At 47.1% G+C, this 144179-nt stretch overlaps 1 protein-coding gene across 2 annotated transcripts; it reads left to right on the top strand.

The window, feature by feature from the left end:
* The first annotated feature begins 47421 nt into the window (after positions 1 to 47421).
* IL17RE (interleukin 17 receptor E) lies at positions 47422 to 128641 on the top strand. Of its 2 annotated transcripts, none has more exons than XM_088473240.1 (16): positions 47422 to 48301; positions 86766 to 86781; positions 91212 to 91364; positions 100018 to 100121; positions 100927 to 101050; positions 103203 to 103342; positions 106108 to 106170; positions 106531 to 106597; positions 107179 to 107348; positions 111565 to 111612; positions 114073 to 114118; positions 115410 to 115558; positions 115917 to 115973; positions 117853 to 117907; positions 119654 to 119761; positions 123923 to 128641. In XM_088473240.1, the coding sequence occupies exons 1-16, from the start codon at positions 48152 to 48154 to the stop codon at positions 124555 to 124557; spliced, it is 2085 nt and encodes a 694-aa protein (XP_088329366.1). In that variant the 5' UTR covers positions 47422 to 48151; the 3' UTR covers positions 124558 to 128641. The 2 variants fall into 2 exon arrangements, with proteins under 2 accessions (XP_088329366.1, XP_088329367.1); XM_088473241.1 differs by having other exon boundaries at positions 47423 to 48301; positions 103206 to 103342; positions 123923 to 128640.
* Positions 128642 to 144179: the final 15538 nt, after the last annotated feature.

Genomic DNA, 144179 nt, shown 5'->3' with positions numbered 1-144179 from the left:
CTTTCCCTGCCTACACTACCTTATCGCATCTGGAAACAGTGCTGCGCATGCGCTGTTACATCTGTAAAACCAGTGCATGCGCAGCACTGCCTACAGATGCGTTAAGTTTGTGTACCCCCCACCCGCCTCCCCCCTCCGCTCACACCCCCCCCCCCCGGACTTAACTGTCCGCGCAGCAGCCTCCGGCTCCGTCCTGCTGGTCTGTCATGTGGTTTCCCAGCAGACCACATGACAGATTAGAAAAAAAAAAACTTTTTTTTTTTTTTCTAAACTTTCTTGTGCTCTGCTGGGGAGCACACATGACAGACCAGCCTCCGGAGCCTGAGGACGAGCAGAGCGCCGGAGGGACTCGTCAGGGGACCTGCACACGCTGATACAGGTAAGTGGATTCTGCTATTCGCCACCTCACAGTGGCGAATAGTAACTGCATCAAATTCCGAAAATTCATAATTTTCGGAATTTGATGATTACCACAATTTCCACATCCCTATACTAATGTATGGGGAGTGTGGAAATTAACGCAGGGGAACTTAGCAAGGGGATATCTGTGATATCTCCTGTGCTAAGTCTGTTCATGAATACCAAAATAACGTTATTTAAGGAAAATGTCCTTAAAAACTTTATTTTAGTGTTGATGAATAGGCCCCATAGTGTGATATAGTACAAACAAATTAATTTCAAATTCACACTGAAGAAAAATAAAAATAAAATGAAATAAAATAAAATAGTGTGTCTTACAGGACAAACTTGATCAATCCTTCAATAATTTGTATACCAAATATATAAAAAAATGGTATGCATATATGATATCCTTTTGTGATGTTCAATATAGAATTACCAGAAGTCCCACTTTCTGAGGGCTCGTAGATTTAAAAGTGGAGGTTTTCCAGATAACATCACTTCAACTCCTCGTCAGGGGGTTTCCTGTAGTGTGAGTCTCACAGATCAGATGTTCCTGCCACCAAAGGCCCAAACACCGTGCGCACATACAGTCGTCACAACCATTGATATTAATCACAGGGAGGTGTCTCTGGGATGTCTTGAACTCTGAAATAATTGAATGTCTCAGTCTGTAAGGGATTCATGACAGAAAGCAGATATTGTCACATACAGGAGGGAGGATCCTACTCATAGATAGCTTCTATAGTGGCTCGCCCTAGTTAGGTAAAGTATTAAATAACGCGTGGTTCCCCTTATAGTATTACTAATTGGAAAAGGGATGGGGGAGAGACATAGGAAGATTACTACTCTATGGGGTATATTTACTAAAGTAATGGAGCATACACACGGGATGATCAGACAATGATCAGATATCATTGTCTGATGGTTCTCCATGTGCTGGATGTTCGATATCGAACATCCAGCAACGTGCACCAACCCCCAAATGACGTAACGTCCCACGATCAATGATCACAGGTCCCTATAGTAAACAGGCTAACCTGGTCGGTATCGACCATAAGTGCCCACGCATCGACCATCGTTTGGTCATTAGAGGGGGTTGAAAAAAGGACGAAATAAACAATCAAACGATAAACAATATAGTTATCATTTATATCGTCCTTTTTAGCTGACCGTGTGTATGCATCATAAAGTTTTAGAAGGAGAGATGTTGCCCATAGCAACCAATCAGATTCTAGCTATTATCTTCTAGAAGGTGATAGTTAAATGTTAAGAAGAATGTGTTTGGTTGCTATGGGCAACATCTCCACTTGCTCTCACTTTAGTAAATATACCCCTATGTATCTCATCACTGAAGATACTTTACATAATGTAATGCTACAGGCTGCAGTTATAGCTGGGAGGACTACACTTTTCAAGGGCGAATAACACTATATGACTAAAACTAACACATCTATACTATCACCTTCTTTTTCATGTGATGCCCTGGGGATGGCGTTTTGAGCGTGGGGTGCCCCGAGCCCGGGGCGCCTGGAGTTGCTCTGGCTGGACCTTTTCAAGGCATCACCACTTAATTCACATAGATACTTTTTCGCCTTTGAATTTGTTTGTTTTTTATTTATGTAATTTTTATTCTTATTATATTAACACTTATTGATTATCTTGACACATCTATACTTTCTATCACCTTTTTTCCCTCTTTCGTGTGATGCCCTGGGGATGGTCCCTGGCTGGATTCTTTTGGGGTGCCCTACGCCTCAGACATGAACCCCTGAATGTTAGGGACGCCATATAGAGGAGCCTTGACGCTGCCCTGGCGCTTATTCATATATTTGCAAATGTATGTAACTAATACCTCTGAATTTCTATTATCATGTACGGTTCAAGTATTTTTTGCTGATATTGTTACAGTGTGCTGGAGGGAATACCTTTTTTTTCTGTGGTTCAGAGTAAACCCCGCCTCTTACAAGCACCTGTGCAATATCATTAAGCTGATGTGAGCGACCACTATAATTTTTATTAACGATCAGATATCGTTGTCTGATCGTCCTCCATGTGCTGGATGTTCGATATCGAACATCCAGCAACATGCACCAACCCCCCAAACGACGTAATAATCGCAGGTCCCTATAGTAAACAGGCTAAACTGGTCAATATCGACCAGGTTGGCCTGCATGCATGGGCGATGATCGATATCGACCATCCGTGCCCGCGCTTCAGCCATCGTTTGGTCATTAGAGGGGGTTGAAAAAAGGACGATGTAAACGATCAAACGATAAATGATATAGTTATCATTTATATCGTTCTTTTTATCTGACCAACTGTATGCATCATAAAGAGTTTTAGAAGTGGAGATGTTGCCCATAGCAACCAATCAGATTCTAGCTATTATCTTCTAGAAGGTGCTAGTTAAATATTAAGTAGAATGTGATTGGTTGCTATGGGCAACATCTCCTCTTCTAAAACTCTAACTTTAATAAATATACCCCTATGTATCTCCTCACTGAAGATACATTACATAATGTAAGAGTACTACAGGCTGCAGTTATAGCTGGGAGGACTACACTTTACAAGGGTGAATAACACTATATGACTTAGGGGTCTATTTACTAAGCAGTGTTAGGAGACAGAGTGAAAAGTGATAAGAAAGTGATAAGGTGCCAGCCAATCAGCTCACAACTGTCATCTCACAGGCTATGTTTGAAAAATGACAGTTGGGAGCTGATTGGCTGGCACCTTATCACTTCCTTATCAATTTTCACTCTGTCTCCTAAGACTGCTTAGTAAATAGACTCTAACAATGAAACTAACAATGGACTCAGTAAATAAAACTAACAATGGAGACTTATGATGCCAGATTTCCTAACAGTCATCTGTACATTCTTTGGACATTATAAACTAGTTATTAGTCCTGATATGTACTTACTGTTCTGCAGTTATATTGTATTTTGAACTTCATACTTACCCATGTTGACTCTTGCATACAGTATATCATTTATTACTTACCTTGAGTGATCTATTTCTTGTCAAATACTGCGCTGTTACTTTGTTCATAACACTGTATACTGTTGGTGTTTATGTTATGTAATTACTTATGGCTTATTATGCTAATTATACATCAAAACATTAAGCTATATATCTGTACTGCATACTTACTTATCTGGATAAGAGTGATCGGAATATCTGCTATGACAAGTTATGGCAAGCAGATGAAGAATAATTCTCTTATTAAATTATAATATAATATACCGGCCAGTTATCTGCAAATTATACTCATACTTACATGGAACTCCGTCTGTAGCAGCAGTGTAAACAATACCTTGAAACTGTTTGGAAGCTCCATTAAAGATTTCCTAAGCTGCACTAAGGCTGGATACATTGTATAAGTCGAGGTGATACATTGCTATATGCACATGCTATTTTATAACTTATCAAGATCCAATCGATACAATTGAATTGAAATCTACAATCTGTATCCTATGGCAGTACACCGCTTGATACTCTTTACAGGATCGGTATGAAATACCGCCGGACGCATGTCCCGACTCTGGAAGACCGTCAGTGAAGATCCCAACAGGTATGTATTTTAACTATTTACTAACCTAACCCTCCCTTAGGGGTGCCTAACCCTAACCCCCCTGTAAGTGCCTAAACCTAACCCTCCCTTCCCCGCAGCCTAACCCTAAGTCTCCAAGGGGGGTGCCCAACCCTAATCTCCCCCCAAGGGTGCCTAACCCTAACCCCCCTTTCCCCTAGCCTAACCTTCCCGGGAGGTGCCTAACCCTTAGTCCCCCCCAGGAGCCCCTAACCTAACCCTCCCCCCCACCACTGTCCGTGCCCGCCGCCCATCTTACTTTCGATCGGGATGCCGGGCATCGGGCTTCCGGCGTAGGTAAAATGACAGGCGTTGGGATTTCGACGCCTGTCATTAGACCTCTGCCGGGATTAGACAGTCAGGAAGCCGGTGGTCAGCATTTAGACCGTCAGCTTGCTGACTGCATCCCCTCTTTACACCTATACATATTTGATCAGCTGAGCTTTTTATTGCTTTTCTGTTGTGTCTAAAGCCGCCCATACACTGTGCGATATGCACCTTCCGACGCTATGGGGATCCGACTGCTGACATATCGGGTGATCCCCACACACGGTGCAATTGGGTGACCGCCCGCCCGATATGCAGGCATCCCCCCTCCCCCACCCGCATAGCGCTGCATGGGATCGTACATCGCATCCCCAGATCAAATGAACCTGCAGTAAGATCTGGAGGTGCGATGTACGACCCCACGGGTGCGCGCTCTGTCCGATATAATGCCCACACACGGTACGATATAGCAGCAAAATCGTACCAATCCGTTGGATCGGCTGCTATATCGCGCCGTGTATGGGCTCCTTTCCATTCTTCTGTATGCAGAATGTGATTGATAATTATATATGTATGTTATACATTGTGATTATTGCCAAATAAATGTCTATTGAGATAAGTATGTTTATTCAGTGTTCATTCTATTATAATTTATAATAAATATATTGCTACATTTTTCACAAAAAGTGTTGTGTCTCATGGGTCCGGTATAGGCTATGTTGGCGCTATCAATTACTGTGCTGCTTACCTTTTGGGATTTGGGCATTGGAGGATGCCCAGGAGAGCTGCCAGCCACGATTCAGTTGCAAATAGGTGGGCGCACTATTACCTCTCTATCTTATTATATTGTCATAATATGTGGAATGAAGAAGTAAAATCTGAATAAGATACTGTATGCTCTTCCAAAATTCTTCCCATAGTTATCTTCACTTCATTACAAAAAACTGAGATGTTCACCTTAAAATGTTATAAAGTTTTATTGGGTATATGCAGTGGCGCATGCAGGGGGGGTTTCTCATTATCTAGAAACCCCTCGAGGAGCTTAAATTGAGGCAAGCATATGACAATACCTTGTCATTTAACAGTGAGGGCCTGATTCAGCTTTGTTAATGGCACACACGCGAGCGGATGATATTTTCAGTCTGAGAATGCGTCTGAGCCACACTGCTCATGCGTCCCGATGGTTACTACAGAAAGTCGCAGAATGAATTTGGAGACAGAGAGAGGCAATTTCAGTGGGCATTTCTGGGTGGTAACGGGGGTGGCTAGCCGGACGTAGCCCTGACGCGGTCAGCGACTCAGTCTTTTGCCGCAACTGCACTGACACCAGCGGCCATGTTCAGACGGAGATTTTGTGCCCCCATAAGGTTGGTGCAGTCTCTGATGGTGCGGCCGATGGTGTGTCTTAATATGCACAGCGGTGGATCAGCGTTGTAGCTGGTGGGCAATTCTGTACCAAAACCATCAGAGGCAAAATTAGCATAAAGCCATAGTCACGTTGCGGCAAAAGACACAATCGCAGCTGCATTGAATCAAGACCTGAGTTTCATTATTTAAGGTTAATGACTGGAATTGTCATAGTATATCCAGTGTTAAATGATTTTAGGATGCAGCTGAAAATGATTTATATATTACCTGTATTGCTTTGTCAGTAATGACGGGAATCATACATATCAACCAGACTAATAACAAAATTGTTGGCCTAATTCAGAGTGATTCGCAACTTGATGGTTTGCGCACTACTCTGATGTTAGAAATTGGAGCATGCGCAGGATCTGTACTGCGCATGCGCCGGTCTTCTACTGCGAGATCTCTCGCAGTTCCCTGATTGGCAGGCTGCGGCCATTTGGGGCCAGGGAGTGACAGGGGCCGGCCTCCGGAAAATGGGGAGTTGTCCCTGTTTTCTAGGAGTGCTGAGGCAAGACTTCCTGGCCTCGGCTATGGAGCTGCGAGGGGCAATCTGAGTAACCTCAGGGTTAATCAGATTGCAAGTGGTCTCGCAGGAGATCTGGGGCGGGATGCACTATCATCAAATATACAGTCGAATCCGTGAAAATGACCGCTATTCTTATAGGCACCAAGCTTCGGGAAAGCAAAGCTTTCCACAGCTTGGACCCGGTGGGCAATGCCATCTTCAGATGGCGTTGCCCGATAGATAGTAGCCTATGGGCTTCTTTTGTAAAGTGCTCTGAGAGAGATCCAATCAGAGCCCTCCCAGCACCTCCTTCGGCGCGTGTATCATATGACGCATGTGCAGAGGGACTTCTGGGTAATAAACCCGGAAATCCTTGTATCGCAAAGGACAGCTCTTATCAGGAGAGTTGTCCTTTGCAATTTTATTTGCAAATCTTCATGCATACCGGCGTTATTAATGCTGGCATGCATGCGATGAGTGGCGGGATGCATCACATGCAAAATGCGATTCTTGATGAATCCCTTAGGACGCAGCACTCGGAACTGTGATACTGCCAGGACGTGCCTATTTACACCAGACCGCATTAGCATATGAGCTGTATGGTATTGTTGTACGTGAGATAGACAGGATTCTGCTGTTTGACAGAGCTCCTAATAGTATGTCCTGATAGAACTAGTACAAATTAGAGAGCGTGTATGCAAATACCTGGGGAAGATGGTCAGGGGGATCTCTGTGTGTCAGTGTCTCTGATCCTGAGAGCGCCGAGCCCGGGTCTAGTGAGCGCTCCATGAGAATCTGGAAGTCGTGTGTGATGAGGCGCATTTTGCCTGGGCTTGGTCACATCACAGCTGCCATACATCCCTCTGCCCCTTCTCCATGTGTGCCTTTGCCCCCTTCAACATCTGTGCCTCTGCCCCTCCCCTTTCCCCATCTGTGCCTCTGCCCCTTCCCTATCTGCGCCTTCACCCCCATGGCAAGTGGCTGCCGATCAGACGTGGCATGGACGGGATGAAGTGAATAGACCGACGGACGCAAAGGCGCCAGTATAAAACCTGACTGGACCTGCCCGACAAGGGACTTAATATAGGCGTCGAAATGCCAATGCCTATCTTAATCTCGACGCTCGAGGACCGACCCACGCCATCCAGATCGTACGCTGAGGGGTAAGTACAACACTTAGCCTGGGGATGGGGGGGGTTAGGTTTAGGGACCCCTGGGGTGGGACTTATAGTTAGGCACCACCCCGGGGAAAGTTAGGGTTAGGCTACGGGAAGGGGGGGTTAGGGTTAGGCACTAGGAGGGGAGGTTAGGGTTAGGCTGCCCCCCGGGAGGGTTAGGTTTAGGATGCGGGGAGGAGGGGTTAGGTTTAGGCACCCCTGGGGGGGGTGGTTAGGGTTAGGCACTAGGAGGGGAGGTTAGGGTTAGGCACCTCTAAAGGAGGGTTAGGGGGGGTGATAGGAGGGTTAGGGTACTTACCAAAGCCCATCACGATCTCTCACTGTCGGACTCTCACTGTCAGGATTTTGTTGTTGAAACGCCGGTATTTGAATCCCATTCCGGCATGGACATAGGAGACACCAGGGTTGGACTGGCCCACAGGGGTACAGGGGAAATCCCCGGTGGGCCCCACTGCCTGAGGGCCCCACCAGCAGTGGCTCCTATCCTCTTTGATGAGGGGGGCTGCTGCTGCCGAGAAGGAGAGGGGACTGGAGACACACTCGCCTCCCAGCCGGGTGCCGGCGCCTGATGTGACAGGCACAAAGACTGGCAGATGCACACTAGCTGCAGGGAGCCGCACATGCTCATATCACCGTCTACCAGGGACTGTGGGCCTGATTCAGGCAGATGCGTATGCTCACTCCCAGCGTAGGCAAATTCGGAACACACCCAGCAAGGCAGGCGATCGCACGGCAAGGCATAAGCACACCCACTATGTCTTGGCATGCGATCGCTTTGTGTATGCAGATACCCACCAGCCTGTCTTAAGACGCCCACTTGCACACGTCATCTCCAGGAACTGTATGCAGCCATCAGTACACCAGGTACCATCGGGAGCATTTGCAGCGCTTATGGTTGCCTTTACCCTACCGCAGGCATTGCGAGCAGTTCAGTGTAAAAACCAGCCAGGTGACGTGTATTATGACGCTACCCATTAATTATGCATGCCTCTGAAATGGCGTTGAAACACTCAGGCAAGCCTGCGTCCGCACCTCCACTCCCCTGTTACTACTGGCCTGCCCCTGTTACCACCCACAAATGGCCTTTCCCAGGGCCGGACTGGGACTAAAAATAGGCCCTGGCATTTACAACACGCAGGCCCACATCGATTTTACACCTGGCTCCTGGCATAAACTCCTCCCCTTACTATAACTGACTCCTCCCACTTCTTAGTCTATACTCTTACAAATATAATTAATATCAGAACACCATACAAGTGAACATCATTCTCTGTAATAAAATACACACAACAGAGCTCATCCCGCAGGGAATTCAAACATGTGCCATAGTCAGAAATTTGGTATTTGGTTGGTTCTATTAGGTAAAGCTGGAATTTCATTGGTGGAGGTCACACACAAAGAAAGTGGAAGACATTTTCCCAATTGACCAAGCCCTAGCTTAGCAGTTTTAGAGGATTAGATAGTGTTTACTGTAGGAATTTTTTAGGGCAGGGGTGCTGCACGCAGAGGATGACACATCTGTGCACACAAAAGCAGAGCCATAATTACACATGTTGGTTCCCTGCGTACATAAAGAGCAGTGGTGCCGCAGCCGGAGGAATGAGAGCGCGCGCCTTCGGACTCGTTGGGAAGGGGCAAACCACACAATCGTACCCCAAATGCAAATTACACCACACATTGGTGCCCCTTCTTCACATTACCCCGTAAAAAAAAAAAAACAGATGTGAACTCACCGGGAAGGGGCAGACCACACAATCATACCCCAAATGCAAATTACACCACACATTGGTGCCCCTTCGTCACATTATACCGCACAGTGGTGCACCTTATTCATGTTACGTCACACAGTAGTGCCCCATATTCATGTTATGTCTCACAGAGGAGATCCATATTCCTGTTACGTCACATAGTAGTGTCCCTTATGCATGTTATGCCTTGCAGTAGTAATGCCCCCAGAACACATTATGCCCAAACAGTAATGCCCCATAACATTATGCCCCATAACATTATGCCCCCATAGTATTATGCCCAAATAGTAATCCCCCATAACATTGTGCCCAAACAGTAAGGCCCCCATAGCATTGTGCCCAAATAGTAATGCCCTCATAACATTATACCCAAATAGTAATGCCCCATAACATTGTGCCCTAATAGTAATGCCCCATAGCATTATGCCCAAATAGTAATGCTCCATGACATTGTGCCCAAATAGTAAGGCCCCCATAGCATTATGCCCAAATAGTAATGCCCCATAACATTGTGCCAAAACAGTAAGGCCCCCATAGCATTATGCCCAAATAGTAATGCCCCATAACATTGTGCCCAAATAGTAATGCCCCCCATAACATTATACCCAAATAGTAATGCCCCATAACATTGTGCCCAAATAGTAATGCCCCATAACATTGTGCCCAAATAGTAATGCCCCCATAACACATTATACCAAACAGTAGTGACCCCTCCCCTCCCCCACAGCAACTCACCTCTCCCCAGGGAGACTGCTTCCGAACCAAGTGCTGCTGGCTGCCCCGCCTCCTGCGCGCCGCTGGTCTCCTTATGACCATGACAATGGCGCCTCGTCCTCAGCTCCTCGCGCCAGTGTGAAACTCCAGGCTACATAGGGTGCCTGGACTCCAGCTTTCCTGCCGCACTATCATGCCCGGCTGTGCGCAGTGACGTCACTACGCGGCCATGTCATAACGTTATTCCACAATGACACGGCCGCAATTAGAAACATACTGCAGTCGCCCGGGAGGCAGAGTTGCCGGGCATGCGTACAGACATCCAAACCGGCCCATCTGGCCATCGGCCCTTCTCGCATTTGCCAGAATTGCCCGATGGCCAGTCTGGCCCTTGCCTCTCCTGTCACTCATTGTCACTGGGCTGTCTTTGCTGGGCGAGCGAGCGCTTCCCGATCGCTCGTACTAGTTCGCACACGCGCACTCCGATGCATGCGCACATTTGCAAACATCGCCGGCAACGAGCGAGCGCTTGCTAGCGACCGGGTCTGAATCAGGCCCTGTGTCGGCTGCAGCTCTTAGAAGCCGGGTAGAGCTGGCTGAAAGGCAGGGGAGAGGCTTCCTACTGGAAGCTACTCTCTGCTGATAGAAACCTGGACTACCAGTCCCAGGGGAAGGAGACACCTCCTCCTGGGGCTGCCTTCCTATGGGAAGCCACTGCCAGTCACAGTGTAGCCAGTGCAGTCACAGACTGCAATAGACTCCCTAAAGCCCCTAGGTAAAAACTGCCACTGGTCCCACACCTTCAGGGGTGGAGCAAGGTCATGGATGAACGTGGGTGCCTGTTTGTTTCTAGGTGAAACTACACCAAGATTAGCCCTCCTGCCAATCTAAGTGGGTGATCCTGGAACACCCTTGACCCCTCTTTTATAAAGGGGCCCTATTCTTTGCATGCACTTTTTAATGGAGATCCAAGTCCCATTGTTGTGGCTGGCCACAACCCTTAAGCTTGGGCCCCTACATCTGCATTCCCTAGTGGTCCCTTCCTACCCCAGTCCAACACTGGGAGACACAACCATGTGCAATGTCACACCTATGGACAGAGCCGTAACTAGATTTTCTGGTGCCCTGGGCCAGAAAGAGGATTGGTGCCCCCCTCCTTCCCCCCTCCATGTTTTCAAGAGGCGTTCATCCAAAAAAGGTGCATGGCCTGTGGAAGGGGCATGACAAATCTGATTAGCCCTGTACAATGATGAAGGGGTACCGATCCCTTCGTACCACTGTTATTCAGGTATAACTGCCAAATACAGTGTGAATCCAATGGCTGCAGTGATACACAATACTTACGCAGATCATAGTACATGGAACTGCTAAGTTGCAATGCAGGAGAGGCGGCTGACCGGGCTGCTGTATGCCAGAGCCGGTGACTGGGAGTCAGAAGAGAGAGGCCAGTGTGATGCTGTCAGCGGGTCTCCTTCAGCTGCCTGCAAGTTCCAATGAGCAGAGGTAGCAGTGAGCAGCAAGTCGCAGACTACAGTCAGAGGGATGATCAGCTGCTACAAGAAAGTGTATATCAGCTGTCAGGAGGGGAGAGGGGGGAAGCCAGAGTTCCCAGCCAGGTAGCTTAATGGGAGCCACAGAAGCAGTGAAAGTATCCACAACAGTGACCCCTACCTACAGTGGGTAATATTATACACTGCTCTAACACAGCTACTAAGAGCAGTGGAGAGGAGAGCTGGGAAGGAGCAAGGTACATAGGCCCTCATTCAGAGCCGCTCGCAATTAGCGCTCGCTCGTTCATAAAAAGGGGGTGGCTATTCAAATGAACCGTTCGCTCTTTGCGGTCTGTTGCCGCCTCCATGTCTGAACGAGCGAGCAAAACATACGCTCGTTTATTTGCTAAAAACGCCCCCTGGCCGCTCGCATCATACGTCATGTCCGCTATTTATTAGATTAATTGAGTACATCGAACAGCGTATGAACTGCTCGCTATTCTTGTGGTTGGTTTTTTCAACCACAATATTGCGAACAGTTCTGACTATAAAATAACCCAGTGACGTGGTCAATGACGCTGCTGTATTAATTATGCACACCCATAAAACGCCCGCTTTGACCTTTAAGCACGCCTGCGTTCTGATCTCCACTCCCCCTTTTCAAGCACCTTCCCCTGTTACCACCCACATACGCCTCATTCTGTCACTCAAATTAGCAGGCACTCGCTATATAGCGAACAAACGATTTTCGGCCGCACTGACTGGTTCGCGGATGCGTACTAAAAACCATACGCATGCGCAGATGTGCAAATATCGCTCAGAACGAGTGTACTGCCGCTTACGAGCGGCTCTGAATCAGGGCCATAGGCCCTGATTCAGAGCTGAACGCTCTGAGCAGAATGCTCGCTGTGAATCAGGGCCCACCTCCATGAAAATGGTGACCACCCACAGCTATAGCGAGCGTCCATGATGATGGTCGCGATGGTCAAAGACCATCGCGACCATCGGGCTTGCGATGAGACCCTGCGGTAGGGTCTCGCTGCCGCAAGCCCAGGAGCCAAAGTCACTCCCACTGACATCATTACTGATGTCAGTGGGGCCGGACTCAGACGGTAGGCGTTCCCATGGGAATGCTTCCGTCTGGCCGCCACGCTCCCGGCACGCCCACCAAAGGGGGCGTGCTGTCAGTCACCATCGACAGCACACCCCCTTTGGTGCGAGACCCCGAGCGACGTATTTCTCGTCGCTCGCCGGGTCTCGCGCATGCGCACGACGGAGCTCCCTCCGTCGTGCGCATGCGCAGTCTCAAAACATCGACCTGCTAGCGAGCGAACTTTGCTCGCGAGCGGGTCTGAATGACCCCCATAGAGGGCTGAGGTAGTCAGACGCCAACAGCCAGATAAGGTTCAGTCATATATAGTACTGTACATACCTCCTGCCCTCCTATAAACTCTGGAGCTGGGGGAGTTTTATACAGAGACATTTAAACTGGTGTTTACGCATAGCCTATGACATTGGTTAAGCTGTTATTCCTACTGTGGAGTTCATATCACAGTGAACAGACACTACAAGATACTGTCCTAAATGAAACAAAAGGATATGTTATGCAACTGGATAGGTTACAGTATAGTAAGACTAATTCACTTATTGTAGCTGCAGCCAATGAACAGGAAGCTCTATACTCTATAGACTCTGGATTTTTATTCTTGCTAATTCCTCATACTGGGAAGTGATAACATAATCTTATGCAGTCTCTCCCTAGGATATGACAGAGACTAAATACAAATGGTGACATGGTACACTACTGCACATGTTCTCTACTGCTTATAACGGAAGAGGCAGGAGCATCCAGGAAACCAGTTATTTTATGCTGCCAGAGTGTTAAGCAAATTAACATTACAGAAGACTTTGGGACTCCTGTACTGTAAGGCTGCATACACACGTAAAGATTTTCTGCCCAACCATCCAACTAGTTGATTGGTTGGAATGAAAATCTGGTAACGTATGGGAGTAACTGATGATCAGCAATTTGCTCCTAAATGCCAGAAAACAGATGAAAATGGACGTCAGACAAGTTTGTTAAATGTTTGATCTAAACAATTTGTTCAAACAACAGTTTTTGTCCATTTTCCGGCGTTTGGGAGCAAATTGCTGATTGTCATTTGCTTTCATACGTTACCAGATTTTCATTCCAACCAATCAACTAGTTGGCTGGTTGGACAGAAAATCTTTACGTGTGTATGCAGCTAAAGAGTAGTGAAGAAAATATAGCAAAGTTGGTCATTAAGTGTTTCTAGAATTATATCGGTCATTAATGACCTGTGGTACATCTCTGTTCAGTTAAATGTTCATATCTTCATGTATAAATAGGTGTACTTTACATTTCCATGTAATATTTTAATGTATGAATTAACTCATTTGTTCATTTCCCTATAAAAGTGATAAAATACCTTAAAAGTGAGTATGTACTTAACCCAGAAAACGGTATGAAGCAGCGAAGATCAAAGTTCCTAAGTAAGACGGTAATGGGTTGTAATAACCAAAGTATATTGTGCATGTAACTCCCAGCAATACACACTATACTGATATAATAGGGGTTTCCCAAGTAGGCCAATACTACTTATTTATACTTGGGTGGAGGCACTGATCTAAAGGAGGTACACCGCTTAGTGGGAGGTAAAAAGTGGGAACATTATACAACATGGGAGTTAGTAACCTAGTGTCCCTTTAGTGTTAAAAGGGGGGGGGTTACACCTGTAGTAGAATCAAGGCTGCTGAATAATAGAGAAGTATGCACTTATAGCAGTATGTGAGCTATTTGTTAGGAGGTGGAGTGTAGCTCGAGGCTCTTACAATAGATAGTGACGATAATGTCAACCTTCAAGGTATGTTGAGAAACTAAATTACTGGTATTTCTGTCATTGTAAGCAACAACCCACCCTCACAGCAAATTAAGGTATGGCATTCTCTGAAAAATGTTTTTATTAGAGAACTGACAGTTCATGGTAAAGTAATAATCCAGGTCTCTGTAAGAGCCTCACAAGTACAGTAGCATCCGTGTAGCACAAATCTCCTATCCAGTTATTAGTTAGTAAAAATCCTACAATGGGGAACGTTGATGGAAACTTATCTTAAGGTAACTGGTCTTATGGTAACTATGTACTACAGGTGGGGTTGCCCATGGCAACCAATCAGACAAACCGTTTTCTAGACTGTGCTAGATAATTCTGATTTGATTTGTTGCTATGGGCAACACCACCTCATCTACACATTCATCAGCACAACGGTGCTAAGAAATGTTCCCCGATTGATTTTACTGCCTTGCTTGTATTGCCTTTGAAGCTTAAATTATCAGTCCTGTCTCCCCTTTCAATCGGCAGTAATATTAATGGAGCTTAAATTACCTGAGATTTGACCTCAGCTTTAGCACACATTTGTCTATTGCAACAGAGCCTATTAAGTAGGAGCTAGTGGCATCACAGCGACATAAGGTGGTTAGTGCTTCCAGGTCTGCTATCAGCAAATATTGCTGCCCCCTACATCTCTAAAACTGCTTCTTCTAGACAGGGTTGTCTTAACAGCAGTGTGGGCCCTGGCAAAGCAATGCACTGGGGCCCCTACACACCCATTCACAGGAAAAAAATGTAAATGGTCAATAAAATTAAACCCTCCTGCAAGCCCATCAGACTTCCCACACATGCAGAGAGACTCTGTCTGACTGGTCTGAAGCCGGCGGATGAAGTGAAACTGGGACAGAGGTGAGTCCTCATTACCATCTCTTCCATTGGGTTTGTACCAACAAGCCCAATGGAAGAGATGGCCCTGCTTCTAGATACAGTCCTTGCTTCAGGCAGAGACCATTCTCTGATGGCTAGTGTATGGCAGGACCTCCAATCTGTTAGCTAGTGCATGGCAGTGCTTCCAGTTTGATGGCTAATTTATGGAAGTATCTCCATTCCGGTGGCTGATGACTGATGCCTGGCAAGTATCTGCAATCTGGTAGCTGGTGCTTGGCAGAACCTCTAATCTGGTAGGTAGCTCCCGAACCCAGTGTTCTGGCTGTCTGCCGGGCTGCCACTTGCTTATTACTTATAGGGAGCTGTCAGAAACATAATGCTTCAGTTCCCAGTGACTGGGATTTGTAACTAGTGTCAAATGGAGACACATAAATAGTTAATTATATTTACACAGCCCAACAAGGTATAATAGGGAACGTAACCATAACATGTGCATATGGGAATCTATCAGAACATTCTAGAGGGTGAGACACACGAATATTCTAGGTGTTTACTCCGTGTCATTCACAAATATTCCCCTACCATTTATAAGTGATCGGCCACCCAACCAGCAGTCAGCTGACAGTTGTCTATTGTGTTTTTCCTTTTTCTCATCCGTGTATATCAAAATTAGAGCCAATCTAGCAAAACCGAGGTTACCCCAAAATCGCTCTTAATCTTTAGGCTGGCAGGGGGTCCCTATACTTTAAATACAGCTGCAGAGCAGAACTGTACTGCGAGCTGGAGAAGAGAAGCTGGAGGTGGAGTCTGTAATCCTCACTTTACATCATTTTTTTATGTTTCAACATTGATTTTTTTGAAAGTACCAATAAATATAAAGGTTTAATTTAATTGACCATTGACAATAAAATGAGTGTTGATCAGTGTTATATATTGTCCAGTTCCATAAACCTCAGACCACACTATTCAAACACATCCTCCTCTTCACTCTTCACTCACCTTATGCTCCATCATAGCAGCAGCAATATGCTGCATCTACAGTACTTCTAAACCCCACATAGCTCATATTTTCCAGGTCTCCCAGCAGGTGCGCAGGTGTATTCATTACTCACTGACACATTTCAAAAGTTTCACAGGTGGAGCTAATAATTTCAAAGGTGATTCTGTGAGAAGACCTGGAAAACATGCACTGTTTGGGGTCCTGAGGACCGAGTATGAGAACCCATGCTCTACATCCTCCACAAGAGGAATTATTCACACAACAGTCATCACCAACCCACACCTCTACAGCCTCTGGTAATCGGGTTGACATGCAATAGGTCGACAGGGACAAAAGGTCGACTTTGTTAAAAGGTCGACAGTTTCAAATGGTCGACACATAAATGGTTGACACAAAAATGGATGACAATGTTGACCTTTTGCACTTTTTTTGTAATTTAAGCCTATCCCTAGCCTCACCCTAACACTCCCCTTAGTGCCTAACCCTAACCGTCCCCTCCAGCAGCTTAACCCTAGCACTCTTCCAAGTGCCTAACCTAACCCTCACTTTAACCCCTAACCCTATCCTTAAAAATTAAAAAAATAAAACATAAAATATGTGCTGCGACCAATTTTGTGTTGCCCATATGAACCTGTCGACCTTTTGCACTGTCAACCTTTTTGTCAGTCAATCTTTTGTACCTGTCGACCTTTAGTCTCTGACAACCTATTGCTTGTTGACCATCTGGTGTCGATCTATTGACTGTAGACCTATTCATTGTCGATCTACCATCCGGTTACCTCAGATGCAGAGCATCAGTCTTTCTCAGCTTTTCATTCCCCATGTTTTTCCCAGAGCTGAGAGAATGACATACACAGCCTCCATTTTGTTTATGACTGAGAACTAAAGCCAGGACTGTCTCTTCCATTGGGCTTGTTGGGCAGTTGCCCAAGGGTCCGAAGCATCAAGGGGCCCGTCAGCCCCCCTGCAGCCTCGGCAAGTTTTTTCAGTTTTTTTTCTTTTTTTTAAAGCACCACTGTGTTCCGCTCATGGGCGCCGAGAGGGGGGGGGGCGGGTATAGTTTGCCCGGGCTTGCTAGAGGGGCGTCACACCCACCCACCCTCACAGCAGCTCAGCACACAGCTTGTGCTGGGCTGCAGTGTGAGACTGCTCGCGGCTGCTGCAGCAGCCAGAGCAGTCACCTATGGCTGTGGGGGGGAGCGATCACTTAGAGCCGGGCTGGGGGGCTTACAGCGCCCCCCTCCGCGGCGCTGCAAAGTTATATTTTTTAAGGGGGTGTGGCCACGCCTCCCACGATTAAGCCACGCCCCCTCCTTTACCGGGGCCCGGCCGGGCTCTCTACGGCCCTGGTTATGATCTGCCAGTCCCCCCCCCCGGTGACAAGCGGACCCCGAGTAGTTGACAAGTACTCACCCACCGCCGTCCACCGTTACTACACTCTCCTGTCCACTATATTCACCAGCGCCAGACAGACAGAGTCTCTCTGAGAGACAACTGCTGACTGGCTGCCTTGATGGGCGAGTCACAGCAGCTCCGCCCAGGCCTGCTGCTGCTGGCTCCTTCTAGTGTTCCGCTGCCGCCCGCCGCCTGCCGAGCAGTGTCTGGTGCCGGACTGGTCACTCGTGGATCCGTCAGGTCCGTCGTCGTTCCGGTCTCTCTCAGCCTCCTCAGGAGTCAGGACAGGAGACTCCTCTCCTCTGCCAGGCAAGCCACTGCGTCCCGATCTGTGGACCTGGCAGGTAAGAGCCTGGCCCTGTTTTCTGCGACAGGGTCTGACTGGGCAATGGTCATTGTGTCCTTCATTAAGGTTTGGATTTGGGAATGGATGTTACATTCTCCACTCCCACTGAAAAAAAAAAAAAAGTGCAATAAATAACAGGCTAGAATGAATAGATGGCACCAATACGGGCAGCCAACAGGCTCCCTTGTGTACTATATGGTGGCTGTGTCTTATTTAACATTTATTTTTTAAAATTTAAAATGATTTTGTTGAAAGTACTACTAAATCTAAAGGTTTAAATTTATTGACCATTTACTGTACATTTTTTTCCAGTGAATGGGTGGGTAGGGGACCCAGGACCTCATTCAGAGTCGGTCGTTGCGGCCACTCGGTCGTACGTAGCCGATGTTTGCTAAATTGCGCATGCGTAAAATTCGCAATGCGCGTGCGCAAACTAGCTGTTACGATCAGAAATTTCTCTCTCCTTGAACACAGCCAGGTCGTTAGTTTGAGTGACAGAATGAAGCGTTTGTGGGTGGTAACAGGGGAAGGTGCTTGAAACGGGGGAGTGGAGATCCGAACGCAGGCGTGCCTGACTATGCGAATGGCGTTTAATGGGAGTGCATAATTAACAAAGTAGTGTCATGGCACACGTGACATGGGTGGTTATTGCACTGACTAGATCGTAGTGCTTAAGAGAGGGTATGGTCAGCCTTAAGCTCTGCGATCAGCTCCGATGGGTCCCGAAGGTCGCGATTAATCCTTATATCCCAGGAGATGACGTGTGTTGCGATCGAGAAGGGGGAGTGATTTAGTCTTACGACTGCTTCTTACCCTCGGTCGTTCAGCTAACGATCTCATCTTAGCGACGCAACTTGCGATCGCTTCATTTGCATATCCGGCCCCTTTCCCCTACGACCGAGCGGCTGCAACGACCGACTCTGAATGAGGTCCCCAGTGCATTGTTTTGCCCAGGGCCCACACTGTGGTTAAGACAGCCCTGACCAGGGCAGTTTCTAGGGTCTGAGGCTCCCAGTGCGAGCAGTCAAAATGCGCCCCCCCCCCCCCTCGAAGCAGTAATATTGTGGAGTGGGCGTGGCGTCATCATGAGGGGGTGTGGTATCACAGTAAGGGAGCGTGATCTAGAAAGACCACAGAATGACAGCCACCGTGACTACTGAGTACAAGGGTGTCTAACCTGTCAGAGGCAAAGCGCTGAAAAATATATGTAGCTAAATAAAAGACAGACAGCATGCGCGCGCCGGAGGGGTGGGGTGTGGCCTAGCTGTCACAAGTCCACGCCGCATTTCTGTGTGCATGCCTGTGGTGTGACATTTGCAGAAGTATGACCTTGCATCACACCCGGTTTTAGTCGCGTTGGGAGCGAGCCCAGCCAGATCCACATAAAATACACTGCAACAAACCACTTCCACATAAAATATATTGGAAAAGCCAGAGGCACATAAACTACGTTTTAAAACCACATCCACCTCAAATACATTATTAAATCCAGAACCACATAAAACACATTGAAAAAACATGATTCACATAATACACACTTCATTCCAGCCCCCTCCCTTACCATTCCAGCCCCCTCCCTTACCATTCTCTACCCTCCCTTACCATTCTCTCCCCTCCCTTACCATTCCAGCCCCCTCCCTTACCATTCCAGCCCCCTCCCTTACCATTCTCTCCCCTCCCTTACCATTCCAGCCCCCTCCCTTACCATTCCAGCCCCCTCCCTTGCCATTCCATCCCGACAGGTCTTAGGCTTCCCCCCCACTGGCTCTCAGGCAAAAGTGCCCATTATGCAGTGCCCCCTGTAGTTGTCCCCATATGCAGTGTCCCCTGTATTTATGCCCCTTATGCAGTGCCCACAGTGGTAGTGTAACTTATGCAGTGCCCCCTGTAGTCATGTCCCCTGTAGTCATGCCCCCATCAGTAATGCCCCCAATAGTAATGGTTCCTGTTGTAGTGCCCCAGTAGTAGTGTCCCCAGTTGTATTGCCCCCAATAGTAATGCCCCCTGTACTAGTGTCCCCTTTATAAATTCCCCAGTATTAATGCCCCTGTATTAGTGCCCCCAGTAGAAGTGCCCCTGGCCCCTGAGTAATGCACCCAGTAGTGGTGCCTCCTAAGCAATAACCCCAGTAGAAGTGCCCCCAGAGTAATGTCCCTAGTAGCTGTGCCCAGGTGCCCCCAGTAGTGGTGGCTCCCCCCAAGTATTGTCCAGGCTGCCTGCACACACACACAAAAACAAAACAAAACAGTAACACTTACCTTCAGCCCCGCTCTGGCCCCAGCTCTGGCGTCCGCTCCGCTCGGCTGCTCCTCTCTCTGCACTATGGGAAAGACGTCATGACGTCCTCCCATAGTGCACATTGTGGGAGCCGGAAGCCGGAGCCTCCGTCTCCGGCTGCTCTGCTCTGCCGGGCGCCCGCTGGTAACTGAATCTCAGCGGGCGCCCGGCAGTTAACATGCTGTTTCTACAGCAGGGGTAGGAGGCAGCGCGCCCCGTGCGATTGCACGGGTCGCCTGCCCCTAGAAACGGCCCTGGCCCTGACTAAAGCCCAGACTTGGCTGGTTAAAGGAGAAATTGTGGTTGAAGTCTTTACTCAAAGTGAAGTTTTCATTATTTGTTTACTGTAAAAAGTTCAGCTAGGAGGCGGCTACAGAAAATGACACCATAAAACCTGCAGTGCCAAACATAAATATAGCTGGGAAAATGTCTGACATTATAGTTGTGAAAGTATAGTGCAAACACATTGGGAGTGCACACATAACACCACACTGCTTGAGGAAATACTTATATTTAGTTGTGTGTGTTGTCTTTACAAGTCAGATAAAACTGGTAAATGTAGCTAATTGATTCTGATTATTGTGTTTTTTTTTCTTTTCTTTTTTTATACAAAGAAAATCGTAAAGGTGCATACACACGTAATGATTTTTTTAATGATTTAACTATAACCAGTGGCGTCACAAAGGGGGGTGCAGGTCGCACCCGGGTGTCACCCGCCGAGGGGTGACACCAAGGTGCAGACTCCCCCTCAGTGACAGGAGCCGGGTGCTGCACTGTAGTATAAAGTGCAGCACTCGGCTCCTGACATTTGTGAGGGAGCTGGCACTGCAACCACAAGGCAGTCCGCACCTCCCCTGCTGCACAGTGCACACCCGACTTCTCACACGGCCCCACCGGTAAGAAGAAAGGGACAACAGGAGTTTGGACCGTGAGGCCACGCCCTGTCCCGCAAGGCCACGCCCCAATCCAGAATGCCCCCATCCCGTGAGGCCACACCCCTTTTTCGGCAACCAGCGTCCCTCCCCGCCTCGGGTGACACCGCGGGGAGGGACGCCACTAACTATAACGACATCGTTATCGTTCAATCATTGAAAAAATCATTCAGTTTCTGAGTTATAACGATGAACGATTATTGTTCATGAGCGTTCCCGTTTGTAGTTTATTCTGACTGACCAACTGAATGATTTTCATTAAGGGAAGTTACAAAAATCGTTTGTAGTTCAAAAAATCGTTCATTACACTTTAAAAAATCTGACAGAAAATCGTTCATAAAATCGTTGGTAACAAAATCGTTGTGTGTGTATGCAGCTTTAGTATTGGAGGTTTGGTGTTTCTTGTATATGTTTTTATATACAGTATTGTGAAATTAATGTGTCTTTCCATTTCACTATTTATGTGATGTTTATTATATTGACAGCAATGTCTGATTCTGAGAAGACACAGGCAGTGTGAGTGTGGGCACCATGGGGGGCATGAGTGGGGTCATCACTTTAGTTATATATATGCATGAAAAATATGCCCCCTCGCTCCACCCTGTCCCACTTATACTCTGCCCTGCCCCTCTCTATCCAGGGCCGTCCTAACAGCATTGAAGGCCCTTGGCGAGGCAATGCTCTGTGGCCCCTACCCACCCATTCACAGGAATAAAAATGTAAATGGTCAATTAAATTAAAACTGTAGATTTATTGGTACTTTCAAACAAAATCAATGTTGAAACAACATAAAAAAACATGATGTAAAGTGAGGATTACGGACTCCACCTCCCCCTTCTCTTCTCCAGCTCGCAGTGCAGTTCTGCTCTCCACTGCAGCTGTATTTAAAGTATAGGGGCCCCCTGCCAGCCTACAGCCTAAGAGCCAGATTAGGGGGTGGGCCTAATCTGGCTCCTTGGCTGCAGTTGGCAGGCTTTGTGAGTAATTCACAATAACAGCGGCTGGAGAGCATCTTTCTCTGCCTCCCCTCAGCCGACTGCCCTATGCCCAGAGCGAGCGGTCACACACTCCATGTAGATGCTCCTCAGCCCAGCCCGCCCCTACTCGAAGGACCCTAGAATCGTGGGGCCCTGGGCAGCTGTACCTATATGTTAAGATGGCCCGGTCTCTATATGCTGCTCCTCTCTGATTGCTGCTTTGTCCTGGTCTGCCCCCTCTCTGCTCCTTTGACTCGCCCCCCACTCTGTCCTAACCCCACACTCCTTCCTCCATCCTATATAAGCATAGGATCCTGTTGCTTCCCGGGTGCCTTCTGCAGTACAGCAAAAGTTCAACAAATAAATGTTGACTCACTGGCAGCACTCTGGGTAAAGTAGAAAAGAATACTTAGCTCAACCTATTTTCGTTGAACGTTTTAGTGGCTTTATTTGCACTTTCCTGTGTTCCTGAAGAAAGTGCAAATAACGGCACTGAAACGTTGAACGAAAGTCAGTTGTGATTTGTGGACAAACATACAGGCCCTGATTCAGACCCACTCGCGAGCGGCTGTCCACTCGCAAGTGGGTCGATGTTGTGCACTGCGCATGCGCACGACGGCGGGAGCTCCGTCGTGTGCATGCGCCAGACGCGACGAGCGAAGGAAAGTCCTTCGCTCGTTGTGTCTGATCAAAGGGGGCGTGCTGTCGATGTTGATTGACAGCACGCCCCCTTTGGTGGGCGTGCCGGGGGCGTGCCTCCCTGATGAGGGCGTTCCCTACCGTCAGAAGCCGGCCCACTGACATCACTAGTGATGTCAGTGGGAGTGATTTTGGCTCTGATAGAGCCAAAATCACTCCGGGCCTTGCGGTTGAAAACCTCAACCGCAGGCTCCGGCTCGCAGTTTCGATGGTCGCGATGGTCAAGACCATCGCGGCCATGAAACTGCACGCTTGTATAGGCTGTGGGTGGTGACCCACAGCTATACGAGCGTCCAGGGGGACGCTCCATAGTTATGGAGGACGGCCCTCATTCAGAGCGTGCGCTCTGCTCAGAGCGTACGGCTCTGAATGAGGGCCACAGTTCAATTCAATATAAATAACTGACTTTACAACAAAATAAGCAGCAGGCAGGTGCCTGTATCGCTGTGTCCGTGATCCAGGGCTGGTTACTGTGCTTCCTCATCTTCGGGCCCTCTAGCAGCTACGTCACCAGTAGTTCCCCCACAGCTTTACAGCCGCAGTTCCACCAGTGAGCACCACAATGGAGTACTGTTAATCAAATGTATATTCAGATTACTTGCATTTACTTTCTTGTTCTTGCTTTTCTGCAACCTTTGCTACATCAATTGCTTTAGCTTTGCAGATTCTCAATGCACCGTCCAGTCAATTATTAACGCCACAGGACACACAAGTGTTTGTTTCTTAGCCCTGAGATACTGTAGAACACTCTGGGGTATATTTACTAAAGTGCAGGTTTTTAGAAGCGGAGATGTTGCCCATAGCAACCAATAAGATTCTACTTAACATCTATCTAGCACCTTCTAGACGATAATAGCTAGAATCTGATTGGTTGTTATGGGCAACATCTTCATTTTTAAAAACTCTCACTTTAGTAAATATACCTCTCTGTGTCCACAGATCAGCTGTGTTTCCTGTACAAGGGGAATGAAAATAAACAGCTTTTCCTGATACTGTGGAAATGTAGATGAATACTGATACCAGGATAAGGCAATAGGTTTAGTATAAGCATACTTGCCTACCCTCCTGATTCAGCCGAGAGCCTCCCAAAAACTGTGTACCCCTCTTCCCCCTGGGGGTTAGAAGAGAAACCCTCGCAGCGGAGTGGCCGATGACGCGATTCACGCTGAATCGCGTCATTGTGGCCCGCCCCCTGCATCCCAATGCCTGTAATCTCGGAGTTGTGTAGCATGGGCGGGTCCAAAATGATGCTATTGGGTGGCCACGCCCCGCTCCACCCACAAATGTTGTGTAATATGTCTGGCCACGCCCCTATGCCGGCCACACCCCCTGCTATGCCGATCTGGCTGCTCCCTCCCGGAAAGGGCAGCCAGAATGTCGGCAAGCATGAGTATAAGTTACAGGAGGATGTGTAATGGTTCACTTAGTTCTGTATATAAACCTAGAAAACCTGTTTGTCAGGACAATACTGTTAAAGTCTGTGTTTGTTGTGGACCCGGGGTGGAAACAGGAGTAAACACCTGAACAGGTTTAAAGTGAAAAGTAAGTTGTTTAATGTGGATGTTGGTAGAAATGAACAATAAAATAACTAAAGTCCAGTAATAACAAACTTATAACTGTAGCAGGAGGAAACTGTAGTGAGTGGGAATAAATAAATGTCCAGCACAGTGACAGAGATGAATAAGGTGAATCCAGATAGACTGTAAAGGTGAAATGGCTTGAGAGGGATTTCCGGAAATGCTGGCTGTACAGACATGGGTTAACTGAGGAGACAGGTTTCAGTCAGGAGTGGGTCTGCTGAAAGGTGCAGGGCGATCTCCAGCAGAGTGCAAGGCAAGGCAGAGCGGTGCAGGCTGCAGGGAGCCGAAGGCAGACAAGGAGCTAGGGCAAGCATCGGAGCACTGGTCTCAGGGTCAAGAGTGCAGGAACTCTCTCACAGCTGACGCTGTGAACACATTGCACTGGCAACTACAGGGCGCTCCAAACACCCTTAAGTACCCAGCAACAGAACGTGATAGGCCGGAGAGAGCAGGTGACCCACAGACGATTGGCCTGTTATGTCACATGGCCAAAGATAACAAGGTGGCGCCCAGACAGCCGTGACGCGGAGACGCCACTAGTCTTACCCCTGTCAGGACAGCCCAACGCTGGCAGACCTGCGTACATGCAATCTCCACATACCAGCTCCACTGCCAGAAGGACCGTGCCACAGCGTCCTCATCGGTAAGGGCAGCAAACTTCCACGCCGCAAAACCTGGGTCGTGACAAATACCATAAACAGATGTAATTTGTTACTAAATGACTTTTATTATTGTCTAAACAACTATTCTATTGTCCTGTGCGGTAGTACAACTAATGTACTACTAATCCAAACTGTATGGTTGTATTTGGTTTCTTATCCAATTGTGTCACTCTGTCCGTCTTTTCACACCTTCCATCCTCCTCTACCTCCATTCGTTATCCCTTATGAGCCCGTTAGTCATGCAGAAATACTAGTCTCTGCGCGTGTTAAGTAAAGGACCCATCCATATTTAGAGGCCCGGTGTAGCCGTCCCTTATCCAGAAAGACCAAAAACTGAATGTTTCTGAGTACGCTTGTGGGACCTGTTCCCGATGGCCCTCTCTTTCTTATTAGGAGTCCTGGAGAGCGAAAAGAGTGATCAGAATGGATTTTTCTGCCTCCAGCAGCCCTCTCTAAGCACATACATGAACTGAATTCACACATGCGTGGACTTGCACTGCCCAGCAGTGTATTAGTGTCAGTGATAGGGATCGCGGGACAGCAGTCCTGGAACCAGAACAAAGGGCCTGATTCAGAGCCGAACGCTCTGACCAGAGCGCTCGCTCTGAATCAGGGCCCTCCTCCATGAAAATGGAGCGGCCTCCTGGCCGCTCGCATAACTATGGGTGACCACCCGCAGCATATACGACCGTACATGATGATGGTTGCGATGGTCTTGACCATCGCGACCATCGGGCTTGCGACGGAGACCCTGCGGTAGGGTCTCACTGCCGCAAGCCCTGGAGTGATTTTGGCTCTATCAGAGCCAAAATCACTCCCACTGACATCACTAGTGATGTCAGTGGGGCCGGCTTCAGATGGTAGGCGTTCCCATGGGAACGCCTCAGTCTGGCAGGCACGCCCCCGGCACGCCCACCAAAGGGGGCGTGCTGTCAATCAACATCGACAGCACGCCCCCTTTGGTGCGAGACCCAGAGCGACGGAGAGCCCGTCGCTCGCCGGGTCTCGCGCATGCACACAACGGAGCTCCCGCCGTCGTGCGCATGCGCAGTTGGGGAACATCGACCCGCTTGCGAGCGTCCTGCGCTCGCGAGCGGGTCTGAATGACCCCCAAAGTCCCTTCAACTTGCATTAGATTCTTAATTATCAGGGGCCCCCCAATAATGAAATGGGGCCTCATTCAGCTTGGATCGACGATGCGATCGCGGCAGCAATAGCATACGCAGGTCTGCTGCAAAAGTATGCTATGTGCAATCGCAAAGCACCCACACGGACAACACGCAGATGCCCACTTCCCCTCTCGCACATCCGTAATACCTTGCAATTCAGCCAAAACATCGGTAACATCGAAGTACATCGGAGCCACTCGCACATTTAAGGCAGGTCTGACCCTACCACTAAATTGCTAACAACCACTCAAAGTATGAGACCTCAGGCTGTGTAGGGCATCGCAGTGGATAATTTATGCACGCCCCTGCAACGGCATTCAAACACACTGGCACGCCTGCGTTCGCCCAACCACCCCCCCTTCACCACCCCCAATCGGTACTTCCTGTCAATCACTCTGCGATGGGTCTGCGTACTCACTGCGATCGCAGTCCCAGGGCTGGCTCTAGGGGTGTTCGACCAGTGCGGTCGAACAGGGCCACCACCCATAGAGGGCGCACGCCTCCCCAACATCCCGAGAGTACTTTATGCTCTTTTAGTATCAGGTGGTGGTAGCTGAGGAGATGAAGAAAATGGATGTCAGTAAATCAAAGTCCAATAAATTTGTTATCAAACCTTTTTACTTCTCCAAATTAACAATAAAATTGTGAAACAAATCCACATAAATATGTGGTGAGACAAATGCAGGGCCACGGAGACATCTTGAGGGCCCTGGTGCTATAGAGTGGGCGTGGCCAACTTTTGGAGCATGGCCACACCCACTCAGAAAAAGTCTTCTGATAGGGGGCATTGCTCGGCCTCCATGGTTGGCTCTGGGGCCCCCAGGCAAGCCCAGGCCTTACTAACTATAGTAGCTGCATTTCCAATTACACCCCCACTGACTTTTCACGAAGAGCTGAACAGGCAAAACTAAAAGTTTGATTTTGGTACATGGGACACAAAGGAGATGAACTGAAACGACTTTGTCCACGTTCACAATTCTAGTAGTGGAATCTCAGGGCCTGATTCAGAGCCGCTCGCTAGATGCGATTGCTCGCACGGTGTATGCAAATTGCGTAAGCAGTACTATTACACAGCAATGCAATAGCACGCCCAGTATTTCTTAGAGAGCAATCACATAGTGTATGCAGACACCCACCAGCCTGTTTTAAGATGCCCACTTGTGCACGTCATGTCCAGGAAGTGTATGCAGCCATCGGTACATCGGATGATATCGCAGTGCTTGTGGTTGACCATACCCTGCCGCAAGCACTGCAAGCACTTCAGTGTAAAAACAACCAGGCGACGTGTACTATGATGCTGTCTTATAATTATGCACACCTCTAAAACGCCGCTGAGATGCTCAGGCACGCCTGCGTTTGCACCTCCACTCCCCCGTTTTTAATGGCCAGCCCCTGTTACCACCTACAAACTGCTTCCCCTGTCACTCACTCTGCTGGGCTGTCTATGCGCAGCGAGCGAATGCACTATGAACTTTCGCTAAGGTATGCGCATGCACACTGCGATGCCTACACACTGCATACCATCGGCAGCAGCGAGAGTATGCATCTTAGCGAGCGGGTCTGAATCAGGCCCTCAGATCCCACTAGTGGCCCTGGCAAAGTGTCTTAGTATTATTGCCACTCGGTCCTGCTCCCTGTTTGTAAACATTTAACAAAAAGGTCACATTGTCCCTTTTGGGGACAACGTGCGTCATGCATGATGGTGTTAGCCTTAGGGTTAATGTTTTTTGATTGATGCAGACATTTTTTAAATTACCTTTAAAGGTGTGTTCTATAGTATTCATTTGCTGTTAGGTAATTCTGTTCCCTATCACCCCTCTCTCGTTGTGACTAATGCACAATAGGCCTGATTTAGCAAGGCTCGCAGTTGCTAAGATGCACGCAATCGGCCGATTGTTGCGTACTGGGAATGCGTATGCATCACAGTGCGCATGCGCGAACCGGCCACTGCATACGGGACTGAGATCGCAGCGGCTATGCAGACCCATCGCAGAGTGATTGACTGGAAGTGCCATTTGAAAACAACAGTTCTATTGCTATTAATAATGCTGGCTTTCTGATACTCTCATACATCTCAATGCTTATTGTCCTTGTCCCCATGTCAGTTTACATCTTTCCTCTTTGAAACACAGGCCCTGATTCAGAGTCGGACGCTCTGACAGAGCGCTCGCTCTGAATCTGTGCCGTTCTTTTTTTTTTTTGGAACGGCCTCCTGGCCGCTCGCATAGCTGTGGGTGACAACCCACAGCTATAGCGAGCGGCCAGGAAGATGGTCGCGATGGTCAAGACCATCGCGACCATCGGGCTTGCGACGAGACCCTTGTGGTTATAACAGAGCCGAAATCTCTCCCACTGACATCACTCGTGATGTCAGTGGGGCCGGCCCCAAACGGAGGCGTTCACATGGGAACGCCTCCGTTTGGGCAGCCACTCCCCCCGGCCCGCCCACCAAAGGGGGCGTGCTGTCACTCAACATCGACAGCACGCCCCCTTTGGTACGAGACCCGGAGCGATGGATTGCCCGTCGCTATCCGGGTCTCGCGCATGCGCACGACGGAGCCGACTCCGTCGTGCGCATGCGCACTGGCCCACCATCAACCCGGTTGCGAGCGCACAGCGCTTGCGACCGGGTCAGAATCAGGCCCACTGTCCTTTATCTTAGCTCTCTTGCCTAGCCTCACATCCTCTATCTGCTTAAAATCTGCGTTATTATTCAAATTCTGCACACATTACATCCACACTTTTAGTCCTCTCAATAACAAACTTGTTTATCAACATACATATTTACCATCACTATTCTTTCACTTGCATTTCTACAAATCTCTTGCACTCATATTTCATTTACATTTCAAAAAATCATTCCTCTTCTTTAATTCTAAAACACCATGGCAAAGATTTCTTTAACTCTCTCCTTCAATCAGTCTCTACCTTATCCTCTGTTCTGCCCCCTGCTTCCACCTTTATCCTTTCCCCCTTATCTCTTCCCCCTCCTCCTCCTCTTCTCCCCCTCCTCTGTCTGCCTACTCTCCCCTCCCTTCCCATTACTCCACTTTCTTCCTGTTCTACCCCCCTCCATCCTACTATCTTACCACCAAGCCCTCCTCCTACACTCCTCTCCCTGTCACTTCACCCCACTGCCATCCATATCTCCCCCCCTGCCCACCTCCTACAGGTTCCCTCTCTAGCTCAGGTGACCGCACCATCACTAACCTCTATTCATATCGGTCCTCCAAATTTATCTTACCTCCACGTTATAGCAACCCGGATAATCTTATTCACATCTCCCCCACAAACACTGTCTCTCTATCCCGTGCCCTCTGGAATGCCAGGTCAGTCTGTAATAAACTGGTCCCCATTCATGACCTTTTAATCTCCAACTCCCTGAATCTCCTAGCCATTACTGAAACCTGGATCTCACCCTCTGACCCACTTCTCCTGCTGCTCTATCCTCTGGGGGCCTCGCCTTCTCCCACACACCCCGAACTGGGGGTTGCCATGGTGGTGGTGTTGGGGTCCTTCTATCCACCAATTATTCCTACCAGCTAATACCCTCTGAACCATCCCTTACATTCCCAACATTTGAGGTTCATGCTATACGCCTCTTCCAACCAGTAAACATCAGAGTAGCTGTCATTTACCGTCCCCCTGGCTCGCCCTCCAAATTCCTTGACAACTTTGCTTCCTGGCTTCCTCACTTTCTCTCCTCAGATCTTCCCTCCATTATCCTAGGTGATCTTAATATTCCTATTGACCTACCCACAGAACCCTCTGCAGCTAAACTCCTTACCCTCACTTCTTCATTTGGTCTCACCCAATGGACCTCATCACCCTCCCATGTGAGTGGGCACTCACTTGATTTGGTCTTTACTCACCGTTGTGATATTTGTGATTACTCCAATTCTCCATTCCCCCTCTCTGATCATAACTTTCTCTCTTTTAACCTATCCCTCTCTCCTTCCCCTCCTTTACCTCCTAAGGCCACCATTACTAAGCGGAACTTTGAGGCTATTGACACTGTTGCTTTTTCCTCCCTGCTAGACTCTCTTCTCTCCCCTATCCTTTCTCTCTCCTGTCCTGAACAAGCTACTTCCCTGTACAATTCCTCCCTTACTTCTGCTCTTGACTCTGTTGCTCCGACAACAACTACTCACCCTCGCAGGTCCACACCACAACCCTGGCATTCCAAATTCACCAGGTACCTGCAAAAGTGTTCAAGAAATGGCGAGCCTCAGTGGAGAAAATCACGCTCTAAGGCTGACTTCCTCCATTTCAAATTTATTCTCTCATCCTACAGTGCTGCCCTGTCCCTCTCCAAACAAACATATTTCAAGAACCTCATCTCCTCCCAGTCCTCAAACCCCCGGCGTCTCTTTGCCACTTTCAACTCCCTCCTCTGCCCTTCCCCTCCTCACTCTCCGCCCTTGACTTTGCCACCTACTTTACATCTAAAATTGACTCCATATGTAAGGACATCATATCCCATCAGACCCTCAGCACTCCTCCCCCTCCTTTCCCTAACCACCCCTCCAATTATGCCTCACCAACCCTGACATCCTTCTCCCCTGTTTCTGGAGAGGAAGTCATGGGCCTAATCAGGTCCTCCCCTCATTGCACCTCCCCTCTTGACCCTGTCCCTTCCCATCTCCTCTGTTACCTGTCTCCTTCTGCCTGTTCCCTTCTTGCTCACCTACTTAATCTCTCCCTATCATCTGGCACTGTCCCTTCTGAATTCAAACATGCCCTTGTCTCCCCCATTCTTAAAAAACCTACCCTTGATCCTAATATACTTTCCAACTACCAACCTATCTCTCTTCTCCCTTTTGCTTCCAAATTACTTGAGCATATTGTTTACAACCGCCTTACCACCTTCCTTTCCTCCCACTCCCTCCTTGACTCATTTCAATCTGGCTTCCGTTCTCTCCACTCCACTGAAACTGCCCTCACGAAAGTCAGCAATGACCTCCTTACTGCTAAATCCAAGGGCCACTACTCTCTGCTCATTCTCCTTGACCTCTCTGCTGCATTTGACACTGTAGACCAACCTCTCCTCCTGCAAATCCTTCACTCTCTTGGTTTACGTGGCACTGCCCTCTCCTGGCTTTCCTCCTACCTTCTTGATCATTCCTTCTCTGTGTCCTCTCATGACTCCTCTTCCCACTTCCACTAACAGTAAGAGTTCCCCAAGGTTCTGTTCTTGGACCTCTCCTTTTCTCCCTATACACATCCTCTTTAGGTGAACTCATTAACTCCTTTGATCTCCAATATCATCTCTATGCTGATGATACTCAAATTTACCTCTCCACCCCTGACCTCTCCCCCTCGCTCCTTACCCGTATCTCCAATTGTCTCTCTGCTGTCTCTTCATGGATGTCCCAGCGCTTTCTTAAAGTTAACATGTCTAAGACTGAGCTGATCATCTTCCCACCCTCTTCCATTACCTTACTTCCCACAATTTCATTATCTATTGATGGCACAACTATCTCCTCTAGCCCCAAAGTGCGCTGCCTTGGAGTTATCCTAGACTCCTCCCTCTCATTTAAACCACACATTCAGCACCTCTTGCAGTCCTGCCGTCTCCACCTAAAAAATATCTCCAGAATTAGACCCTTCCTCACCCAGGATGCCACTAAAACTCTCATCCACTCACTGGTCATCTCCAGATTGGACTACTGCAACCTTCTCCTAGCTAGCCTCCCAGTCTCCCTCATCTCTCCACTACAATCAGTTCTCACTGCTGCTGCTCGGCTCATCTTCCTCTCCAGACATTCTACATCTGCTTCCCCTCTCCTTCAAGCCCTACACTGGCTCCCCTTCCCCTTCAGATGCCAATTCAAGGTTCTTACACTCGCCTACAAAGCCCTCACTAAATCCTCCCCCACATACATTTCTGACCTTCTCTCCCCTCACACTCCCGCCCGTCCACTTCGCTCATCTAATGCATGCCGCCACTCTTGCCCTCTATGGGTGGTGGCCCTGTTCGACCGCACTGGTCGAACACCCCTAGAGCCGGCCCTGGGACTGCGATCGCAGTGAGTACGCAGACCGATCACAGAGTGATTGACAGGAAGTACCGATTGGGGGTGGTGAAGGGGGGGTGGTTGGCCGAACGCAGGCGTGCCAGTGCATTTCAACGCTCTTGCAGGTGAGTGCATAAATTATCCACTGCAATACCATACCCAGTCTGAGGCCTCATAGCGTGCGCTGAAGTTAGCAATTCCTGAGTGAGGTCTGACAATGCCTTAACTTTGTGTATGGGTCCGATGGTACTTGATTGTACCGATGTTTTTGAAGTCTTTCTAACCTTTATGGATGTGCGTGTAGGTGAAGTGGGCATCCTTATGTAGTGCTGCTGCTGCATTGCGATCGCTATTGATTAGCATACTCTCTCAGTGATTGAATAGCTCCGTGAGCTCCCTCCCAGAGTTATTAAGCATCGCGCTGAATTGAATCCCCGCCCCCAATATTGGCTGTTAGACAAATACAATACTCTGATGTCCCTTAGCTGACAGTTTGTTTCAGTCAATGGCAAAGATAAACTCTGTCTGAGTGCAGCTTGGACAAATCCATAGACACAGTTGTACTCTGAATGTAGCTTGTAACACGTGATATATCCTGACTAGCTCTGAATGCAGCCCGAATAAGTTCACATATACTAATGGACTCAGAAGGCAATAGGAAGTTACAGGCTTCCAGCAGGTTCTCTTCTGTAGTAGAATTTGTAAGTAAACTGTACAAATAATCCTTAGTAGTAGTATTGGTATGCAGACGGGAAGTCGGCGGACGTAATCCCGACAGCCGGCTTCCCGACTTTTTTTATCCCGGCGAGGGTTAAATGACAGGCGTCTAAATCTAGACGCCTGTCATTTTACCGACGCCGGGAGACCGGCGCCCGGCATCCCGATCGAAGTATCACACTATAAAATCCTGGAGAAACAGCCAGGAAAAACAGGATATTTTAAAGGATATATGCAGGAGAGCTGGCAAAACGCTCCCTAATCGTAGCTACACTAGGGCACCCCCCCCCCCCATAAAGTGAAGCTTAATGATTGTATATTTTCCTCCTATTCCAATGTACCTTAGTTAAATTCTTTGAATTGATTTATGTTGAGAACCCTTGTCCGCATAGCACTTTAAGATCAGGGAATACACAGTGGCTGAGTGTGGATGGGCTCACCAAAGATGGCGGCACCCAGCATGGACCGGCTGGCTGCCGGTATTTAGGCAGTCGGCTTCCTGATTGCTTCCCCCTGATTCAGAGTCAGACGCTCTGACCAGAGCGCTCGCTCTGAATCAGGGCCCTCCTACCTAAAATTGGAGCGGCCTCCTGGCCGCTCGCATAGCTGTGGGTTACCACCCACAGCTTATGCGAGCGGCCGAAAAGATGGTCGCCATGGTCAAGACCATCGCGACCATCGGGTTTGCGACGAGACCCTGCGGTAGGGTCTTGCTGCCGCAAGCCCAGGAGTGCTTTTGGCTCTATCAGAGCCAAAAGCACTCCCACTGACATCACTAGTGATGTCAGTGGGGCCGGACACAGACGGTCGGCGTTCCCATGGGAACGCCTCAATCTGGGCAGCAACGCCCCTGGCACGCCCACCAAAGGGGGTGTGCTGTCACTCACCATCGACAGCACGCCCCCTTTGGTGCGAGACCCATAGCAACGGCTGGCCGTCGCTACGCGGGTCTCGTGCATGCGCATGACGGAGCTCCCTCCATCGTGCGCATGCGCACTAGGGCACCATCGACTCGCTTGCGAGCGCTCAGCGCTCGCGAGCGGGTCTGAATCAGGCCTAGGGGCTATAAAAGGCCCTGCCTTGGTGCCAAACAGGGGGCCTGATTCAGACCCAGTTGCAAGCGCGGAGCGCTCGCAACCAGGTCGATGGTGGCCCACAGCGCATGAGCACAACGGAGACCCGGCTAGCAACGGGCACTCTGACGCTCCGGGTCTCGCACCAAAGGGGGCGAGCTGTCGATGTTGAGTGACAGCTCACCCCGTTTGGTGGGCGGGCCGGGGGGGTGGCTGCCCAAACGGAGGCTTTCCCATGAGAAGTGATGTCAGTGGAGAGCTTCCGGCTCTGTTAGAGCCGAAAGCTCTCTGGGGCTTGTGATGAACGAGACCCTACCACAAGGGTCTCGTCGCAAGTCCGATGGTCGCGATGGTCTTGACCATCGCGACCATCATCATGGCCGCTCGCTATAGCAGTGGGTGGTCACGCACAGCTATGCGAGCGGCCAAGTGGCCGCTCCAAAAAAAAAAAAGCCTGGCCCCGATTCAGAGCGAGTCCTCTGTCAGAGTGAGCGGCTCTGAATCAGGCCCAGTGTCCCCAGAGCAGTAGACAGAAGCAGAAACCAGGACACTGACTGCAGTCGCATGGTCAGTCCTGCCTGGGAGAGGGACCATATTGGAACTACCACTGGAGAGCAGAACTGCAGAGAGAGGCACCCATGTAGCAGCTGCAAAGGAGAGCGTGGCACCAGGTGGAGGAAGCCGCAGAGGGGGCCAACGTAAGACTCATCCAGCTGGATGAACAGCATCAGGCGACTCTTCAATCAAGTTAATGTTGTCTATAACAGTTGATTCAAACACTGTGATTGAGACAGACTTTAGTGCAGTAGAGAGAACTCTGTTAACTTGCAAACTGAGGGCCCCATTTAACAACGATGGATAACCCCTTTATAGCACTCGCTAAAGGAGTTATGTCATCCTTTCTGTATTCAACAAACAGCGGTAATCTAAGATTCCACTGTTTGTCACATTATCACTCTCGCCATCTTAAAATGGAAAGAGCGACGCGGTCCCCATTTCCCGCAATGGGGACCCAGCTCTGCCTTTCTGGCTTCAGTGAAACCCTCCAGGCACTGCCGGGTTAAAGTGCCATGCACATGATCAGATGGACCGTGGAGCATGCGCATTACACAGAAGCCCGTTGCTGCAACAAGTGAGCAGAGGAGCTCGCCAACAAGTAGGACCTCGCCGGTGAGATGTGAAACCGAAAGATTGCATAAGAAAAGAGGTGTGTTAAACCTCTAGGATGGGGGCCGGCATGTATGCAAATTACTGTTTAGAGTTAGCCTATCGTTAGCAGGGGCGGGTTTTCAATAGAGACATTATATAAGGGGCTAGAAGTGAGGGCCAAAGCGTCTTGGTTCCAGATTGCTCCAGGACAGGGAAGTGCATTTTGTCAGTTGTCATTTTCCTTAATAAAACTCTCTTAGTGCTTCTCCTTCTTCTCTTCTTCTCTCCTCCTTTTCCTTATTGTATTTAGTCTCTTTTCATTTACTTCATATCATTGCTTTTACTTTTCCTTTCTGTCCTCAATCAGTGTCTTTTCTGATTTCTTGTTCTGCTGGGGGTGGGTGTAGCTATGTCCTGCCTAGTAATGAGCCTCCCCAGACCCTGGTCCCTGGCTCCACAGTGTCCCCATGTTATTAGGAGCTGCAGGTGTGGTTCCCCTATTGATAGTTCTATCCCCCCTCAGGCTGCAGCAGCTTTGTGGAAGGTGTGCCAGTGTGGGGGAGGGGTGCTTCCCTTTAGTCCTTAATGCCCCTGGTCAATATTATCTTTGTGGCTGCAATGGCCAGCACCATAGGCAAATGCAGGAGGGGTTTATGAGTGCCTTGCCTGAACCCCCCCTCAGCCCACACCATGATGACTACAATAGAAATAGCATATAATACTAAAGTTGCATGTTTTTTAGGATCCCCTCAGTGTCACAAATGAAATAACTAGCACTACAGTCCCTGTTGATCTTTTAAATGTGTCAGCCAGTAGAAAAAGTTAAAAAGCCAGTAATGAATATTGTTGTGCACCAACTAGATCTGGAAAACATGCACTGTAGTGGTGCACTGATATGGATCACCTATTGGATCAATTATTAATACTGGATAATACACCATCCAGTACATAGGGGGACCAATCTGTGCATCTGTGTCCAGGACAGTGCATGGTTTCTTTTTCTGCCCTCTCCCAGATTCCCCAACTTGCTCATATGATCTGTAAAGGAGCCGGCACATGAAATAAAAAGATTCAGCTCACAGGATGGCTCTACTTCTACATATAATTACTTACTGTGTTTGCTGGTCCTGTATATGCCAGAATTATATCATTCAGTACATTCGTATGATGTATTTTATAGATGGTCTAAGTGCTGATTATGCCCTCTTAATGGTAGAAAACAGTTGCAGCAAACAGTGTCAGTATTATGCTGGGCATTGAGGTATCATTGGGGGAATAGAATGCTTTAGTGATGCGTTATATGACAGTAAGGGGTAATGGCTTTGACACTGCTTTATTTATCTATAGCACCTAAGATCTAGCTTTTATCTCCTTTGAATCATTATTACCAGCCAATAGAGGAGATTGTATTATATACTGTATTCTGAGCATTTAACTTACAAAATAGACAGAATACATGTGCTACAGTGAATTTCTACAGGGTGCACAGCTTATTATTGCAATCACTGCCCCAAGCAGCTATCACCGGGAAGCTCCATTCTCAGCTATGCTCCTCCTTCGACAAATATACATTGCTGGAGGTCACGCAGCCTTCGCGTCCTGCCTATGAGGGGTACAACGCGTGCAAAGCAGCTAGTTCAGTTCGTCAGGGCTAACAGCAGGCGTCTGGGGAAAATGCTTCGCCTTTAATAATTCCACATTAAAATGTCGTTTTCGTCACCTCTGCTTGCGATGTGGTGGCAATCACCCAGTTGCCAAGTGTTTCAAGGGGGGTGCCCAGCAGCAGCCTGCACAGCCAGCAAAAGGCACAAGTGCTAAGTAAAGTTCCATCCCCTGTCCGTGTCACAGCGATAGCAAAATGGTTGAGTTGGTACCCGGTTCTGCAGGACGCAGAATTTTCGTTAAAAGGCTTCAGTTTTGGTTTTCGTTTACCTATTTGCAGGGATGTCGACACATATTCGCCTAGAAATTTGAAGTCTGCCTTTGAATTGCCTCACATTCTTAGGGAAAAAGTGGCTGGCGAGGTTAGCGCAGGTGCATTGCTGGGCCTTTTGCAGAACCCCCATTAGGGATCTTGTGAATTCCCCGGTGGGAGTGGTTCCCAAGAAAATTCCAGGAAAATAAGGGCTCATGCAACATCTGTCTTATCCGCCAGGCTCGTCAGTAAATTATGCCATACCAGTTGAGGTTTCCTCGGTGGTGTACCAGTCTTTTGACGATGCTTTGGACGTCATTAGGTGTTATGGTCCGGGCGCACTGATGGCTAAGATAGATGTTGAGTCAGCTTTTCGTCTACTTCCTTTGCACCCAGAGTCATTCCAGTTTATGGGTTTTTAGCTTGGACAACGGATATTGCATAGACAAATGCTTGCCTATGGGGTGTTCTGTGTCCTGTGCGTTTTTCGAGCATTTTAGCACCTTCCTACACTGGTGCGCGGAATTTATTTATTTAATTTTTGCGGTAGTCATGGAATAGCCCACTATCTCGATGACTTTCTGTGTGTCGGCCCTTCCGGTTCAGGCAGATGCAGTTATCTTTTGTTTTCTTTACGAGCGCTGTTTTTTCATTTGGAGTTCCCGTTGCTGTGGACAAAACGGAGGGCCCTTCCCCTTGTCATTCCTGGGTATCGAGATCTGTACCTCGGTGGGTTCTTGTCGCATTCCTCTCGATAAGCCTGTCAAGTAATGCCATAGCGGAATGCACGGCTTCCAGTAGAATTACCCTGCGGCAGGCGCAATCCCTCCTGGGCCTGTAAAGTAATTCCAATGGGCAGAGCTTTTTCACGTAAATTGGAAAGGGCCACGGCTGGTGTCACTAACCGAGACATTTGCTACGTTTATCCTCAGAGATTAAGCAGGACCTCTCTGTCTGGGTCTCGTTTCTTCGGGATTTTAATGGCGTTCGGTTGTGGATGTCTCCAGCCGCTGACAATTTGCAGCTGCAGCTGTTCACCGACGCAGCAGGCACCACGGGGTTCGGATGTTACCTTGATGGCTCCTGGTGCGTTGGCCGTTGGCTGGAAGAATGGGTGGGAAAGGGTTTGACTAAGGACTTACTCCTTCTCAAACTCTTTCCCATAATGGTTTCCTTGGAAATCTGGGGGGAATGGTTACGCAATCGCAGCATCATTATCAGGTGTGACAACCTGGGCATGGTCCATGCGATACAATCAGCAACATGCGGCTTCCCTGCTGGTTTTGCGCTTGCTAGCGCAGCTGTGCTCACATGTTTGCGCTGTAACATCATGTTTAAGGCAAGACACGTTCCTGGGGTGGAGAATGAGATAGACGATGCGTTATCACGTTTCCAGTGGGCTAGGTCCCGATCTGTGGCCCTGGTGCTGACGTTGTGCTTTGCCCCTCTTATGTTTGGCAGGTGATCGAGCCGGCATGGAGGGCTAAGCAGAACAGTCTTTAGCCCCCTCCACGTTGCGAGCATATCGGCAGGCATGGAATGAATGGGAAGATTATTCCCGTAGCAGCAAACAGGCAGGTAAGAGTCAGCATCGTTCGATGCTTTCTTTTATTTGGAGTCTCCGTTTGGCTGGCAGATCCAGGGCTTCTGTTGCGCGCTCTTTGGGGGGCATTGCATTTTATTGTAAATTGAAGGGCCAACCTGACTTTACTAAAAGTTTTCTGATAGTGAAGGCTTTAAAGGGTTGGGCACGGGTCTCCCGGCCAGTAGCTGACCGTAGGAGACCTGTGGACGCTCATCTGCTTCCGGCAGTATTAGGGGCGGTTCTCGGAGTGGCTCTTACTGCGTATGAGGCGGTCCTGATTCAAGTGGTGTTTTCGGAGGCTTTTCACGGCACCTTGAGGGTATCGGAGCTGGTGGCATCATCCAAATGGGTTGATGCCGCCATGCTCCTCTCGGATATCCTGGTCAGTGAGAGGTCTGTTCTCTGTAGGATTCGGCAGTCGAAGACCGACCAGACTGGTAGGGGTAGGTGGATCTCGTTGGGTCCATCTAGGGATGAACAGATCTGCCCCGTGGCACTAGCTATGCGGTATGAGTTATTGCGGCCGGATGTTCCTGGTTCATGACTCATGCATATGGACAGGACTCCGCTTACCAAATACCAGTTTGGTTGGTTTTTGAAGAGGTGTGTATCAGTTTTAGGCCTCCCGCCTCAAGATTTTGGTACACACTCGTTTCTGATCGGAGCCGCAACTTCGGCGGCAGCTGCGGGTTTCTCGGCATCAGAAATTAAGGCCCTAGGACATTGGAAATCGGATAGTTATAAAGGTTACATTCGACCTAGGCATGAAGGCCCTTTGTTTAAAGTCATTTCACAGTCTGTTCCGGTTACGTTTATATTTTATGCTTGCCTGGTTTTTGTCTTGTCTCATGTACTGTCCTGTCTTGTCTGTTACCCCTGTCCGTCCTACTCGGGATTAGCTACTCGCCATTGCTGGCAATGGGAGTCTTGAGGGATTTTACAATTTTTACCTGAACTGACGGATTCAATTCGGCTATTCTCAATCATTTAATTAGGCCATAGTCCATCCCTCAGCAGGTTTTTATTTTACCTCTTGCCGAGTTCACCTGTTTTTTCCCAATTCCCCCCCACCCATTCTTCCCCTTTGTGTCTTCTGTTTGTCTCAGCCACTTCAAATAGTAAAGTCGGCGACCAATAGAAAATTTTTCTTTTTGGCAGATACTCACTTATGTTCTATCAGATCTCACTAATACACCATAAAATTTTATTGTTTTATGACAATTACTAATTTTTTATTTACTGCTTTCCTCCACCTTTAGGATTGCTCTTTGACACGCAGGACATTTGGGTTATAGGCCACTCATATATTTTCTGGGCTGCTAGGTTTGAGTTCAGATCAAGCTCCAATTTTTGAATATTCAGCTAGGGTCCGTTGGATAGGTTCCAGAGGTATGAGATGGCATTCCTTTTGTCCTAAACTGTTAGAGTATGCAAGGCTTTTTGGTAGGCCACGTATTTTGGTGGCTTATTTAGGAGGCAACGACTTAGGGCAGAGGTCCACTGTAGAATTACGAGTTGATATTGTCAACGATTTGGCGAGGGTGCTATCGGCCTGGCCCTTGTGTAAATTAATTTGGTCTTGCATTGTACCTCGACAGGTCTGGCGTGGGGTTAGGAGTTTTCCTGCTAATGACGAAGCTAGGAAGAAACTTAATTTCGCAGTTGCCAAATTTGTGATGGCCAATTATGGCCGTTTCATTTACCATAATAACATTCAATTTCGATTTAGTTATATGTATAGACCTGATGGAGTTCATTTAACAGAGGAGGGTGTGTCATTGTTTATTGGGGATCTTTTTGAGGAGTTGGCGTTATTGGGGTAGTACTTGGTATGGTGGCGGTGCGGCGGTTCTATAAGCTGAACCTTGCTGTGGCGGGAAAGAACGGCAGTTCACCAGTCCAGGTGCAATTATGAGTTAAGGGCGTTCCCTTCGTTGACTGGTAGTTGGCTGTACCAACCTAACGGGGGGCAGTATCATCACCTAAACGGGTGGGTAGTCAAGTTAGAGGGTGAGCGTTACCTTTTGTGTTTGACATGGTTTACATGGTTATGTGTATGCACTCTGGGCGATCTACGCCTGCTATGTCTTTTGTTGTTTGTGTGTGGGCATAGCAGATCTGGCTGATTTCTGGCCGTCCTTTCTTTGCCACCATACATCCTTAATTAATTTAAGAATTAATAAATAATATTAATTTCTCCAATAAATCGCCATCAAGTTATCTGCCAAATCCACGTCTCAGTGTCTTTATTTTATGTTAGTATGATAAGTGGTTTGCACACATGACAACACCTCATCCGATAGAAGGTTTAACAGTAATGATGAATACCAGTGGTATTTTCGTTTGTATCACTGCGATACTAAACAAAATATGCAGCTGGTATTAAGCTTCGTTAATAAAAAGGGGCCCTGAGAGTGGGAGACTTAACTGTTGAATAGATGTTTGCCTAACTAATACTACGCAATCAGTATGAATTACCGCCGGATGCATGGCTGAAAATCCCGATTGTCCCAAGGTAAGTATTAACTAACCTAACCTCCCCCCTAACCCTAACATTCCCCCCAGTGCCTAAACCTAACCCCCCCATCTCCGCAGCCTACACCTAAGTCCCCCGGGGGGGTTCCTAACCCTAGCCCTCCCTTCTCCTAGCCTAACCCTAACCTCCCAGGGGGGTGCCTAACCCTAAGTCCCCCCCGGGAGCCCTAAACCTAACCCTCCCCCCCCTCCCCGCGGCTGTCCGCACCCAGCATCACTTTCAATCGGGATGCCGGGCGTCGGTCTTCTGGCATCTGGTTAATGACAGGCGTCTAGATTTAGACGCCTGTCATTAGTACCACGCCGGGATTAGAACGTCTGGAAGCCGGCGGTCGGGATTTCGACCGTCGGCTTCCAAACTGATTCAAGCTGCTGTAAGTTAGTGTAGATAGAGATAACTATCTGTCATCGCAAAAATGACAGCTTTTCGGAATAGATAGTTATAGGGAGGAGGAATGATGAATCCCTCCGGTAATTAGGTAGAACTCCATGCGAGTTCTAAACCTAATTACCTCCAGATAATTTTTAGGTATGATGAATAAGCCCCAGAGTTCTGTAGATGCTATCCGCAGTTTTTGGATTTATCCTGTCCAAGGATTATGCCTACTTCTGAGTCTGATGCCCTCTCAGTTATTGGATGTCTCAATTTGGCTGTGGCTCTTTCTAAGATCATTTTTACCAGACGAATTGAAGTACCAGGTTTTAACCTTAAAGTACTCCATGATCCTTTTTGTGTATTCTCGGATGGCAGGGAGCTTACAGAATGTATTGCTACCACACTTTGGGGCCTTTCAGGGCCATATTAAGGTCTGTTGGGGCCCCTGGGCAACAAACATGTGGGGGCCCCTATTAAATGTGACGAACTGGGGGTATGCACAATGGGGACCTCAGTAGTGGTGCCCTTTATGCAGTGCACCCACTAGTAGTGCCCCCAGGAGTGGTGCCCCCTATGCAATTCTCCCATTAGTAGTGCCCCTTGAGTTATGTCCCCTTTGGTAGTGTACCCAATAGTAATGCCACCTGTATAAATACCCCCGGTAGCAATACCACTGTAGTTGTGCCCAAAATAGTAATGCCCCCCAGTAGTCATGCGCCCTGTGTGTGCCCAATAGTAATGCCCCCAGTAGTCGTGCCCCCAGTAGTCATGCCCCCAGTAGTCATGCCCCCTGTGGTAGTGGCCCCAGTAGTAATGCCCCCTGTAGTAGTATCCTCTGTATAATGCCCCCAGTAGTAATGCCCCTGTATTAGTGCCCCTAATAGTAATGCTCCCTCTGTAGTAGTGCCCCAGTAGTAATGCCCCACCTTCAAGTAGAGGCTGAGCCCCCAATAGTAATACCCCCAGAAGTGGTGCCCCCCTGAGTAATGCCCCCAGGAGTAATGCCCCCCCCGAGTAATGCCCCCAGGAGTAATACCCCCAGTACAAAAGCCACTTGCACTAAAGAAAAAAAAAAGCAAATACTTACCTTAAGTCCCGCTCCTTGCTGCCGTCCACATCCAGTCCGTGTGGCTGCTCCTCTACACCATGGGAGAGACGTCATGAAGTCTCTCCCATAGTGCACTGCGTGAGCCAGAGGCCGGAGCTCCGGCTGCCAATGCGGGGAGGGAGATGGGTGGCCGCTGGTTACAATCTCAGCGGTCGTCTGGCAAATGGTGCCTCCCTGTGGCGCCGGGGTTAGGTTGGCCGGAGGAGACGGAACTGGTTGGTTCCGTCTCCTCTGGGTAACTTTAACCCCGATGGGTGTGGGGGCCCTTCAGGTGTGGGGGCCCAGGGATGATCGCCCCTGTCGCCCCCCCCCCCGTTAATCCGGCCCTGGGGCCTATTCATCATCACTTACTTTTCACCTTCTGAAGAACCTGTGAGTACATTTTGACAGAGAAACATGTTAAGGATGGACACTTCTTTTTGATACACTACCGTGATACTGATTACTGGGTGTGATATGTATTACCGCCAGGCGCATGGCCAGCGGTTCAATTCCCGACAGCGGCTGCCCGACAAAGGAGGAAATCCAGATCGTCCTAAAGGTAAGTATTTACTAACCTAACCCCCTAACCCTCCTTAGGGGTGCTTAACCCTAACCCCCCCTCTAAGTGCCTAACCCTAACCCCCCCTCTAAGTGCCTAAACCTAACCCCCCTTCCCCGCTGCCTAAACCTAAGTCCCCAGGGGGCGGGGGGTGCCTAACCCTAACCTCCCGGGGGGTGTCTAACCCTAAGTCCCCCCCGGGAGCCCTAAAACTAACTCTTCCCCCCACCCCCTGCGGCTGTCAGTTGCGGTGCCGGCATCCGCTCGATTGGGGTGCCGGTCTCCCGACGTCGGGCAAATTACAGGCGTCTACATTTAGACGCCTGTCATTTGTCCCTAGTCGGGATAAAGCAGTCTGGAAGCCGGCGGTCGGCATTTAGACCGTCGGGTTCCAGACTACATCCCTGATTACAGAGTCTTCTGGAATGCACTAATAGACCCGGGTGCTAAATAGAACAAGCATCATTTAAACCTACTTGTAAGGACGGCTTACTGACTTTTAGTGCTGCCTGAGGATTTTAAACTTCAGCCACAGCGTGTAAAGGCCGTGCACCAGTTCCAGTGTAACAGAGGATAAAGGGCCTGATTCAGAGCCGGACGCTATTTGCGGACGGTCGTTCCAAAAAAGGGGCCGGCTATTTAAATTGAGCGCTCGCTCTTTGCGGTTTGTTGACGCCTCTATGTCTGAGCGAGCGAACGAAAAATGCGCTCGCTATTTTGTAAAGACGCCCCTTTGCCGTTCACATCACACGTCATCTCCGGTATTTATTAGATTAATCGGGTACATAGAAAGGCATCAGAACTACTCGCGGTGCTTGTGGTAGGTTTTTCCTACCGCTATCGCTGCGAGCAGTTCAGGCTAAAAGACAACCAAGTGACGTGGTCCATGACGCTCCTTTACTAATTATGCACTCCCATAAAACGCCCTTTTTACCGTTTGGCATGCCTGTGTTCAGATCTCCACTCCCCCGTTTTAAGCACCTTCCCCTGTTACCACCCACAAACAGTACATTCTGTCAATCAAATTGGCAGCCCCTCGCTGTTTTTCAAGCACACGATTTCCGGCCGCAATGACTGGTTTGCGCATGCGCATTACGACCCATATGCATGCGCAGTTGTGCGAACAACGCTCATAGCGAACGAGCGCCCGCTTACGAGCGGCTCTGAATCAGGCCCAAAGACCGGACCAATATTCCCCTATGTGATCTGTCGGGAGGAGGCTGGGTAAATATACCGGGACACATAATACTCACAATCGTGCTGCTGGCTATTTAGTCTTAAACAGGATAGGAAAACTTTTTTGCCAACAAGCTCTGCAATCCAACTCATCTGGATGTGGGTCTAAGGGCCTGATTCAGAGCCACTCGTAAGCGGCAGCTCGTTCCCTCCGAGCGATGTTTGCCCAACTGCGCATGCTTACGGATCGTTATACGCATGTGCGAACCAGTCAGTGTGGTCGAAATTCATGTGCTCGCAAAATAGCGAATGCCTGCTAATTTGAGTGACAGGAGGAGGCGTATGTGGGTGGTAACAGGGGAAGGTGCTTGAAAACGGAGTGGAAATCAGAACGCAGGCGTGCTTAAAGGTCAAAACGGGCGTTTTAAGGGTGTGCATAATTAAAACAGCAGCGTCATTGACCACGTCACTGGGTTATTTTATAGCCAGAACTGCTCGCAAAATTGTGGTAGCAAAAACCGACCACAAGAATAGCGAGCAGTTCATACCCTGGTCGATGTACTCGATTAATCTAATAAATAGCGGACATGACGTAGGATGCGAGCGGCCAGGGGGCGTAGTTTCCCAAAAAACTACCGCAAGTTTTGTTCGCTCGTTCAGACCTAGAGGCGTGAACAGACCGCAAACAGCGAACGGTTCATTTGAATATCCACCTCTATTTTCAGGACGAGCGAGCGCTAATTGCGTCCGGCTCTGAATCAGGCCCTAATACTATTAGTGCTAATCACACAGACTACCTATATGTGGAAGGAGAAATAGAAACTCTCTTTATTTCAGCTAAAGCAAATCATATGCTTCTATATAGAGGAACTTTTATCTACGTATCCCTAAACGGAGCCTACAGTATTCTGTTGATAAATTGTTTCATCATTTCCTCTATTGGAGGTTGATACATTTAGGTGGTGTGTCTTTTTGAAGCGTAAATCAGGTGCTGTCTTCGAGCTGTGCAGGCAGGGAAAAGTTTCTCACTTATGAAAGACTGCTTCGTAGAAACAGCAGATTTTCGGAAGTGATAGTTTAGGGCAGGAGGCATAATGAATGTCTCCTAAACTGTGTTTGAACTCTCAGCGAGTTCAAACCATAATTATCACATGTGATAATTATGTTTTAATGAATAGGTCCCCAAGTATTCTATATGGATGAAACATCACTTCCTTAGAATGTGGGAGAGCTGGGCTGAACCTAGCTTAGGGTCATTGGTCTATTGCTCTCGTCAGTTACATGGGTTTTCTTATCTTTTATTTACGTGGATGCAAGGGCGGTTTTGGAGCAGTTTAGTGTAGGATGGGGGGGGGGGTTAGGAATCCAGGTGTACCTAGGTTGGGGTTAGGTCATACATGGTGGAGGGTTAAGGGGAGGTTTGTTTTTTTAGTTTATTTTTTATTTCCCTTTTTTCTTTGCAGTAGTTTTGATATCCGGGCAGATGTGGAAGTTTGTTTATATTTGCTATTTTATAATGTTTTGATATACAATTGATATGTCTAGACACGATGGGATATTTGTGTACTATCGTCCGGCTACATGAGCCCGAAAGGTGCCTTTGGGTCCTTCCTATCTTCTGCACATATGATGTGGACTATATTGTATGGGATACAGTCAGGAAGCCGACAGTCGAAATGCCGACCGCCGGCTTCCCAATTGTCTAATCCCGGCAGGGGTTTAATGATAGGCATCGAAATCCCGATGCCTATCATTATCCCTGCGCCGGGAGTCCGACGCCCAGCACACCGAGCAAAGGTGAACCAGGCAGCTGGCGCGGACAGCCGCAGGGGGGGTGGGCTAAGGTTAGGGGCTCCTGGGGGGCTTAGTGTTAGGCACCCCCCGGGAGGGTTAGGCCAGGGTAAGGGGGGTGATAGGGTTAGGCACCCCCGGGGGGAGGTTAGGGTTAGGCACTCTCCTGGGAGACTTGGGGGGGGAGGTTAGGGATAGGCACCCCTAAGGGGGGGTTAGGGAGGGTGGTAGGGTTAGTAATAGTAAAATACTTACCTGTCGGGATCTTCTCTTGCCGGTCTTCCGGAGTCGGGATTTCAACTGCAGTATTTCATACAGATCCCTATTGTATATCCTGTTTTTTTATATATTGTCATGTTTGTACACTATCCTATGCCTCTATATACTGTAAGCAGGGGTGTATCTACCCATTGGCCAGGATGGCACTCGCCAGGGGCGCCAACCAAAGAGGGGGCGCCACCCGGCAGTGCCACCAGTAGCCAAGGGGTGGACAAGTCCCCCGGCCCCACAAGTGTAGGGCAGACCGCAGTGATAGTGGTCTACCCTACACCGTTTACAAACACATATCCACCTGCGGCGGCTGTGTGTTTGTAATAGCAGCCAGCTAATGAGAGTCATACAGACTCTCATTTGCTGCTGCGTCGTCCGTCGAGGGAGCCGGCTAATGAGCTCCATGTTCCGGCTCCCCCCGCAGCATGTGATGGGAGAGACGTCATACGTCATGACGTCTCTCCCATGCAGGAGAAAAGCGGCCGGGACTCAGAGCAGACAGCGGCGGTCGCGTCAGGAGCGGGGATCAGGTAAGTTTAATTTTTTTTTGTTCTTTGTGTGTATATAAGTCTGGCACTACAGGGGGTTGCCGCTACTGGGGGCACTTTATGGGGGGGGTGCCTGCTCCTGGGTGGCACTGTATAGGAGTGGCCACTACTGGGGGCAATTCAGGGGGTGGGTGGCCACTACTGGGGGCACTGTATAGGGGTGGCCAATACTGGGGGCAATTTAGGGGGTGGATGGCCACTACTGGGGGCACTGTATAGGGGGGACTACTACTGTGGGCACTGTACAGGGGGGGCTACTACTGGCAGCACTGTACAGGGGGGGCTACTACTGGCAGCACTGTATAGGGGGGCTACTACTGGGGGCAATGCAGCATAGGGGGGATTACTACTAGGGGATTACTATTGGGGGCACTGCATAGGGGGGGGGGTGCCAGTCCATTACATTGCCAGGGGCTCTTGGATCACTAGATACACCTCTGACTGTATGTTGCATATGTTCTCTCATATCTGCCATATTATATATGTATAATTTCAGTATACTTTATGTAACTTTAAAACCAATAAAACAATAAAAAATTATTGAATTTAAAACAAGAATTCACTTTATAGGTGCAGTTCCACTTTAAGGTTTGTAGCTGCTTCCTGTATAATGTATCTATAACCCTAGAGACTCTTCACCCTGTAATGTCCCAGCAGTGTGCACCATAAACCTTGAAATGTTTCTAACTATTTACTTTTTTAACAGTTATTTATACAGAGCGCACATATTACGCAACTGCATTACAGAGAATCATTATCATCCACATCAGTCCCTGCTCCAGTGGAGCTGACAATCCGTACTCCCTGCCACGCAGGCTCTACAATGGTTACACAGGAGAGGAATCTGGAGACACCAGTAGAGCTGTGCAGTGTCCTGAGTCACAGCGGTTCTATACTGCTGCCTCGGAGCCCCTGAACTGTGGGCGTAGTTCTGTCACAGGCAGGTAAGAGTCATCTCTGGGAGAGGCCGGTTGCCAGGAAATCCACTGAACACTGAACAAATGCATGAAAAAGGCTGAGAAGCACAGAGTGGGTGGAAGAAAACTACAGAGAGGGAGGTGACCGAGCCATCAGGAGGTGCTAACTCACAGGCGACAAAAATAAGCTCCTATAACTTAGCAGGGTGACAGCTGGATGGAGACGACATGCAGGAGACAAGCGAAAAAATGTCACCTGGCCGGTCAAAGGATATGACCGTGTGCCCCAGCATGGAGCCTGATCTCTGCATACAAGTGGGATAAGACAGCCATGAACTTTACTTCCTGAATCCATGGGGAGTCTTGGATCTGGTACCTGTCTGCTGCTGGTCTCCCTCACCTTGCAACTACTACTCCCGCCCGGTTTTATCCGGTGCCAGGATTTATGCACTCAGGACGAAGAAAAAGTCCAGATATTTGAAAAACAAGTCACCCCAAATTTCGTAAGAATTCCTTCCCCTGAAATGTATTTGCATGAGAGAGAATACGGACGTATGTGTATGGTCAGTGATGTGGAGTGAGTGTGCGTGTATATGTTTATATACATAGACATTACCTGCATGTATGTGATTATTAATGTACAGTTTATATTATTATTATCATTTATTTATATGGCGCCACAAGTGCTCCACAGCGCTTTATAAAGTACATAACCAAAAAAGTGACTAACAGTACAATACAATGCAGGACAAGGGCATGGATAATATACATTGATTCATTGGTGACCAGAACACCCAAATAAGCATAACACCCACATAAACAGCATGGCATAAGCAACCAAGGACCTCGTTCAGAGCCGCTCGCAAAATGCGAGCGCTCGCTCTGAATGAGGGCGGCTGCATCTAAAAAATGATCCAGCCTCCTGGCCGCTCGCTAGGCTGTGGGTTACCACCCACAGCTTTAACGAGTGGCCAGGATGATGGTCGTGATGGTCAAGACCATCGCGGCTTGCGACGAGACCCTTGTGGTAGGGTCTCATCTGCTGCAAGCCCCAGAGAGCTTTCGCCTCTAATAGAGCCGGAAGCTCTCCCACTGACATCACTGGTGATGTCAGTGGGGCCGCCCACAAACGGCAGGCGTTCGCTTGGGAACGCCTCCGTTCGTGAATCCACCCCCCCGCCACGCCTACAAAACGGGTCGAGCTGTCGACCAACATCGACAGCCGCCCCTTTTGTAGTGAGCCCTGGAGCAAGAGAATTTCTCTCTTGCTCCGGGGCTTGCGCACGCGCAGTGCGCCCGCTGCGCGTGCACATAGCCAAACATCGACCCGCTTGTGATCTCGCAAGCGGGTCTGAATGAGGTCCCAAGTGTTAGGTGCCCTAGTGGGGAGTAAGAAGTAGATGAAAATGAAGTAAGGAGTAGCACATGAGGGTAGAGAGCCCTGCTCGCTAGAGCTTACATTCTAAAGGAGCTTACATTCTACATTATATGTTTGTATATGTTTATATATGTGTAAATTATCTGTGTGTGCATATTAATCTGGAGTTTACATATGTGTATGTGTTATTTTATATGGATTCTACATGTATTGATGAGATTACTGGTGTAGAATTTCTATGTATGCATATGTTTATATATATACTTATATACGCTTATTTGAGCATGCATGACAAATAGATTAGACGGCATTAAAACTTCAGACAATGCAATACAATGGGAAAGAGATTCCTGTTCTGGAGAGTTTACAATCTAATCAGACTGTCAGACATTGAAATTGAGTTGTGTTGATGCCGCACACAGTTGGCCGATGTTTTACGTCTGCGTTGCGCTGGGTAATGTGTCCCGATGTTTATTCCAGGGGGACACGGAATGAGTTTGGACGCAGGGTGTGTAAATTGTAGTGGGGATTCCTGCGCCGTAAACATGGGCGGTGGATGACTAGTGAGCAATTGTAATTGTAAACAGATGAGTTAAACAGATGCCGGACAGACCAATAATGAGGAATGATAATCACCTGTCACAGCCAACTGCTCATTATTGGTTGGGAATTTGTGACGTCAATAGAAAAATAAAGTTTATTTGTTCTGGAGGAAGTGCAAAGTAATTAGTGAGTGACAGTTCTAAAGTCAGACATACTGTATGAGTTTTGCAGCATGTTAGGAATAAATATATACAGGGACCGTTCCTTTTTTTGTTTAAAAGCTGACCTGCAACATTTATTAAAATGTCTTTTAATGCTATCAGCAGAAAAACAGAATACAGTAAGCTGTGTGAAGTTCTTACTTAATAAAACAAGGGTAATAATAGCGTCCAGGCTGATTAGGTTTTATTATTATTATTATTATTATTATTATTATTGTAATACACCATTTTGGGGCTAAATTAATATTTATGAGAATGTAGATTATGAATTAATTAGGAACCAATACATCATGAATATTAGTCAGGGCTCATAAATACTAGTCATTGAGTACTTCAATACGGATCAGTATGATTTACCGCCGGCCACAAATCCTGGCAGCAGCAGCCCGACACAGGTGGAAATCCCGAACGTCGGAAGGTAAGTATAAACTAACCTATTCTACAGCCTAACCCTAACCCTCCCTTAGGAGTGCCTAACCCTAAACTCCACCCCAAGTGCCTCACCCTAATCCCCCCTCTAAGTGCCTAAACCTAACTCCCCCTTTCCCTAGCCTGACCTTAACCTCCCGGGGGGGTGCCTAACCCTAAGTCCCCCCCAGGAGCCCTAAACCTACCCTCCCCCCCCCCCGGCGGCTGTCCATGCCCGGCATCCCTTCGATCGGTATGCCAGGCGACGGTCTCCCGGCGTAGGTAAAATTACAGGCGTTAAGATTTCAATGCCTGTCATTTAACCCTTGCCGGGATTAAGCAGTCGGGAAGCCGGCGGTTGGCATTGCGTCCGCCGGCTTCCCAACTGTTTACTCTTCAATACAACTTGTTTATAGCAATTTAACAGGCTTTACATGGATTCAGCTAATAAAATGGAGGTCATTAATGAAACACGCCGGGTGCCTGGAGCAGAATCCATTGGATATTGGGCATATTTATCTGTACGGAAATGAATGCATATATTCACCGGTACTTGGAGTTGTATACATCTTGTGATGTGTCTACCGCCTATCCGTACACTTTGGGCCTGATTCACTACCGATCGCAACTGCGATTACGCACGCAATTGGCCAATCGTTGCGTTCTGCGCATGCATCGCCTTGCGCGCGTGCGAACTAGACCCATCGCAGAGTGATTGACAGGAAGTGCCGTTTGTGGGTGGTGACGGGGGGTGGTCGGCAAAACGCAGGCATACAGTACGTTAGAATGCCGATGCATGGGTATGCATAAATTACCCACTGCGATGCCATACGCAGCCAGAGGATTCATAGCGTGTGATGAAGTTAGCAATTCCTGAGTAAGGTCAGAGCTTGTGCAAGTGTGTGTGAGGCTGCGATGGTACTCGATTGTACCGATGGTTTCGCTGTCTTGCTAAGTATTACGGATGTGTGTACGGTAAAGTGGGCGTCCCCGTGTAGTGCTGCGATGGCATAGCGATCGCAATGGATTAGCATACTATCGCAGTGAGACTGCGTGCGGAATCCCTATTGTTGTGATCCGTAGTGAATCTCATTAGTGCGCACGTGCATCATCCTATATTAAATGGAAAGATACGGCTGGTAACAGGCGTACCAACCTCTGAAAAGCCTGTAGTCACAGTGACACATGTCCTCACTTAACTTTGCTTCCATGAGAATACATTGTTACAGCCCAGTTATGCCTCTTCACTCTTAAGTATAGATGTGAGTGAAATGCGTGGGGAATACTGTATATATATTGCCTGTAGTTGTGTATGCACCAAAGATATGCTCTGCATGTGGACATACATTCAACTATGCATCAGGTCCTAACTGTGCAGCACAAGATGATTTCATATTACACCCCTGTGCCTAGACCCCTGTGCCTAGATGGCCATCCCAGCACACATCAAGCTGTGCACCTACTCTATGCCCCCACAAGCTAGAAGTGCTCATAAAGGAGAGAAAAAACCTGAGAGGGGCATTCTGCAAGCGGAAACGTCACATCAAAGTGCTATGACATTACAACCACCCCCCATTGTTGAATACAATTTTTTTACCTATTAATTAATTTGTTAATTAATTAATTGTGCAACTTTCTGCCAGTGCAAAACGTGTCCCATCCGATCTCGCCCACCTCAAAGTTATTGCAAGAAGTTATGGCCCTCATTCAGAGCCACTCGCTAGCGGCAGTACGCTCGTTCCGAGCGATGTTCGCACATCTGCGCATGCGTACGGATCGTTATACGCATGCGCGAACCAGTCAGTGCGGCCGAAATTCATGTGCTCGCAATATAGCGAATGCCTGCTATTTTGAGTGACAGAATGAGGCGTATGTGGGTGGTAACAGGGGAAGGTGCTTGAAAATGGGGAGTGGAGATCCGAACGCAGGCGTGCTTAAAGGTCAAAACGGGCGTTTTATGGGTGTGCATAATTAATACAGCAGCGTCATTGACCACGTCACTGGGTTATTTTATAGCCAGAACTGCTCGCAAGATTGTGGTAGCAAAAACCAACCACAAGAATAGCGAGCAGTTCATACGCTGGTCGATGTACTCGATTAATCTAATAAATAGCGGACATGACGTATGGTGCGTGCGGCCAGGGGGCGTTTTTAACAAATAAACGAGCGTATGTTTTGCTCGCTCATTCAGACTTAGAGGTGTGAACAGACTGCAATTTGCGAACTGAACATTTGAATAGCCACCCCTTGTTTTTGAACGAACGACCGCAAATAGCGAACGGCTCTGAATCAGGCCCTATGTCCTTTTTTGGAGTGGAACCTGCTATTCGCCCCTCCGCCCTCTGCAGCCCAAAATCTCATTTCAATCATTTTTCGCTCTGCAGAAGTTTTTTCCTCCACTGAAAAATCTTGTGGCTCCTCCCAAACCCTCCAGTAAGAGCCTTTGTCACCTTATTCTGTAAACATATATGATTGACTATGGGCGCGCTCTGCTTGTGCAAACCATGGGACGGACACCATCACTATTAAAGAGTATATCTTCTGAGCGTAGGTTACAAGTCCTCTTCAGCTAAAGGCCCCCATACATCAGAGATTGATTGCCGCAATCGTGCAATTTGCAATCGATTGTGTATAAAAATCTTTCTCTTTTTCAATCGATTGCAGAATTGCCACAATCGATTGAAAAAGGGAAAGCTTTTTATACACAATCGATTGCAAATTGCACAATTGCTGCAATCAATTGCTGATGTATGGGGGCCTTTAGTAAGCAAAGCCCCCATGATAATCTGACTACTAACAGGAAAGTTGTCTGTTTGTGTCTATAGCTAAAATTGAGTGACTACAATCTCCCACTCATACCATTAAATGCAAACAGGCATATACATCATTAAAGCAGATAAGAATGAGAATAAAGCCTACATATAAATTAGAGTGAATTTTTGCTATAATGAATGTGTGCGTGGCCACAAAACAGGACCCCAATAAAGCTGAGGCAGAATAGGTTGCAAAATAGTCGTGAATTGATCCCAAAAAAAGTGCATGCAAACATAGCGTATCCCTGCCCATATGCAGAGCTTAAGATTGGCGCATATGCCCAATGGTGGATCTATAATGGGTGCAAGGTGTTTGGTGCACATGGTCCCCTGGGTCCAGGGGGCGCACATCGCACATCCTTCACCCATGTTCTTGAATACTTACCTCTCTGGAGTCCCGCATTGGCATCACTGGAGAAATGGTGTGACGGGCATTTTTCCCAGCGATCTGTGCATGCGCTATAAAAAAAAATTGCGCCACTGTTTACACCCTGCACACATGACATCACAAACACTTTTGCCCCACTTATGCCTATGTTGTGCCCTATTTATTGTATGTACAGCAGATACAACCGCTAATGGGGATCATTTATACTGCGTCCGTGAAATGGGCTTTTCTCTGTGTCAACTGGGCGGCTGCCCTGCGGACGCATGCAAGAGAACAGTTTTGTGGGAATGCAGTGGGCGTGTACCCAGAGTTGTGTGTTATTCTGAGGCGTGCATATGGCTAGGGGAGGCGTGTCTTAGGGGGTCTATGTACTAAGCAGTGATAAGAGACAGAGTGAAAAGTAATAAGGTTCCAGCCAATCAACTCCCAACTGTCATTTTTCAAACACAGCCTGTGAGATGACAGTTGGGAGCTGATTGGCTGGCACCTTATCACTTACTTATCACTTTTCACTCTGTCTCCTAACACTGCTTAGTACATAGGACCTCATTCAGAGTCGGTCGAAGCGGCCGCACGGTAGTATGCCACCGATGTTCGCTATAGTGCGCATGCGTAAAGGCCGCAATGCGTGTGCGCAAACTAGCCGCTACGATCACAAAATTTCTCTCTATATGCACACCGCCAGGTCGGTAGTTTGAGTGACAGATTGAGGCGTTTGTGGGTGGTAACAGGGGAAGGTGCTTGAGAACGGGGGTGTGGAGATCCGAACGCAGGCGTGCCTCATTATGCGAACGGCGTTTACTGGGAGTGCATAAATTACAAAGTAGTGTCATAGCACACGTGACATGGGAGGTTTTACACTGAAATGATCGTAGAGCTTAAGAGAGGGTCAGGTCAACCTTTAGCTGTACGACCAGTTCCGATGGCTGTCGATGCTCGCGATTAATCCTTATGTAGCCGGAGATGACGTGCTATGCGTACGACATGTGGGCGTATTTTTAGCGGTCCGACCGCATCCACCCCTTGGTCGTCCAGCTAACGATCCGTCCTTAGGGACGCAACATGCGAGGGAATCATTTGCATATCCGGCCCCTTTTTCTGTACGACCGCTTCGACCGACTCTGAATGAAGTCCATAGACCCCTTAGACAAATATCTTGTACCCATCATGGGGCAGGTGTAACTGCCAGTGCTAATGACGATTACGCCTGCAGACGGAAAACCAGTGAGCGCCGAGGCTATGCCCATGTAGCAATGCGGGTAGCTGCATTAGCATATGCTACTAAACCTGACTGCCATGACATATTGCTCTATCATTACTCTTCCCTAAGAGACAATAAATTGTATGTGCAGCATTGGATGGGGTCAGTTGTTCTCTTCCAGCCCTGGGGATTTATTTTGCTTTTAACTTTCAGCATTTTTAGAACAGTTTGAAATATTTAAAATTTTTCAAGTTTGTAAAAAAAAAAAATATATATATATTGTTTTACTACTTTCTACTGATATGTTTCTGCGTCATTTTAAGTATAGATTGTTCTCGTATGCTCTACGTTGTCTTTTTTTTCCACAAACTATAGAAATTAGGATTTTTTTTTATTCTGCTCTCATGATGTTACAGTTCCTGGAAAATATGATATTACCGCTAGAGCTGCTTCTGATATGAAAACCTATAACGTGACCTATTTACAAACCTCAGAGATCCTCCTGTCAGCTTGATGTGCGCCCTATTTTTATTGCTGAGACAAACTACTCAGATCTCTCAGCAGTCTTGTTTTCAGGAGTCAGATAAGACACACAACTAGATGTGAGCGATGTTCCAGTCTTATCTGTAATGTTTATTTGCTTAACGTGGGATTGGACCTTAGACTGCTTGGCTAGTGACACAATGATGTCATTATGTTAGACAAGGGCAGGTCCTATGGTGTAAGTTTTAAGGTGCCTATCCACTAGACGATTAAAATGAGCAATTGAACGATGATGATATCGTTCGATAATCGTTTGAAAATCGTTTGCAGATTGTTTAAAAAATTGATCTTTTATGGTGCTTACACACGGTCAGATGTGTCAGATGAACGATGAACGTTTGAATGATTTGAACGATCTTACCATCGATTTGAACGATTTCTGACTGCATTAAAATGAATGGCAGCGTCCAAATCTGACTGCAAACACATCAGATGTCAGATATCGTTATCTGACAATCGGGAACGCGCATCGTTCATCGTTGAAGGCTCACATGTCAGATTTTCTGTTGGATATGAATGATTGAACGATTTTTACAATCATTATCGTTCAGATCTGACAGAAAATCTGACCGTGTGTATGCACCATTAGACATCTATCATCGTGCAAACATGCTGGTCAACCTAATGATAACGTCAGGTTCAGCATGTTTGCAGATGATTGATTGTGCCTACACTGAATGACTGCTCGTTCAGTGTAGGCACATCACAGACTGACAAACGACTGCACGATTACAATGTCGCAATCGTGCAGTCTTTTGCCTGTCTTCTAGTGGATAGGCACTTTTTAGTTTCAGTGTAATTGTGTGATACACAACAATAAACAGTCTAAGGGCCTGATTCCTGGACGCGATGTCGATGTTAGGACGCATTGAAGCAGTTTTTTTGCTACTGACCATGTGTCACAGGTGCACTGCACACGCGTGGTGATGGTGAGCGACAGCAGATGCCGAGAGGAGTTATTCGCAAATTGAGTGACAGGTAGTCAGCGTTTGGGGTATGTAAGGGGGGGATTAATTGTATCTGAGACGTCATAGATTTAGTCAGTAGTTCGATGTGCGACCGATGCTTCTGCTTTTGTATTAAAGCGGTGGATACGAAATGACGGAGATGGGCGTCTCGGTGCACAAGACATCAACTAAGTCATTAGCATATTTTTGCAAATCTGCTGCATATGAAATCACAGTTGCAACTGGATTTAAGGCAGACTTGCCTGCTCTCCTGGAACGTCTGGGAGGCTCCCCAAAAAATCGGGTGGCGCTCCCGCCCACCCGGAAAGGTTGGCAAGTCTCCCAGCTGGCCGCCAAACCCCCGAAACCCACTCGCACATATCTGAGTGGGGGGCAATGACGCAATTCGTGGCCCCGCTCCCTGCTTCACGATGCCGGGAATCTCAGCATTGGGTAGCTGGGGCGGGTCATGACACGATTGAGTGGTCGTGCCTCCAATACCGCGTCAGGTCCCCGCCATGCCCCTCTTACGCCATGCCGTGCCAATCTGGCTGCCCACCTACCCTACTCCCATCTATACTACCTACACTAATGCACCCTTACACCTACCCTACCCCCACATGCACAGAAGGACTCCAGGGTCATTAATCCAGAAGTCCCAACACCACAAAAGACAGTTCTTATCGGAAGAGTTATCCTTTGCTTAACTGTACATGCATATGGCAATAATAAATGGTGCTATGCATGTGGTAAGTGGCGGAGAGTATCGTATAAAAATGTCCTGCATTGTGCCTGTGAGGGGAGGTTATTCTTCAGCAGCGCAAGTGCTCAGTAGAGAGACTTTTTAGTCATCCCCTAATAGGGTTACACCTGCAAAGGCTAGAACTGAGGGCCTGATTCAGAGCCGCTCGTAAGCGGCCGCTCGTTCGCTCTGAGCGATGTTCGCACAACTGCGCATGCGTATGGGTCAAACCAGTCATTGCGGTCGGAAATCGTGCGCTCGCAAAACAGCGAGGGGCTGCTAATTTGATTGACAGAATGTACCGTTTGTGGGTGGTAACAGGGGAAGGTGCTTGAAAACGGGGGAGTGGAGATCCGAACGCAGGCGTGCCAAACGGTCAAAAGGGCGTTTAAAGCATAATTAGTAAAGGAGCGTCATCGACCACGCCACTTGGTTGTCTTTTAGCCTGAACTGCTCGCAGTGATAGCGGTAAGAAAATCCTACCACAACCACTGCGAGCAGTTCTGATGCCTTTCAATGTTCCCGATTAATCTAATCTATACGTGTGATGCGAACGGCAAAGGGGCGTCTTTACAAAATAGCGAGCGCATTTTTCGTTCGTTCGCTTGCTCAGACATAGAGGCGTCAACACACCGCAAAGAGCGAGCGCTCAATTTAAATAGCCGGACGCTTTTTTGGAACGACCGTCCGCAAATAGCGTCCGGCTCTGAATCAGGCCCTGAGATTGCAGTGCCTCCGCCAGGTTATTTAACTAGTTAAATCAAAAACTTTTAGCCAAGCTGTTGGTGTCCGTGTCTTTATTTCATTTAGGTAAGTTATGATTAAGTTGATTTAAGTTAAAGGTGTTTAATGTTTGTTAATTAGCAATAAACCAAGGGAGATCCTATAGATCTCTGGTGCATCCGTCTGGTGAAAGTATAGGAAGAACTTTGCTACCCAGGGGAACAGAAGAAAAACGGACCTTGGACCTAAATGGTGAACGGTCTGTTGTCAGAACAAGTTCTGTTTTACATTTAGTCATTGCGCGATATGTAAATGACTCTGTATTATCACACTGTTTGCTTTATAACAAAGTACCTTTTATACTATTTGTACTTCCACTTGAATAAAATGTCATTAGAACAAATAACTTTTGTGTGTGATGCTGCAGTGCTGTTAGCTGGGTGGTTCCTCCCATGAAATGAGGTGAGAAGAGGCTCTCTCCTCCTGTAAGATGCTTCTTCCCACACTCTGGCCACCGGGCTGATTTGCAAGTTAATTATTGTGCAGAGTTCAGGGAATCATTCAGGAGCTGCACATTCCATGCTGAAATATTTGTCTGTGGATTGATCCCCCATCTCAGAGTAGACAGATTAACTCATTCAGGCAGCAAATGTTAAGATAGTAGTTTACAATACAGTACAGATATCATTCTAGTGACCAATATACAATACAGAGAGAACCCTAGGAACCAATATGCAACACAGAGAGCACCGTAGTGTCTAATATAATATAAAGATCATTCAGTGACTTCTATATAATGCATAGAGCATTGTAGGGACCTCTATACAATACAAAGCACACTCCTATGACCTCTGGGCCTGATTCAGACCCGCTCGCGAGCGCTGAGCGCTCGCAAGCGGGTCGATGTTGGCCCAGTGCGCATGAGGGAGCCGGCTCCCTCGTGCGCATGCGCGAGACCCGAATAGCGACGGCCAAGCTGTCGCTATGGGTCTCGTACCAAAGGGGACATGCTGTCGATGGTGAGTGACACCACGCCCCCTTTGGTAGGCGTGCCAGGGGCGTGGCTGGCCAGATGGAGGCGTTCCTATGGGAACGCCTACCGTCTGGGGCCGGCCCCACTGACATCACTAGTGATGTCAGTGGGAGTGCTTTTGGCTCTGATAGAGCCAAAAGCACTCCAGGGCTTGCGGCAGACGAGACCCTATTGCAAGGATCTCGTCGCAAGCCCGATGGTCTTGACCATCGCGACCATCATTTTGGCCGCTCGCATAAGCTGTGGGTGGTAACCCACAGCTATGCGAGCGGCCAAGAGGCCGCAACAGAAAAAAAAAACGCCCTGATTCAGAGCGGGCGCTCGTTCAGAGCGTCCGGCTCTGAATCAGGCCCTCTGTACAATGCAGAGTGCACTCTAATGACCTCTATGCAGTACAGAGTGCACTGTAATGACCTCTAAGAGGTGTAAGGGGTTTTGATGAGCGCAGAAAAAAAAAAAAAAAGGGTATGATTTCCATTTTACTGAAGGTTTTTTTTTACATATATTATCATTTTATGCTTACATTACCCCGGAGAGGTCCTGTAGAGAAATAGGTTTCACATCTATTTTTTTTATCCCTACTAGACTAAATGCAAACTAGATCCAAGCAATAATAGATAAAATAATATTGCTCTTAGATCCTTGCATATAGCCAAGGTTACAGAGTCCTTCATGATGTCGCAGAATATTTCTAGTTTTCCTCCACAGTGTCCTTGCATTAGCATATTGGCATATCTGTATAATATGAATGGCGTTCACATTTATAATTATTGTTAATGTCTAATGTCAATCTCCTGTGTAAAACCAGCCAAGCTCCTAGTTTTAATAAAACTGCATCATTATTATATGAATAATAATAATGGTAATATTGGGTCTGATTAAGTGGTGGACAGAGTTGCAGTAGCAGCTACGACTTTTGTCTAATCTGCTGCTGTGTGCAAACAGTCGCACCATCGATAGGAGATCTGCCGCACCATCGGACATTAGAGCACCCCTATGTTTTCTCACAGATAGCTGCCCTCCCAATCACCCCCCAGGAACTCCCAACAGAACTGTATGGATCTCCATGCAATTCTGATTTGCGTCCCTGGCGTTAACCGTCTGGGCGCAAGCACAGTCCGCCTAGGATGCATGCACAGAAAAAAAACATGCCAACAGAACTGTATGGATCTCCATGCAATTCTGAAGTGGCCCATGGGTGGTCAAATCGGGAGGTTGGGGACCCACACAGCTGTGCGGCGGTGCTGGGCCAAAGAGTAGCTGAACATGCTGCGCGCATGCGCGCGGCCCCCATTCAGTGCCGGGAGAGGGCTGGGGGAAACCCAGCTAGTGACGGAGTGCTGGGATTACCCCCAGCCTGACATAATTTGGAGGCGTTTACTTATATATATAATTTAACTTCAGATGTCAAATATGTGTAAAAAAAAAAATATTTGTCTAGTGCAGATATTTTAGCGAGAACATACCCATAGAATCTGGCTTTTTGGTATTTTGGAAAGGTGCAGTAATGCTGAAGCAAGGATCACAAAGTATTTCTTTTTGGCTTGCATTTGAAAAAAAAAAAGTCATGTTTGTTTTTGATTTCTCGAAATAGGCAGAAATAAGCACTTTTTAGGCCATTTTGGTTAAATTTATTGGACGTGTTAGGCCGGGTACGCACTAGAGCAATATCTCCATGATTTGTCATATTGGAACGACAAATTGCGAAGATCTTTTAGTAAGTACCCACAACTGGGCATTCCAACGGGTCACATACGAGATCTTCAGGTTGGCTGTGGTGCTTGGCCAATCAGATGATATTGTATGCAGCGCTGTGTAGTTTAATGAAGGAAAGAACGAGATATCGTTCGGTCGTTCATTAAATTGCATAGTGTGTAACATTGTCCGCCGTTTAGATGGGTACCCGGCTTTAGAACAAACAAAAAGACCAATGGTGTTTTTTCGAAAATGCTAAGTCTTCTGGGAAAAAAAACAAAAAATCCCAAGGGATAATTTGTGCGGGTTTTGCATAAAAAAATCGTGATTTGGATGTTGAAATTTGATGAGCGCAAACCGCAAACGTAGAAAATATGGCCTCAATATGAGAAACCCATCCGCAGTGAAGGTTACACTATTCATTGATATTCTTTTAAGGTTTGCATGGAATATCCTGTTGAGATGCATTTGATCTCAGACCCATTAATGGAGCCCAGCCTTATAGTGAATTAATTCACATTATACAGAATATAATAGCCTGTCAATATTCTATTATGTTTTGCAATAATACTGTTGGATATCAGGTTTTTAATATATTTAATTGCTATATTCTATTAATAAAAAATCACTCAAAGTCACGTTATGGGTTGTGCCATTAAAGCTGACACCAAACATTTACTACAATTGGAAATTGAGGGTGTTGCCTCTCATACAAATACCTGCTTCCTATTTATAGCACAAAAACGCCACTTTACCAAGTACAGAGAGGATAATGTCTGACACTGACTAGTATAATGTCTGACATTGCAGGGACTTGTAACAGAATCATAGCATGATACTAATATTTCAGCTACTTACCGACATTTATCATCTGCTCCCCGGGAGAGCAGACACAGATGGCCAGTTTGGAGGGCGGGGCTGGGTTTCTACAGTATGTCATTAGGCCCCGCCCACATATACGGAGCAGCGATTCACGGCAATTATGCGGCGATTCCTGGCTAATATCTCCCCATCCTGCCCGTTTCACTAGGAAGTGGGCGGGATGCGGGTGATCTGGCTACTCCCACGGGGGGTGCTGGGGGCTTCCCGAAAATTCGGGAGCCTCCTGCAACTTCCTGGAGAGTAGTTAAGTATGCATTGCAAAATTATTTCTCACAGACATGGCTCACTCTGGGTTGGGAGCAAACAAATATTAAAGTAAGTGTGTGACTTGGTTAAACTATGTTGCTCTGCAGGTGGGGGCAGATGTACAATGTGCAGAGAGATTTAGGTTTGGGAGGGGCGTGTACAAATTGAAATCTAAATTGCAGTGCCAAAATAAAGCTGTCCAGCATTTGGGGCAGCACAGAAGGTGTAATGGTTAGCATTACTGCCTCACAGAACTGAGGTCGTGGGTTCGATTCCCACCACGGCCCTGTGTGGAGTTTGTATATTCTCCCTGTGCTTGCGTGGGTTTCCTCCGGGTGCTCCGGTTTCCTCCCACACTCCAAAAATATACTGGTAGGTTCATTGGCTCCCTACAAAATTAACTCTAGTATGTGTGTGTATGTGAGCATGTGATAGGGAATATAGATTGTAAGCTCTTCTGGGGCAGGGACTGATGTGAATGGCCAAATATTCTCTGTAAAGTGCTGCGGAATATGTGTGCGCTATATAAATAACTGGTAATAATTTGTGAGCTACATACAACAGCAGCCAGTATTTACACTGCATTAGTCAGCGGGATCAGGGGATTTAAGGTAAAAAATGCCGGGATTTGAATCCTAAAACCCAAATAACAGAATCATAGCATGATACTAATTTGAAACCTAAATTGGAGCCTCCAATTCCGGGATTTGCGGGATTAAGATGGGCAATACAGACATTCCTCACTTAATGACCGACTTCCGTTCCTACAACTTGGTCGTTAAACGAATCGGTCATTAAGCGAGGACATATAGTGGTCGGGAAGTAGCAAGACCCAGGCTGAGTGTGACATGTGCCTGTGTGTGCCCCACCTCCTCCGAGAGCGCGCCGCCGTCCTTGCAAGGTGTCCTGTGTGTCTCGCACCACAGCCAGGGCTTCCTCCTATGGCAGAGTCTGTCTTTTATTTTTTTATCACTGCAAGTCACACTTAGCTGGTCGGAGCGCCGGTCGTAAATCCAAACGGTCGCTAAACAGGTAGGTCGCTAAGTGAGGAATGTTTGTAGTATAATAGTATTTTGGGGGGCTGGCTGTGTGTGGCGTGATGTCAGCGAGGCCCATGCCGCGCACAGCCGGGCAGTCGGGGACGGTAGTGCTCAACAGGGCCCAAAAAAACCACTATCATACTATTGCCATCCCCACGCCGGTCTAGCACAGTCAGTGTTTTTTATTAAATACTGAATGGGGATGGGCGGCTTAAATTTAAATGCAATTCGAATCCCAGGATTGAAAAAAAATGGGCCAGGATTAGCCTCCCTACCCCTCAAACCAAAATACATAAATACATGTATTTGTCTAGGAGCCGAGTTACTTGTCTTTTGTGCTTTGCTCCCAGCTGAGGGATTCAGCCCCACAGACGTAGTGTCAATTGCCACAAGGCGTTGATGTCAGTGAGATAGGACTTACCAGCTTTGATGCCAAATGTTTCTGCCAATATTTGATGAGTGAAAGTACCAAACCCACTGGCTGCCACATTTTATTGTCACTTGGAACCAGGCCCAGTGACCATAAGTTGTCAGTTGTCAGGGCAGAGTCTTAGTATGTCAGTAGCGTCCTCGCTTACTCCAGCAGAATGGAGGGTATGAGCCCATGGAGAACCTGTGTGACCATCACTCTGATCAGATGTGTATATACTAGGGTATATATAGTAAGAAATTAAGGAGACAGTGGCAAATCTATAATGCACCCAGAAAAAGCTGCACTGTGTGCCAACTACAAACAGGATCTACCAGGTGGTAATGCTGTACGCCTCTGGGTGGTGGTGCTGCTGATTGATTTGATTCTTTCTTGAAACCTGGGTACTCTAGCTTACCTCAGATCACAGAAGTTATATAATATAGGTGACATGTGATCTACAAGAGCCAAATAAGGAGCCCTGTATTTGGTGGGTAGGTTCAGCCATCCAGCAATCAATGTGGCGAGATCTCCCACTACTGACTGGTCAATGGCCAGCACCATCAGCCAATCAGTGTGCTAGGACTGGAGCCACGTACTGGGTATGACAAAAAAACTAGAATACCCAGGAGGAAGTCTGTGGAAGTACAGTGGGCCTGATTCAGACCCGCGCGCGAGCGGGTCGATGGTGGCCCAGTGCGCATGCGCATGACGGAGCCGGCTCCGTCGTGCGCATGCGCGAGACCCGGATAGCGGCGGGCAATCCGTTGCTCCAGGTCTCGTACCTAAGGGGGCGTGCTGTCGATGTTGAGTGACAGCACGCCCCCTTTGGTGGGTGGGCCGGGGGCGTGGCTGCCCAGACGGAGGCATTCCCATGGGAACGCCTACCGTCTGGGGCTGGCCCCACTGACATCACAAGTGTCTAACAGAGCCGAAAGCACTCTGGGGCTTGCGGCAACGAGACCCTACTACAAGGGTCTCGTCGCAAGCCCGATGGTCGCGATGGTCTTGACCATTGAGACCATCTTCCTGGCCGCTCGCTATAGCTGTGGGTGGTCACCCACAGCTATGCGAGCGGCCAGGAGGCCGCTCTAAAAAACCAGAGGGCCGGCCCTGATTCAGAGAGAGCGCTCTGTCAGAGCGTCCGGCTCTGAATCAGGCCCAGTGTTTGGCTACGCCTGGCAGCCGAGAAACGGGCAGAGTATGGCCAAGTACTGTGCAGCTATTTTCCCAGAAGTGCAAATTACACTAGTGCACCACTGGTAGAAGTGATGTTAATCTATATGTACTGCTCATTTAGAAAAATTGCATGTATAGATGAATAATTTCATAGAATTGTATCATTTTATAGTAATACCCCTTTTACACATAAACCCCGGCTCAGACCTGGGACGCTGAGCCCTGGTTGAAGCCAGGGTTTTCTGTACTTACCTCTGTTCAACATGGGTGATGAGCCTGGTTATTTCTAGGTCGTCACCCTTTACAGCGGACCTGGGTCTTGCAGTGACCCGGGTCTTCCGTCAGGCAGCAGTGAATGCTTGGAGATTATGTAGTCTCCAAGCGCCACTGAGCCGGCCAATTCGTGCCTTTTAGGCATGACCTGGGTCATCGCAAGCCAGGGTATGCCATTCATACTAGAGGCCACCCAAGTCTGACCCAGGAATAACCCTGCTACTGAGCAGGGTCGCAGACCTGGGACTTCGACCCAGGTTGGCCTCTTTCACACATAGTCTAGACCCTGGTCAGTGCACGTGCACCGGCAAAAACCTGGGTATTTAGGCTATGTGTGAAAGGAGTATAAGTGTTCTCATATTCTTTCATTCCAAGGTCATAATTAAGAGTGGGCAAGCAGTGCTGCCACCAAGGACACAGTATCCAGTGGGTGGTACCATCGCTCAACCATGGCACCAGCATTTGGCTTTCAGGAAGCCTGGAATAGCACCCTGCAGCCTTGAGAGCCATCTGGAGCATCTGGTCGCCTTTGCCGAGCCATGTGGAGCGGCTCAGATCCTTCCTGTCCCGGTGGAATTGCTCCTAGGTGTGACATCACAATGTCGCACCACGTGTTCCTGGCCAGCAGAGGGCAGAATATCACCCTACAATGGCCCTCCTATGGGGTGCTAGGAAACATTAGCAAAGGTACTAGTGGCGAAGTGCCTTTGCCCCACCATTTTGGAGGCACTTTTGCAGCCAACGTACTGACATGTTTCCCTTCCCCCAGTATTGTCTATAACATTTACACAACTACAAGAGTACTACGTCCCTGGTTCTGCCCTTCCTGTGCTCGTTTCCTTTCCTTTTGACTTTGCCATAGTTGCTAACTCTCACTAATTTCCTGGGGCAGTTCTGACTCCCAAACACTGAATTAATTTCCCCTATCTTCTCCCATAGAGGTCAGAGACGAGCTATGACGTCACCAAGCAGCAGTGAGCTCATTGGCAGACATCCAATTCCCATTAAGCAATGTTGGTGCTGCTCCGCTGCTCTGCACTCATACAGAACTGGCTCTGTAGTAAATAGATGCTGCAATTACTGTGCTGCTCAGATGCCCGTTGCGGTAGCTGAAGGGTGGGGTGTGGGCATTTCTGATGAATATGTGGCATGGAAGTAGGTGTTGGTGAAGGAGGTTAAAAATGGAAATGGGTAATTAGGAGGAAATTTTAATTATGAATGTGGGGGGGATGGTGATGGAGGAATGGGGGAGAGGTAGATGGGGTGAGCTACATAACGGGACTGAAAACCCAGATTCATACCTTCAGTTTCCGAGCATGCCCTATCTGTGTGGAGTATGTATGTTCTTTCCTATGTGTGTGAGTTTTTTTCAGGTGCTTTGGTTTCCCCACCACTAAAAAAATATACTATTTGGTTAATAGGCTTCTTACATAAATAACCCTAATTTGTGTGTCTGCACGGCAGGGAATATAGATTGGAAGCTCTACTGGTGCAGGGACTGAGAAGAATGACTCAATATTCTCTGCATAGCGCTGTGTAATGCAGTATATGTGCGCTCTATAAATAACTGTTAGTAAATAGAGAAATACATTCCCCTAAGGATGCAATAAGGTGACCTTATGGAACCTCTTATGAGTGTAGGTGTTACTTATAGCCTGTGACCTAAGTTAGTACATATATTACATAATGTGTACCCTCTTATTCTTAAAGCAGTGTTTCCCAAACTCAGTTCTCAAGGCATCCTAAAAGTCCATGTTTTAAGTATATCCATGTCTAATCACAAATTAGTTTATCTTTAAATCAATTTGATATAACCATCTGTGCTTAATCATGGATATCCTCAAAGCCTGGATTGTTAGGGTGTTTTGAGGACCTGTTTAGGAAACCCTGCCTTAGAGTGTTTTAAGTTATAAGTAACACTGAACAGCTACCTAAAAAGGGGGGGGGGGCTTCCTTATAATGGGGCATAACCTCTTATACCCCTTTCATATCTGTATGCAGGGTAGCACCCGGGATTTTGTTTATGCGCCCATCCCAGGTGCGACCCGGCTGAGACCCCTTTCAGACTGGCGGCTTGACTGGTCACTAATGCCTGGTCGATGACGTCACCACCATCCTATGCAGTGAACGGGACCCAGGTCACATCGACCCAGGTTACCCGTTCACACTGCCCTGCGAGCTGGGTTCAACCCTTCCTGTAACCAGGTTTGAAATGCCGGGTCTCTCAACTGCAGACTGCACAGTAACCCGAGTTGCTGTGCATTCACGTACCATAACCCGGGTTATTACTTGTAGTGTGAAAAGGGCATTAGTGTTATGCTGCATACACATGGTCAGATTTGTTAAAGATCTGAACGATAACGATTGTAAAAATTGTTCATTCGTTCATATCTTTGACTTGTTGGTTATACATCGACCAATGATGCGCGTTCCTGCATTTCAGATAACGATATGTGACATCGACTGTGTTTGCAGTAAGATTTGGACGATTTCATTCATGTTAATACTGTCAGAGGGCCTGATTCAGAGCCGGACACTCTGACCAGAACGTTCGCTCTGAATCAGGGCCCTCCTCCATGAAAATGGAGCATCCCCCTGGACGCTCGTATAGCTGTGGGTGACCACCCACAGCTATAGCGAGCGTCCATGATGATGGTCGCGATGGCCAAAGACCATCGCGACCATCGGCCTTGCGACGAGACCCTGCGGTAGGGTCTCGCTGCCGCAAGCCCAGGAGTGATTTTGGCTCTATCAGAGCCAAAATCACTCCCACTGACATCATTACTGATGTCAGTGGGGCCGGACTCAGACGGTAGGCGTTCTCATGGGAACGCCTCCGTCTGGCCGCCACGCCCCCGGCACGCCCACCAAAGGGGGCGTGCTGTCAATCACCATCTACAGCATGCCCCCTTTGGTGCGAGACCCCGAGCGACGTATTTCTCGTCGCTCGCCGGGTCTCGCGCATGCGCACGATGGAGCTCCCTCCATCGTGCGCATGCGCAGTATCACAACATCGACCCGCTAGCGAGCGAAATTTGCTCGCGAGCGGGTCTGAATGACCCCCAGAAATTGTTCAATCGTTCCTCGTTCACAAAATCGTTCAAATCGTTGATGAAATCGTTCAAATCGTTCATCGAGCACGCAGGTCAATCCTCAGACGATGGGAAGTTTATAGTCCTGCAGTATTAGTAACAATTTTGATTTGTATTTTAATTCTAGTCAAAGTTTGTAACTTTTGCTGTTGCTTATCTTTAGTTAGCCTGTTTCTGTCTTACAGTATCATTACACGACTTATCCCTGGGTTGGCCAGGCTGCTCTTGTCAAGTATTCTCAAGCAGTTTCATGAAATGAATATCGGAGGGCTCGAATGAGCCAGGAGTGGGTTACACCAGAAGGCTGGGGGCTGGCTTAGGTGATGATCACATGCAGTCAGTTAACCTATTACACAGTTTAGGGGTGTGGACATTGCAGAGTTTATTTAAGTGTTGGATTGCAGGCTTTAGGCCTCTTTCCTGAAGAAAATTTGCCCGCCCGCCCTTCTCTAGTGGTTTTGTTGTTAGCTATTGTTTTGGGCGTGAAAGTACGGCTTATCATCAGCCCGGGTGCAGTTGGTGTATTGGGTGCACTCACCTTCTAGTAATTGTGGAAAAGTACTGTACCACCTTTACAGGGGCAGTATGGCCATCTTGGATGGAATTGTTGAAGGTTTTTATGATTAGTACCCTAGTGTTTGGTTTTTGCATCCACTGGGCAGACACTGGGCCTGATTCAGAGCCGCTCGTAAGCGGCCGCTCGCTCGCTCGCTCCAAGCGATGTTCGCACATCTGCGCATGCGTATAGGTTGTAATGCGCATGCGCCAACAAGTCAGTGCGGTCGGAAATCGTGTGCTCGCAAAATAGCGAATGCCTGCTAATTTGAGTGACAGGATGAGGCGTTTGTGGGTGGTAACAGGGGAAGGTGCTTGAAAACAGGGAGTGGAGATCTGAACGCAGGCGTGCCAAACGGTCAAAACGGGTGTTTTAAGGGTGTGCATATTTAACAAAGCAGCGTCATCGACCACGTCACTTGGTTGTCTTTTAGCCTGAACTGCTTGCATGATTGCGGTAGGAAAATGCTACCACAAGAATAGCGAGCAGTTCATACACCTTTCGATGTACTCGATTAATCTAATAAATAGCGGAGATGACGTATGATGCGAGCGGCCAAGGGGCGTCTTTACAAAATAGCGAGCGCATGTTTCGGACGCTCGCTCAGACATAGAGGCGTCAACAGACCGCAAAGAGCGAGCGCTCAATTTAAATATCCGGCCCCTTTTTCAGAACGAGCGTCCGCAAATAGCGTCCGGCTCTGAATCAGGCCCACTGCCCGCAATGCAGTGTTTGGTTGTTTGCATTGTTGGGCTGCTCTGTGTAGGGGCCGTCCTTTCTAGCCACCAAACAATATTTTAAAATTAAAATGAAATTCTTCAACTAAATAGCTGGCCTGTTTTTAAATCCATTTGCTGTCTCCGGGTATGTATTTTAGATAAGTTTTGGTTATGTATGATGATCACACACCCACGACACACCTCAGCCGTTACTAGGTGTAAGATTTTCTGAGAAATGTACACCGTAGCTGGATCTCTGCGGTAGGGAGGCTGACATCGAAGTTACTGTTCCAGATTTCACATGTACTTTTTATCTGATCTGATAAACTGCGGCTTCATGTACCTGGAATCCGTCCACAATGTATGTGAGTTTAGGTAACCTATAACCACTTGTGATCAGTTTATATATATTTTCTTGATTTATTTTAGAACACTAATAATTTTGGTTACAGATCTACTGGAAACTAGTTATTTCCAATGTGTTATTAGACTGCCAAGCAGTTTTGCTTTTTTTTTTTTTATTATCGCCAAAACCTCATCTGTAAAGGGTCCCATACATCTGCCAGCTGTTTTACCGATTCCTGATGGCCACTGATGATCTCGATCCGTCATGGAATCGGTGAAATTCTTCATGTTAAATCCCCTATATGCTGATCACAATCACATATGATTGTGTGCGGCAAATCAGTGAAATCCAACATGTTGGCTTTCACCGATGCCCCAACACTGGCATCAAGGCATCGGTGAATTTCCACAATACATTGATGATGTATTGGGGCCTTTAGTATACATCCCAATATGTGGATACACAATATTTATGCAAAATAAGCTCCACCCCTGAATAACTTAACTCCTTCCTGGTCAGCCAAGAAATGCCCACTTTGGGGGCTAAAGTCTGCCCTTTTCAATGTCTGTGAATCAGAACAGTTGTGAGGTCTGTATAAGTACAGATTGATTTACCAGGAAAGGTCCCAGAGTATTAGGAGGTTAGGACAGCCACTATTAGGCAAGCAGGGGAGAGGCTGTAGAGGCCCCTACACACTAGACGATTTTCTGATCGATATGGCCAATTCTGACGCATCGGAATGACAAATCGTTTAAATCGTCAAGTGTGTACACACTATGCGTGCTCCCGCGGAGTCGTCCATCGCATCTTCAGATCTTCCCTACAGGCAGCACAATCTGTCAACCTCGTTAACGATTCCCCAATCTCGTCAACGATGTGCACTTGTGTACGCACTACTGGACGACCAGGCGATATGGTTGCATTATATAGTTAACGATCTAACCACCCAATGATGCAGGATATATCGTTGGATCGTATGGAAGTGTGTATGCACTAGATCACTAGATCGTTTGGTTGGGAGCTCTAGGGAAATCTAGATGACCATCGTATCATTTGCAAGTCGTCTAGTGTGTACCTAGCATAAGAGTGACAGCCAATCAGTGCAAGCCATGTGACACCGTTCTCAGCAGTAGGGAGGAAGGAAATCCTCAGAATCGAATCTTTAATAGTCGGTTTAAGTGAATTTCGCCATGCCGCCATCATTGAATAGAAGTTGTAATTCCATCAGATGAAAGACATTGATGGTTCCTAACTGTGGCCCATCGTTGACCATCCCTAAAATTGGCACACTTGCAAAGTTGGGCACGTAAATAGGCATTGCTGGTCTGCACTCTCTGCATTTCATAAGCTAACCTTATTGGCTCCAACTCTCCAACGATCTATGAGGTCATTGGATGATGGGCCTGATTCAAAGATGTACGCAAACCCGATGGTTTTTGATCTGCGCATGTGCAGACCTTGTACAGGGAGATCGCTTTGCAGTGCACCCTAAGCTAATGATTGACATGCTGCAGCCATTTAGGGGTGGCAACGGACAGCGTCACAGAAAATGGGGGCATGTCTTCCAACGCAGCTCCACTGGCCCTGGCAGCGTGAAATACACCGCCAGCCTGATTAACTAGAGAGCTACTCAGATGGCCGATTTTCATGCAAGTGATCGGATGGCTGCATCTTCAGACTCAGCAGCGGATGACAGAAACCTGCAGGAGGCACCTATCTACACAAGTCGCCTCCTGCGGCATTGCCTCTGCTTACAAAGACACAGCGGCGATGCAAAGAGCGTACAACTCTGAAATAGGTACCCTAATTGGGTGGTGGGTAGTAAGGATGCCCGTCCATATTACCATACGGAGTAAATTAGAAATAATCTTACCCACAACCCTTATACAAATCATTTTACCTGAACAAAACATAATGCCGGTAATATCGGCATTATAAAGCAGGGGGCGGGGACGCGATGACGCGATCACCCCGGCTCGCCTCTTGCTCCGCCCACTGAAGCTGCCCTCCCTTCTGCGCTGACCTGCCATAATGTCAGTAAGTATGGACCAGAGGGGGTCATTCAGACCCACTCGCGACGGCAGTACGCTCGCAAGTGGGTCGATGTTCCCCACTGCGCATGCACACGACGGAGGGAGCTCCGTCGTGCGCATGCGTGAGACCCGGGGAGCGACGGGCTTTCCATCGCTCCGGGTCTCGCACCAAAGGGGGCGTGCTGTCGATGTTGATGGGAACGCCTACCATCTGAAGCCGGCCCCACTGACATCACTAGTGACATCACTAGTGATGTCAGTGGGAGTGATTTTGGCTCTGATAGAGCCAAAATCACTCCAGGGCTTGCGGCAGGGAGACCCTACCGCAGGGTCTCCGTCACAAGTCCGATGGTCAAGACCATCGCGACCATCTTTTTGGCCGCTCGCATATGCTGTGGGTGGTCACCCACAGCTATACGAGCGGCCAGGAGGCCTCTCCATTTTCATGGAGGAGGGCCCTGATTCAGAGCGAGCGCTCTGGTCATGGCGTCCGGCTCTGAATCAGGCCCAGAGTTCACACCAAGAGGCTTTACAGGCCAATGTGTTGACATTCATTTTATATCTCCTCTATGGAGCATGTTTCGCGCACCTGCAGACACTAGATGGCGCCCGATGGAGTAATGTAATTGTTGCTGGCGCTTACATTTTTACTCACAGCCCCCCCCAGCTGGCGACCACAAATGATCGAAAAGTGACCCTTTTGGGACTTTGTGGCCGCCACAATGTCCCGTCATGTTGACGGGCTGCTGACTAGTATTATATAAAACAGCCTCATTTCCAGCTGTTTAGTACACACACAGTTACTGTTGATTAATATTCCAGCACGTAGCCTAGTCATTAGGCGGGGTTGAATCCTATTATTATTATACAGAGCTAGTACACAAGTCTCATCAGTAGAAATTAAATGCTGTAACTCGCTGGTACCTGCCTGTTTCTTGTGCAGTAATTTTCCTCTTAGTGTAGGAGGAGAATGCAAAACACCTTTCCTGAAATATATTTATTAATCCCTATTTCCTGTATTAGAAAGAATGTCAGTGCATATAGGGAATGCTCATAGCAATTTTGCTGTACTGTACATTTTTTGGGTGACCACACTTTAGAAAAATTTTAGATATTTCACATATAACTATTTACAAAGATCTGAGAAAATCAGCATTTTGGATCCTCTATCATAAACTTTAAAAAAAAAAAAGAGGTAATTCAATTGTCACTGATTCCCATTGTAATAATTTAAATGATTACGTTGTCAGTGTGGTCTAAACAAAGACACTGGTCCATCCAATTCCAATCATTTTATTATTCCAGAGGAAAAGAAGACTGAAGTGCCAATGGCTGTGCTGCTGCGGACTCGGAGGCTGACTCAGCGTTGTATGTGAACCTGATGGTTTGCGTATGACTCCAATGGTGGCCGTTCAGTGCATACAAGATTGCTCGCAATACCCCCTAAGCCGCAGTGCCATTTGGGGGCGTGGCGGGGACGCAGCGGTGAATGTTTTACAAACTGACTGTTTTGTAGTCGTGGCAAGGCCAATGTCCGCTTCCATTTCCTGTACCTGGCAGAGGTTTCGGTGGCCATTTTGAGCAAGCTTATTCTTACTCAGATGGCTGATGTTAGCCCGATGGTGATCCTGTGGTGAGTCTTCGGATGCAGCACTTGGATCCGCAATGCTGGCAGTGGGTGTCTTTAGCCTTCAGACGCCTCCCTCAGCACTAGCATTTTCTTTTGCATCCATAATATAGTGTACACCTCTGAACTAGGCCCTCTGCACCTTACACCACATAACTCCCAGACGAGACATACAGGAAGTAAACACTGAAGAACAGGTCCTCGCACCACAGTGAAATACACTTTTAAAATCATATATATATATATAATATATATATATATATATATATTAAGGTGAAATGGTGAGATGTTATGGAAAACCCCTGTTAGGCACCAAGAATGATCAGATCACATTTCCAGTAGTAATTATATCTTTAAAGCTGTGTGTGAAGCTCGTACCAGGAAATTCTGTGTATAGTTGTATAATAAATAGTGAGCTCGGGTTTATTAGGCCATGTACTGGTGTATAATCAAGGTCCATTGTCTAACGCTGCATAAGTGTTTCTAGCGTTACGGAACGTGATATTGTGTGCAGGGGCTGGCTAATGCTCATGTCAACATTTATTCGTGTCGATATTCAGACCCAGTCGGCTTTGTCAACCTTTATACTGTCGAACCTTTTTTTACACGGCACACGGGAGAAAGCGCAGATCAGTAAAGAAACAAAACAACATGTTGAACTTGAATGTAGACAACTTGAAGTGAGTATAATGTGCATCCTATTTATAGACACAATGCACCCGATTTCCTGAGAAGCGTGACTGAGATTATGGCGGATAATCTGCTAGCGTGCAGTGGGAGGACGATAGCCTCTATCTGACATCACTGACGCTGTCTCTTACTTGTATCTGTTTTGCATATGACAGGTGTGAGAGCACCATTTTGTTATAAATCTCTTACTTGTGCACATGGTCCTCATTTGTGAAGTGGACAGAACTGTGGGAATGTGTATGTACTATTGGCGTTGGTATGGAGGAGTAGTTGTACCCACCAGCGGATGCCCTGAGTCAGTGAACAGCCCAGTACATAACCAGCGGGGTGGTTTATTCAGCAGTAATGTGATTAGTATAGCCGTGCTCACAGCTATGCTTATACAGACTCTCAGCACGGCGGGTAGCTTGGGCCGGTAACTGTAGGTGGGGAACGGTGCAGGATGCAAGCGGTATCAGCGGTTATTGCAGTAATAACCAGGTTTCTCTGGAGCTAAATGGCACACATCCATGTCACACTGTGGTGGCATGCAAATGCCCTGCTATACAGGCACGGCCAGCAGTAGTGGGCAGAGCAGTGGGGGCGCTTGCTGACCTGGGCTCCTCCAACAAGTCCGGGTAAGTAGTCCCCTCCCTCTACACACCTGAAAACCTCTGTATGAACAAAGTTTATACATCCAACTCATAAATTGAAATATATTAAGGAAACACCTATACTGCAGACTGAGCTGAGAGTGGGGACCCTCTTCATGAACACAAATAGGTGTGGCCTTGAGACACAGTGGGTGTGGCCTTGCAGCACAGGGGGTGTGGCCTTGTGGCACAGAGGGCATATTCACATGTCATGCCCCAATATTCTCATCACTCTGGGGTGCAAGCAGCACTGTTTCCCAGCACTGTTTAGGTGCAAGCAGCACTGTTTCCCAGGACTGTTTAGGTGCAGGCAGCACTGTTTCCCAGCACTGTTTAGGTGCAGGCAGCACTGTTTCCCAGCACTGTTTAGGTGCAGGCAGCACTGTTTCCCAGCACTGTTTAGGTGCAGGCAGCACTGTTTCCCAGCACTGTTTAGGTGCAGGCAGCACTGTTTCCCAGGACTGTTTAGGTGCCAGTGGCAGACGCAGGATTTTTAGAAGGGGGTTTCCACATGCTGGATTTTAGAGTGAGTATGGTCAATCTGTGAAGAGGCATAATTAGCACTTATCCAGCTTTAATATGCATCATACAAAGTGTATTGTGTGTCATAATTCCAGCATATAGAGGACCAGCGATCACAGTAACCCATTATATGTAGGGATGTGCGCCGGACCATTTTTGCCGGATTTGGATTTGGTTCTAATTCGTCGTCCGACTTTGGATTTGGATTTGCCAAACTGCGGTGACTGGCTTTGGATTTGGATTTGGATTTGGATTTTTTTTACAAAAATTTACAAAAAAAGCTAAAATCACATAAATTGGTCTTTTTTTTCTTCCTAGAGTATTATTAACCTCAATAACATTAATTTCCAGTCAATTTAGACCATATCACAGCTTATAATATTGTTTTCAACATTATTGGCCAAAGGCTGCAGTGAGCTGACTGGTTACTAAGCGACAAAGCAGCGGCACAACGACACAGACACCACAGTATAAAGCACATCTATGACACATTGCCACACAGCAGTGGCAGAAATGAAAAGTAGTGCACCCACCCAGTGGGGTACGGCCAGCAGAATCACAGTACTTGTTTACATAGTGGGCTACGGCCCAAGGAGTCACAGTGCACAATGTTATTCACATTACACCGCACATAGGGCCTGATTCACATTACACCATAAAGTAGTGTCTCTTATTTATGTTACGACACACAGTAGTGCCCCTTTTACACACTGCCCACAGTAGTGCCCCTTTTACACAATGCCCACAGTAGCGGTGTCCCTTACACAATGCCCCCAGCAGTGGTGCCCCCTATGCAGTCCCCTTAGTAGTAGAGTCCCCTATGCAGTGCCCCCAGTAGTATGCCCCCCAGTAGTATGCCCCCGAATAGCAGGCCCCCCCAGTAGTATGCCCCCCATTAGCATGCCACCCAGTAGTATGCCCCCCATTAGCAGGCCCCCCCAGTAGTATGCCCCCCATTAGCAGCCCCCCCAGTAGTATGCCCCCCATTAGCAGCCCCCCCAGTAGTATGGCCCCCCCAGTAGTATGCCCCCCCCAGTAGAAGGCTGCCCCAGTAGCAGGCTGCCCCAGTAGCAGGCCCCCCTCAGTAGTAGGCTGCCCCAGTAGTAGCCCCCCTGTAGTATGGCCCCCCCAGTAGTAAGCCCCCCCCAGTAGTATGCCCCCCCGTAGTATGGCCCCCCCAGTAGCAGGCCCCCCAGTAGTATAGCCCCCCCAGTAGCAGGCCCCTCAGTAGTATGGATGCCCAGTAGCAGACCCCCCCCAGTAGTATAGCCCCCCCCCAGTAGCAGGCCCCTCAGTAGTATGGACCCCCAGTAGCAGACCCCCCCAGTTGTATAGCCCCCCAGTAGTATAGCCCCCCCCCCAGTAGCAGGCCCCCCCAGTAGCAGACCTCCCCCAGTAGCGCCCCGGCCCTTGCACAACTTTCACAAGTAAAAAAAACAAAAAAACTTACCTGATTCCTGATTCCCCGTTCCCGCGCCGTCCGCTCTGCTGAGCCTGTCACATGCTGAGGAGGGAGCCGGAAGACGGAGCTCATGTGTGAGCTCCAGCCGGCTCCCTCCGTGCAGCAGCCAATGAAAGTCTGTGTGACTCTCATTGGCTGCTGTGACAAACACACAGCTGCCGCTGGCGGCTGTGAGTTTGTGTCTGTGTAGGGCAGAGCGCTATCACAGCGCTCTGCCCTACACGCGAGGAGACCTGATGTCGGATTCTCTAGCGAGAATCCGACATCAGGCGGCCGCCGTTCGGCCCCGAACGGGGATCCGAGTCAGGCGGTGAACACCCGAACAGGGTTCGGGTGGACTCGGATCCCCAATTATATCCCCAATCATCTCTAATTATATGTGTCATACAGTAGTGTATTGTGTGACATAATTCCAGCGTATACAGGACCAGAGATCACAGTAGGCCATTAAATTCGGCAGTAGGGCCATCCTGCCTGAGCTGAATGTTTTTATTTTAGATGTGGGCACCATTCCAGGGTATGGGAGCAAGTCCAGGAGTCTGGGGGAGCAGCAGAAGAACCTAGCACTGCCCTGGACATATATGTAAATATTGGGCTCTATAGCAGTGCATCCCTAACAGTGCATGTTTTCCAAATCCCCTAGTTGGTGCACAGGTTATTTATTACTGGCTGATACATGTTAAAAAATCCACAGGTGGTGCTATTTATTTCATTTATGATACTGAGAAGAACATGCAGCGCTAGTAAAATTCCATTATATTACTATTTCTATTGTGGTCATGGTGTGGGCTGTGGAGGAGGGTTTCCAGGCAGACGGAAACCCCCCCTGCGTTTGCCTATGGGTGCAAGCCGCATCTATTCATCCTCTACTTTTATATTTAACGTTGGTAGAGTGGCCTCCCCTTCTCACTGCAGCCTCAGGACAGGTGGGGGGTTATGGACTGTGATGTAACGCCATCTGTATTGTTTGGATATACATTTTCTACGTAAAATCTTGATTTCCAAAACATTTGTGATTTTGGCAGGGAAAGGAGAGGAGCCCATGTTATACATACACAAAGATAATGTGGACCACTTTCTAGTTGGTAGATATGCATATTTGACAATAATAATAATAATGTAGGCTGAAACTGCTATATATAAATATATATATATATATATATATATATATACATACTGCTACATGAATTATGAATACCTAAGAACGTTCGTATATTTTTATATATTTTTCTCCCATTATCTCCACTCTTACCTCCAAGTCACGTCTCTCAGTTGCACTGCGATTGGGTGAACCATGTCGCCACGTCAGTCATGCGCATATTTCTCCTTCATCCACCAGGGGACACTGGAGCCTCAGTACAATGGGGTATAGGAGTGTGTTAACCTGGAGCTGGCACCTTTAAATAAAAAACTACTGGTAGCTAGCTCCTCCCCTTCTATACCCCCCCAGGTCAGTCTAAAAAATGTGCCCTGGGAGCTGGACGTAAGCCTCCTTAGGGCTCTGAAAATATGATCTCTATCAGCATGAGGACAGACAGGCAGCCTACTGCCCCTGCCTGTCTGTGCCGAGGGAGCTGCCGGGAAGATCCTCACCGCTGCTGCATGCGGTTTGCACTGAGGTCTCCTGCTACAGAGACCTCAGTCTCTGGGGTACCCAAAGATGCGCTGCATGCAGTGCACGTCGCGGGACCCAGTAGCATATGCCCACCGCCGGCAGCACAGGCAGGGCTAAGGTTAGTGTTCCCTGGCTCCCTGGTTAGCAGAGGAGCCAGGACAGGTATTTAGGCGGGCATTCACAGTGCGCTCCGCTAGCGCTGAGAGCGCCATAGCGGGGGGGCGGAGCCTAAGTTTCCCTTCTGCTCCTGCCTCCCAGCAGCCTCAGCGCTTTAAGAAGGATGCTGGTGGCCATTTTACACGCACTACAGGGTGGAGAGAGAGCTGTGTCAGGAGTCAGGCTAGTACTCTGTGTATCAGCACTTGCATGTTTATTCTTGTTATCGGCACTATTCTGTTAGCGCTGCAAGCATTATAGTTTATCTCCCTCTGTGCCCCTTTCAGCAGGGTCTCTGTGTGGTGTGATTGTATAATCTGTTATTGCATTACTGTCCTTTTCTCTGTGTGTGTGTGTGTGGTGTCTGTACTAGAGACATGTGTACCAAGGGGTCTAAAGCTGCACAAAAGTCTTTTTCATGCAAGGCTTGTGGTGAAAAATTCACACAGGGACAGTCTAATACCTTACTGTGTGATAAATGTGTGTCTATACCTCAAGATACTGATCTTGTAGTCCAGCCTAGGTGGTCTGATCAATTGACTGCAGTTATATCAAATCTGTCATCAGAGCTGGAAGCAGCTCGTAAGGACAGGGAGAGGCTGAGACAAACAGCAGCTGAACCAGATTGGGCTCGCTCTCTGGTCAGATCTGTTGAGGGACTTACAAAAACAATGTCCCAGGCCCCACCTGCTTCTTCTTCTCCTGCTCAGGTCCTTAGTAAGAGATTGATTCATAACCCCTTGCACTGGGATGAGTCAGATGAGGAGTTGCAGGACACTGAAGAGGGCGAGGTTCAGGAAGAGGAAACTTACATTCCTGAGGACCCCGAACCTGCATCTCAGGGCGTGGATGCTTTAATTTCAGCAGTACGCCAGGTGTTGCATGTAGAGGATTTAGAAGTTACTGAAAAACCATCTATTTTCGGTAAAAGATTTAAACAGTCTGTTACCTTTCCAGCATCGGAAGAGCTGGATGAGATTCTTTCTTCCGCATGGAAACATCCAGACAAAATATTTCAAATTTCTAAGAAATATCTGTCTTATTACCCTTTTGCACCTGACAGTAGGAGATTATGTGAAACTCCTCCAGCAGTGGACCCGTCAGTAGCCCGTATTTCTAAGAAAACGGTGCTTCCGGTGCCTGGCGCGGTTTCCCTAAAGGAAACCTCGGATAGGAAGATGGAACACACATTAAAATCCTTGTATACAGTTGCAGGGGTTTAGATGCGTCCAGCACTAGTTAGTTGTTGGGTAAATAAGGCCATTGAAGCCTGGGCGCTGCAGCTGGTTGAGGGGATTAAGACAGGTACGCAAACTGAATACTTAATTCAGTCAGCCGAACAGATTGCAGAGTCGGCTGCTTTCCTCGGAGAAGCGTCTAAGGACATTTGTAATCTATCCGCCAGATCTTCAGCATTAGCTATATCTGCTAGAAGGGCTCTGTGGCTGCGTCAATGGCAGGCAGATGCAGAGTCTAATAGAGCGGTAGAGGCCCTTCCCTTTACTGGGGAGGTACTTTTCGGATCAGAGTTAGATAAGTGGATCTCACAAGCTACAGGTGGGAAATCCACTTACCTACCATCTGCAGCTCCTCCTGCTACTAGAAGACCTTTAACAGGTCCCTCCTTTCGATCCTTTCGTGCCTCTGGAAGATTTAGAGGGCGTTCCAGAGGAGGCCCAGCCTTCTCAAGAGGTTCCAGAGGCCGAGGTAGAGCTTCAGCATCAGCCGCCTCTAACACTCAGCAGGACAAGGCAGCTGCCAAGCCTGCCGCATGACGCCCTACCTTCTCATTTGGGGGATCCCAGGGTCGGGGTGCGCCTTTTACGCTTTAAGGACATTTGGATCCAGTCTTGCCAGGACGCCTGGGTCAGGGACATCATTATTCACGGTCTGAATTTGGACTTCAGGGTCCAACTTCCTTCTCGTTTTTTCAAAACCGGTTTACCTCTGGTTGCAGAAAAACGAGGAGAAATTCAGGAGACAATACAAAAACTGTTATTGTCTCAGGTAATAGTGAATGTTCTGACCCACCAGAGAGGTCAAGGGTTTTATTCCAGCCTGTTTGTGGTTCCCAAGCCGGACGGCTCCATGAGACCCATACTCAACCTCAAGGATTTAAACACTCATCTTCGAGTTTTCAAATTCAAGATGGAATCTCTCCAATCCGTTATAGCGGGTCTCGACAGGAACGAGTTTCTGGTGTCCTTAGACATAAAGGACGCTTATCTCCACATCCCAATCTGGCCCCCCCATCAGGCCTTTCTTCGTTTTGCGGTCCTAGAGTCGCATTTTCAATTCCAGGCCATACCTTTCGGACTTTCATCGGCCCCAAGAGTATTCACAAAAGTTATGGCGGCAATGATGGCCCTACTGCATGGTCAGGGGGTCGTCAGTGTTCCATACTTAGACGATCTATTGATAAAGGCCTCTTCGGAAGCTCGGCTGTTAAGGACATTCGCTTAACTCAGAGCATCCTCCTGCAACACTGTTCAATACTAAATTTCAAAAAGTCCTCCCTGATCCCTACACAGCGTTTACTATTCCTGGGAATGATACTGGACACAGTGCAGCAAAGAGTTTTCCTGCCTCAAGACAAAGCTGCCACCATTCAGCATATGGTGCGCCTGGTCTTAAAACATCGCCGAGTGTCTGTACATCTCTGTATCCGCCTTCTTGGGAAGATTGTAGTGGCTTTCGAGGCGATTCAGTATGCACGATTTCACGCCCGTCCTTTTCAACTGGATCTCCTCTCCCAGTGGTCAGGATCCCACCTCTTTCTCCATCAGAGAGTTCTCCTGACTCCTAAGACTCGAACATCTCTCATTTGGTGGCTGAACCTTTCCCACCTGCTGGCGGGGAAAAGATTTGCAGTGTGGGATTGGACCCTCCTCACCACGGACGCAAGCCTGAGGGGCTGGGGAGCAGTGACTCTGGGAAAGCATTTTCAGGGGCACTAGACGCAGCAGGAAGCCAGATTGTTCATAAATATCCTAGAGTTGAGAGCGGTATTTTATGCTCTCCAGCTGGCGCATCCGCTGCTGGAGGGGCAGGCAATCAGAGTCCAGTCGGACAACGCCACTGCAGTGGCGTATATAAACTGGCAGGGCTGCACAAAAAGCAGAGCCGCCATGAGGGAGGTAACAAGGATTCTACTTTGGGCAGAGGAATTTGCAGTAGCGATTTCTGCGATCTTCATCCCAGGAGTAGAAAACTGGGAGGCCGACTATCTCAGTCGGCAGGATGTTCATCCAGGGGAATGGTCACTCAATCCTCAGGTGTTCCAGCAACTAATGCTGAGGTGGGGTTGTCCTCAAGCCGACCTTATGGCGTCAAGGTTAAACCACCAACTACCAGTTTACTACTCCAGAACAAGGGACCCACGAGCAGCTGCAGTGGACGCACTGACGGCTCCATGGAAGTTTCATTACGTCTACCTATTATCTCAGTTTCTGCTCATTCCGCGCCTGCTTCAAAGAATCAAGCGAGAAGGGATCAAGGTGCTTCTGATAGCACCAGATTGGCCCAGACGAGCGTGGTATTCCCAGATTCAGAATCTGTTAATAGACGAGCCGTGGCCACTGCCACTTCAGGACGACCTCCTTCTTCAGGGCCCATTTGTATATCGCAACTTAAGGCAGCTTCGTTTGACGGCCTGGCTACTGAAAGGGCCGTCCTCAGAAAAAAGGGTATTCCGTCTAGTGTGATTCCCACAATGATTCAGGCTAGGAAGGAAGTCACTTCTCAACATTACTACCGCATATGGAAGACATATGTGGCTTGGTGTGAGAGACGTCATTCTCCTCCGTCAGTCTTTAAGGTCTCACGTCTCCTTCTTTTTCTTCAGGCTGATCTCACAGCAGGCCTTCGTCCTGGTTCATTAAAGGTACAGGTTTCCGCGTTGTCCATTTTCTTTCAGAGAAAATTGGCTTTGCTCCCGGATATACAGACCTTTCTCCAAGGAGTTGTGAGAATTCAACCTCCTTTTGTGCCTCCCACGGCACCATGGGATTTGGATTTGTTGTTGGCCTTCCTCCAGTCTGATACTTTTGAGCCATTACAGAGAGTGGAGATAAAGTACTTAACCTGGAAGGTGGTTCTGCTTTTGGCACTCGCTTCGGCAAGGCGTGTGTCAGAACTCAGTGCTTTATCCTGCCGCCCTCCTTATCTTATTTTCCATGAAGATAGGGCGGAGTTGCGTACTCAAAGGGCTTTTCTTTCCAAAGTGGTGACAGCTTTTCATATAAACCAGCCTATCGTGGTTCCGGTGTTTAAGGATGACTCTTCCAATTCAAGATCTTTGGATGTAGTCAGAGCACTCCGGATTTACGTTGACAGGACTGCCTCCCTCCGTAAATCAGATGCTTTGTTTATTCGGTTTGATGTGGCCCGTCCAGGTTGGCCGGCCTCCAAACAGACCATTTCTAGATGGATTCGCTTCACTATCAGACAAGCATACGTGGTGGCTTCCAAACAACCACCGGGTCCTATTACGGCGCATTCTACGCGCTCGGTAGGTCCTTCATGGGCGGCTGCTCGCGGGGTTTCCTTAAACCAGCTTTGTAGAGCAGCCACTTGGTCAGACACGCATACCTTCCTACAATTCTATCGTTTTGATACTTTTGCGGCCTCCGCTTCGGAGTTTGGCTGTGCGGCGTTGCAGGGCTCTCAGCGCTCTCCCACCCGGGATGTAAGCTCTGGGACGTCCTCATTGTACTGAGGCTCCAGTGTCCCCTGGTGGATGAAGGAGAAAATAGGATTTTGGTACTTACCAATAAATCCCTTTCTCCGATTCCACAGGGGACACTGGACACCCTCCCTACGCTGTTCTACCTGCATTGTTACTGTTTTACAGGTTCAGACGCTGGTTTGCGTTTAATGTTGTCTGACTGACCTGTTTTTGTTTTTCATGTATATGTTGTTTTCTTATGTATGTGTGATTAATGTAGCTTTTCTGTCTCCTTCTCCTTACTTTCCAGCTCCCCTCGGGCACAGTTGTTTTTAGACTGACCTGGGGGGGGGGTATAGAGGGGGAGGAGCTAACTACCAGTAGTTTTTTATTTAAAGGTGCCAGCTCCTGGTTAACACACTCCTATACCCCATTGTACTGAGGCTCCAGTGTCCCCTGTGGAATCGGAGAAAAGGATTTATCGGTAAGTACCAAAATCCTATTTTCTTTGGACTGGCCCACTCATCTGTCCTGGAAAGATTTTAATGATGATTTATCGACAGGACATAAGCCTTGTCATTGTGCCTAGTAAACAAAATAACACTTGAATTTATGTAAATGTTTACAAAATTCCCCCTGTGCTAGGTATATACATATCCCTCCTCCCCCAGCGCAATCATCCGCTTCTCTGCAAGGGGCGATGTATCTTGGGGGTATGACCAATCTGATTCTAGCTATTATCTTCTAGAAGGTGCTAGATAAATGTTAAGTAGAATCTGATTGGTTGCTGCGGGCAATATCTCAACTTCTAAAAACCCTCACTTTAGTAAATATACCCCTTGAAGAGAGATAAAGTAGAGAAGCTTCCCATAGCAAGCAATCCGCTTCTAACTCATTCATCAAGCACAGTCAAGCTGACTGGTTACTATGGGCAATTTCTGTATTTTATCTCCCTCCAAATCTTGATACATCACCCCCAAGCCGTCGACTATAATATCTCTCATAGTGGTTTTAGTAAGAAAGCACAGGTGAACAAAACATGGGAAATATTTAATATTTCAGTATATTATTGTCCTTCAGACTTTTATAATGTGATTATTTACGCAAGTGCAAACCGCTGTCATTCGCCAGGACGCCCATTAAGTTATGCTAACATATTGATTCCATTGTCTTATTGCAAATTGCCTAACGCCTGGGGGAGCCAGAAGTTTATTTTGCGCATAAGCTGAATGTCATTTACAGAGCCAACAAAAAGTAGTTGATGTAGGATGTGAAAGTTGTTTCCAAAACAAACACGAAGTTCCTGACTATTGTGCCTGAACCATCTGCCAATTGGGTCACCAGCAGGGACATTGTGTCTCACTGAAGCTTATTTATCAATAGTCCCCTTTTCCTGGCAATATGATTCATTGTACATAGTCACTCCTCTCCGCAGAGTGGTGGCTTTGGAGCATACCCCCAGGCCAGGGAGGGGTGAGAGGTCCGTACGCCGTGAAGCCACTCTCCTCTGTGTTGGGAGGTATCCATGTCTCATAGACACACTGGAGTCAGCTATTTTGTGTATTGAACGATTCAACGTGAATCGATACCAAGCCAGCAGTGCATAGTTGGCAACAGCGCCGTGCCAGGGGACGCCAGCTCCCTGGGCCATCCCCAGCTCCCCCAACCCCGACACACTGATGTCATGACGTTACAGGAGAGGAGGCTGGCGTCAGGGAGCTGGGCCTGGGTCTCTCCAGGCAGAGTGGCTTTTCACAAGGCAATGTGCGAGCTGGAGCCAGGTCCCCTTGGAGCAATCAGGGTGCTGCCCCTTTGTTCTTCTGCCCAGGGCGGCAGCAGCGGTTGCCCCGCACTTGTTACAGCCGTGATTGCCAACTATTCCTAATATCCACTGACAGCGACGGATTTAATGATTTTGTTCTTGGAAATTTGTGTACCTGCAAATGGGCCATTTTTATTTTCAAAATTTAACAGTGTTTTAATACCATTCCTTTAATTATATAAAGCTTCTGATGGTAGTATTTCTAAAAATAATAATTTTACAATTATACCATGTTTAGTGAGCATGTTATTAGGGTAGTTGTACTGCACCAAGAGCAACTTCAAGTTTGTCTGACGTGCCTTTTACAATAATCTAAGGACAATCTATCAGACAGAAGCTCCTAATACAGAGGTGGAGCTACAGCAGGTGCAAAGAGTGCGACCACTATTGGGCACAGAGATGAAGGAGGCCAAGGTCTTTCCACAGTGTATTTAAGCCAAAATCTATTCCCTTGCTGGAAAATTACTATTATTAATAAATTTACTGTCACATGCGCAGGGGGGATGATTCTTAGTACCTCAAATCCCGCCTTAAGCTCACACCTGGTGGACCAAATACCCACAAAGCCACAGAAAGGCGGCGGGCCTGATATCATTAGCCCTTCCCCATAAACCCACGAAACGCGGCATTGCACCACAAGGGAGCGGGGCCACAGACATCATTAGCCCTTCCCCATAGACCCACGAATCGCGGCATTGCACCACAAGGGGTGGGGCCACAGAAAGGGGACAAGCCCAATATCATTAGCCCTTCCCCATAGACCCACAAATCGCAGCATTGCACCACAAGGGGCGGGGCATGTGTTGCGCCCACTACCACCTCCGTCAGTAACCTACTGCAGCTTCGGCATGAAGTGTGTGTAGATATGTATTAGTGTGTATGTACAGTATGTGTTATATATAATAAATACTGTATGTGCATGTGTTCTATATCATACGTGTGTGTTTTTTTATATAATATATGTATTAGCAGAGATGGTAGTGACAGCAGGTAATAAACTTTCACAATGGTACACATTCAGAATTTGCTGGGAGCAGTAGTTCTCCCGATGAATTAATACACCAGAGTATAATGTAACTGGCCAGTACGCGAGTGATGGTGATTAGGTGTATAACGCAGTAGTTGGTGCTAGTAGCATGTTAGCCCACACGTGGTACAGCTCAACCAGCTGCTAGATTTATTATATATCAGGGAAACAACAGGTAGCATGTGACACAGGGAATTACACAGGTGTAACAGCGGTAGATGTAATGTATGTGGCAGTCTGGAGCTCAGGGTATTGCTGGCCATTGGTGGTGAGAGTCTCATGGTCTGACCTGACCTCATGGATACTGGGGAGAAAAGACGCATATGCGCAGTAGCACATGTCAGAGGTCCTAGTCTCTCCTACTTTGTTAGTGCTGGAGGGATGCAGCAGGGCAGGGGCAGGCACCGAGTGAGCATGTTGCTGGCGGGATATATTTATATATATAAACCCCCCTCTACAAATCCTACGTTTGCCCCTGAAATTATTATTATTAACATTTCAAGAGAAATTCTAGTCTCTTAATCTAAATGCTTTTGCTGGCATACAGTCCCTACGCCCAACTGGCAGCCATCCTTATCCAATCAATAGCCAATATTGTTATACAAACCCAACCATCGATCTGTCCTGTTAGTGCTATACCAGTTCTGTTGTAGGGACAACAAATCTGTTACCATGGAAATATTATCAAGATAATTATACAGGTCTGTGCCAGAGTACTTCAGCTGTAAAGATGATTTAATTACTTTTCTTACTGTAATTATGTTTTACTCAGCACACCCTGTGTCTCCCATGTGACAGTACATTGTTTTTACTAAATATGTTTACTAGCCGTAAACAGATTTTTAAAATAATTAATGTATTATTTATTTATATAAGTATATATATATATATATATATATATATATATATGTATATATATTCATAACTTTATGTATGTGTGTGTAAATAAAAAAAAATATATATATATATATGAGTGCCGCCTGATCCCTTTGATACAGGGGGTCATTGTTTGTGTACATTTTCTATGGATGGCACCTCGGCATTCCTCCAGATAGTACGAGTGCCCCTCCACAAGACTTGCTATATAATATATATATTTATATATATATATAATATATATATATATATATTCAGTATATATATATATATATAATATATATATATATATATATATATATATATTCAGTATATATATATATATATATATATATATATACGGTACTATATATATATATATATATATATATATATATTATATATATGTGTGTGTATATATAATTATATTGCTGTCCTGTTTGCCTAATAAATTATCTAACTTGTCTTCATTTCCCTTTGCAGGATTACAGACTATATGGTATGTATTTTTTCATTTACATTTGTATAATTGTAGCTCTACCAGTGATAGAACTGTATATAACCTGTACTGTATGGAGTGGGTAACACGGACAGGAGAGATCAGTGGGGGTAAATTTACTAAAGTGAGAGTTTTTAGAAGTGAGTTTTAGAAGAGATGTTGCCCATAGCAACCAATCAGATGATGATGCATAGGCCCCCTAGAGAGCAGTTTTGTGGTTTATCCCAACTTTTTACTCCTGAACAGACATAGTTGAAAATGACAACAGACAGATACGTAACATCAGATAGAGAACAGTATGGGACTCATGCTGAATTGGGTTGAATTTGGGTCTAACTCCCATGCGCAAAAGTCACTATTCAGATTTGGGAGAAAAAAAAAAAAGGCGCGAATTAGCACCTATCCTAGACAGGATTCAGTATAATTGACGGCCGGCGGTTCAAATCCCGACAGCGGCATCCCGGCACCAATGAAAATCCTGATCGTCCCAAGGTAAGTATTTCCTACCCAATTCTACCCCCTAACCCTCCCTTAGGGGTGCCTAACCCTAACGGATTCCGTCTGTCGGCTTCCCGACTGCTTCCCCCTAGACAAACCATGCTGCAATCCAAGGGGTGCCAATATTTTTTCTTCTGTTTTTAGCATGTAGTGTAAATACTGGCTGTTTTGCATGTAACCCACCAAAACTAGACAGATTTTTTTTTTACCCTGCAAATTAGATGTTAGAGTTGAGCTATGGAACCCCCATCCTGACTCTCTGCACTTTTCTGCCCCACCTGCAGCGCAACTTGGTTTTGCCAAGGTGCAAATTTGCTCAGTTTCTTTTTTTGCTTTGCTTCCAACCCAGAAGAAACCCAGAAATGAGTCCTGGTCAGCAAGCTCAGTACATGCGCCTCCTCTGCTCCTGCAGACAGCAAGATATATATGTGCCTGCAGCTTCACTGTTTTGAAACCTGAGGGACGTGCACGGACCCACTTCAAAAGGAGATGGACCCAATTTCTCTTCATCCCTTTGGATCCAAAATTCCCCTTAGGGAGAAAAAGGAATTTTAAGGTCCCCCTTTGCTGACGTTTGAGTGGACCCCTTGACATCCGCAAATGCAGGAGCCTAAAGGTCAACCTCTTCAGCCTGGTTCTGGCTCATACCTTTCTCCCCCGACGTTGGCTTTCATGGACCAGGGGGCCGATTCAGACTCGCTCGATATGGGCGATTGTTGCCCGTCTGCATATGTGGCAAAATACGCATGTGCAAACCAGTCTGTGCGATGGGGAAGTGCTCCCTTGAAGTCCGTAGATGGGCCGCTCCTTTGAGTGGCAGATAGTGCCGTTTGTGGGTGGTAACAGGAGAAGGTCCGGGAAAACGGGGGACGTGGATGTGCGAATGCAGGCGTGTCTAAGCGTCAAAACGGCGTTCTTTGGGCATGCATAATTAGCATGTCAGCGTCATTGTACACGTCACCTGGTTGTATTTCAGCCTGCAGTGATCGCAGTGCTTGTGTAGGGTCTACCTTAAGGTCTGCGAGCAGCTCCGATGGCTCTCGATGTTACTGAATAATCATACACTTCCTGGAGATGACGTGCGCTATGAAAGAAAAGTGGGCGTCATCACACCGGCGAGCGTTCACTCTGCCGTCGCTCTCTAACACATAGAGGGCGTACTTTAGCCTGGCTGTGCGATCGCGGCATTTGCATATCCGCCCCCTGACGGCTGCGAGAGAGCGCAGCTTAGCGTCCGGATCTGAATCGGCCCCCGGGTTTTTCAGTTCTCCCACCATGGAGAGATGCTCCATCACCACGGGGAAGGGATGGTCCATAAGGGCCTCACACAAAACCCCTACTAAAACTCAGCGCACACACAAAAAAGTGAAACAGTGGGTGCAAAAGCAAAAATAAATAGGCTCCGTCCTTTTGGCCAAAGAATGTAAAAATGATCCTTGTCCCATTAGGTAAATGAAAATGTTGCAACCTGAAAAACAAAACTTGCATAGTGCACAGGTGGGACGCCTTCACCAGTGACTTTCCATAATCCATAAACATCGTAGCCGCCTATGGGAACCGCAAAAATACCTAGTTTGCCAAATTCCAAAAAGCTTAGCTTATCAGTGCTTGTACCTGATAGATACCTGCACACGAGCAGTAGGCAAGCCCGGACCGAACCTGGCAGCAAAGTGATTATGCAATGTAAAAGGTCTTATTTTGTGCGGGCAGGTTCAGCATATTGCAGCTCAGTTACGAAGATAAGAAAGAAGTTTCTGAGCATTAATTAGGAGTGGAGTGCTGTAGTTACCAGGCAATGTGGATTATGGGATGTGTTGCTGGGTGAGGATTCTAAGGAAGATTCTACTTACTGTGGGGTTTATTAGGATTTTGAGAATGAATGTCCAAGAGACTGGGGCGAGTACTGTAGAGAAATTTAATCTGCAAATTACATTGTCCATGTTAGTGAGATTAGGGTGCAGCGATTTACTAATTACCTGGGCCCTAGCATAAGGGTGGGCAATAAGCGGTTGTAAAACTACATATCCCAGCATGCCCTGCCACAGTTTTTCTATTTGGCCATGATAAAAAAAAATGTTGCAATGCATGCTGGGATTTGTAGTTCAACAACAGCTGGAGGGCCCTAGCATATTAAAATGCTGGCCAACTGCTGAGAGCGAGAAATGTCCCATTTTGCAGTGCACGCTGTCGCATCCCAGCTACGTGCATAATTTTTTTTTTCCTGGAGGAGGCGTAGCCTTCAAAACAAGACATGGAAACCAGACAGATACTGGGGCCTGTTCATCATCGACGGCCGTATGGTCTCCGATGATGAAGTATTGAACCCGCTGCAAGGGTTACTTGCTCCGAAAAGCAGCTGTCCCCTCGGTTAGTATCGCAGCTACATCTGTTACTTACCCGCTCCCCGTCGTCCCTGCTACGCATGCGAGACCTCGGGTAACGCATGCGCACAGCCACTGGGGAAGTAGTGAGGAGGCGGCGGAGAGATCCACTCGGATTCCTCCGCATCCCCGGAACTCCTTCCCGTAGGAAGGAGCGGGGATCCGAGAACAAGCACCGTCTGAAGATGGCACTTGCTCTCGGCAGCAAACTCCGAAGACGTTCAGCTTTTGGAGTTCGCTGAATATCAAGGGGGTCCTATCGGAGCCCTGATGATGAATGGCCCGGTACCTTAAATATGCAGAAACTAGCGTCTCTGCATGGTTAACCGGGCCATTTATGGTTTTATGAATAGGCCCCACTGTCATCAGTTGATTTACTGTTGCAGGAGATGCTGCACGTGCACTAATTACAGACTGTAGGAGGAGATTTAATTAGCCGTGAGCAGGGACATCAAACGTCACATCTATCATAAAGCAAAATGAAGCCGTTGCCTTTATACTCAGCAAGATATTGGGTACAGCAAATTGTGGGAGTGAGATTCCAAGGAGGACGACGTCCGTAACTGTATGAAAAACTCTCACTAAGCTCTGAGCAGATGGAACAGTGGGTCTGATTCAGAGACACTCGCTAGGTTGCGTTTGCACTTAGCTGTCAGCAGCCAAAGTATGTAAATCCTGCAATCGCTAACAAGACATTAGCACGCCCACTATGTCTTGCCGTGCGATCGCGGTATGTATTTAGACGCCCACCAGCCTATCACAAGATGCCCACTTTCCCTTAGTAACACATGTCATCTCCAGGATGTGTATTAAACAATCGGTAACATCGAGTAACATCGGACCCATACGCAGCACTTGTGGCAGACCATACCCTACCGCAAGCACTGCGAGCGCTGCTGCGTGTATGCTGATGCTGCGTCTTAATTATGCACGCCCCTGAAACGGCGTTAAGATGCACAGACACGCCTGCGTTCACATTACCACACCTCAGTTTCCATCGACCACCCCGTCACCACCCACAAACGGCCCGTTCTGTCACTCATTCTAGCGGGGCGTCTGTGTACAGGGTGCGAGCGCTTTGCGATCACATGGACTGGTTCGCGCACTGCGTCTTATACACATGCACAGATTGCAAACATCGGCAGGCTACGTGCGAATGCAGCTTATCGAACGGGTCTGAATCAGGTCCAGTGTGTCTATATCCATTGTTCCAGATGCAAATATAGGACCGACCCCTGAAGGTCAATAATTACAACAAAAACTGCAAAGTGACATTTATTTTTTAAAGTTTTGAACTATTTTATATCTTCAAAGAAATCTGCAGTAGTTTCATGACATAGAACAATATCATGTATTTGGTAGGAGTGCAGGAAATTGGTAACATGAGGTTAGTCTCCAGCAATGTATCCAGAACTTACGCTGGTCACAGTACTGGAGGTGACAGAGACATTGATCCCAGATGGCACTATGCCCTGTTAGTGTGGTCAGGTGGACAATAATTGTAGATCGTTCGTTCATTTGATAATTATGAGTTTTCTTCTCCTTCCTCAGAAAATGTTCGCTTTCACGTAAACAAACCAAGAAGTTTAACCGCACCCTGGAACCTGCCCATCGAGTCTCTAGAAGTATCCACCGTCCTGCTGTGCCCGCTGCTCCTGGCATGTAAGCCATGCATACGGATTGAAATTTTAATAAATGCTACAGGTAAGAATTTTTATTTTTTTTTGCTGGAAGGATCTGCTCTGACTTGTAGGCCCGGCTCAGCTGATGTGTCAGGGTTTGCATCACCCTGTAATAGTGCTGAGCATTGCATGGTGATCGCAGTATATTGTATGACTGAGTAATATGTCATGGAATGACGTAGAGATCAGGCAGTACACACTCTGGTGCCCCCTAGTGTTTGTATACACTACACACAATAACTACACCTTCAGGTGCCTCCATCATTGGAAATTGCCTCCTTAAAGTACAGGTAACGCCTACACACAGCGTAAGCAGCCATATTGTGGACTTAGGGCCTGATTCAGCTTCAGACGGAGTTGTAAAGCTGCTCGCAAGCAGATTTGCAATTCCGCCTGTGCAGATATGGTAATGCAGCAGGAGGCATCACGCCTCCTGCTGCGTTGACCAACGCAGTATCGGATAATCTGCGGAACATCGGCCGGCTAAGGTTACCCATGGGGTCATGCAAGCCGGCTGCCGCAGATGAGAGGAAGAAGCCAGAAAATCTCCGTCAGCCGACGGAGAACCTGGCCTCTTCCCTCCCCCCTAAGGACAGTGAAACGACTCCATTTTTTGGAAACGAAGGCCATCACCGCCCCCTCCCCGCCCACAAACGGCCGCAGACTGTCAATCAATGACAGTCTGCTGCAGGGGCTGGCTGGAAACTTTTAGCCTGGGGGGCAAATGCATGCAGGTGGCCCTGGCAGAGGAGTAGCGTGTAGCCAGGGTGCCCGGAGCACGTGTGTGCTACGGAACCCCGCCCCTCAAGTGTTCCAGGGAGGAGGCAGGTCCATATGGAATTAATGTAAAGTGAAAATAAAGATTAGGGGCAGCCCCCTGTAGTGGTGCCCATATGCAGTGCCCCCTGGGCCCCAGGAGAGGACCCCCTTATGCAGGCCTCCAGTGGTGCCCCCAGTAGTGATCCCCCCTATGCAGTGCCCCTTATACAGTGCCCCTAGTAGTGGTCCCCCCTGTGCAGTGCCCCTTGTGCCCCCAGTAGTAAGCCCTTTACATAGTGCCCCCAGTAGTGGTACCCCCTGTGCAGTGCCCCTTGTGCCCCCAGTAGTAAGCCCCTTATATAGTGCCCCCAGTAGTGGTACCCCATATGCAGTGCCCCCAGTAGTAGTCCCCCCCCTTGTAGTGCCCCCAGTAGTGGTCTCTCCCTTGTAGTGCCCCCAATAGTGCTCTCCCCTTGTAATGCCCCCAGTAGTACTTTCCCCCTTGTAGTGCCCCCAGTAGTAGTCCCCCCCTTGTAGTGCCCCCAGTAGTGCTCTCCCCCTTGTAGTACCCCCCAGTAGTTCTCTGCCCCTTGTAGTGCCCCCAGTAGTGCTCTCCCCCTTGTAGTGCCCTCAGTAGTGCTCTCCCCCTTGTAGTGCCCCCAGTAGTAGTCCCCCCCTTGTAGTGCCTCCAGTAATAGTCCCCCCCTTGTAGTGCCCCCAGTAGTGCTCTCCCCCTTGTAGTGCCCCCAGTAGTAGTCCCCCCCCCTTGTTGTGCCCCCAGTAGTGGTTTCCCCCTTCTAGTGCCCCGAGTAGTGCTCTCCCCCTTGTAGTGCCCCCAGTTAGTGCTCTCCCCCTTGTAGTGCCCCCAGTAGTAGTCCCCCCCCTTGTAGTGCCCCCAGTAGTAGTCCCCAACCCCCTTGTAGTGCCCCCAGTAGTGGTCTCCCTCTTGTAGTTCCCCACCTTGTAGTGCCCCCAGTAGTGGTCTCCCCCCAGTAGACACACGTAAAAAAAATAATAAAAATAAACACTTACCTGAATCCCCGCTCCCGCCACCGCTCCTCCGTTCGTCCTCCCGGGCCGGGCCGCTCTGCATTATGGGAGAGACGTCATGTCGTCTCTCCCATTACCCACTGCGGGAGCCGGAAGATGGGGCGGCTCCTGCAGTGGGCGCAGCAGCAGTCAGTGATAGTCTGACAGACTCTCATTTGCTGCCACTCAAAACCAACACACAGCTGCCGGCGCTGGCGGCTGTGTGTTTGTCAGTCACTGTGTAGCGCTGACCGAACTCTGTCCGGTCAGCGCTACACGCGCGGTGCAGTCTGCCACAGAAACACAGACTGCCCGCGGCCCGCATGGCGCTGCAGCCCGGGGGGCACATGGCACCCTGCCCCCCGGCCCAGCCCGCCACTAGTCTGCTGCCAGTCTATGTGCGGGATAGCAGACCCGTTCTGCATTTGCGCAGAGCGGGTCAGGTGCCTATGCAGATTCCTGATCATCGGGAATCTGCGTTCAGCAGTGCACTAGCGTTTGTCTGGGACACCCCGTTTTTCTGGGACGCTGGCTGTCGTCGACCTTTCCCCACCCCTAAACAGCTGCAGCATGTCAGTGTTGCTGCGGCTTAGGGAGCACTTGCGACTGTCATCGCAGACACTGACCGGCACATGCGCAGTACAGATCCTCACTCCTGGGGCGGAGACTGTGCCTGCACTCTGGGAGAGGAGCAGAGTGCTGCCGGAGAATGTCACACTGCAGAACCCTGCTCCTGTTGCTCCTGCCACTGAGGAGGAGCCGACATTTTGGTGTCCGGTGCGGCCCACACCCCCATAGTGACACCACTGCTTATGTGACCAGCTTCAGCTCCCGCAGCCTGACCAAAGGAGCGACCAGGTCCCTAGCCCGCACTGAAGCAGAGCGACAAAACGACATTTGCGCTGCAGGCCTGTATTTTACAGCTTGCCCTCAATAAGCGGACTGTTCTGCCTCGGTTGTGTCTGCACTGCATGGGGAAATAACCTGACTCAGGACTTTGCCAATTTAAACACACTTAGTTATGAAATATTTGCCTCTTTGTTATTTTTATGACGAAGAGTTATTGCGAGTTCCTCCTTGGCAGCCTGAGCTCAATGTTACATATGTCATGCCATCTATGCGTGTAGCACGATCCACATTTAACTGTTTGGGGGTCACCTTTCCTCTGGGTGTATCTCGAAAAATTAAAATTTGCTCATGGTAATACAAAAGGACAAAAACAAATATGGATGTGACTGTGTTGGAACTTAAATTGTATTTTTAATGATTATTTTATTCTTACAGTGAATATTGCTATGCTTCCATGCAACATGATAATTATGTTTTTTTGCATGCAAAAAAATGACAATTACTATACAGTGGGTCCTTTTCCAAATAAAACACAGCAAACAGGTTCCAGCCAGGCGGCTCAAACTTGGCTGAACCTGTTTCCTTGTTTGTAATTAGCTCAATTTCTTCTTAAAAGTGTATCATACGTTGTCAGACTTTAGAACCAACCCAACACGGGAGACAGTCATAGCGTTAAATGCTGACATTCTGAGAATGTCGATATTAGGGTTAGGCTGCAGGACATTAGGGTTATCCTGCCGTACAGTACATTAGGGTTAGGTTGCAGGACATTAGGGTTAGGCTGCAGTACAGTACATTAGGGTTAGGGTGCAGGACATTAGGATTAGGTTGCAGTACAGTACATTAGGGTTAGGGTACAGGACATTAGGGTTAGGTTGCAGTACAGTACATTAGGGTTAGGCTGCAGGACATTAGGGTTGGGATACAGGACATTAGGGTTCGGCTGTAGGACAGGAGGGGCTAGGGTTAGTCACAGGGGGAGGTTAGGGTTCGGCTATGGGGTGGGGGGTTAGGCTACTGGGTTGTATGGGGGTAAAGGTTAGGCTACAGGATGGAGGTGTTAGGGTTAGTCAGAAGGGGGAGGTCAGGGTTAGGGATTAGGGTTAGGCTACAGGCTGGGTGGGAGGTTAGTCACAAGGGGAGGTTAGGGTTAGGCTATGGCTATGGTGTGGGGGACTAGGGTCATCCTCTGGGGTGGGGGGGAGGTTAAGCTTAGGCTATGGGGTGGGGGATTGCTGACCATAGGATACTCCGGAGTCCGATATACGAAGGATCTGTGACCGAACTGCGTAGTTGTACGCAGTTGCTTGGACTTGCGATGCCTCTCACTGAAATCTCAGGCGCCTGCGACATTTGCAGATTTTTGCAAATGAATTGCGAGCGCAGCTGAGATGGCCATAGCATACAACACTGAATCAGGCCTATTGGTTGGTCAAAGGGGGCTAATTTGCACCCTAACTGGACCAAACTCTGACTAAATGATGAGTAGATGAGTGCACATTTTAAATGAGGTCAATACATTTCATTAATTCCATGAATAGATTGGTTGAGCATTTATAATGGTATGTTTGCATTACACAGTACTTTATGTATTTGTACATTGGTCTTTCCCAGATAAATCAACAAGTCCTTTGTAGTAGTAGTTCTATAATTAGAAACTGATTGTCTTCATGGTCATAGAGAGTAGAGTTCACAGGCTTACAGTACATTTTGATGTAAGCCAGGGAAATGCTGCCATCTAGTGTTCAATGTTTATTATTAATTTTATGTTTTTATCACAATAACTAGTATGCCCGTGGTGAACACTTCGACAATTTGAACCCAGAGCAGTGGCGTAAGTTCATGCCAGATGTCCGGAGGCAAGCTATAATTTGGTGCCCCCCCCCCCCCCAAAAAAGGGAAAATATATATGGTGCATATCTATCTATCTATCTATCTATCTATCTATCTATCTATCTATCTATCTATCTATCTATCTATCTATCTATCTATCACATATGTACAAAAACACTTATATGAAATAGCCTTAAGTGGGGTGAATATATTGTGGGCAATGGAGGAGATGCCCCTTCAGTGCTGGCGCCCGGCGGCAGGCGCCTCCATTGTCTCCCATAGTTCTGCCCCTGACCCAGAGCATACGTCCAAAAAATACTTTGCTAGGTTATCGCTAGATCATATGTTAGTACGATGGAATTGGGTAATAAAAGATGTGTGTGAAACTTAACCGACTAAGCCACGCCCTTTTATGGTTTTTGGGGATTTTTCATTGTAACATTCGCCAATTTTATGTGTGATGATTTATTTTGGCAAAAGGACTCTGAAGCAAAATTGACCGTTTCCAGCGGGTATTGCAAGCTGAGCCCCTATAGATGCAAATGATAATGCACTGTTACTCCGCCTCACCGTCTCCCAGCCTCCCGACAATCAGCGGCTGCTCTCGTGGAAAGCAGGGAAGCATTGCTTTCGAGGCGCAAACCCAGTGTTGATTGGCTGGGAGTTGCGAGTCTGGAATCGACATGTTGGAGACTGTAGGTGAGGGAAGAGCGCCCCCTATGGCAGCCTCACGTGTTGTGCCCCCCGCGCGCCCTCACTCATTATGTAATAGCTATGTCACGCAGCCAAGCGGCCAATCAGGAGCCGAACTGGGCAGAACGTAAACAGTGTCCGCACATGGCTAGGGCGCCGGGTCCATGTGAGAGCACAGACCACCAGTAGTGCGTGAGAACAGCAGCCGGTGGCGGTCACCCCCATCACGCTTCCCCCGGGTCACTGTGCCAGCTCTGTGTTCTGGTGGTTTTCTTGACATTTTTAGGTTAGCTATACCAAAGGATTTATTATGGTTTTAGGCGATTTTTTTTAGTTTTATTCCAAATTCTGTAATTTATTGCTGATTGAAAACCGTCGCAAAAGAATCACATTAATATCTTAATTAGTCTTTGGGATATTTAAATTCAAAGAGCGTTCCGGACAAAGGGACTAAGCAAATTATATATATATATATATATATATATATATATAAGATTCACTCTGGTTATATATAATGAGACAGTTCTAATGTACTTACTGTAGTGTTTTGATTCAAGCTGCTGTAAAGGTGCGTATCCACTACACGAGAGTAACAACATTGTAATCGTGTAATTGTTCTCCATCCTGTGCAGTGGATAACATGCCTACCCTAAATGATATGTCGTTCAGTGCAGGCACCAAACATGACCAACCTGTCGTTATTGACAGATTGACCATCATGTTCAGGCGATGATTGAAACGAGCAGAGGGAGCGTGCATCACTGGTCGTTTTCGACATTTTAATTCACGCTTTGTGACCGATTAATGAGCGATTGAACGATAACAATTTCGCTATCGTTCAGTCGCTCAATTTAATCACCTAGTGGATACGCACCTTTTTAAGAATTTGTTATTAGATCATTTACAAAGTTACATTGCATATGATGTAGTCTGCAGCTTTGGAGTCAGCACATTTATGGCAGAATACTCTGCTTAGTCCTCCCTCTGTCATCATGTAAACAACCAAGTAACTTGGTGCCTGACGGGCTCAGAGAAAGCGATGGGGGAGATGTATCAAACAGTGACAAGAATTGGGCAAGTGAAGAAGCTGCCCATAGTAGCCAATAAGCTTCGTTAAGTACATTCTCTAAAATGATAAGTTGAAGCTTATTGGTTGCTATGGACAACTTCTCCACTGGTCCATGTCTCCACCCTTGACACTGCTTGTTACATCTCTCCCATGTAGCACTTTTCCGGTAACAAACAGGAACCAAAGGCCCCTTTCATACTTGCCGAATGTCTGCATACAGCGGGGGGCGTGGCCGGGCATTTCTTCCTTTTTTGTGGGGGCGGGGCCAGGGGTGTGACCACACGATCGCGTCATCATGGCCCCGCCCCCTCTTCACAATGCTGAAATTAAAGGCATTGTGAAGCAGGGGGCGGGGCCACGAGGACGTGTCATCGCCCACCCCCCCTCCCGCTGCGGGGTTTTCTATTAGAAGTCCGGGGGGCAGGCGGTAGCCGGGAGCGACACACGATATTCGGGAGGCCCCCGACCAAATCGTGAGGGTAGGCAAGCCTGGCCCCGTTTCACAACGATCCTTATGACCAGCGGCATATTTCATTTAGTATCGCAGTGATACGAATATGCCGTTGGTATTTAACAGCGCCGTAACTTTGAGTTACAGCACCTGGTGCAGGCCAGGCCCCCTTAGTGCATGACATCATGCCACAGGGGCGGGGCCACCATCAACTGGATCAACAGCGTTGCTTAAAACTGAAAGCAGGGCATGATCCCTATAGCGAGTGCTAAAGAGGTTATGTCTTGTTGCTAAATGGGGCTCACGTTCTTCCAGCTGAGAAACAGTTTTTTGCAGTGGCAGCCATATTAAATCTCTCCCCACAGATTTTACTATAGCAGGTCAATCAGTTTCCGTTTTCTGCTAGCAGTACAAAACTTATGTGGGATTTCAACTTTAAATGCATTTAATAAACCAAAAAAATGTAGAGTACACTGGGAGACATAAATAGGATAAAATATTGAAGGAAAATGTAGTATGTTGTTATTTTACTTTCTTGTCACAAATCTCAGGTCGCTCTCCTGCAGAAACTGTACATGAGCGAGTGGTTTATTTGTTCTCCACTGTGTGCGGGGCTGAGAGGTTACACCAGTCTATAATTCTCATTTCTGTGTCCCTGTCACTGTGCCAATATAATGTTTGAAGCTGGGTTCAGACTTCAGACCTTTCAGTAGCTGGAGACCTCAACTGTTTTATCACATATTTATTCGGTCTGGAATCGGCCAGATGAGGTTGAACGACCTTTAAGAATAAAAAAAGGAAAATGGGTGCCCAGACCAGACTGATAACTGTTTTCTCCTTCTAGAACACAATATACTCATATGTGGGATTATCCGATTAAGCAGCTGAACTAAACATAATTCCTACTGTACCTGTAGTGTCTTAGACTGGACTGTGCTGAGCGATAAGCATTTTTAAACTTACACTTGAATGTAAACATTCATAATTCAGACCCATTGTAGTAGCAAGCGCACGGCAGAGCGCAATTATAGCAAGCGCAATTTTCTTGTGTTCATGGTCCATCGTACACTGGGTCTGATTCAGAGCCTCTCGAAAGCGGCCGCTCGCTCGCTCTGAGCGATTTTCTCCCGTCCGAGCATGCGTACGGATCTAAAGACGCATGCGTGAACCAGTCTGCGCGATGGGAAATCGTGCGCTCGTAAAACAATGAGTGAGCGCTACTTTGAGTGACAGATAATGGCGTTTGTGGCTGGTAACAGGAGAAGGTACTTGTGAACGGGGGAGTGGTGCTGCTAATGCAGGCGTGTCTCACCGTCAAAACGGCGTTTTAAGGGCGTCCATAATTATCATGGGTTCATCATATGACGCGGCAGTAGGTGTAATTTGACAAGAAGCACTCGCACTGCTTGCGGTAGGGTAAGGTCTACCACAAGCAGTGCGTGCGCTTCCGATGGCTCTCGATGTTAACGATGGCTTTAAACACTTCCTGGAGATGACGTTAGCTGCGAGCGGCAAGGGGCCGTATTTCACTAAAATGCGATCACCTTTTTCTTGCTCGCTAAGACATCGAGGTCGTCCTTATGGTCTGCCGTGCGAGCGAGGAATTTGAATAGCCAGCCCCTGTCAGCAGCGAGCGTGCGGCCGCTTACGAGCGGCTCTGAATCAGGCCCACTGTTTTCAATGAGTTAATTCTTTGGAAACTACCACAGCGCAAAGTAGAGGCTTGTGGGGGACCTGTCATTTACACACATAGAGGGAACCATTTTGTGACACCATTAAGGAATAAATATTAACTCAACATGGCTGCCTCCACTGGACACTGGAGATGGCAATTTTTGAAGGACGCTGTAGGAGTTTCCTATTAGGAAACCATTTAGTACTATGGAAATGGAATTTTATGTTGGATCAGCCTGTGTTTTTGGTTAATTTACCCCGTGTGGTAACTACTTCAGAAAGGCTGCTCGTATAATATAGGTGTGTCTCTTATTACAGGACTCCCCGAGCTCCATGGTTTTAATGTACAAGGACTGGAAGAAAGCAGAAACACATTTCATTCATTTAGTATTTTGAAGAAAAAAAGCCTTAAAATAAACTTGGTGAGTGATTAATTCTGACAGATGCGTAACCTATTTCTCCGTCAGCCTAGCCGGCACCTGTAGTAATAAACACAACCTATCAGACGTAATGTAAACTCGTTACCAGCACACATAGACAGAAGGCAGCCATTTTATGGGCTAATGCATGTCCAGCCTACCAATTAACTGTAAAATAATGACAACACTGAGGAATGAGGCATGGGGTGCCTCGTGCCTCTGTGATATATTACTATAGAGTAATTAATGCTGTATTCTTATGACTTTTGGTTCAGCCTGCAAAATGTCTATAAGTCTGCTCTATGCAAACTAGGCAGCGGGTACACTCCAACACTCTCCAACTGCAGAGCAGAATCATTGTTTTATTGTCACGGTAGGTGAGAGTTGCTTTATTGCATGTATATATCAAAGCAAATTGCCATATTGTATTTTACATAGAATACTGCTATTTGTTTGTGTACTATGTTTATTAATATTGGTTGGAGGCAGCAATAAGATAAAATGTTATAGTATCCGTAGATGACAGCAGGACACTGACAGTGGGAGCTGCCAAGTTTTCCAAATTATTTTTTTAAGTGACATACAAGCAGGTAGTCAGCTGTGCCATGTAGTGAAGCTGCTAGTTGGGCAGTTTGTAAATACAGCCCAAGTCCGTAATCTAAAGCAGAGAAGTCTTCCACGGTCACATGGCAGGGTCAAGGGAAGGCCAAGGTAAAATGAATCCATAATTTACAGAGTAAAAGGAACTTCATTAGCGGATATTCATCAGAATGAACCCATAGATCTATATTTTTTACTCTTTTTCTAGTGGCAAGTGCGGTATGACTGCTGGACTGTTGCCCCGGGGCAATACATATCTGTTACTCTCTCAACCAAACCCAACTATGGCGTCAACATTACAAAAAAATACTACATTCCCAACAAGGATGCCGGTAAGATACATGGTTTTTTTTTGCAAACAATGTTGTTATTTTTGCAATAAGGCCGTAGCTCCCCCTCACCTGGGGGTCAGACAGTCGCTGCATTGCGTCACTGATCTTTTATTTTTTTGTATTTTTTTAACGGATGAACAACATTTTATTTTGTTTTCCTTACTGTCAGTAACCATGTCAAAGGTTATTCGAAACTGTACCGAGGATAGAGGCCATCACTCACAAATGAGCTTTTGGACATTTTTTGTGTGTGTACTATACGTATTTCCGTTCTGCATGTGTGCACGAAAATGTTTCCGTGTCTTGGTGTTTGTGTATTGCAGACTTTGGACCTCATTCAGAGCCGCTCGCAAAATGCGAGCGTTCGCTCTGAATGAGGGCGGCCGCTTCTCTGTAAAGAGCCGGCCTCCTTTCCGTTCGCTAAGCTGTGGGTGGCCACCCACAGCTTTAGCAAGCGGCCAGGTTGATGGTCGCGATGGTCAAGACCATCGCGACCTGCGACGAGACCCTTGTGGTAGGGTCTCGTCTGCTGCAAGCCCCAGTGAGCTTTCGGCTCTAATAGAGCCGGAAGCTCACCACTGACATCACGAGTGATGTCAGTGGGGCCGGCCCCAAACGGCAGGTGTTCCTTCGGGAACGCCTTCGTTTGGCCAACCCCCCCACCCCGCCTACAAAATGGTGCAAGCTGTTGATCACCATCGACAGCCGCCCCTTTTGTAGTGAGCCCCAGAGCGAGATAATTTTCCTCTCGCTCCAAGGCTTGCGCACGCGCAGTGCGGCCACTGCGCGTGCGCAGTGCCTCAACATCGACCTGCTTGCGAGCGTTCAGCGATTGCGAGTGGGTCTGAATGAGGCCCTTTGTCTGTAGAGGCCAAACAGTGGGCAATCATGAGCCGAGTACAGTAAGGGTCACATGATATGTAAGCGAACGTAATTAGACGTAGACGCGTCCTCGGATACACCTCTTAGGAGACGTTTGTCTTGCAGCTGTTAGGGAGCTTGTGCAAAGAAACATTATAATGACCATAAACAATACTATTATTTGCTTCTGTGTCACTGTCTATGTACTAAATTCTCATCTGATAGCACTTACTGTGATTCATTTGCATTATGGCTATATTATAGGAAGCCGCAGCCATCTGTTGGCCTTACTTATTGCCATTTCCATTGGGCCCGGGGCTGCCGAGACTTTGGTGGGGCCTCGGTGCTTCGGCGTGGCATAGCTATACTACCTCGTTCTGTATCTATGATGACAGTGTGCGCACCAGGGGACGTAGTTGTGACATTGCTGGAAGGGGGGGGCGAGATAACGCCTCCCCTATACTCTTGACCCCCTACAGAGGGCAGTCTATAACCGCCCCCTCTTAGCACCGCTGAATTGGGCTACTGCGATACTGAGGACCTCATTCAGAGTCGGTCGTTGCGGCCTGCATGTTCGTACGCCACCAATGTTCGCTAAACTGCGCATGCGTAAAATTCGCAATGCGCGTGCGCAAACTAGCTGTTACGTTCGGAAATATCTCTCTCCTTGAACTTGGCCAGGTCGTTAGTTTGAGTGACAGGATGAGGCGTTTGTGAGTGGTAACAGGGGAAGGTGCTTGTGAACGGGGGAGTGGAGATCCGAACGCAGGCGTGCCTAATTATGCGAGCGGCGTTTTATGGGAGTGCATAATTAACAAAGTAGTGTCATAGCACATGTGACATGGGAGGATTTTACACTGACATGATCGTAGAGCTTAAGAGAGGGTATGGTCAACCTTAAGCTCTACGACCAGCTCCGATGGTTCCCGATGTCACGATTAATCCTTATATGCCCGGAGATGACGTGTAAAGCGAACGAGAAGGGGGCATATTTTTAGTCTTACGGCCGCATCCTCCCCTTGGTCGTCCAGCTAACGATCCCATCTTAACGATGCAACTTGCGAGTTTATCATATGCATATCCGGCCCCTTTTCCCTTACGACCGTGCGGCCGCAACGACCGACTCTGAATGAGGTCCTGATTGCTTTTTGTTTTTTCACATACCTTTTGGTGCGCAAATGTGTCCAACTCTAAATGATGCCTGGAGAAGGGACACTGTAGCGGGTAGTTGTAAGTTAGCTCAGGTTGTACATAGCAGATCATACTGCTAATGATCCCATTTCCTCCCTAGCAGAGCCACAATTCCAGTTTCAGCACTTGGCAGCGGAGAAGAAGTTTGAGGTGCACATTCCACAGGGCCCGGACGTCTACGCACGCCTCTGCTACCAGGCTAATGTCTGTGATGACCTGACCAACAGCCCTAAGCAGCTGGTAAGGGAACATGGGCAAGCGATTCTGGATCTGCCCAGACAGCATTTCTTCTCTTCCCAGGGATAGAAGCTCCTTCCCTTCCCAATCTCCCTTCCCTCCTTCCATTCCCAATCTCCCTTCCCTCCTTCTCTTCCCAATCTCCCTTCCCTCCTTCCCTTCCCAATCTCCCTTCCCTCCTTCCCTTCCCAATCTCCCTTCCCTCCTTCCCTTCCCAATCTCCCTTCCCTCCTTCCATTCCCAATCTCCCTTCCCTCCTCCTCTTCCCAATCTCCCTTCCCTCCTTCCCTTCCCAATCTCCCTTCCCTCCTCCTCTTCCCAATCTCCCTTCCCTCCTTCCATTCCCAATCTCCCTTCCCTCCTTCTCTTCCCAATCTCCCTTCCCTCCTTCCCTTCCCAATCTCCCTTCCCTCCTTCCATTCCCAATCTCCCTTCCCTCCTCCTCTTCCCAATCTCCCTTCCCTCCTTCCCTTCCCAATCTCCCTTCCCTCCTTCCATTCCCAATCTCCTTTCCCACCTTCCATTCCCTTACTATCACAGCTTCAGCTAAATTAGGAGCCATCATCTTCAGACTCCACATGGGCTGGAAAGATGGAAATGCCAGATAACATGCAAATTTTTTTCACCACCGCACCTGTCCAATCAGGTGCCTCTTCCAGTAGACACACCCCTCATTTCAACCATTCCGGTGTTACCTGGCTGCTCCACTTTCCCAGCACCTGCAGCGCTCAGGCAGTTTCAGCTCACGCTTTGGCCTAAGTGGTAAATGTAAGTTAAGGTGGGGGGTCTAAAGGAGGGATCGCTAATGGGAAAACTCCATATTGAGTGAAGTCCTTCTTGAATTGCCTAAACTAGAGTAAGAAAGGTACATTATAAATAGCTTTCATTGGTTTAGAATATTTAAAAACTGTTAGGTCAGGTGGCATATTTGCCTGGTTCTGTACGTGGGCAGGTATATTGGTTCCACATATCATTCCTCCAATCGTTTGTGTTCTTCTCGGAAACAACACAACACAAGAAGGACTGTTGTGGTTCTAGCTGTAGTCATAGCCATGTACTAAGTCTTGGAAAGAGATAAAGTGGATGGAGATAAAGTACCAACCAATCAGCTCCTGTCATTTTTCAAACTGCCTGTAACATGACAGTTAGGAGCTGATTGCTTGGTACTTTATCACCGTCCACTTTCTCTCAAGGCTTAGTACATAGGGCCTTATTCAGCAAGCAACACAAAGGAGAGAACGCACGCACTTGGCCGATGTTTTTGTACTGCGCATGCAGCGCACTGCGCGTGCGTGATCTAGCCAGTGCGATCGGATAAGCGTACACAGACTACACGCAGCGTGTGTGCAGAACCCTTCCGATATTGATTGACAGGAAGTGCCGTTTGTGGGTGGTGACGGGGGGCGAACGCAGGCATTCCTGTGCGTTGGGACGCCGTTTTAGGGGCGTCCATAATTAAGCCAGTGCGGCGACGGATGCAGTGATGAGACTCCGTGCACACAGGAAGTTGCCAAGATCCTGCACGAGGTCTGGTCAACCACTATTATGCAAATGTGGTCGATGGTTCTCGATGTTACCGATGTTTACGCTATTTTGCATATTCATCAGGCTTTGAGTAAAGGGCGATTGGCAGCTTCATATGGGGCTGTGCATCTACATCTTGTGCTGCGGTCTCCGTGCGTATGCATTGATTAGCATATTCTCGCAGCGGACGGATGCGTGCGTTCTCTCCTTTGCGTTACTTGCTGAATCCGGTCTATTGATCCCATAGACTATAAATGCCACAAAATGGGAGAATATAACAGCGAAGTGCAACAGAACTGAAACACGTTATTGCCCCAACGTCACATCCCTGGGAATCGGCCGGATGTTTGATTAGCGGAAATTCTGTCAAACATTTCTTAATGTACCAATGTGTAAGGACGTTATGATCAGAGGTATACAACATACACTGAAACCGCCTATAAAACGTACTGATGTTTTTAACGCATTAATAATTGTGCATATAAATGTCACAAAAATATAAGTAAAGTTAATATAATAATTTAGGCAATAGATTGGACAATTGTTAGCGCAGGCTGGTGGGCCCCATTCACACCCTGCTTTAGCAATCTGTCCAATTTAATTCTTGTTCACCCTGCATATGATTGGCCGGGGATACAGTTAGGAACCCGGCAGTCGAAATGCCGACCGCCAGTTTCCCGACTGTTTAATCCCGGCAAGAGACGAATGATAGGTTTCGAAGTCCCGACGCCTATCATCATACCCATGCCGAAATCCCGACGCCCGGTATACCGAACGAAGGTAAGCCGGGCGTCGGGAGCGGATAGCCACGGGGGGAAGGGTTAGGTTTAGGTGCTCCCCGGGGGACTTAGGGTTAGGCACCCCCCCGGGAGGGTTAGGGTTAGGCTAGGGGTAGGGGGGTTAGAGTCAGGCAACCCGGGGTGGAGGTTAGGGTTAGGCATTAGGGGGGGGGGAGGGCTAGGGTTGGGCACCAATAAGGAGGGTTAGGGGGGAGAGATGGGAGGGTTAGGTGGTTTACTTACCTCCGTCGGGATCTCCTGCTGCCTCCCTTCCGGCGTCGGTATTTCATCTGCCGGGCTTAGGTCTGGCGGTATGACATACTGATTCTGATTGGCCATGATATGTTCTCCTTGTGAGGTCCTGGAGTCTGTATACTTGTGTGATTGGTCCATGAGCGTCTGTTTATATACATTTAGCGTGCGCAATATATGTACGGTACTACTATATTACTATTTGTTTTACAGATCAGTGCTTCCAAGAGCGCATCTCTCCCATACCAACACTTACTGCCTTGTCTATGCATTGAGGTGAGCATTATAACGGTACAAACCATCATACATGTGTACTGTAGTTGCTCTTTAAATTTATCACCATTCTACAGTACTAAGGGGTCTATTTACTAAGCCTTGGATGGAAATAAAGTTGACTCCATCAGGCCCATAGACTTCCCATGGATGGGCTCCAACACCCTACAAATAAATCTTGTTACATAATGCCGATACATAATTTCTTATTGCAGCCATATGCGGTGATAAGAAATGATAGTAACTGGGGCATAAATACGGGGTACAATACAGAAGCCCCGATTGATGATATTTGTCATTATTTTAATCATGTGATCCTTCTATGCCGAGATCTGCGCCCTGATCATGTCCTTTCTCCTGCAGGTATTTAATACGTGCCGTGACAGCAGACGGAAGCAAATATGTCCCTTTAAAAACCACCCAGAGCCCTGTAAGAAATACATTTTATATGCAGTGATTTTACTGTTTATTTAGCAGAAATGTCAGTGACACCTATGATATAGCCTTCACAGCATTAAATCGGTGCTTTTAACCCTCCTGGAATGTGCCTCCCACCCCTTTAAAGAGCAGCAAGGATTCTATAACCGTTGTTAATTTGAAGACAATACATTTTTGCAGCTGTCAAAAGAATCTTAACGATCATACTCAGAAGATTATACAGTCTTTTGTGCTGTTGCTTAGAAACCTAAGAGCAAAGACTCTTCTTCCCTCATCTCACAGCATGTGTACTTACATAAGTGTCCTTTAGTGTTTTATACATGGGTATAGCTACCAAGGGTAACCATAGGTACAAGGGGTGCAGCTGCGATGGGGCCCAGAGCTGAGGAGGGGGGCCAGTCTTCCTTGCCAAAGTTACTCGTGTTGTATATATTTTTCACCAGTAGGTGGTACATAGGGGCTCTTTACAAACGTTTTTGCTATTGGGACTTCAAATACCTACTTACGCCCCTGGTCTTATATTATCCTTCACGTTCTGCATACAGCAAATGAATCCTCCGATCTCTCCAACAGACGCTGCAGAGTTGCTGAAAGTCTCGGTACAACGGATACAGCATTCTATGAATACAATGGCGGCAGCATTTACCAATCCTTGTGGGACGGTGCCGGAGGTCTCCTTTTGTAAGAAAAAAAATGGAAACTGCATCACGGTACCCGATGCCACCGTCAGAGCAGAGGACACGGTAACAGTCATTACGTATAACAATTGCCGAATGTAACCAGAAACCCCCCTATGTGCCCTCATGTTTGCAAACAAGACGTATTGGTATCTTCTCATTTTGTTATTTTACAGTCAAGGTGAATACAGTATATATTAGATTTTATAATGATGACCCTCTTCTTGTCCGCATCCACAAACAAACACCCACAAGTACAGGCTCTCCCAGACATTTAGGTGCTCACAATGACTAGTAAGTGAGTTAAGACATATGCCCAAGTGCAGCACAGTAGCATAGTGGCTAGCATTTATATCTCACAGTACCAAGGTTCTAAATACAGTTCCTGACTGAATCACTATATGTGTGGAGTTTGCATGTCCTCTCCGTGCTTACTTGGGTTTCCACTGGGTGCCCGGGTTTCCTCCTCTAAAAACATGCTGGTAGGTTAATTTGTTGCTGACAAATACATTACCCCAAGTGTGTATGTCTGTGTGGTAGGCAATATAGATTGTAAGCTCCTCTGGGGCTGGTACTGAAGTAAATGAGTGAAATATTCTCCGTAACGTGCTGCAGAAGATGTGTATGCAACTGGGATGTAGCTCGGAGTCTGGGATGCCGGCGCTGGAATCCTAACACCAGTCAAATTCCCAGCACCAGCATCCCGACCGCTGACATCCCGACAGTAAGTATTGAGGTTAAGGGGAGAGTTAGGGTTAGGAGTTAAGGTCAGGCACTAGGGGGCGGGGTTTAGGGTTAGGATGCGGGGGGGAGGGTTAGGGTTAGGCTCAGGGCTGTCTTAACAGCAGTGTGGGCCCTGGGTAAAGCAATGCACTGGGGCCCCTACCCACCTATTGTGTCCCCAGTAGTACGCCCCTTATATAGTGCCCCCAGTAGTAGTCCCCCCAATGCAGTTTCTCCAGTAGTGGTACCCCCTATGCAATGCCCCTTATATAGTGCCCCCAGCAGTAGACTCCCATGCAGTGTCCCCAATAGTGGTACCCCTTATGCAGTGCCCTTTAAATAGTGGTCCCAGTTGCAGCTCCCCCCTATGCAGTACCCCCAGTATTGCCCTTTATATAGAGCCCCCAATAGTGGTCCCCATGCAGAGCCCCCAGTGGTAGTCCCCCCCCCTATGCAGTGGCCCTAGTAGTAGTCCCCTCCCCTTGTAGTGCCCCTAGTAATTGTGCCCCCCTTGTAGTGCCCCTAGTAGTTGTTCCCCCCTTGTAGTGCCCCTAGTAGTTGTTCCCCCCTTGTAGTGCCCCTAGTAGTTGTCTCCCCCTTGTAGTGTCCTTAGTAGTTGTCCCTCCCTTGTTGTGCCCCTAGTAGTAGTTGTCCCCCCCTTGTAGTGCCCCCAGTAGTAGTCTCCCACTTGTATTGCCCCCCAGTAGTAGTGCCCCCAGTAGTAGTCCCCCCCTTGTACTGCCACCAGTAGTAGCCCCCCTTGTAGTGCCCCCAGTAGAAGCCCCCCCTTGTAGTGCCCCCTGTAGTAGTCCCCCCCTTGTAGTGCCCCCAGTAGTAGTTTCCCCCTTGTATTGCCCCCCAGTAGTAGTCCCCCCACCTTTGTAGTGCCCCTAGTAGTTGTCCCTCCCTTGTTGTGCCCCTAGTAGTTGTCCCCCCCTTGTAGTGCCCCCAGTAGTAGTCTCCCACTTGTATTGCCCCCCAGTAGTAGTGCCCCCAGTAGTAGTCCCCCCTTGTACTGCCCCCAGTAGTAGCCCCCCTTGTAGTGCCCCCAGTAGAAGCCCCCCCCTTGTAGTTCCCCCAGTAGTAGTCTCCCCCTTGTATTGCCCCCAGTAGTAGTCCCCCCCTTGTAGTGCCCCCAGTAGTAGTCCCCCCCCTTGTAGTGCCCCAGTAGTAGTCCCCCCCCCTTGTAGTGCCCCCAGTAGTAGTCCCCCCCCCTTGTATTTCCCCCAGTGACAGTCCCCATCTTGTATTTCCCCCAGTAGTAGTCCCCCCTTGTATTTCCCCCAGTAGTGGAACCCCCCTTGTAGTGCTCCCAGTAGTGGTCCACACCCCAGTAGACTAATAAAAAATAAACACTTACCTGAATCACCACCGCCGCCATCCACTCCTCCGTCCGTCCTCCCGGGCCGGGCCGCCCTCCCCATTACCCACTGTGGGAGCCGGAAGGCACCTGTGTGTTAGTCACTGTGTAGTGCTAACCGAACTGCATCTGGTCAGCGCTACACACACGGTGCAGCTGTGTCACAGAGGACAGTCTGCCTGCGGCTGCGTACCATGGGAAGGGGGGGGTCAACTACTAGCACAGACTATTGCTTTAAAAATAAAAAAAAATGTAGTAACAGGCAGCAGCTGCAGAGGGCTGGAGGGTCCCTTGAAGCTTTGGACCCTTAGGCAACAGTCCTAAAAGCCCAATGGAAGAGACAGCCCTGTTTAGGCTGCGGGGAGGAGGGTTAGGCTGTGGGGAGGAGGGTTAGGCTGCGGGGGGGTTTGGGTTAGACTGCGGGGGGGGGGGGGGGGGGGCGGTTAGGTTTAGTTTGCGAGGAGGGAGTGTTAGGTTTAGGTTTAGGGTTAGGGTGCTTACCGGTTGCTGCCGGCATTCTATCCCAGTTAGGATGCCGAGGTCAGGATTCTGAGTGTCGGGATCCTGAGCGCAGCCATCCCGTACCCAACCCCGCTATATAAATAACTGTATATAAGTGCCTTCCCATGATGTTAAGTGTTTAGACCACTCAGACTGTTATCTGGTGCCTGAGCAACAGATCATTTTCCCAAATTGATTTACACAAATTCTATCTGATGTTCTTAAACTGACCTGACTGTTGCCTGAGACCTAACTGTTTGCTTGCGGCCCTGACCCTACTCGTGTCCGTTCTACCTGCCCTGACCATGAACTGTACAGTTACCACACTTCCAGTCTTGCTTCCTCTGTATTGTCAGCTGCAGGTCAGTGAACTATACTGTAAAGAATGACTCACTGCTCACAGCCATTTAAAGATGGTTAACAAATGTAATTTGCTGGTCCTGTAAGACATAAAGCAGCTGCATGTATCAGTTATGTCAGCGAAAGGGGCCACCTTAGGATAAATGGTTCCAGGGCGGTGATGCAGATTATGATAGTATCAGTGGATAATGTCTACCATTCCAATACAATAGTCTATACAGTGAGAGCCAGATCCATTTGCTGTTTATATTGTTAACAAACCACAGGTTGGTATGTAAGGAAGGCAGCCAAACAGGTTTCATGTGATACCACGGTATTTCATACCCACCCCTTTATACAGTAGCTGCTGACAGATCCGGATTTGGGAACAGTAGGGCGGTTTTTTGCTTGGTTTGTCCTTACTTTTTTAAGAAGATTATTATTTTGTACATTAAAAGTGCAGTATTTGCCTATTGTTACCATTTGAATCAATCACAATTAGTTCTGAATAATTGACATTCACTTTAGTTGGTCGATTGGGGACCAGCAAATGAACGAATCACAAACAATTACAAGGCTCCGACCAAGGGGCTTATTTAATAATAGATGCTGAAACTTTTGTTTCCCATGTGTAAGGGTTGAATTAAGTATCCCTCAGATGTACCAATATAGAAAGAAGGAGATATCGCAGATGTGTGAGCTAATGACCTCTTTAGATGGCGTCATCCCATTATCTTCAGTGCGGCAGCTCCACCGGAACGGGATCCTGCGATCCCTCTTAGGTGGGGCTGCTGGTGATTCAGTTGCGCATGCGAAGACGACGGCGATTTAAATGAATATATTAAAACGGAAAAAAAAAGGATTAATTTTCAGGGTCTAGTATCAAATATATGCCCCCAAATGAGCTTACATTATAAGAGGTGTAGAGAACACTTTGTACATAAATCAGCGGAATTACAATTGTAGCGGGCGCTGGGGAAAGTTCAGGGGGCTTATGTCATAGGGCTCGAGCTGCAGCCCCTGCGGGAACTTCTGCCAGTCTTCCCATATTTTTAAAGCGGCAACCAGCTTGGTATTGCCTTCAAAATAATTGCTTTAAAAATACGAGAAGACTCGTAGGAGTTCCCACAGCGGCTGCAGCTCGAGCCCTATACATAAGCCCCCAGGAGTCTATGGTAAGAGAGAACCATTATCAGCCACCAATATTAAAGCAGCTGGTGTGTTACTGTACCTTGGTGTCGAGGAGAGTGAGAGGCCTGAAATATGAACCAGTCACTCTAGAAATCTTAATTTTATTTTTACTGTCATGTAATGATAGATTGTGTGATCACTGATTACTTTCTTGGTTCTCTCTTACAGAAATATTACCTTGCCAGTGTAGACCGAGATCCACACCTGTGCTTTAAGGTAAAACCATACATGCATATTCATTTTATATATTCCAGATCTTCCTTTACTTAATACAAAAAGGGATTTTCTTTGTTTCCAAAATGAAATTTTCTGCCTTTGCTTTGCTGGTCGCATATATCTTTGCTTTGCGTAAAATACACCATTCAATATGCACATGCACATAAAAAAGGCTTCTGCCTCCTTCCCTAAACAGGTTCTATTGCATCTTGATTGGCTAAAGCTGGGTGATTGACTTAAGCCGACCCGCCGGCCTATCCGACGATTGGTAAGTGTACACACACTCACCAATCATCTGCCCGAAGTGACAGACTTGACAGCTCAAATGGGCGGGCATTTAAATCGCCTAACCAGATGAGCTGTCAATCACCCCCAGGTCCCCGCGGCATGTGTACGGGCGAGCGATCGGCGGGTCACCCATACACACCAGCAGATGACCGATATATCTTTCAGATAGCAGATCGGAGGCTGCGTGATTTTGGGGCTGATTCAGATTTCTGCAATTGATTTAGTAGCTTCTGCTGTAGTTGCATCTGCGACTTTATGCTAATACCTGTACAGGCCCTATGCAATGACTGAGACACCCTCTTTGCACGTTTTTGGATGAATCCCGCTAGACGCATCTTTAGATGCAATCATCGGACGCACCATCGAAGTTCACACCTGCCCCATGTTAGGTGCAGAATGTCTGTCGGAGTACGGCCTCCAATGTAAGCAATTAAGTGCCTGAGGGCCTGATTCAGAGATGTACGCAATGTTGATATTTACGCAATTGAGCGATTATCGGTAAACTGCGCATGTGTTTAAATCGCACTGCACATGCATCAAGGTACATTACCGTAGTCGCTCGCAGTGACTTTTTGCTCGCACTGTGATTGACAGTCAGAGAGCATTTGGGGGCGGTATAGGGGAGTGGAGGCAAAGAACATAGGAATGGCGCAACCATTTTCAAGGCATGTCTCTGCGCCTGCGATAAAGTACACAATGAAAATGGCTCCGGCGTCTCAGTTTCTACATCCATACTGTGCGACCATAGGGTTACGCGACCGATTCTGCGTCTTTGTACGCAGATGCTTGGATTGCAAAGCCGCCGGTGGGCATCTTAATACAATCCTCAGCGTCTGCAACATTTGCATATTTTCGTACACCGGGTGTGTACGGGATTGCAGTTGCGATGGAGCTAGTGTGCATCTGAATACGGCCCTAAGTACGCAACGTGTCAGAGACACTCCCAGAACACGCCCACAGGACAGCGAATCTCCGTGCATCTGAATAGCCACCGCCCATAAGCGCCCAATAAAATTCCAATACATTTATCAGACCGTGCGTCTCAATCGCCAGTGCGCCTCTGTGCACACAAACACATGCTCTGTACAAGCTTTAAACTACAGATGCAAACGCAGTTGGAAAACATCAACCAATTTGCGCAAATATCACCATTGTGTCCGACTGAGAATCAGGTCCTTAATGTCAGTAATAAGGAGACAACGCTACAGAGCGTTATTAACAGCTTCACAACTATAGAAGTTAAAAACTTCACGCAAACTTTTTTTTCCCCAATTATAGGTAACTACTATGTCCTGTGTAATTCTACGATATACATATTTTACCCAATTCTCCCTTTACATAAAACAAAGACACAGAGGCAGAGATGGACGGTATTGCACACAATGCGACTGCAATACCGTCCGTCTAAAATGTTGGTGATCCCGTCCCATCCTTGGTGGCAGCGGTGGGATCACAGATGCTGACAGGAGTCGTCTCTTCTTCTCGGACGCCTCCTGCAGCATTAGCGTTTTAGATGGACGGATTTGCACAGCCGCTTGTGTGCACCTCTGCAACACTACCCATCGCTGAATCAGACCCTGTGTGCGAGATTAAAAGGAACCGTTCTGCACATGGGCAGAACGGGTCCTGTGCAAACGCAGACTCCCAAACATCGAAGATGTGCACTAACCATTGCCTACCATTAGCGACATCTCTGACTCACAGACAATCTGGCCAGCGTGGAGCAGTGCACAGTTGTGTGTTTATCGTTACAATAAAATCTTAGAACATATTTTAGACTCTTGCAACCAGACAATGGTGGAAAATATAATAATATTTCTCCGTCCAACAGAGATAACAAACAAATTCATAAAATCACAAACAGTTGTTATCCATATAGAAAATATCATGTTTAGGACTTTAAATTAGAAGTAAAGTACAGCTTACAGTAAGTCTGCTCATACACAGTAATACCAGCATCAGAGGGGGACTGAGGAACAGAAAGCAGAAGGGGGTCAGACTGTCACCCCGCTGCCCCATCCCCTCTACCCTTGAACAATACCATGCAGCTGTGTATGTCCTGCCCCACACGTGCTAGCGTGCAATGTATGTACCTGGACGTGTCGTGTTGCACAGGAATGTGGGGAATGTATATTGTTAATCAATTGTTTGTTGTTTTATTTCTGTTCACAGTTCACATTACTGAACAACACCCTGATAAAGTGCCCTAAAGAGAGAGGTAAGATGGTCATGTGACACGTGTATGACCCCTGCAATGTACAGTGATTGTATATACACTAGGGAGCTTTCCATATGACAGCAACCATCACACCTGATATAGGAGATAGAGACGGTTAATCCAGCTATACAACCCATTGCACTGTCTCCCCCTCCTCTTACACTTAAGGTGCCTATACATGGTACGATGCACCGTGAAGGGCGACTGCCGATCCGTCGGCAGATGGATCGTGCTGTCGCCGCTGGTAATCGTGCGGTTGCATATGATGTATGCACGCAGGCTATAGATACAGTATATGATGTATGCACGCAGGCTATAGATATGATGTATGCACGCAGGCTATAGATATGATGTATGCACGCAGGCAGCTTTGCAATTGCGATCCTTGCAATAATGTAAATGCAGCAGGTGTATGACACCCCCTGCTGCATTGCGATCCCAGCACTGCAACGGAGGTCGCAGGCTGGGATTACCATAACGACCATCGATGGTCGCGATGGTGGACAGCGCCCGGCCATTTCCAGGAATGCAACACCCTTTAAATATCTCTGCCTGTGAATCAGGCAGAGGCATTCAAGGGCTAGCATGCGTGTTAGCAGAACCCATCTGCACACTCGATAATCGGGAATCTCTTCCGATAGGAGCTGTCCTTTGTGGCATGAGGACTTCCAGGTTTATGACTCAGCCAGTGCATACGCGAGCTGTGGGGACCCTGGGAGGGATCCTGTGGGGTCCCTCTCTGGGAATTATCCTGTAAGAAGCCCATAGGTTTCTATTAGGCTATGTGCCTATCGGGTGCAAGCTCCGGAAAGTTTCACTTTCCAGAACTTGATACATATGGGAAATGCTGTTTTCGGAGGTTTGACCACATCCCGTCCACAATCTTGGGTAAGCAAATGTGTATGTGTCAGTTGATTGAAAGGACAAGAAGTCACTATAGTGCAGTACAGCACCATATATATTCTATAGCTAAAACTTTTGAAATCTTGACTTGATTGATATTTTACGTGTTTACAGCCATTTACAAAGCGTAAAATCCTTTGTCATAAACATATGCGGGTAATCGCTAAACGAAAGTTATTATAGCAAACAGGTTTTTCTGCATCTAGTGCCAGCGAAATAACTGCTTCTGCCTTCATCCTAGACATTGAATAAAAAGTCATAGACTTGGAATGTTTCTGAAGAAGATTCTGTAGTCATAAAAGGAGGAATGTGGCTTTTACCTATTTGTTCTGTGCTGGTCTCAAATACAATTAAAGTCAAATTGTGTATTTTGCCTGTTTCTTTTCAGACTGGAACATTGATATGAAAATGCAGCTTTTCGATGTACGTCTCACCATATCCTCAAACGTTGCAGCAACTTTCAGTGCCGTGATCTGCCACCAGAACCAAAGCACCGGGAACTGTCACCTTCAGTCGGTGATCTATAATGTGTCAACGGTGAGGGACAACATAATGTTTAAAGGACAATACAGCTCCACTGACCAACATTTTCCTCAAACCCAATGGCCATCATATTCTCCAACCCCGATGGCCATCATGTTCTCCAGCCCCAATGGCCATCATGTTCTCCATCCCCAATGGCCATCATGCTCTCCAGCCCCAATGGCCATCATGTTCCTCAGCCCCAATGGCCATCATGTACTTTCACCCTAACGGCCACCATATACCATTGCAGAGGCTATGAAGAAGTTGCCTTCATAGAAAACAGCAACGTAATGATAATATTGTATAATGCCTAGAAGGAAAGTGTATTGATGGATTATGATATTTAATTATGTAATATTTTATCTTTCAGGTGGGTAAAGAGGTGCACTGGTCTCTCCCTCGACCTGACATAGGCAGCTGTATCAAGGTAGAACTTTTATCAAGGATCCTTCTTTTTTAATCACTGTAATTAATGTGATCAGCAAACAATATTCTAATATGAATGTTATCTTGTTAAAGACTGAAGCTGCGTACAGATGGTACGACAAAACTGGATGATTTGAATGATAATGATATCGTTCATATCGGTATCGTTCAAATTGTTTAGTTTTTGACCCCTTCCAACTCACCAATGACCTGCGATGCGCGGGCACGTATGGACGATAACGATATCGTCCATCGGCCGTGCATGCGGGCCAACCTGCTCGATATTGAGCAGGTTACTATAGGGACTCGCATCGCGGGTCGCTATAGTCATTAGTAAGTTGGTGGTGCGCTGGATGATCGATAGGGAGGGCGCAGGACGATCAGACAGTGAAATCGTCATCGTTCTCTGTTCGCTCCGTGTGTACGGAACTTACAAATGAATTCATTTGTTTTCAAACTGATTCTCGGGCCACTTTGTGGAATTGGATCTGAAGTTTGAAAATTCGCAATGTTCTAATAGTCAAATCTGAGCAAAGCGGACAGATGATTAAGCCACGTTTAAGTTTCTACATTAATAGTATGGTAATCCTCTTTCATGCAAACGACAGATTCAGACTCGAACACGGTAAAGTTTACAGTTTGAATTAGAAAAAGAACGTGATATACTATGTATTACTAGTATTACGCTTAAGGCAACATTTTATAGTTTCTTTAATCATCTTTTGTTTTACCTTTGAGCTGCAAACATCTATCTGTGAATTCAGCAGAAGTAATCGGGCAGACAATTGTGATCATACCATAAACCGGTGTGACTAATTTGAGCATCTTTAGTAAAGAAAGTAGTTTAGACACCAAGGGGTATATTTACTAAAGTGAGAGTTTTTAGAAGTGTCGATGTTGCCCATAGTAACCAATCAGATTCTAGCTATTGTCTTCTAGAAGGTGATAGATGTTAAGTAGAACCTGATTGGTTGCTATGGGCAACATCTCCACTTCTAAAAACTCTCACTTTAGTAGATATACTCCTAATTTGGCTCTCTAACTTTTACTAATCACAGATTTTAATACTTATTGTGACTTTTGTCGCAGTTGCGTCCACAACTTTATGCTAATACTGGTACAAGCCTTTCCCTTGTGTACAAGCGTGCGTCTGACTGTACAAGGACTGGGCAGCCCACCCTGTCAGTCTTTAGACACAACAATCCTGCTTTGTGCGTCTTTAGACGCAACTATCTGATGCGTCATCGAAACTTGCACCAGCGCCATGCTAAGTGCAGAACCTCCATTAGAGGATGGCCTCCAATGTAGGCGATTCAGAGATGCACGCTAACTGTACACAATGTGATATCCACACAGTTGGCGCATGCGTCCGAGCTGCACAGTTCATGCGTCCCGATGGTTACCACCATAGGACACAGAATGAATCTGGATGCAAGAGCCGTGGAATTTAGTGGCCATTCCTGGGAGGTAAAAGGGGGGGGGGAAGTTAGGCAGACGCGGGCGTGTTTCGGTCAGCATCTGCGTCTTAAGGAAGCAGTTGCGCTGACACAGATCGCTGTGTTCATATGGAGAATCTACGCCTCCATAGGGCTGGTGCAAGCTGCTATGGTGAGACCGATGATGCGTCTTAGTATGCACAGTGACGGATAAGCGCCTCAGCTGCATCTCAGTAGGAAGATCATTAGCAGAAAGACGCCGTTGCAGCTGCAATAAATAACGCAGCCGAGGCTGCAGTGTGCGCAGTCCCCCCTTTCCTGGAGCATTCCCAGGGGAACGGAGCTCCAGCGCTAATACTTGCAATGGGCCCCAGAAGATGGATTTAATGAGGTGCCTTGTTTTATTGTGTAGGCGCTAACATTTTGTTCCCATTTTCCTTGCAGGTGTGGCGTTCTGATGTCCGTTTTGCACATAAGTATCTCATCTGCTCGTTTGACTGTAAGTATGAGAACTTCTGCTTCTGTTGTACTTACCTGAGCCGCCTGTGTGTTCTTATGAACTCAAGAAACAGGCATTTGTACCACAGCATCGCTCAGGTTCAAGATGTTCCACAGTGGGAAGGGTTTATATCAGGGGTATTCAACATGTGACCCTCCAGCTGCTGTTAAACTACACATACTAAGAACAGAGCCGTAGCTAGCGCTCTGAGCGCCCTGTGCCAGCCCCGCCCCTTTTGCGCGTGACGTCATGACATCGCGCACAAGGGGACGGGGATGCCGGCAACTGACGGGGATCTAGCTGCTTCCGTGCCCGGAGCGTCTTCAAGATGCGCCGGGCAGCTGTAATTATGGCATGGTGCCTGCCTGTAGCGTCCGCGGGACGCTACAGGCAGCACTGCTGCAGTGATGCTGGCTGTATGGCGCCATTGCAGGCACCCTGCAGTCAGAAGCAGGGGCCGTGGAATGTCGACGGTGCCGCCCACAGAGCACTGCGGCCGCAGACCCCTAGCTACGGCCCTGCCTAGCAAACCCTGTAATAGTTTTACTGTTATGGCATGCTACAACTGTGGTAGGGCATGCTGGGATGTGTAGTTACACAGCAGCGGGAAGGCTGGTTTATATATAACATTAAAAAAAATAAGTAAGCTGATTGGAGTACTTTCTTTTTCTGTATGGATCGACACTCTGAAAATAACGTCATGGTTGGAATGGTGGGGTTAACCATAGATTGTACAATATACAGATAGGATGAAACCATTGGCTGTGAACAATTGATGGTTGTATCCACCAATGGTCATCCCTGTTTTAAAACTGTCTGGGCAGCTGGCCAATCAGGTAGTGGGGATGGTGCTTCACAGGCCATGTCGGGGAGCGGAGCTAAGCTCTTTTTCCCGGCAGCTTTGTGCCCTGGCAGCTCTGTGTCCCAGCACATGGATAAATAAAAAATTAAAAACCATCGCTTGGCTCTGTGCCATCGATGGCGATGAACCTTTGGATCTCTGCCATCAATGGCAAAACCATCACTATCGGTGGTTAACCATCGGAATCCCTTTGTTTCTCACAAATGTCTATAACAGATATACAGGACCTCATTCAGAGTCGGTCGTTGCGGCCGCTCGGTCGTACACAGCCGATGTTCGCTAAACTGCGCATGCGTAAAATTCGCAATGCGCGTGCGCATACTAGCTGTTACGATCAGAAATTTCTCTCTCCTTGAACACAGCCAGGTCGGTAGTTTGAGTGACAGAATGAACCGTTTGTGGGTGGTAACAGGGGAAGGTGCTTGAAAACGGGGGAGTGGAGATCCGAACGCAGGCGTGCCTGACGGTCAAAACGGCGTTTAATGGGAGTGCATAATTAACAAAGTAGTGTCATGGCACACGTGACATGGGAGGTTTGTACACTGACCTGATCGTAGTGCTTAAGAGAGGGTATGGTCAGCCTTAAGCTCTGCGATCAGCTCCGATGGGTCCCGATGGTCTCGATTAATCCTTATATCCCAGGAGATGACGTGTGTTGTGATCGAGAAGGGGCGTGATGTAGTCTTAGGGCCGCTTCTTGCCCTCGGTCGTTCAGCTAACGATCTCATCTTAGGGACGCAACTTGCGATCGCTTCATTTGCATATCCGGCCCCTTTCCCCTACAACCGAGCGGCCGCAACGACCGACTCTGAATGAGGTCCACAGACTTTTGCTGGAGTTTTACATTTTAATCTATTTTGCTGTTTGTTCTTTGCTTTTTGTAGTTTCCCACAAACATCTGGGTCTTGTTGTTCTCGCTACTTTACTGGTGGTCTTCACGCTGATATTACTCCTCTTCATGAGCTGTCAGAGGATATGGAAGATATTCACAGGTGAGAAAACGCCTCACCCAGCGGAAGACCATTCGTTGGCGCTCCTTATAAATGAAGAGTCTTACAGATGTGTCCTCGGTAGCGCTGAGCGTCTTTCGTGCGACTTATTACCTTGAAATGCATCTTATTCACACAGTGATGTGAATATCTAGAACAATCAGCTTCTGCTGATTAAAATGATATGCGGAATGCCTATGTTCTATGTGTGCGTCTGCGGGTGTATCTGCATGCAAAATGCTACGTTACAGTGTTACAGCCGCTGACACTGGCACGTAGCATTTCTCATGCAGATACACCCGGAGATGTACAGAGAACATAGGCAAGCTGCATATCATTTTAATCAGCAGAAGCTGCTCGTGCTAGCTATTCGCATCACTGTGTGAATAAGATGCATTTGAAGGTAATAAGTCGCATGAACGACGCTCAGCGCTACAGAGCCACACGGAGCTCCTGCGTTATGTGTGGCACAACTTATAGCGCATGGAGGACAGATGTATGTGGTCACATCTGTAATTAGGGAGCATGGAGTCACCTTGCAGGCTGTTTATAGCACATTCTGTATTTATGAGCTTTGTTTATTGCCCTTTAATGGCGTGCTTTAGGAAATTTTAGAATTCACAGACAATTATTAACTATCTTTTACAAACGTTCCATGCCATATTATTGCAGTTCTAATTGCTAATTAGAAAATATAACACTGGCAACTCAGTAAGGGGTCTATTTACTAAGCTGTGTTAGGAGATAGTGAACGGTTGATAAGGTGCCAGCCAATCAGCTCCTAACTGTCATGTCACAGGCTGTATTTGAAAACTGGCAGTTAGGAGCTGATTGGCTGGTACCTTATCACCGTTCACTTTATCTCCTAACACAGCTTAGTAAATAGACCCCTAAGTGCTTAGCTATACTGTAATATGTTGTGGGGAAGGGAGGCAGCGGGACAGCTCAGAATGAAAGGAATTGTCCCCTCCTGGAAACCCTTCTGATTCAGTAATGCTCCCCTGTTAGATGTTTGTCACTGGCAACTCTCACACCTCCAGCCGTTATCTGTTATTCGTTCCCTGTCCCTGTGTTGATTTGTGTAACGGCAATGCCATAAAATATGCGGGATGTACTAATGGCAGAAATGTACTAAGCATCGGTATGCGATGCATGCCAGTGCTTCGTTCCGGTGGGTAACGCCATCTTTTGATGGCGCAACCCAATAAAAGCGTATGGACTTTTTTTTTTGGGACACCCCCTGAGAGGGAAGCAATAGAATCTCTCCCAGCTTCTCCTGCGGCGTGCGCATCCTTCTGTGCATGCGCAGTAGGTCGCCAGAGAGATTTCTTGGTCATAAACCCAGAAGTCCCTCTATCGCAAAGGACCGCTATTAATGAGAGAGCTGTCCTTTGCGATTTTTCTAGGTACATATCGGTGATATTATCGCTGGTATGTACCCAATAATGTGCGGTATGTACTGCATCGCGGAGGCAATGCTTAGTACATCCCGCCCAGGGCCCCATTAAGGCTTGTGGGGGCCCAGGGGCAACTAAGTTGCAGGGGCCCCATCAATAAAATTGCCTCACACAGCGACTACTATTCCCCTTAAGCTGGGTGGTCACTAGACGATATGACATCCAATCAGGTGGATCGGACGACATATCGTCCACATCGGGCAGTGTTGACATCAGCGACATTCGGACTTGCATGCAGGTCCAACGGGCAAATGCAGCATGGCCCCTGCTGTCATGCCGTCGCTCCCGGCATCGACAAGTGTGCACCCTCCCGATTTGGCCGGGAGCCTCCCGATTTTCAGATGCCGCTCCCGGACCCCCGGAAAGGCATGCAAGCCTCCCGGAAGCCGGAATCCCTCCCTACCCCCCGCAGAGTTAATATACAAACCCCCGCAGCGGGAGGCCCGGTGACGCGATTCGCACTGAATCGCGTCATCGTGACCCCGCCCCCTGCTTCACAATGCCGAAAATAATGGCATTGTGAAGAGGGGGCGGGGCCACGATGACGCAATCACGCGGCACCGCCCCCAAATGTGATGTCATGGCCGGGCACGCCCCCCGCTGTTAGCCGACAATCAAAAACTGATTGTCAGCAAGCATGGTGTGTACGCACTTGCCGATGCCGGGACTCGCCGCATGAGACATCGCGCTGGGTACACATTGTTTAGTGTGTACCCGCCTTACCTTCTCTGGATTCTCCACTGACTGGCAAAGTCGCAGCGTACTACATCATGTCCGAGACACTGCTAGGAACCGACTCCCGGCAGCATAGCGGCCATGATCTAATATACTGCCAGGGAAAACTGCAGGAGTTTGAGTGAGGACAGGGAGTGAGTTAGAGAGGGATAAAGGAGAGACAGAGAGGGAGGAAGGGACAGGGAGAGAGAGAGGGGAGGGTGGCAGACAGAGAGGAAGAGAGAGGGAGGAGGGGGAAAGCGAGAGAAGGGGAAGAGAGAGAAGGAAGAAGGGACTGACAGCATGCACACACATACCTGTTGCAACTGCAGGAGCCATCAGCTTTCTGTTGGGACGGGCACTTCACTGCATTAGGCTCCACCCCCTACACATGCACCCGCAAATTGCGACATTATGTCAACAAGGGGGCGGAGCATTTATAGGCATCGGTCAGTGTCCTTAGAGTGTGCTGTCTGTGCCTGTGTGATTCTGCTGTGTGCGTCCCGTCTTCCCCTCCTATAATCCGGCCCAGATCCCGCCCTACGGGTGGTATTTCTGTTGCTGCCTCAGAGGCAAAGGGGTACATTTAGTAAAGGTCGATTGTAATTATCGATTGTGATTGATTTTAAATTGATCATAATCGATTTTTTATTTCAGGGGTTAAATCGCATTTACCAACAGACAATTGTTTTTGTTTTCATTTTTAAATGTCAGTGAATGTGATAGTGGAGAAGTTGACCATAGCAACCAATCAGCTTCCAGCTATCATTTTATTGAATATACTTGATAAATGATACCTAGGAGCTGATTGGTTGCTATGGGAAACTTCTTTAGAAAGTTTGATGCACCTCCCCCTTGGAGAGTTATCTGCCTTTTTGAAGCCTATTAGCAAGAAGATTATATTAGCCACACAAAGTGCTATATGGGCCAAATTGGTTTGGCATTGCCAACTATTTACTCCCTAACTGGCGGCAACCAATGACTTTTTGAATGATAAAAAAACAACAGATTATTACAGTATGTACCAAGCTGGAAAATCTAATCAGCCAATGATCACAATTGTGTGTTCAGGGAGCCATTGGCCAACCAAAATGTCTGAGACCCCTGGTGAACAAGATCTGATTATTTGACCAAACATTTGTTGTGCTCTACAAGTGCCGAACTTAAATAGCTCCACCCCATTCTAGTTAGTCCTTGACAGAATATGATCTGTAGTAGGTGGGGTTATCAGCATAACGTGCTTATACAGTATGGTTTTAATGTATCAAGCAGTGAAAAGAATGGAGAGGTTGTCCCTAGCAACCAATCAGCTTCCAAGTAGCATTTATCAAGTACATTCTATATAATTATAGGTACAGTACTAGCTGGTTGGTTGCTATGGGCAACTTCTCCACTGGTCCAATTCACCACTCTTTTCACTGCTTGATGTGACCCTAAGTGGTGTCCAGTATGTTGTAGGCCATTCTATATGGGACTGGTTGCAACAGAAGCAGGATTGCCATCGATGTGGTGCCCCAGTTTTGTAGGTCACCCTAGACAGAAGCCTGTTCATTTTATATATATATTTCTGACTTTGTTTATTTGGTTAATTTTTAATTAACCTTTTGTGATCATAGCTTTCTCATGCACCCCTGTGCAAGCTCATTTATAATAAATAACCTGCGTCAGCTGCCTTTTTGGTAGTATGATAGAAGCTGAAAAAATGTTAACTGGTTTAAAGCTCACCTGCCAACTAATGGCTTTTAAAGGCAAGGCAGTCACCAAACATGACTGACTTGCCTTTAAAAGCCATTAGTTGGCAGGTGAGCTTTAAACCAGTTAACATTTTTTCAGTTTAAACCCTGTGATAGCAGCGACCATGTTTCCAGAAGTATGACAGATAGTGTAGGACCTGCAGAGAAGTGGGGTCCCGTGATGTGGGCTGCAGGCTTAAATGCATTGATCAATCTATATAATTCTAACAGCAGTCAATATTTGCTTTCTCTCGGCACAGCACCGCTTTGGAGGAGGACCATTCTGCTGGTGTATTCCTCAGATTCCGCAGAGTACAGGAATCTCATCTGTGTCTTTGCCGACCTGCTGCAAAGCATCCTGGGCTGCGAGGTCATCTTGGACCTGTGGGACATGAACACCGTTTGCCAGATTGGGATGTTGCCATGGTTTTACCAAAAGAGGGAGCTGGTAACTCAAAGAAAAGGGAATGTGATGATTGTGTGGAGCAAGCGGAGCAAGACCATGTATGAACAGTGGCGAAGCCGCAAGCTGAACAGTATTGGCTGGAAAGACTCTAACAATCTGTTTGGTGCCGCCATGTCGTGCCTGCAGAAGGACTTTGAAGTAGTCAAGGAGAACAAACGTTTGCAGCAGTATACCATGGTTTACTTTGAAGGCCTTTGCGAGAAGAAGGATATCCCCAAAAGCCTCAGGAAGATCTCCAGGTATCGTCTCTTTAAGGACCTCTACAGGCTAGTCAGCAAACTGCAGGACACTACTTGCCTATCCCCTCCATGCCTGATAAAGGCAGTTGCCAAATACCTCATAAATAAACTCATAAGCTCTGAAAAAAGCCAGGGCCTAAAGCACCACATAGAACTTTGCAAGCTGAAGCTCCTTGAAGAGGTCACTTAGTGGTGGAAGTGGAAAAGACACAATGGCTAATAAGTTGTCCTGGTCTAAAGACAGGACAGACTCTAATTGGGGGTCTACAACGTTATGTCTCATCTGCAAAGGTTACGACATATGTGCACTCTTGAGTCTCCTCAGGAGAACCTCAACCGAAGACATGAGACCGCTGAAACTTGGAATTAACATCCTCTAGTGAAGAACAAGATGTTTCCAGAAGGAGACTCTCTCCAGGTGTAATTGATTTATGGCGAAGTAATGGAAGTTTATTGCAACATTTTGTAGTTGTGAGGATTGTATTAAGATTGAAAGGACTACATTAGGGGTAGGCTCGATTTTTCACTTTGCCAGACCATCAACAGCCAAAAAAAATGAAACTCCCACGGTCCTGCTAATTATTAGAAGAGCTCTTTATAAACCTTCCCTCCTGAAAATAAGCATAGTACAGGTTGAGTCTCCCATATCCAAATATTCCGAAATACGGAATTTTTTTTGGCATGACTGTGATAATGAAATCTTTGATTTTTGATGGTTCAATGTACACAAACTTTGTCTAAAGCACAAATTATTAAAAATATTGTATAAAATAACCTTAAGGCTGTGTGTATAAGGTGTATATGAAACATAAATTAATTTCATGTATGTACACAAACTTTGTTTGAGCCACAAAATTAGTTAAAATATTGTATAAGATGACCTGCAGGCTGTGTGTATAAGGTGTATATAACACATAAATGCATTCTGTGTGTATATTTGGGTCCTATTCCCAAGATATTTCATTATGGTTTGCAATTATTCCAAAATACGGAATATTCCATTATCCAAAATACCCCTGGTCCCAAGCATTTTGGATATGGGAGACTTAACCTGTAATGCATTATTTTCCACACTACATAACACATTTCACCTTAATTGTGTATAGTTTCTGCCCTTTCTGGAGTGCAGACGAGAAAAACCAAAAACACTCCTATAAATTTTTATAGAAAAAAGACAATACTTCTCTGCACTTCTGAAATGAAACAATGGGAAGTTGGAGGTGGTAAGGGATTTTAGTGCTGCCTGCTAGGGTAGGTTTTGCAATTACAGTATGTAGTGTTTAAGTTCGTTGCAGACAACCTGGGCTCAAAAACAGAAAAAGAGAGAAAATAAAATGGGTGAAAAATAGGGATTCTGAATACATGCAAAAACTTTATTCATAAATACATTTACAAATATCACAGCTTCTCTTTACTGGTTTGAAATATATTTATTTCCTCTTTACATGAATACCATTTTGTTTTTTGCACCCACAATATCGCATAGGGTATTCACTGGGCTTTATAATAAATATTATTTATGATATAATCTTATTGCTACTTTTACTTTCCCCAACATCACCATTTTATCTGTATTTTTAATTTAGCTATTTTCCTACCATTATTATACAAGTTCTTACCTGCCCTCCGCTAGTTACTTTGCTGCCAATCCTAAAAGTCAATATATGGATGTTGTATTTGAAAGGGCTTATTAACCATGAAGTACTTTACAGAAATCTGTTTTATTTTTGTTTAATATTGATCACCTTAGTGCTGGACATCCTGCTTAAAGCTACTATCTCATGAAAAAAATGAGGTGTTTAGCTTAAATCACTGTGGTGGGCTATAAAAAGAAGCTTGGTAATTACCATTTATTTTTGTTTTTTATTTTCAGGCTTCTGTACAGTGTAGTTTCACTGCCATGGCAACCACAGTCGCATGGCACATGAAGTAATGAGCAGAGAAGTTTTGTTACACCTCTCTGAGCTCTGTATACTCTGTAACATTTTTCCTCTCCTTCTTCTCCTCTTCTGTCACATGACATGCTGAGAGCTCTGTGTCTGTCTACCAGACTGGCTGTGCCTGTGTCTGCCAGCCATATTTGTCAAGTCTTCCGAAAAGGAAATACAGATATGTTGAAGACCAGCTAAGACAAATGACTCTCATATGCGTACTTAAAGTTTAAAGGAAAAAAATAATCTTTCAAAGGAAAAAAAAATTTGCCTTACACGATCATTATTTTACCATATTGTACTACTGTCTACTGTTAATTTTTCACATCACTGAGGTCTTACTATATACCGTCTCTCAGTTAACTCACTAGTGACTGAGGGGTACTGTGTATTTAGGAAAGCAAGGCTTTCATAGCTTGAAGTTCTGACAGCAGAGGTTAAAATCGGGTTTAAAACGGCAATAACATTGAATGCAAAAGGTGCCTGGTTCTGCAATTAATACTATTGCCGTTTTAAGTCCTGTGGACAGAACCACCGACAATTGACAGCTTTAACAAGCCACCGCTTTGTAAATATACCCCTCACTCTTTAACATTTTATCAATGATTTACGAGTCATTTCTAGCCCCTTCTTTATTTCACCCATTTTATTTTCACTCTCTTTTGTCTGTTTGCAGCAAATGTATCTTTTTGTGACCAGGCTGTGAACAATTCTTATGTTTTATTGTCTAAACTCTGGGATGTGTCACTTAGGAGATACAACAAAGCTGGTGTTACATGTCTAGGTGAATATGAAGAAAAGCACAACGTTATGTTAAGTTGCAGTAAATGACTAAATTGCACCTTTTTACTGTCAGTAATTCCCGGCACATCATTAGCTCTGGGTGCTCTGAAAGTGTCAAGTTGAACAAAGGAATGAATGACTGGATTTGTATCAATACATGTGGTTACATATGTCTATATGGATGATTTTCTGAGACTGCCCTCTTCCCTGTCGGCTGGCTGGCTGCAGTATCATGCGGTGTATGGCCATCTCTACCTAAACTATCATGAATTATGTCAACTGAAACTTTATAGGGACAGACATACTAATAATCAACTGCGGCTTTTATAAAGCATCCATTGTGAATGTAATACCAAATGATTACAGCTAATATGTCCTGTACCTTTTTTATTTCTATAAATTGTTATTTCGATGTATATAATCCTATCGATAAGAGACAAGTAAGAGATACAGCTGGTGGTAGACTACGGGCCAAATGGAATAGCTAGTGATTTGCGGAAGCCGGCGTGATTCTGGTTGAGAGGGTCAATAAATTTTAAAGTGGCAATTAGTTTAAAGGCAATTGCTGCTTTAAATTTAGTGACCATCTCACCGGCATTGCGTCAACTCCCACAAATCTTGGGCTGTTACATCTGGCCCTACATGTTAAAACCACGACATTACCTGTTTTACAAAGTACAGTTCTCGATGTCCTTGTATGTCTCGATGTATCACATGATTAACACTCCATGGTGTTTTATAAACGCAAACGAAAATGCAATTATAAAAAAAACGGAACAATAAAAAAAAAACAACTGAAATGCTATTTGGCATAAAAGTCTTTAACATTCACAGTGGGCCAAATTTACTGTACGGAGCTTCTCAAATCTACCGCCACATAACTAGGCGTGTTTTATATTAAATAGGATCGCCCCTTCAAATCCAGCGGCCAAAACCACTGAAAACATGGCGGCTTTGATAAATGCCACATAGTAGATTTAGTCAAGCATGTCAATTGTGACAGATATCTGAAAGTCACATCTATGTACTATACATATTTTGTTACTTGCCCCAATGTAAGATTACAGGTAGAAATACATTTTTGGTATTTTTTTATCATACTGATTCTCTAATTCTGCGTCAAACGATAAAGTTCTGTTTTATTATTATTATGTGTAAATCCTTCCTGCCTATCACAGTGACCTGTGTCTTATAATCTGTTCCATTGGGATTTGTATTATGGTGAAAGACTGTGCAAAGTAGTACTTTTCCTAACCCATGTCCTCACAGATACTTTGCACTTCTGTTACATAGATAATATGGGGTCTATTTACTAAGCAGCGTTAGGAGACAGAGGCCCTCATTCAGAGCCGCTCGTAAGCGGCCGCTCGTTCGTTCTGACCGATGTTTGCACATCTGCGCATGTGTACGGATTTTAATACGCATGCGCGAACCAGTCAGTGCGGACGAAAATGGTTTGTTCGCTATATAGCGAATGCCTGCTACTTTGAGTGACAGAATGAGGCGTATGTGGGTGGTAACAGGGGAAGGTGCTTGAAAACGGGGAGAGGAAATCAGAACGCAGGCGTGCTTAAAGGTCAAAACGGGCGTTTTAAGGGAGTGCATAATTAATCCAGCAGCGTCATTGACCACGTCACTTGGTTATTTTAAAGTCAGAACTGCTCGCAAAATAGCGGTTGAAAAAACCAACCTCAAGAATAGCGAGCAGTTCATACGCTGTACGATGTACTCGATTAATCTATTAAATAGCGGACATGACGTATGGTGCGAGCGGCCAGGGGGCGTATTTTTCAAAATTACAACCACAAGTTTTGCTCGCTCGTTCAGACTTAGAGGCATGAACAGACCGCAAAGTGCGAACGGTTCATTTGAATAGCCACCCCTTTTTAGAAAACGAACGACCTCAAATAGCGAGCGGCTCTGAATCAGGCCCAGAGTGAAAAGTGATAAGGTGCCAGCCAATCAGCTCCCAACTGTCATCTCACAGGCTGTGTTTGAAAAATGACAGTTGGGAGGTGATTGGCTGGCACCTTATCACTTTTCACTCTGTCTCCTAACACGGTAAATAGACCCCTATATGTGTCATGCTGTAATATGTAATGTATGCCAGACAGGCAATTTAGAGATCGTGTACAGTGTTTATTATGACAGACTCGTATGTTTATGAAGAGAATACGTTTTATACCTACTATTTCAAAACTAAATCTATGCACATATTGCTGACTGTTTACTGTGATACCGTGCATACCTGTATATGTAATTTAAACAGTTGCTATGCTACGATCTTATTGTAGGGGACAATGGAGCTGACAGTTTATTAATCAAATACAGTCACTAAAAATCATAAGTGCAGGGAGAACATAATTGTAGAACTGTATGGGGCCTGATTGAGTTGCATATAAATCCATTTACAGCATGTAAAAATGTGCCATCTACAATATTAAGGGGCCTATTCATGATAATTAACACACTGACTCGCCGCGGACGCCGGAGCAATTCATCATTGCTCCAGCGCTGACACAGCTGATCCGAAAATCAGCTGCCCCAGCGAGCGGCTTCACTGCTCCTTTCGGATATTTTCACTGCTCGTGAGAGCAATGCGCATGCGTGACCTACAGGGACCGCGGCAGCTGTCGGAGATATCCGCTGTGGTCCCTCATGGTACCTCCAGGGCATCCTTAATATTTGCGGGTACCCAGCAAATATTATTTGATAAATGGGCCTCTGACGTCTCAGTCCCCATGCCCATTCTGTGTGCCCATAGGGTTACTCGGAACTGCGATAATCGAATGATCTGCGACCAATGCTGCGTCTTTGTACACAGATGATTGGGTTTGCAAAGCCGCTGGGGGGCTTATCAATACAGTCCTTGGCTTCTGCAACTTCTGCACATTTTCGCATAATAGCTGTGTACGGGATCGCAGCTGCGCTGGCATTAGCGCACATCTGAGTGAGGTCCTGAGTTGTTATGTTGGGGAACCTGCATGCCGGCATTGGAAGGGGCAATGGGACCTTAATTACATGTGACTAAATATGAAAAGAGGGTTGGGTATGAAATGCCGACAGCCAGGAAGCCGTCTGACTAAATACTGACGCCGCATCGGGATTTAGACGCTGGTATTTAGTCAGACGGTTTCCCGGCCGTCGGCATTTTGACTGCATCCCTGAAAAGAGCGATACAATTTTCAGAGATGAGGGATACTATTCAGAGCTGGTGCAAGGTTTCTAGGTATCATATGCAAAGTGTCACCCTTCTGCCCCTGCTCCCCCAATACCCTCTTCCAAGACACACACACTCCCACACACACACACACACTCTCTCTCTTTCTCTCTCTCACGCTCTCTCTCTCTGGGTTTAAACTTTCAGTATCACTTTAGCAGAAAAGATAAAGAAAAAGTTTAAAATATAGAAAAAACAATTGTATAATCTACTGACATTTAAAAGAAAAAAACACACACTACATCAGGGCCACAACTTGAGGGGGTGCGGGGAGAGGCTGCTGGGAGGCTAGGTTGCTGCTCTTGTGGGTTTGGAGCTATATCCTGGCCTTAAGAGGTACAGAGACACCGTCAGTCTAATGTGGTACCGGTCGCAAGCCAATCAGTGCTCGCGGACCGGCAGCCAATCAGCAGAGGCTGCCGGTCCGTGAGCTCCAATTGGTTTGCGAGTGGCACCACATTACAATGACAGCAGTACTGACAGTTCCCCAGCATGTGGCAGCCCCGTGATGCGCCACCCCGAGCTCACCCACCGCACGGCCCTGGCAGGTAAGAGAGGGGAGATGGGGCGTTACTGTGGCTTAATGTAAAAGAGGCCTTACTTAGGCATAATGTAAAGGTGGCCTTACTGTGTCATAATGTAAAAGAGGCCTTACTGTGGCATAATGTAAAGGGGGCCTTACTGTGACATAATGTAAAGGGGGCCTTACTGTGGCATTATGTGTAAGGGACCTTACTGTGGCATAACGTATATGGAGAATTACTGTGGTATAATGTATAAGGGGCATTACTGTGGCTTATTGTATTAGGGACATTACTGTGGCATAATGTGTTGTAAGGGGTATTACTGTGTTGCATAATGTGTTGTAAGGGAGAGTACCGTGTGGCATAATGTGTTGTAAGGGGCATTACTGTGGCATAATGTGTTATAAGGGGCAATACTGTGTCACAAAACCACACACCCTTTTTGTCCTCTATGTTGTATTTTTTTTGTTGGGGGGGGGCACCAAATGATGGCCTTGCTATGCCAGCTATTGCCATCCTAACTGCATATACCTGTATATGTATTTTAAAGGGGATTATATTATTATAAAGGTTTTGTAACTTATTTCACCAAAATAATTTTTTTGTGCTTTTATGACAAAAATAAGTCACCATGACAGCTGAGAAATGCAGAGTTTCCTGGTAATCCTGGCTAGGAGTAGTAACCAGCAACACACCGCATTGCCGGACAGTCGTGGACTCTTTGGCGCATGAGGAGCCTGGTCCTGGGCTTCCTGGTGCAGATGAAATGAAAACTTAAAAATAGGGGAAAAAAATAAATTACATTTTTTTTTTACAGAAGAAAGTAACATTATTTTATTATTATTTTTATTTACTTTATTTATTTATTTTAATACACAAATGTTTACCATTATCATTATTTTTGATAATCCAAGTGATTTGTTTGCAATCTACGTACAACCCCATTCATTTTCAGTTCCTATCAGAGAATCCTTCATTTTAGTGTCAGACGACTTCAATGGTGCCCCCAAGGTCCCAGCACCCTAAGCAGCTGCCTGAAACTGCTTATGGTAGCAGGGCTGGCAACAAATCCTGTTTCCCGGCACACTCTTTTTTTTGGGGGGGGGGACCCTATCCCCTCCCAGTAGGCACATGCAGGTCGGCCATTGGCTCATCCCTCTGTGTCTCAGTTTAATCACCTCCCAGTCCCTGTGTGTCCCCTTAGCCTAATCATCCACCAGCCTCTTTGTCTCTCAGCTTAATCATCCACCAGCCCCTCTGTGTCTCCCCAGCCCCATTCCCCACCCTGTGTGTCACCCCAGTCTCATTTCCCAGTCCCTGTGTGTCTCTGCCTCATTCCCTAGCCCTGTGTCCTCAGCTCCATCTCCCCCCTTCATCTGCAGTCCTCCACCGCCCGCCCATGTCTTACTAGCCCAGATAACACTTACCTGCTGCCTGCTGTGCTGTTCTGTTCTTCCCGGGCGGTCAGCTCAGGCCTGACCCCAGCTTCTCTCTGATCCAGCGGTGCGACTTCATGGTTTCCGGCCGCGGCCTCTCGGCTCTGTCTGCATGTACACACAGCAGCGGGCCAGCGGCAGAGGCAAGGGACAGGGGTACACATGAATGGTGCCCCTTGGAGACTCAGGGCCCAGTACAAATGTCCCCTTTGTACCCCCTGTCACCGGGCCTGTATGGTAGATCTGACCTTGCATATGGAAGTAGTTCCCTCGACCAGATTATTTAACTATTCCTACACCAACCCCTTGCTAAGCCAGAGTTACCGACTCTCCTGCAATGGCCGGGAGACTCCAGAAATTAGGGGGGTGCTTCCAGCCCCCCGCAAAAGAAGGCAAGTCTCCCGGTACAAGGGCCACCGGCGGAAAGTCCCTCCCACCCCAGCAGCCGACCACAGAAGAGTGATTGTGGGTGGTCCAGGGGCCGATGTGCCGATGACGCGATTCATGCTGAATAGCGCCCCCTGCTTTACGATGCCAGACATTGTATAGCGGGGGGCGGGGCCGCGATGACACGGTCGCGCTGCCACACCCTTGCATCGCCCACCATTGCCGCCGACATGCCCCCTGCAACTCCGATCTGGCTGCCCCTTTGCGAATGTATGCATTAAGCTTTCCTCCCAGCAGCTGGAACAAATGTGGGCTTGCTGATAAGGTTTATGGTACAGTTGTAACAATTTTTCAACTATACTCATAACCTTTGGTCTATGTTGTCTCTGTTTAGACATTTTGAAGTCCAAGATGGGAATGCACAGGTTAAAAAAAAATCTAATTTGAAAGCCCCACCTACTATACATTTTTGGAAAACCCCCTTAGTTAATTTGTTTTATATATTTCTCCTAAAACACTGTCAAAGGATAAAACCATTTATGTCTCAGATAAGAGGACAGATTTATCTCATGCGTCTAGTTTATAGCTTTGAATATTATTGTTGTATTGGCACATACAGATGTTATTGCTCAATGATGCCAACGGCGAAGTGTCCTAGTGGAGGGGCTGTAAAGTCTCCAGGAAATTCTGCAAAACTGGAAACATTTCCTTAGAGCCGCAGTCCCTTGAAGATCATAACAATATCTAATGCAAATCAGGGTACAGAATGAGGCACTTTATTCAGAGCTTTCTCTCATTCAGCAAGGAGAGGGGTGAGCCACACAGCACCTCCTTTCCAGAGTTACCGCCACCTGGACATGCTAAGCTTTACGGCCTTCTGCGAGAACAGGTGAAACCAGGAAAAGTGCATGGTGAGACCAAAGGCTAAGGAACATCATTTGTTTTGTTTTTTTTCCTGCACTTGAATGATTCTTTTACAGTCAGTATCACTGGTGCTAGTAAGGGGTTGGGTACGGGATGCTGGCGCACACAAGACCACCGTTCAGAATGCCGCCGCCTACTCCAGAGTTTTGACTATAAAAATGCTAACAAAAAAGAAAGAAAATATTATAAATAACTTCTTTGTAATATTTCAATCATTTTTATAGTCAAAACTTTGGACTCAATAAAAAGTGAATGGCAGGTGAGGCACTGCCTCCCCTGTCTACCTTTTCCGCACATCCCTGATCAAAACACACCAAATTTCCAGCACTATGAAGAGCTGGGAACTGGTTAAGTTTAAATCTATATAAGAGTCCTTAGTTTTTTGTAATTGGTTGGAATTTGGTCAGCAGTTGCTAGGTAGAGTAGTTTGGGGAGTTATCATGGTTGGTTGGTCACTGACCATGTGGGAGCTCGTGGGAGTGACTTGGTGGACTTTATAAGGCTGGTGTATGTCCAGCAACTTCCTTTTCTGGACGGTGTTTGTCCCTTGGTGCCATCCTCTGGAACTGTACCCGGTGACATTTATACTTGTATCTCCCTGCCTGCTCTATCTCCCTGTCTGTTGTATTTTCCTGTTTGTGTGTCCCTGTGTCTTTTCTATTACCCCTTTGCTTCTCCCTTTTAACACCCTTTGTCTACTCCCTCCGCAATCCCCCTTTTTTCTATCTCCCACCCTTTCATTGGTTCTCCCCTTCATTGCCCCGACCCAAGCACTCTGCCCTCCCCCCCTGCCGATTCATGGATTCTCCTGCCCCCCCTCCTTCCTCTGCCCGGCGCCGCCTCAGCCTACCTTCCCTCATGTTCCAGGCCGAGTCCTCTACCTCAGCCTGGGGCTCGGCCATGCCCCCCACTGCCATCTTCCCGCGGCCCCTCTCCATGCCCTCTTCCCCTCCGGGCGAGCGGTCCCCGTTTCCGGCAGGGTCACCGCTCACTCTTGCGGCCTCCCAGCAGGCCCCCGCGGGTGCAGTGTCACTTCCGGTGCCCACGGGTGGCCTCCGCCTGGCACTGTCTCCCATGGCTGCCCCAGCCCCCGGCCTTCTACAGTCCCCCAGCCACTGGGCGCCCCCCCGTGGCGCTGTATCAATCTGCAGGGGGCCCGGTTTAGTGCCCTGCCAGCACGCTCCCCCTCCCCCCTGTGGGCATCTCGGGCATTGCGGGAGCTATTTTGTCCTCTGGCCCCGCCCCAGCACATCGGTCTTCAGCCCTCGTTTCCATGGGGGACAATTTTGCTGGGGGTTCCTTCAGCACCCCACATTTTACATTGGGGGGAGGGCAGACCCCTCCCTCTATCACCCCCCATTTCCTTCCAGCCTTTTCCCCCAGCCTGTTTCCTCCCCCCCCTTTCCCCTCCCAGCAGCCCATCCTGCTTTCATTGTTTTTTCCTCTGCTCCTTTCCTCCCTGCATGGTCCTCCCCAGATTATCCTACAGTTTCCCAACCATCTGTTTTCCCTCCTTTTCCTGGCCAAGGTTCCCCTTCCCCCTTTTATCCTCCTGCAGGGACCCCTTTTCCTTACTGGCGCCACTCTTTTTCTCAGCCATACCCTTTCCCACATTACCCTGCGCCCGTGTTTTCAGGTTTTTTACCTCCCACCCCATCCTGACCACAGCATTTTGCTCCACCACAGGGTCCTGCGCCACGCCCACCGGTGCCTTCTCACAGAGTGGTTTGTGCCGCCCCTTTACCTCCTTCTCCTCCTGCCCTGGCGTTTCCCCCAGTGACAGTTTCTGGTACCTCCGCTGTAGTGTCCAGTGATTTAACATCCCGCCGCAGTATTTTGCCTAGTGTTCCCGTGATGGCTTCTGGTGGTGCTGGGATCTCGAGTGGAAGCGCTGTGGTTGGTCCTGCTACAGGTGACGTGATCGTTGCCCCTGATGTTGTGGTGCCTGAGGCTGTAGGTGAAGGAATGTCGGGGCTGGCTGGTGGTGAGTCTGCTGTCCCTCCTTTGCTGTTTGATACGGAATCTTCAGCATCTAGCGATAGTAGCTCCTCGTCTAGCTCTCCGCCGTGTCTGCGTAAATTAGCTAAACTGGTTGCGCAGCGTTTGGTTAGAAAGGCAGAGAAGCGTCAGTCTGCTCCTGTTGCTATTGTAGTGCCTGTTGAAGATGCTGGTATGGTTCACTGTGCCAATACGGCAGTGGACAGGGGTTTGCGAAAGCGGATTAGGGACAAGATTCACAAGGGTAAGTTTGTGGATGTTTTTTCTCTAACCGATGACATGAAGAAAGCTTTAGATAAAGCCAAGAAACCTGGGGGTGGCGGGGAGGATTCTTGCCGTGGCTTTCACCATTGGCTTAGCGGTATACTGGTTTTTTCGGCCTGCTACCTTGAAACGCGCCCAACGGAGCACAGTAATGTAATTAAGTATATTCGTTTGGTGCACAATATTTTTGTCAAATCCAAGGGCTTTGTTTGGAGAGATTCCGACGAACAGTTTCGTACGAATCAGGACGGTCAGCTGGTTATGCCTCTGGGCCATAAGGATGTTGAGGTCTGGTTAGCTGTTACCCAGGAAGCTAAGGTGCCTGCGGAAGGGGTACAGGGTAGGAAGGCTTCCCTCCCTTCGCATGCTGGTGTGAACGTGCTAGGTAAGGGGAAGTGTTTTGCCTATAATGATTCTCGGTGTCCCCGGGGGTCAGGGTGTCGTTTTCATTACTCCTGCCGCATCTGTAATGGCAGTCACCCCGCCAAAGACTGTAAGTCAGAATCAAAGGGAGGTTCAGGGGCAGGTCTGACGTTACCGTAGTTGACAAGTAAGGCCTATTCTCCGGTGGCACTAGATGAGTTAGCTAAATGGTTGGGCTGGTATCCTTTGCGGGACGATTCCCAATTTTTGCTGGATGGTTTTAGTTTAGGTTTCCGGTTACCCGTAGCTGGCGCTTTGCATGTAGTCTCCTCCCGGAATTTGCGTTTGGCCAGAGAGCTTCCCCATGTGGTGCGACAGAAAGTCCTTGCTGAAGTGGTTTTAGGCCGTATGTCCGGGCCTTTTCCCTCCCCTCCTTTGCAGGACCTATGCATTTCCCCTCTTGGTGTCGTGCCCAAGAAGGTCCAGGGTAAATACCGTTTGATCCAGCATTTGTCGTACCCTCATGGGGGCTCTGTGAACGATGCAATCCCTCACTCGCTTTGCCAGGTTCAGTACCAGTTGTTTGAAATTTCACAGGATTTACTGGATGCACTTTGGATGGCTTGGAACTCCTGGATGGATTGCGGTGCTGGAGAACCAGGGGTGGCTTACATCTCAGCCTAATTACTGCACAGTAAATGCTAAAGGACATTTTGAGAGCTCACTCCACAGACTGGTAACTCATTGCTGCTCAATTTAATCCTTTTGGACACAGAGGAGGAAGTCCTAACACCAGTTTAAATAAATGATTTGGGAGCTTACATTACAGATTTAGTTGCCATTGCAACTGCATTCATATTTGCTTGTTCTTATATGGTGACCTTTTTATGACTTGAAACTGCAGAGCATGCATATTTTACAATGTAGATACGTGAATAAATGTATATGTTTTTATACTTTAAAACGGTTCATCTTAGTTATTATCTATTTAGTGCTGGGTTTTTTATATATTATTTTATTCTGTGACTATTGTAGGGACTGACTATTGCTTTTTCCAGTTGCTTGAGTGACAGCATGTAATTTTTACTTAGTTTTTCAATATTGATTACTGGCTCCCACTCCCGCCTCCAACATTTTGCCCATGCTGCTCCCCACGTTTGGAACGCTCTCTCTCCCCATCAGACTCTCCACCTCTCTACAATCATTCAGACTGTCTCCCAAGACTCACTACTTCATTAAAGCCTTTGTGAGGCTGCCCCATGGTCTCCCACCCACACATTTGTTTGCTTCTATGTATTTGACACGTTTGCATCTTCAGACGCAGCCTTTGTGTGAAGCCCAGGAGCATCCCCTCCCATATGGGGACAAGCTTTGGGACGTCCCAGAGTGATCCCTGTGCCCTCTAGTGGAGGAAGAAAGGAGATTTTATGTTCTTACTGGTTAAATCCATTCCTTCGACTCCATAGGGGGGCACTGGACGCCCACCCTGACGCACCTGGCTGACGGGGTTTAGTTGCTTGAGTATCGGTTCTGTTCACCTTGCCTATGTGTGTGATTCAGAGTGTCTGCTTGTCTTCCTTCTCCTTGCCATGGCTTGCTAACTTAACTGGGTGCCGGTGGCTGGGCTGGGGTACAAAGGAGAGGGAGCCTGGGCTGTTGGGAAATAAATGTTAACTATTTGGTGCCCAGACTCTCCTCACTCCAGGCTATAGCTAGAGTGATCCCTGTGCCCTCTATGGAGTCAAAGAAAAGGATTTAACAGGTAAGAACATAAATCTCCTTTTTCTGGATAATGCAATTCCACAAAGCTACACCTTCTATTTAAAAACAAATACACATGTATTCTATACATCTTTATATTACTGCCATGCTTTAGAATAGGGGTGGGGAACCTTTTTTCTGCCGAGGGCCATTTATATATATATATAACATTATTCGCGGGCCCAGTCCAGGCCACGTCCCTTCCATGTGACATCACATAAGGGCGGGGCCACAATTAACGGTGATTACAGCAATACCTGGAGCATCCTGAGGATGTTCTGGGGAGCTGTAAGGGCAGCGGTGTGGCCGTCTGAAGCGTCCTAAGGATGCTCCTAGTGGCACTGCTGCATAGATTCTGGCTGCAGGGTGACATTCTAGGCACCCTGCTAGCCAGATGAGGCTAGCAGAAAAAAGCTCAGAGGGCCAGACCAAATGATTCCGAGGGCCTTATACGGCCCCCGGGCCTGAGGTTCCCCATCCCTGCTCTAGTAGGTAAACACAGACTGTGCAAATGTCAAGCAGGAAGCATGCTAATACATCTATCACTGACCTTGTTATCTGGGAGATCGATAGCAAGGCCAGGACAGAACATTCATATTAGATTGCTCTTTTTTAAGAAATAAGTAGAGCAAGTATGTATTGTTTTTTTTTTTGGAAGAACTGAGTAGAGCAAGATTATCTTACTTTAAGGAATTACATTTATTACCATACTGAACAATGTGACGTAGAACTGAACAGCTGGAGACAAACATCCTATAAATGTATTGTTCTATGTAAACAAAAGAAACTGCTAGAAAACTTAAATATTTCTGTCAAACTTGTATAGGATACTATGGACCCAATTCATTTGGTTTATGTACAACTCCTATGGAGCGAAATCTTCACACATTCCATGTTACAAACTATGCATGTGCAGATCTCGTACTAGTAGTTTACGCTAAGTGCCCCCTAAGCTGCTGCACGATTGCCGTGGTTCGCACGTTAGGGCATCAGCCCCGTTATCTCGGAGTGACGAGGCCAGTGCCTGAGTATCTTAATTTAGAGAAGTTGTTATAATTAGTTATTATGGCCATTTCCTTCTTTGCCAAATGCCTTGTAAGTGTTCATTTCCTGGCAAATGTGGTCAAATCGATAAACATTTTAAATGTATTGGGTTTCTGTGTGAGGGCAAACATCAATCCTTTACTGAGTATTGATACTTCAGATTGTGATAAATAGTGGGACGACAAGCTGAATATATCTTTGTTTTTTTTGGATCTACCCCCTTGTTTGCCTCCTCTTCTGAGCTTTTGCTACTCAAAAGGAGATATCCTATTGGACGGCATCCATGCCCTCACATCTTCATTCACAGATAAGCTATTTTATTCTGTATGATATAGCTTGTATGCTGTAGGTATTGTTCCTATTTTTTAAACGTACATACAATGGTATGGAGAAATCTTTTATTGATATATGAGGCTTCTCATAAGTGAAGTATTCTCTTCTGGGAGGAGTACCAAACCTGAAAAGTTAAACTCCTGCAGTTACGCTTTTGAACAAGCGTACATTCGGTATGCATAATATCAAAGGATATTCAACCATAATATTACACTATCTGTCAGGGTCCTGCGGGCCGACCCTCCAGATACGCCAATCTGAGAATCGCCGCCCGTGACTTTACAGGTTACCTCAGCACGTGTGGTTAACTAAATCTGGTAACTGCCACCAGCAGAAGAATATAATGCTAAAGCATAAGGTGAGCTTCTGCTCTTACCTGCACACACATTTATCAATACTTGGAAAAATAGGTAACATGAGCCATATGAGGCCTTGGGTCATAAAAACACAGATCCAGAACTAGAATTAATGTTTAATTGAAGAATGTCTTCAAAGCTTATGTACAAAAGTTTACAAAGAATATAATGTTAAAAAATCACACAGTTACTCACACTTTCCAGAAAATAAAATAATAAATGGGGAAACAAACCGTTCGGGTCACGGCGGATTAAATGGTTCTGGGACGAGGCCTTCCCAGTGACGAACTCTGGATCATCTGTATCCTTCGATAGCCTCTTACAGGATGAACCAATGGGTCAAGGTTGACTCGCATATTTATACCTGCTTTTTCCAGGCTCCCCCCTCATCCCCTCCCTGGGGATGATTTTATTCTTTTTAGCTCAGAGTGGATTGTTTAGCTGGCTGAAGCTCAGGGTTTCCTGGCCACCTGAGCAGGAGTTCTTTACACGCTTAGCTCTATTTGAAGTTTGGGGAACAGGCATGGGTCAATAAACATGCCCAAAGACTAGGTGAGGAGATTCACACCTTCAGAGACCGAGTGTCTCACTGGTCCATTAATTCTTTTGATCACTGTCCCCAAGCAGAACACAGGGCTCTTCATGACTGTTTTAGGAAGACAGATCTTCTTACATCCTCGCTTGCCCAGCTTCAAAGGGGACTTGTTAAGAGGGGTTTTGTCACCTTTCTACACACCAGACCTCATGCTGATTAGACCCTACAATAATGCTATACAAAGGATTATTACATACAACTGTACAAGAGGGAAATATACATGTTATTACCAATACAATATTATTTGGAGTTGTGCCCATTCTGATGTGAAATTAGCTTTTCCGCTACACTGTCAGGCGCTTGTTCTGTCTGCATTTGATTCTAGAAATTCTGCTGACTCACCATCAGTTTACTGCAGAACTGAGCTTCCACCCACCTTTTTCAGTGCAGTATTTTTGCCTGTGGCACGGCCTGCCCTGTGCTCCAAGCAGTTTCTGATAGTCAAAGGGGAGGCTGACCTTGCTGCTGCCTCACCTCTCCCTGTCATACTCCAATGAAAATAGCACCTCACCTCTCATTAGCAAGTGGTAGGAGAAGTAGAGGCTGGGTATAGATGGCACAGGAGCATTATGGCAGCGGCAGTGCGCTGTCAGAACCTTCTGCATATGGAAAATGCACGATTACAGGAATATATGTGTTTAACTTATCGAAGATGTCAGAATGCCAAGAGGTTGCGTTATATTACATGTTGTTCCTTATTTTGTGCCGAGTGTAATCTACAGGCTCACAGATGCTTCCTGAGATGGCGGATCATAGATGATAATGTTAAAACACACTGTTCACCTTGCTATATGAATATCGCAGGCTAGAGATATTAAGGTCCATCTGTCACCAGTGATTGCGCTCTCAGATAACTTGGAGAAAGTCCACATAAAGGTGGCAGCAGCACAGATTAGAACAATGGTAGAAAACTACCCAGCTCCCGACGCTGGTATAATAATAACAACGTCAAGTGATCTGCAGCAAATGTTGGGAGTTTGGTGTGAACTCCCTTGAACAGATATAATCAAACAAACAGCACAGACTTTGCGCTATGACCACATTTAACTGACAACTATCAGCTTTGCACACAAATATACACAACATGAAATTTGCTGAATAAAACAATTTTTACTAGTAATGATAAGAAATATGTATATAAAAATATGGATAGATCAATTACAAACTGAACAAGAAAAACATTTGACATACAAAACATATATTGTGCATAGATGACTTAGCACGTGAAATTGGACTCTGGCAGAGTGAATGTCTGGTATAGATGAAGACTAATTACCATGTTGCTGAACATGTGGAAAAAGTTCGATTCCAGTGAAATTGCAACAAATGTCTTAGTTGAATGTATCTTTTCAATTGAAATACGCTCCTTATGCTGGCCATACATGCTACAATTATCGGGGCGATCCGCCTGATATTGGCAGATCGCCCCGATAATTGTAGCGTGTGTGCGGGCGACCGAGGGTTAAATATTGCTCGGTCGGGCATGCAGAATTGTCCAGCATGCCCGTCCGATGCGATATTTACCTGGAAAACTGTCGTCCGCATCGGGCAGTGTATGCCCAGCGCGGCTGACAGACAGACACAGGGAAATGTCTCGTCCCCCGGGGGCGGAGCGCGGATGTCGGGCTATACACTGTGAGATTTCTCTCACAGTGTATGCCGGCGACATCTGCGGCTGGCAGGCTGCCAGATAAAATGTCTGTCGGTCTGACAGACATTTTATCTGGCTGTGTATGCCCAGCATTATATTTGCTGCATATTAACATCCATTAATAAAAAAGTGAAGGTTGTGACTTAGGATTATACCTGTCATCGGGATGAGATAACCGTGAGCTGCGCTGGCATCCCAGCGTAGATAGCAAGCTCTTTGTCCCACAAAGTGATCAGGAGCTCCCGATGGACAAGGTGCGTCCCTGTTGGAGTGAGTGACCGCCGGCACAGACGCTGGTAGCTGCAACGGGTGGAAGGTCCCACTCTCTCTGGATGTGCGTGGAGAGAGAGTGTGTGTCTCACAGCTAGGATGGCGGGAGATAGGCGCTCTGTGCGCTGCGGCTTCAGCTGTCTGTAGCTCTACAGTCGGTCAACTCTGGGGATTTCTCCGTGAAGACAGGTGTGTGAATAACAGGATGGAGGGCAATGACGTCAACGCGTTTTGTCTCTATTGGCAAGAGACTTTTTCAAGACTGACAATAATGTTGTGAATGCCGTAATTTATCCTCCAGATCAATTAGCTTTTCCAATTGTTTTAATTATAAGCGGCCGTGATAGCTTCTTTGTGTGAGTTATATCTAACTCCTATGTTCCACAGTTTGTTAAATCACATATTCCACAGTTCTTTATAGAAACATAAATTAATATTATAATGTACAATAATAAATGAGAAACTATTTATATTCTCACATATATTTAAAAGAAATAGAATGTAATAGAACTATAACTGTGAATATACATAAAACAAACACATAAGTAAACATAAGTATGTAAATATATAAATAAAAAATTATGAATAATGATAAATAATAAGTATAAGAGTAAATATAAAAATAAAAATGCATAAGTGTACAGGATGTACACAAATGTACGGGCATGAATATATACCAAATAAATATTAAAAAATATATATATATGTATAAAAAATAATAATAATAATAATAAGAACAACCATAATGGTATATGTATAAATTAATAAATAGTGAAGAGAAAAAGGAAAGGAGTTGAGAACCTATAGACCAGGGATGGGGAACCTCCTTCCCGGGGGCCTTATAAGACCCTCGGAATCATTTTCTGCAAGCATCATTTGGCTAGTAGGGTGCCTAGAATGGCACCCTGCAGCCAAAATCTATGCAGCAGTGCCGCCTGAATCGTCCTTAGGATTCTTCAGACAGTCACACCGCTGCCCTTACAGCTCCCCAGAGCATCCTCAGGATGCTCAGGGCATTGCTGTAATCATGGAGATTGTGGCTCCGTCCCCGTGTGACATCATGCGGAGGGGGCGTGGCCTGAACCAGGCCCGCAAATAATGTTATATATATCAAAATGGCCCTCGGCAGAAAAAAGGTTCCCCACCCCTGCTATAGACAATAATATTACAATCAATATTGTGTTGAAGAAAAAAGCCTTATGCCTTTCTACATAAATAACATTTTGAATATAATAAATGTGGACTTCTGGACAGGTGCATATAAATAAACTATTGATCACATAGATAAACAACATATATTGTCCGATTATATATGTGTGTTGATAAGAACATATACACTGACACATATACGATTGTAGTGGCAACCAAATATAAATAACACCGGCGCTGACATGGTTGGCTCTCTGAGCAGCTGCTGAAAAGAAGGGATAGTCAGTCCCTTAAAAGAACTAAAAAATTAAATGTAAAAAGCAGCGCTAGAACTTTAAATCATTTAATGAGTAATGCTAAAAGCACATTCAATCACAAATAATAAATTAAATAACATCAAATGACATCCAACTTAGAAACAATACTTATAAGTAATAAAAATGTATGGCACAAATAAAAAGGCAATATTAAGATAAAAAATAGACATGCATGTCAAAAATTAATGTAGACTTGATATCCTCAATATACACCTGTATCAGGCAATACAAAGTATACCGCACCAATAGTTTAGCACTGAAGTGGATCCCGTGAATGGAACTTGATGGATCAATCAGCCAAAAATGGAAATCCTATATAGGACTGAGCACGTACTGTGTCTTCACCGCATGGACCCTCCTGCATGGACAAATATTACCTCTGTGAGTCTCTGAGGCATGGTCCAATAACTTGTAATAGCGGTGGTCTGTGAAGAAAATGCTCAAAGTCACAGATCAATGTCCACAATTCCTGATCCCAGGCTGAAGATCATAAATTCTTCCAATAG

This window comes from Taudactylus pleione, unplaced genomic scaffold (genome assembly GCF_031769625.1).
Source record: "Taudactylus pleione unplaced genomic scaffold, aTauple2 ptg000133l, whole genome shotgun sequence".
Taxonomy (NCBI): domain Eukaryota; kingdom Metazoa; phylum Chordata; class Amphibia; order Anura; family Myobatrachidae; genus Taudactylus; species Taudactylus pleione.
Note: the sequence above shows the minus strand (reverse complement) of the source record. Positions and strands in the feature narration are given on the sequence as shown.

What these genes read in the sequence shown, in the direction of transcription:
- IL17RE (XM_088473240.1), top strand. Translation starts at nt 48,152, where the DNA reads ATGGGGAGTCTTGGATCTGGTACCTGTCTGCTGCTGGTCTCCCTCACC. An exon ending in AAAGCCTTAAAATAAACTTG is followed by an intron (nt 100,122 to 100,926) that starts GTGAGTGATTAA and finishes CTCTTTTTCTAG; the next exon opens with TGGCAAGTGCGGTATGACTG. An exon ending in TGATCTATAATGTGTCAACG is followed by an intron (nt 115,559 to 115,916) that starts GTGAGGGACAAC and finishes TTTATCTTTCAG; the next exon opens with GTGGGTAAAGAGGTGCACTG.